The sequence below is a fragment of the Leptosomus discolor genome, chromosome 6 (genome assembly GCF_034619465.1).
Source record: "Leptosomus discolor isolate bLepDis1 chromosome 6, bLepDis1.hap2, whole genome shotgun sequence".
NCBI classification, from domain to species: Eukaryota; Metazoa; Chordata; class Aves; order Leptosomiformes; family Leptosomidae; genus Leptosomus; species Leptosomus discolor.
The window spans coordinates 63,875,145-64,013,167 of NC_141396.1; the positions used below are offsets into that span (position 1 = coordinate 63,875,145).

Here is a 138,023-nt window from a genome sequence, read left to right on the forward strand (position 1 = left end):
AATTTTGGGGCACTAGTTGGCAAGAGCGTGGCTTACATCTTTCCCCCAATTCTCTAAGCATTAAGTGACAACATTAAAGCGATAACATCGCTACCTATTTCAATGTCTAGAGCTTTACTTAGCATGACTAAAGGCCATCAGGTTTCGAATTTATTCCAGCCCCCTCTCCTTCTGTTTGGCATTTACTGTCAGCAAAAAAATAATCGAGTGCACCTTTGGTCTAGGAAAAACAATCAGTACAAACTTTCCAAGGCACACCCTCCGCTGAGTAATGGCCCTTTCTCACACCAAGGCAGCAACCATCCCGACCAAGTGCCAAAAGGCACGTTATGTCCCTTTGTGCAGCTTTACCTCCACGCCCGGACCCCTCGGGCGTGGACGAGGTGCATTAAGGACCGACAAAGCAGCAGAGCCCGGTGCCTCTGCACAGCCCGGGGCCCCCGGGGGCAGAAGGGCTGGCCTGGGGGCAACCTTTAGCCCTCCGGCCTACCTGGGTACCGCCTGAACACAGAGGGCTCTGCCACAGAGCTGCTGGGGGGACGACACAGGGGGTTCCCTCTCTCCCCCGCCCAACGCCCGCCTCGTCCTGCGGCCTGCCAGGGCCGCGCTGCCTCTCCCTCCGGCTGCGCCTCCTGCTCCCGGCCCGGCCGCGGCCCCACGCGGTTCCCATAGCAACAGCGGCCCCGCCGGCGACAAGAGCAGGGGAAGGGCAGGGCCGCGCATGCGCCGAGCGCGGGACGTCACCGCCCGAGGGGCGGGGCTGGCGGCCTTCCCCTCAGCCCGGCCGCCAGGACAGTTGCCCTCAGCCGCCCCGGAGGCGCCACCAGGCCGCGGGGCCCGTAGCAAGCCCGGTCCCTCGGGGATCCGGCTGTGCCCGGGAGGGAAGCGGCTCCTCAGCCCGCCCCGGGGTGGGCAGGAGAGTGGCAGCTGCAGGAAAAGGCCTGTGCGCGGTGGAGGGGCGGCTCCTCATGCCCAACCCCCCCCCGCCAAGCTCAAGCCCGGTGAGGGAGATGTGCCAGGGCGAGCAGTCGAGGAGAGCAGGAATGTACCGGCTCGGGGTGCCCTTTCCAGTAGCGCTGCTACAAACAGAAGCTCAAATGCCTCCATCTTGGTGGGATTCAGCTCACAGATTAAGGGCCACACAAGTGCCTCGATGTGAGCAGTGCCTGAGCTCCAACCATGGACCAGGTAGATCTGGTCAATACAGGCAGCAGAGCCTGCAGAGGACCTCAGCTCCCTCTGGAGTAACACACATGCTTGGTCAATCCACCCAGGTCTCTTAGGACATCCTAAATCAATGCTAGTGCCATCCTAGCTGCATTAGGATTTTCTCCTGGCCTCCAGCTGCCACTCTGGAGAGACATGGGCGTCCTCCTTCTTGTCTGCTGTCCGTGTGGATGTCAGATACACTGTGGCATCTGAGATGCTGCCATCAGACGTGTATTTGGCCAGCTGAAATCCTCCATCCAGCTGCCAGCTGAATGCCAGTGTTGCTACCATGACTCATCCGGGGAGTTTGGCTTCTGGAGGTCCCTAGTCCAGCCCTGCTCAGAGAACAGCCCACTTTAAAGGGAGATTAGGTTGCTCTCTACCTTGTTCATTTGAGCATTGAGTATGTCTATTTTTGGAGAATCCATAACCCCTCTGGGCCTCTGTTCCAGTGTTTGACCACTCTGTGAAAAACATTCCTCACATGCAATGAGGCTTTGCCTTGCTGCTCCTTGTTTGCTGTGTCCCGCTTCTTCCCTTCCAGCCTCCAAGAAGAGCTCACCTTCTCTGTAACCCTCTGTTAGCCAGTTGAAAACAGCAGCTACAACTCCCCTGAGCTGCTCGCTGTGCACCCTATGCCTGGGACCATTTCAGTGGCTCACAAACACCCGTAGTGGGTGGCCACCTGGGAAGGCATCTGAGATAGCAGATGTACCTCTTGCAACAGCATAGGGCTGTTTTTTTTGGAGGTGCTGAGCTACCTTCCAGTCCAAAGGCAATGGGAATGGCTTGATGCTCAGCCTCTTAAACCCGGAGCTAAACAATTTACACTTGGACCCGGGGAGAATGTCAGCCCAACACCATCTGCTTTCTAGGGCTCCAGCTCTGTGTATTGTCCACGGGAAGAAGAGGGGCTTTGCTCAAACCTGCCCAACATAGGCATTGCCAAAGCCTCTCAGTAGGGATGGATGGAGATCTGGATCACCCACCGCTGCCTCGAAGCTGAGTACAGGTGTGAATGTGTCCAAGCACGGCCACTCACCCAAGGACCAGTCCGAGAGGCGGTTCATGAACTTCAGGTCAGAAGGGAGGGTGAGGATGTAGAAGAAGTGGAAGAAGATGTCCACAGCAATGATGGCCCCTACGTGGAGGAGGGCATGGACCCGGATATGCCTCATCTCGTCGTCTTTGCGTCTTAGCTCTTGGGTGCTCACCTGCCGGGATGGCAAACCAGGAAAGGGCTGAGCTAAGAGACAGGATGGACAGTGTGTTCCTCCATCCAGAGGAGCAGTCAAGGTCCAAATGGGGACTGAACACTCTCCTTTAGAAATCACACCATGGACTATGTGGCCCGAATCTCCATTGATTAAGGAAGACCCAAGGGACTAGCTCAGGTGAACCCATCCACAAGGAGCAGGACATGTCCCACCCACAGCATCCCTCCAACACCCCCACCTCAGTGCTGAGCACGGCAGCAACGCGCCTCCTGGAGCACTCTCCTAGCAAAGGCTGTTCCCATCACTGGCGTTTCCAGCAGAGCAGGCACATGGTGTGACACAGCAGTGACAGGTCTGGCTGTACCTAAGGGACCCTAGGTGGGGTGAAGACCGTACTGACCGAGGAGCTGGGGTTTATGCTCTTTCTGCAGGGACATGCTTAGAAAATCAACTTTGCTTAAGGGCGGCCCCTTGCACAAGTCACCCAGAGGGAGCAAATGCTCGTACTCATCACATCTACAGGGCGCCACAGCCTGTAGGGAAGGGCATCCACATGCCCAGGAGAGGCTGGGAGCAGTGCTGGAATCCCACCTGACAGCTCTGCCAGGGCTGGATGTGTATCTTTGGCCAGGGTCACTTGGGAGGAGGAGGAGGAGGAGAACTGGTGGTCTCTGGAGCTTCTGCTGCAGAGGCCTGCTGTAAATGAGAGGGAGAGCTGCTGGAGGAGCCATCCTGAATCGGTTGGGACCTGATCAATGGGGATTTTGTCTCTGCTGTGTCTTGTACAAACAGGGGCCGGGCTTTGCCTCCAGGAGTTGTCATGTCTCTGGCCGTTGTAATATAAAAAATCATCAGAGCGAGCTTTCAGGATTACACCGGGCAGACTGATGTCCTCACTTCCCCGCATTGCTGTAAAAATTGCTGCTCTATTCAAAATCCTCTTATGTTTATTACTTTCCCTTTATTCCCTGCAAGAGGTGGGAGCTCTCCCGACATAATCCGCAGGCTGCCGCACCAGCCCCATCGTCAAATCCAGATGATTCCTGAGAATTAAAGCCTTTGCCAGATTTTTTGTGTGTGTGTGTCTGTTATATGCCAAGTGCTTTAAGGACACAAAGAGGCTGCTGGACTCTAAGCTGGAGGAGAAGCTGAGGGAGGACAGACTCTGGCATGGAGATGTGTGGGAGGACATGGAGCCCCCCTTTCATAGAATCATGGATCATTTAGGTTAGAAAAGATATTTAAGATCATCGAGTCCAACTGTTAACCTAGTACTGCTGAGTCGACCACTAAACCATGTCCCTAAGTGAAATACCTCCAGGGATGGTGACTCAACCACTGCTCTGGGTAGTGACAACCTTTTCTGTGAAGAAATTTTTCCTAATGTCCAATCTAAACCTCCCCTGGTGCCACCTGAGGCTGTTTCCTCTTGTCCTCATGTCTGCGTGTGGTGGCAGCACTCTGCCACCATCCCCGTGGGATCAGGGAGGTGTCCCCCACACTTGCAGCCCTACAGAAGTGAAATTATTCCCTTGATCCTAGTAAGGAAGATGCTTTTCAGCTCAAATGGGGCTGAGCAAGCCCTGGTACAGATGAGTTCCCATCACACAAGGTCTCCACCAGGATGCAGCACCAGTAGGAGCCAAAAAGACACAGATCTGCCCCCTAACTGGGTCAGACTCCATCTACCTGCCCCTGTAATTGCTGTTGGGCAATTAGGAATTCACCCCTAAAATTAGCTGCGGCTCCAGCAGTGCAGGGGGGCATCTAACCAGGAGATGGCAGTGGTGGCCAGGCCAAGACAAAACCCTTAGCTGGGGCATGGCAAAGGGGTTGTGGAGTTAATCCTTGTCCCTTTGGGGTGAGCGTTTTAAGCAGCAGAGGCGGGAATTGGTCATTAACTGGCTAGAGACATCCAGGTTTGGGGCTGTGCAAAGGAGCCCAAAATAAAACCCCCTCCAGATCAAGCCATGTAGAAGCGGTGGGAGTTCAGGTCTTGGGGACAGGAGGAGTTCAGGTCTTGGGGACAGGAGGAGTTTAATGCCCTGATTTACAGATAACTGGCTGCAGCGTTAGGAGAAGCCAGGGCTGCACATTTCATAGGAACGACTGATGGAAACTGGGGAAGGAAGAGGAATATGGGATGAGGACAGCACCCCAGCGCACTGTAAACCCTCCAGAGGGGCTTGGACAGTGGGACTGCCGGAGCCACGCTCAGCTGGACTTCAGCCTGACAGATAAGACATGACTGGAGAGATGAAGCCTTAGGATGAAGCGTTTCTTCCAGCAGGTTGGGGAGAAAAGCCCATCAGTGGCCTGGCCATCCCTAGCACTCGTCTGCTGAGAATGGGCTGCCAGTAGACTCAGTGCACCACCAGCATCCCTTGTGGGGGACACCAGCGCTGACCTTATGATCTCTAGAGTCAAATGGGTCACCAGGGTATTTCATGAAGAGCAGAGGAAGCCCCTGGTTGCTGAAAGACAGCCTGGCACCCAATCTTACTTATTTCTAGAGAAATAACTTCAGATGAAGACACACAGACCATGCCTGGAAATTCATGCTTGTTGGGTGAACCAGCAGGATCGAAATGTGAGGCTGACCTTGCTGTCACACCCACCAGCATGCAGAGGTCCCACAGATGGGCACCACACGTCTGGCTCTCACCGTGGCCTCCCGGTACCGCGCAGTGGGGCAGCATGGAGCTGCTGGGGTGACAGCGCATGGAAACTGAGGCACCGAGCAGTGCAGGTGCCCAGCGAGCAAGGACATGAGCTGAACCCTCCCCTCCTCATCCCAGTGTGATGCTTTCACCACAGCAACGTCTTCCCCTCTGAACAGATCAGCGGCCCAAAACCCAAAAAAGAAGGTTGATGCCCCTCCACACAAAAATCACAGCATCATGGCACAGACTAGGTGACCACAAGAAGCTCTACAACCATTTGCACCTTCACTGTGGCAAAAGATGGGGTTTTGCAGGCATTAAACCCAAGCAAATACACGCAGGCAGAGGTCCTCATCCAGCCCTGCCTCAGGAGCACTCACCTGGGCATGGAACTGGTCAAACGTCATGACGGGCCCGAAGAAGAAGAATGGGAGGTAGAAGTTGTACTTGAGGAGGTCGAAGATGGAGTAGATGCCCTCTTTCCTCTCAGAGCTCTCAAGTGCAAAGCTCATGCAGCGCATGATGGTGAAGCCGCTTCCTCCGTAGAAGAGGACATCTTGAAGATCAAAAGCTCCAGTTACAAATCCGCTCTGGATGAGAAACAAATAGTTACCACCAGGAACGCGGTGTCGCTTCTGTGCTCCCTTGCTTTGTGGAGGACATCACTCCTGGGGCAGCTGGCAAAGCCTCTAATTACCCTCTGACACCAAGTGTCCCTGGAGCTCATAAGCCTTGCTGTTGGAAAAAGAAAAAAACTGGGGCTCGATTTCCCAGCTGGCTCCTGCATCCCGGAGGAGATGGGAAGTGGTGGATCCTCTTGGCCACGTCTTCACCAAGCAGCTGTGGGCCACGTAGGCTTTGGTCTGGGGTGGGAATGTCCCCCTCCCCAGGGAGTGAAGAAAAGCCAGCAGAAGCCTGATGGAGAGGGGAGGGGAACGCATATCAGGAGGTAAGCAGCAGGCAGGGAGAGGCAGCACTGTCCTTCAGAGGGACTGAGTAGCTTTATAAGGTCCTTCCTGGGCTTCTCTCCACCCACCAGTGAAAGTCTTAACTGGGCAGAGAGCTAAGAGATAGGTATGGGCATCACTGAACCCATCCCAGCACCATGTTACGGATGGGGAAGCTGAGGCACGGGACAGGAACACACCTTGCCTGTCTGACAAGCTGTTGCCTAAGCAACAAGGAGGATTCAGGTGTCCTGAGCTTTGGCCCAGCATGAAGCCACCAAAACATGACATAGTCCCCGTGTGATTATTCCCAAGCAGCACAAAGTCCCCTCCTTCTCAAACCCTGTGGGAGATCTGAAGTAGCCAGAAGAAGTGCCTGGGGTTTGCAGGTGCCACAGGAACCCTCCTTGGAGATAAACCCAAGGAGATGGACACAAGTGGGCTGGAAATGAGGCAGAGATGGCCCGAGACAGCCCCTACCTGCCACGAGCTGAATGGCTCCACCTTGAAGGAGGCGAGACAGCAGAGCCCGGCCACGTAGCAGAGCCACTTCTGCTTGGCCAGCGCGACGGAGTAGAGGACAAGGCAGTGGGAGAGGAGGATCATCAGGTAGACGAGCCCCATGCTGCCCAGCACGGCCGAGACCCCGTAGAGCATGTACACCACAGCCCGGTGCTGTGAGGAGAGAGCGGTCCCGACCCGTGGTCAGCGTGGTGAAAACCCCGACCCTGCTCCCGCCCATCCCAGAACATCCTTCAACCCCCCCTCCGCAGGTCCCAGGTCACCCTTGGTGCTTTCAGATCCATCCCACCACATCCCCGGCTCACCTGCGGCACCGTCATGGAGCAGATCTTGCCGAAGAGGACGTGTCCCGAGAGGGCGAAGATGATGACGTTCCTGAACGAGGTGAACCACATCACCCACTCGAAATCGGCCACGTCCTGCGGGAGCAGCACCGGGTGCCTTACTGCCCCCAGCCCTCGCACCCCTGCCCCAACACCCATCTGGAGGGGAAACCAGACCATTTCCAAAGCCTTTTCTTCCCGTTTTCCACCCAAGGGCTCCCGAGCACCCCAGCTTGGTCATAAAACCCCAGGAGAGATGCGCAGAGGTTGCTCGTCGCGGTGCGCACAAAGCAGAGCATCCACGGTGCTGCTCAGGATATTCTCCTGACTGGTTCTTTAGGGAGAAAAATAGGAGTCACGTGGACTTTGCAAAAAATATGTCAGCAGCAGAAAAACCAGCTCTGCTTCTCCAGCGGTCAGCACCGACCGTGTCACCGGTAACTAGAAAAGACCGAGTCCTTCCTCCGCTTACCATCTTCCTGCCGAAGTAGTGCCAGCCCGGCTTTATGCCGTCCCGAAAAGCTTTTCTGTTCATGCTGTCTGCAAAAGAACCAGAGTTATGGGGAAAGAAACAGCTCTGGGAAACGGGGCCTGGGTTTTGGCAAAGCAGGGAGCCTTCCTCACCGCGATGATGAGCCGTCAGGGCTCAAACAACCCATCCCCAAAGCGCCTAATTCCCGTAGATAACCACAGGAGTCAGGAACCTCGATTTCTGCAAGAATTTCCAGCAAAGCCTTTTCGCAGTGCCCATCCCAGGGACCCTCAGCTGATCCCATGAAATTTTCTGGGTTTTTTGGGCTTCCAGATGAAGCATTGGGGAAGCAGCCCTGTGTAGGCAGGGTGGTTGCATGGAGAGCTGTGACGTGCCACAGCCTCTTGCCCTGAGCCACAGAAATGGGGACAAGGGGGCAACTGGGCAAAAAGGCCAAAAACTCTCTTGGAGCCTTGCAAAGGATTCCCAAGTCGTTCTCTGCCAAAATTAAATCCGGGGATCTGCTGTTGGTATCGACAGCTGTAAAAGCAGCCGCCTGACATCCATCCTTCCTCCCAGGGCCCCCTCCAGGGGGGGGATGAGGTGGGGAGCGTTACCTCTGGAAGCTTCAAAGATCCCGCTGCCGCTGTACACCACAGCGCACGTCACGGTGAGAGCATAAAACCCCAGTTCGTAGCTGGGGAGCATCGTTTTAACCCCCATGGTGGCAGGTCAGCGCCCCGGCTGGTGCAGGGGATCCAGACCTGGGAAAGAGAAGGAGGAGAGGAAAGTAAACCAGGGGTGGGAGCTCACCTGCCCCTCCAACACCCTAAATTGCTGCTGGTCCTCAGCAGCTCGGCTCTGTGGGCTTCCTTGAAGGCCGGGAGCTGAAGAGATGGAGAAGACGGTAACACCTGGGACACAACTCAGGTGTGAGGAAAGAGGTTGCTGCTGAACCCTGCTGCAAAACCCACCCAGGAGCCAGGATCTGGGGGCAGCTCAAGCAGGAGATCCTGATAAAAAGGCTCTTCCCAGCAAGTTGCATCCGTCCCAATGTTCAGAGATGCTCCGGGATGCCAGCTCCCCAGGATGGGGTTCCTCCAGCGTGCCTCTGATGTCCCCTCTTAATTGGATCCTTGGAAGGGCTCCGGGATAGAGCACAAAGATGCCCGTGCTGGAGGGGATGGGATGGGATGGGATGCCCCTATTCCCCTGCCGTGGGCTGCTGCTCGCCTTCTCCTGGGATTTTGCCCAACCTTGAGCTCTTGAGGGGGCTCCTAAAGCACCGTGGTCCCAAAGTGCTCCCACCCCCGAGCCTTAGGGCGGGCGAGCCCCCCCCCGCCCGGCATCAGCGGAGCTCGGAGGATGCCGACGCTCAGCCCCGCAATTAGCCCTGGGCTAATGACTCCCGTTAAGGCTAATTAACGCCGGCGCGACGTGCCTTTCAGCCCGCCCCGAGCTCTGCAGCCTGTCCGGCAGCTGCTAAAAACGCAATTCGGGGTTGGAGCAGGGTGTGCGGGGGGGGGGGGGGGGGGAGGCGCTCTCGCTGGGGTGTTTTTCCATTTAAAGCCGAACCTCGTCGCTTTTGTCAAGCACGGGGCGAGGGCCCTGCGGCTTGCAGGGCAGAAGCAGCTGCTGGGCTGCGGCTGCCGGAGGGGTTGGCAAAGCAATTTCCAAGCGAGTTGCCCTTTGCCACCAGCTTTTCCCCCCGTTTCGGCCTGCAATCTGTCTCCTCCTCGCACCTCCGTCGCGCTTTGGAGCCTCGGGGAGGGCGCGAGCCACCCGCAGCCCCAATCTACTGATACGGGAAAGCAGAAAATATCTGAAAATAGTCTTTTTGAAATACGTGATACGCTTTAGTCTCTGCAATGTTAGTTCGCTAGCCTTGTCTTTGGTAAACAAGAGTGTAACCCCCTGCCCCTTGGCAGGGCTTCAGTAGGGTCTTGATCCCTCCAAGGCCGGCTTCATTGTGCTCCAGTAGGGTCTTGATCCCTCCAAGGCCGGCTTCAGTGTTTTAGGTGAGATGGGGACGGGGGAGGAATTGTCTTTGTGCCACAGACCGTGACCACGGAGGGGGATGTCGCCTTGAGCTGTGGTCGCGGGGGGTGACCCTGCCCAGCTGCCCCTGAACCGCCCACTCTGGAGGATGGGTTCAATGGGACAATCGTGATGAAGACCATCGAGGAACTCTTACTTCCTCCCCAAGACCACCAAAAGACCCCCGAAGGGGAAGACTGCGCCTGCGCGAGGGGGAAGAGATCTAATTGACATCCGAAGCGGGACAGAGTGATAAATATGGAAATACGTCAGTTTTGTTGCTTTAAATAGGAGGCAACGCCCGCGGCTCGGGGTGCAGCATCCTTAGGGCACCGGACCCTCGCTGCACCCAGCGCTGCAGGGCTGTAATAACCAGACCTGCTCCACAATCCACTGGGATGGCGGAATTCTTGCGCAGATCACTACGGCTCCAAACGGGAGCCGTTACGGTGGGATGGGCTGTGACCTGCTGGCTGGTCCTGGGCCACTCGGCCGAGCGGAGCCCAGGGCAGGGAGAGCTCGCCCGTGGCGGCACCGTCTATATTTAACCGCACTAATGCAACTTAATTCACGGCCCGGCCCGCCTGGAAAGCCGCGCTCCTGCCGCGCCGGCTCTTCGCAAGGAAAACGATGACGATTCATCAAAGGTCGTTTATTCCCCGCGGGTCAGCTGTAGTTTTTAAAAATGGGATGCATCCGTCAGGCACTTTATGGCTGCTTTGTGGAAGGGCTCTGCCCAGCTCCAGGGCAGGAGACAACCTTTGGCTCAGCCCAAGTGTTGGGAGGACTCATATTCGGACCGTACATTAGCTAAAAGCCGTCCAATTCCACACAAGGAGTGTCCGTAGCCTCAAATACTTGCAGCAAAATTCACCTGATGCTGTTCCTCACAGCTTAACTGCAGCCACCAGGCTGTGCCAGCGGTGCCGAGCGTTGTCACCACTAACCTGTCGCCACCAGTAGCTGCAATGAGAGGCTGGAAAAACTCAGAGCTTATCAAAACGTGGCCTGGGATGGGACTTTACAGCGGATGAAGGCTGTCCCAGTGAGGAAGCGCTGGGGGCTCACGCCGCTTTTATCTAGCAGAGGAAGGCGTAACGATGACTGGCTGCAAACTGCAGCCAGAGAAATTCAAGTGAGAAAGCAAAGCACGGGATTTTTTTTTCCACAAGGACAAACTTCCAAGGAAAACAGGGGGTTGTGGAGGTTTCAGACCAAGCCCAGTTACATCCCTGAAAGAAATGGTGTAGCTCAAACAGCACAAGCGTGCTGGAGAGATTCAGCTGGCTGAGGACCAGTGGTATGCGTTTGTGCAGGCAGGGAGAAAAGTATTTTCACTGATTTTCTTCTCTGAGTGATGGGCTGGGGGACGTGGGGCTGCTGCAGCCAGCTGAACTGGGGCTGCCGCTTCCAAAATCTGTCAGGGTTTCTTAACATTCAGCAACCAAACGACACGCGCTGCAAGAAAATCGGTCTCATACCTCGGAAACGGGGAAGCAGTTGCTGCAAGAGTCAGCATTCGAATTCAGCATGTGGAGGAGGGTCACTCTGTGGAAGCACAGAGGGAATTTATTTCAAAACTAAGGTGAAAACTGAGAAGACCTGGACAATCTGGGCCGTGTTCAGACCCCTCCACTGCTCTGTGACGGGAGAGAGGTTGCACATTCCCATGAGAAGCAGTTACTTACAGGCACGGGCTCTCCAAATGAACTGTTTTACAGTGCCTTTAGTTCCTTCTTTGTCCAGGCGTGTGGCGGTGCTGTGTGTTTGTGCAGAAAAAAAAAATAGAGAAAACGCTTCTGTGCGACCCCAGACAAGCGTATGTTTAAAGAAATGAGTGTTGCAGCACTTGAGAAGAGGTTTGCACCGTGTGCTAGCGAGCCATATGCTAACACCTAGCACTCCCAGGTCCTTATCTGCCTTTCCTGCCTTGATTCACAGCCACCCCAGGAAGAATTTTGCTGGGGAGTGGCAGGAACTTCACTGCTTCGTCACAGAACAGGAGGCAAACGCTGGGCATGCATTAGAAAGGACAGAGAGGCAGATTGCCTCTCCTGCACTCCTGTGAAAACATTATTGATTCACACCGCTGCGCAGGCGCAACCAGAATCTCCAGCTCCAAGCTACCAGCCTGAATTTAGCAGGCACGGCATAGCAAAAGCTCCCCACCTCTGCCACAGCTCAGGCAGCTTTTCGACTCGCGAATGCAGGTCCTTCAAATACCTGATTTCTTTGGTCTGCTCGCCCTAGCCCACGCTACGTGATCATCGGGACGGAGCTGAACAGAGACGAGCCGCAGCTCACCTGAGTGAGACTCTGTCGGTCTCTCGCTCGAGGATTTACAATTCCTCGAGGTCACCGGGAGGACTGCAGGTTCAAGATGCCTTTTCCTGGGATGCTACCGGCAGGGTGAGCCGGAGGAATAGGGCAATGGACCCTTTTGGTCCCGGGAGAAACACCTGGTGGCTTTGCTGAGCTCCAGGCCAGCGCTGGGGGAGCAGAGCAGGGCTGTTAAGCACAGGGAGGGTTAACCCGCAGGTGCTGAGTTTATCCTCGGCTCCGTGACCTCCTCCATCAGATTCCATGAACTGTTTGAAGAGAGACTTAAGCAGGGAAAAAAGCCAGGGACGACACCACCCTCACCGCATCTGGAGCGACTCCTGCTCTCTTTTTCCACCCTGCCTTGGTGGAGTCAGGACGCAGTCGCCGTTCTGGGGAAGGGAGCAGCTGGGGTTAAAGTCTGACCCACTCCACGCTCACAAAAAGAGGCTGACAGAGCAAAGCAGGAAAAGAAAAGCTTTCAAGCCGTTCCACTGAGGAACAAAGCAGCACTCTACCAAAACGACCAGCTCTCCATTTGCTTGTAATCCCCAAGGCTAGCCCTCCGCTGGCAGGCTGCATGTTAACGCCTCATTAGCTTGCTCTTGGTGTTCTCCCCGTGCTGCAAGAGAAAAGGACGGAGAGGCAAGGGCTTCCAGCACCTCCAAAAGTCCCTCCGCTACTGCGTGGAGGACCTGCCTGCGTTCTGTTAGCGGTTCTTCCTAGCGAGAACAAGACCTGCCTGACGGATGAATGCAAAAATAGGGAGTTCATAACTCGGATGGCAAGTTGTCGTACGGAAGGAGCTGGGTTTAAGGGAGGTCTGACTGATGGCAGAGGTAATCTGCACAGGTTTCAGTGGAAACTCCACTGAGTTTCAGAAAACTCTGCTGCCAGTATGGTCAAGCAAAGAAGCAGGTTGGAATGGTGAGTGGAGGCCCCCCCGAAGTTCCCTTGTGGTATTCACAGGCCAGGCTAACCCACTCCCTCGGCACTTAAGCCCTGCAGAGAGCTGAGACAGGCAGGTGTCAGCGTGCTGATAAAAACCAGCATTCAGTTTGCTCCTGGCCTGACTTTGGAAGGGAGCTGGCATAACTTTGGTTTAGCGAATGCCTTTAGGCGCTGATAAAGGCAGCAGCATATTCAATATTGAGCCCTCTCGAGGGAAATTCTGTTGAAACTACGCGGGGGGAGTCTTGCCACCACCCCCCCCCCCCCCCCAAAATCACACTGCGGAATTGCAGCTTCCGAAACCTGCGGCATGTGCAGCCTGGGAGCCAGCTGCTCGCTGGCTCTTAACAGGCAAAGCTTGCTGACACACAGAACCTTCCCTCTTTCTGTGTTTCCTCTCCATTTCTCATCCTCGCCTGCGGACGCTAAAGAAATGACACGATCCGAGGCTGCAAAACTACACTGCCACTGCATTTCAAACCACGGGCACGATGCCGGAGCTCTCTGTCCCTGCTTTGCAGCCCAAAGGACTCTGAATCTCTTGCTTAACTCTTCTGCTGTTTCTGCTGCCGAATGGCCTGTAGAAAGATGTCCTTCACTTGGTCCATTGTGTCTTGAAACAGTTTAAAGTCTTCCTCTTTCTTTCTCCCAGCAGCCTCCAAAGCATCCTTCAGAGCTTCGTTCTCAGCCAGCTGGATCACAAGCCTACGAGGAAACAAAAGGGAAACTTTCATGTGAGCCGCGGAGCTTCAAAGCAAATTAGAACAGTGCTTCAGCTCTGGGGGAGAAAACAGAGAAACACATGCTCTCTGCTCGTTTTATGACAGGCATGAGAAAGAGCAGACTTAACGCTTGGTCCTTCTCTCTTTGAGACAGAGTATTAGATGACCAAGATACTTTTCAGATCTGTTTTGTTAAAGATTGTCATTTTATTTTCACTAACAAGCTTGCAATCGACGCACAAGGAAAGAAAAGGGAAAAAAAAAAAGGCGTCGTCCTTGCACGTGTTTTGTGTTGCTTAATACTTGCATTAGCTTAACTCTTCTGGATATCGGTATAATTACGAGGAAATTTGTGTAAGGATGACCTAGACAAACTCAAACCAGAGGATCTGCCGTTTCTACAGAGTTTGCTAGGTTTTCTCTTCTGAGGAGCGGGTGCAGGTAGTGCCACTGCTGGAAGGACAGCCATGAATTGTAGCTATTGTAGGTAACCCAGCACGGAAAGAGGGAAACCGTACCTTGTGCTCAGCTCCTCTACCTGCGATTCCAGAGGCAACTTGGAGGGCTGGGCTGCAGAGGGCTCCTTCCTGCCACCCACAGTCAAGGGGAGCCTGGAGTGACTCGCAGACGGGCCTGTCGATTTAATCACGACATGGAGTTTTAGGAAAACATTTTCACGGGTAGCGCACTGAGTAAATATCAGGAAACGGTGAATCAGTGCTAAGGAATCTGTTAAGTTCTATGTATATCCATGAAGATACCGCAAATGTATAGGACAGGCTTTTATTTTAATCTCCTTTCAGCAAAACGCAAACACGATGAGTTTGCACTGCAGGGCTAAACGCAGGAATGTGTGTGCCTACCTGTTTAGAGCAGAAAAAAATCCAAAATATTTAAGTGGCGAAAAAAAATGGATGAGAGAAACAGTTGAAAAGGATTATTTTAATGTTTATCTTGTCGTTGTGTTGCCTCCCGAATGCCCGTGATAACGTTTGCGTGTGGCACACGCTTCTGTTTTGACCCCCAGCACAAACACTGCCCAGGGTAAGTGCAGGAAAGCACTTCAACGTGTACTTCAACCTAAGGTTCTGATTCAGGAATGCTCCCCTCATTTCAAAGGGATACGGGACCTTTTTTCAGGGTTATAGGGAAAATACGATTCGAATTTACTGCTGGGATGGGAGGAGCAAAAACCCTGGGGTCGGCCAGTGAACGCCTGCAAGGGAAGAAGGCTCAGAGGAGACAGGCAAGGACGATGGGCTCAGGAAGCTCAGAAAAGAAGGTAGAGAGTGACCACAGCCGTTGTAGAGGATGCTGAACTCCCCCAACCAACAGCAAGGGGGCCGGAGGGTGGTCTTTGCTGCAGACAAAGGGCTGATCAGTCGAGTAAATGCGAATGGGCTTCCCTAAAACGACCAACAGAGCCTTGAGCCAGCCACTGACAGGCCTTAAATTGGGATGCGTCCTTTTAATTCTGCTCTTAACCTTCAGATGAATCTCTCGGGCAGAAGTGCACAGGGAACACAGCAGTGGGCACGGCGGCAACACAGAGCAGTGTCAAGTTTGCTCTGTAGACTGTGATCCCGTGGAAGAAAACACGTTGCAAAAGTCCTGCTCCTACTTAAATCTGTGACAAAATCCTCTTCAACTAAGTGCGGCCAGGATTTCACCTCCTGGCTTGGCCCACTGGCCTGAGTCGGTCCAAATCGCGGTGTGTAAGTTCAAGCCCTTGTGGAGGTTTGACAGATAAAAGAGTCCAAATGTTGTTGCTGTCCATTAACCACGGTGGGACGGGGGACATAGGTGCAGATAAGGGCTCCACCTCACCTGCTTTGCTCCTCAGGGGGGGTTTCTGTGCGCTCCTGTTCCTCCCTGGGTCCTTTTGCAGTTTTTCAAGCTGCTGTTCCAACACGACACATCGCCGCCGCTCTTCCTGAAGCCTCTTCTCAGCTTCTAAGGCTTTGTCGCTGCCTTCCTCCACCCTGATGGGCAAAAAAAGGTGGTTCAGCTTATTTATTTCACGACTAGCAAGCATCAGTCAGTCTTGATACTCAATCCTTCAGGCTGCACAGCTCCCAACAGAGGGAAAAGGAGAATTTTCCGTGCACCCACAGGCAGAAATCCCAGCACAATTGTTCCAGATGTCATCCTCCAGATTTGCCCACCAGACTTAACTAGTGAGTACAGTGAATGGAAGTTGCCCAGGTCCCTTAACACTGGCTACTCGGGTGAACTGACCACTCAGACGAGCAGGCAAGCTGCAGATTGCTGAGGAGAGATCTTTTATTACAGGAATCATAAACTGTGGGGTTTTTTTAAACACTCCAGGAAAATTTGGAAGGAAAATAGTTTATAAAACCGCTGTCTCGTATTTAGCTGTTTTGCGTCAGTTATCTGCAAGAAAGAAAAGAAACTTGACGTTGCTTTTAATAAACGTGGCCCTTAGACACTACTGTGGAAGGGAGTGAGTGGAAAAGAAACGGATGGTTCACGCTGCAGCACAGAGCAGAGGGGCAAAGTGCCTCAATTCACCCCAAAAAAACATCTTAGAAAAGCAACTACAAAAAATTTGACATGCGCCCACAGCTGCAGTCAGTGGTGCATCTCCTGGTACCAAATGATTTAAAAGAGTTTAAAGCTAGAGAGAAACCTGAATTGACTCGCTGTGTGGTATAGTGCAGAATAAAGGAATTTCCTTCTTGACCCCACGGGTGATAGCTGACTAATCCCTGAATCAAAAGGCTGGACCAGTCTTATTTCCCTCCTAGTTGGCATAGCTAAAAAAAAAATATTACGACTGTGATAAAATTATATCGCTATCTTAAAAATCTAGCTACAGGCAAGACTCTGACCTCCTGTGGCAGTAAATTACCAGACTGGTGACGTGCTATGAGAAATTGTGTTTCCCTCGGTGGTTCTGAAGTCACTAAACTTTCACTTGACCAGGTCTTCCCCCAGCATCCACAACCAGCGGAGGAAAAACGACAAGGCTAGCTGGTTTTTATTAAATCTTCTGCCAATATGAATAACAAACTAAAACGTTCCTCTGGCTCTTCCCCTTCCCCCAGCAGGGCCCAATCCTCCGAACCCTTTACGTTCTGCTCCGCAGTGACTGTGCAGCCCCGTCCTAAATCCTGGCAGCTGCTGTTCAAAACCACCACTCGTGTAACCCTTCCCAGTGCTCCTCTCTTGACTTAAGCACTACGTGCACTGCTTGAGCTTCGCTGCCCCACGCTCTGACAGGGGAAGAGGAGGAATGCACCATTTTTTTTTTTTTACACATATTCACGTTGAAATGTGACCGGGTGCTCTATTATCCTGAGGTCCTCCAAGAGTTATTGCACGCGGTCTCACGGAATTTACTTTACCTGCAGGAGCTCTTGATAAATGTGCTGTAACTGTGGAGGTGCTGAATCATCAGTCTGCGGTACGTTTTACAAGCGACTCTGCATTTCATTGACTCCACGTTCTCCATGACCCCACGTTTGTGATGGCCCCATTTCAGCCATCACTCACACCTCCATCCTCCTCTAATTGCATAGCTCTATTACACTCACCGGACTTACAAACAGGAATAAAAGTCTCCCCGTTTGTATTTCCAGGATTTAGCCCTTAAAAGCACAGGGGATGATACCTTTACCACAGTTACCAAAAAACGTGTTTTCCTGACTGCGATGAATTGTACGGCACAAAAGCCAGACAAGCGAGGAATGGTAACTAGCGTAAAATCACGCAAGCAAATAGTGCCTGTTGTATTCAAAAGTGCACAGACAAACACATACCTTCCCACAGGCTGTAACGCAGATTTGGGAATCTAATAATATACGTACTCTAACTGCGAAAAAAAGCAGTAGCTAGAAGGTATGTAGACAGAAAAGACTTTGCTTCCTGCCCTCCTAAAACTGGCTTTTAACACCATCTTAAATTGAACTGAGTAATAGAAAAGAAAAAAAAAAAATCACTGCTATGCTTCAGTTAAACCAGAAGGAATTCATTTAAAAGAGGATACAGCGAAACTTAAAAGAGTGTGAATCTGGAACAGAAGTCAGATTGTAACTATAATTACAGTATTTACTACTGATGAATAATATTGCTGCCTAAATCAGACCACACACATAAACACACGAATTTTAGTTTTATCTAGGTGCAGCAAGCTTGAAGACGACACTGTTTTCTCTGTCCTTTGTTCTAAAAGAATAATAATAATAAAAATGAATCATCAACTAGGCGGGGAAATTGAGCAGAAAAAATTTAAAAGCCCCTCTTGAGGGAAAAGCTCACGCTGGCAGCGTGGGGGTGCACCGTACAGCCTCTCCCACGTCTCAAGCGCTCCGTCATCGCAGCATCCCACAAAGGATCCTGGCGGAATCAGCCTCTACCTTTTCTGCAGCACAGTGACCAGCTCCAGGAGCCTGTTCCGTTTCACTTCAGCAGCCTGGCAGAGCGCCTTGTGCTCTGTGACCTGCGTCTGCAGCACCTCCAAATCCGGGCTGTCAGCGCCAGCGAGCCTAAAAGCAGCAGAAGCGTAGAGAGTTTGTTTCCCATTTCAGCAACCAAAGAAAGGAAACAAAGAGGGGATTTGAAAACCCTATCAAAATACACTCGTCTGAAGACTAAGCTAGAATGCAGAGCCAGGCTCCCTACCTCCCCCCAGCACCAATCTCTACGCTGCAATAAAGGAAAGAGAAAGATTTGGAAATAAAGCCACTGTGAGTTTCACTAGAAAGGGGTTTTCCCTCGCAAGGAGGCTTCCCCTTCCCATCACCCCTGAAACCAAACTTCCACCCCTGAGCAAGCCACGATCGCTGACTCTCCTCCCTTTGCTACTGCCCAAGTAAAACAAGCCTGTACGTGGGCTCTCCAAAAGCTAAGCCTTTAAGCGGCACGCTGTTGATTTTCTCCCACTGAAAGGCTTCAGGCAGCATCAGTACAACGGCTGTTCTTGTGCCTGATACCTGACGAAAGGAAGGGGCAGTTTTCCCACGCATCCCATTATTATGTACTTCCTCACTTCTCCCATCTCTCCCTGCAGGAGTATTCAGGAATATGTCCTTTAGAGCAAAAAGCAGGAGAAAACGTGGTGACTGGGGGTAAAAAGGGAAAAATGGGATTTATGGGGAAATAAAACTAGAAATCGATTAAAAAATTAAGACAGCAAGAAGACATTAGAGCCTTTGGCAGCAGGTAGGAAAGGACGGTGAAAGAAGCTGTTCACAGCACCAAGGCAGACACGGACAAGGTTTGCCAGCAGCTCGCGGAGCGTGGCGGGAAACCTCCCGTGTTTTCGAGGAAGTTGATGCACGTACCTTCCAGGCGTGAGGTTAGTACCGGGAAGGAAAGGCTGCGTGGCGGCGGACTCGACAAGCGTATGGCCCATCTTGGACACTGTGCTGGGAGGAAGAAAGCTTTGTGAAGCCCTGAGCTCTCCAGAGGGCAGTCGTCCAAGAACTCCGGACCTTTTCCAGTGTCTGTGTTTATTGCTGCCTTGTAGGGAAAAATCTCCCAGAGCCTCCTAAGTGGGTATCACTCCGGCTCTGCATACACAATAGCTCAGCTTGCTCCCCGACTCCAAAACACTGCTGCAAAAACACCTCGTGTCTCCGTTTTAGGCAAAAACTACCGCGCAGCGTTCGAGCTCTGCGCTTCTGGGGATACTTTGCTGGCCCTCCAGACCGGCCTGGAGGAGCTCCACGGCACAGAGGAGCCCCACAGCAGCTCGTGAGCAGGAATTTCTCTCGATCCCGCTTGGCTCCAGCTGAGCACGCGGCCACACAGGCGGCCACTGCTGCTCTGCTGCCTCAGACCCTGGCAGGGAGCACTCTCATCTTGCACCTTCCCCCACTAGGATGAGGGACAAGCACAGGTTACTGTGCATGTTTTACGTGCTTTCACAACCAACAGAACCCCTGCTCTGCAGCCACGTGCGCAGCTTTTCTTTCCAAATGCCCTTTAAAAGTACCTTTATACAGTTTTCTGAACCCTTCTGCTTTGTGGAGACGCTCAGGAAGAGCTGTCAGGCTTACTGCTGCAAGAGGAGGAGTGAACTGGTAACACGAGAGTATCACCTCCACTCTGGATGAGTTTTATGCATAATGACAGATGTGCTCGGGAGGTAAAATTCAAGTTTTCCAAACTTGAGCTCCGCTGCCTCAAGGCAAGTCCTCCACGTTTCCTTGCCTTTAGGCTGCAGCTAACAGAGGATAAAGCCTTCGTATTGTGGAAGAGGCAGAGCTGCCTTCCAGGCTAGGAGTGGTTAACCCCCAAAATCAAGGGAAGGCTGATAACGACAGGAGCGGCCCAGTCTAACAATGCAGACTTTTCTTTCGACATCTCCGAGGGGCTTTAGCTCCTATTTATAGCATTTTTCATGTCATCTTTCCTGATAGGAAAAGATGATTCACTAAAGTAAAATGAAACAGAGAGTTCATCAGCATATTAAAGTTAATGGAAGGAGTGAGCCCTGCTGACCAAGTCATTAACGGCTCTTGCAGTTCTCAGACTCCCTCGTTGCCCACCTGACAGGTCAGCTGGTTTCGTGACCGAGCGGTGCCGGCCACGTACACAAGCAGTCAGTTATGCATCGCACTTAGCGGTTTCTACAAAGCCATTACCCAACCTCGTTTTCCCACTTGCCTTCCTGCTTACCGTCAGCAGCCCTACGAAGTAAAAAAGTGGCTAAAATGCAGATTTGCTCCGTGAGAGCACAACTTCTGCAGAGTTAGAGGTGGGAGAATAAAGCCAGTCAGAGGGGTATAGCAGTGGAGATGCAGGCACAAAGTCAGGATGCTCTAACTCTAACTCAAAAAGAGCGAGAAGAGCTTTTCTTAAATTTTGTAGTAAAGCTCTACTTAGACTCGGGGATACATCTGACGATTTACAAGCCAAATTCAGTGCCTAAAGTAATGTGGAATGTGAGTTAAAATTACAGAGAAGAAATCAGCTGCAATTTTACCTCGATGAAACATTCCCTCCTTCCTCAGAAGAGCAGTCTCAAATCTTTGCACCCGTGAACTCTTTAACAATAAACGCAGCATTTTAACAGGAAAGGATATAACTTACTGCAGTATTATGGTCCCTGTACCCAGCCAGAGCGAGCCAGAGTCACACCCGTGTAAACAAAAATCAGATTTAGCGCTGTATGGAGCTTAGTGTGATTCACAGGGTCCTCAGCGCGGCTTTAAAAAGGGCGTTTGTTAAGAACAAATGATGCGGCGGGTTTTCAACGTTTCTGCAAGGAAATCCTAGTCAAAGCACATTGATCGATTTAAATCACGTGCCAGTGATTTAGTGCTCACCTAAAATGGCGTTGTGTGTTAATTCACCACCCTGCTCTCAGAAGTCTGCTCATTAGAAGCCCCGTTTCTCATAAGAGGGAAGAATCACAGGCACTTAAGCTAACCACACAGACATCCTCTGAGCTGCAGAAAGGGAATTAGCTGCGCTGCCATCATGCCAAATGCAGTAATGTCTGCAAGTCTGTGTATCTTTCTCTGTTCCAGGACGAAAGTCGACGAGATAACGTGATTAGAGATTCCCATATACTGTAAACAGGCTGCCACAGCTGTTGGCACACAGCACTTGTGGTTGGAGCCAACTGCCTGGGAAAACCACGCTTCTGAATAACTCCCAATCATTTTAAACATTGACATTGGGGGCTTCTTACCGAGCAGATCCAATCCTTCCAACCTGATTGCTGCCTGATGCCAGAGGCTTAAACAGAGTAAAACCTGGATCTTCCAAGGGTTCAGAAGGTGGTGGGTCAGCAGCTCCTGAACGGTCCCCTTGATGGGCAGATTCCTTCTGTTGATGTTGGAGCAGGTTATAAAACCAGTTACGCAGTTCAAAGGAAAATAGCTGCGTCCGTGCCTAATCAGCAGCTTAAGATCATTGCTACGAGCATGCCAGAAGGTTTGATTTACAGGACTTCCTCAGAAACTTTTCTTTCGTTTCTATCCATTGCAGGATGGAAACAACAAAAGTCAGTAAAAAGTTGCAATTTCATATGAAATCCTAAGGGGGCACACAGTGTTGCTAGAGAACCCGCAGCACAGCACCACCGCTACTGGTGCCAGCATGGCTGGTTTGTGTCCCTAACCCAAGTTTTACCTTGGGTTCAACGCTCTAGCTCCCATTACCGAGGGACCTGACAGACTGAAAATCTCACCACGGCCCTCTGAGGGTGTTAGATCAATGGGAATAGATCTCAAAGGATTACAACGTGCGCTCCTCCAGCTCGTTTCTTCTGGCTCTCTACCTGGAGTGCGAGTTGCCCAATCTCCTCTTCCAGCTCTTTAACCTTTGCCTCTCGTTCAGCCACCATCTGTCTGAGCTGCTCTAGAAGGCAGTTTTGCTTCTGAACCTCGCTGTTCAAGTGCTGCCCTAGCATCTGCTGGGACTCCTTGTTCTTCTCATCCTGCTGGTTCAGGTGCTCCTGCATTTGCTTCTGCTGGTTCTGATAACACAGAAACAAAGAGTGAGATACTGACTTTTGTACACAACGATCATTAAGACTCTTTGGGTGTTACACCCCCCAAGACAAACACCCGTTTAGGAATGCTGGGACAAGCCACTGCCCTGCCAAGCCCCTTCCTCAGCGTAAGCACGCTGATGTCACTAGTGCTGCTCCAAGAATCTGGTCCGTTACGTTTTAAGCACGAGATCACCTTGTCTTGCTCGTGGCGTCTGTGCCTTGAGAAGACTGCACAGCACATCTACGGGCAATGCCCAGACACACGTGGCTGGGTAAGGACCGTCCATCCCCACTGGGGGTCATATCAAGACTTTAGTGACTGGATGGTGCAAGTAGAAAAGACCTGAGCAATTGAGAGATTCAGCTTTCTGGCAGGTTTGCTACTCGGTGTGGCAGAAAAGAGAGCACGAAAGGCTGGCCTTTGACAAAGAAGGTGACTTTTTCATAAATTGGATACGAGTAAAGCTTTCAATGTGCTTTTTGTGAAATTAGAACACAGTCAGATTGTGCAGTAGTGGCAGTAAAAGATGAGGGATGTATGAGACAACAGCTATGAGGCTAGGCTGCTTTATCAACGGGCTTTGGAGTTTTTCTCACACTGACAAATCTAACACTTGTTGGACAGTTTGTTCCGTCAAGCCAACCAACTGCAAGCAAGGTGCTTCTTTGATGTAAGGGATAAAACAAGTTAACCCTTCCTTCCCAAGGAAACTCACATCTTTCTGTAACGATTTTAGTGAGAATGCTCAGGCTGTGCAAAAGTGACCACAGTTATTTGGCTCCCCTGCAAACTGCCTAATCTGCTGGTCCGTACCCGTATTCCCCACGGCTGCCTGGTGGGCAGAAAGGCAAATGCCAGCTTAGTCATAAGCATGTCTTCGCTAAAACCGAGGTACAGAAGCAAGGAAATGTGATTTGAAACTTGGGAGGGGCTGGATCAGGAAACACAGAACTAACCCTACTAGAAAGTGGCATGTTTTCCACTAATGGTTTTTTATTATTGTAATTGGGGAAGACTATTTAGAATCATGGCAGGACGAAAGGATGCCGCAAGACCATGAGAGCAGCCATTTATTTCAGCATAACTGCACCTCGAGTCTCTGCTAAAACTCTTGGTTTCGAAGAGGCCAAATCCCCTCAGCTACTGCGAATGGGTGGGCGCGTGGTTTAGTGCACGGGGTTCAGCTCGTGCATTTTGGGCTGCGTCCCGCACCAAATGAGAGGGCAAGACGGCAGGCATTCTAAGGAAAAAAAATATCTCCCAATGAGCTGAAAGCAGGACAAAGTCCAGCTTCCTGAGTCAGGAATGAAGCCCTTCCTACTAGACAATCCTACTTCAATGCTGCTGCAAAACGTTTCCTCCGATACTTGCAGCTTAGAGCCACTTTGCTGCAACTGTGTCACGCCTGGTGCCGTCTCGCAGCCTTTACACAACCCGATGCAAAAGGCCTTCGGCTGACTAGGCAACCTCCGCTTGTCACAGTTTGATTCATCAGGCCCCTGTACACCTGAAGGTTGTCTGTGTCACCGTGTCATTAAACAACACCATGTTTCATCACCGATCTGCAGGGGCTGGGACCAACAGGAATAGCCAAGACTGTACCAGTAAGGCGTCTATGAGCTCATCGTCGTGTTTTCCTTTCTCCAGCAAGGTGACGATCTGTTCCTTCAGCGTCTTCACCTCGCTGCACAGCACTTTGTTCCTGGCTTTCGATGCCTCAAGTTTTCTTTTCACTTCCTCGTGACTTTTTTGGAGAGCATCGCGTTCCCCGCTGAGTTTCTGCAGTGATGCGAACACACCAAGGGAAATGACAGCGACAGCCTATCACCCAGCCCCAGGTGCTCTGGTGAGCTAAAGGAATCACCCAGCACCTGGGAGAACCTAAAAAAAAAATAGAACTGGCATACCCCATCATCCCGAAGCAAGTAGAAATTACAAGTGCTACTACTCGCTGCCTGCTTGCCAGCATCAAAAAAAGGTCTGTCTGCTCAGGAATACGAGTGGACTAGGTTGCTTCAGTAAATGCCAGGAAGCAAATAATAATTTTGTGTTAAAATCTCATTCTGTAGGCTCCTGCTTTTTCATTTGCCTCATCATTCTCCACGGGGAAGCTCTCTTCCAGCCAGATACAGGGGGGGGATGCCACACTGTCTCCCAGAAGCTGCCCTTGGCATATGCTGCCCCTTGTGCCATGCCTTCACCCAGATGAAGCCGGCCAGGGAGCACGCTAGAAGTGAAGTAGTAACGGAGAAGTGCGAGGGAAGTTACTGTGAACGAAGCCTGAAACACAAAGGCACAAGTGGAACCATGCAGGCTACAGCTATTGAGGAAAGCCTTCCCTGTGCTGCGTGCCTGTAGCCACAAATCTTCTCTTTCATTCTCATGGCCAAGAGGGAAAGGTGGGCATCAGCCCATTGCTCATTTTGTTGCCCAGTTAAACTGTGGTGAGAAAAGCAGGAGCTAATCAAGCTCCGGGATGGTGCCAGGCAGCCTCTACAGAAGCAACTACAGTGAAGAAGCACAGGGAGATGCGCTTTGCTAACCTGGGTAGGTGCAGCTGACCCCAGCTACCCAGGTTTCTTGTGCACACAGGGCTACACATCCTTTCCACCTCGGGGTTTACCACGTGTGCCACTAGCTATAGCCTCCCTCAACCCCTCAACAACGGTTGCCCGTTTATTTTTGTGGCAATTCCATGTGACAGACAAACGGTGGGACCCATTTTCGGAATGCCTCTTAGAGGGCGTCTGGCGTTGCTCTCAACGTTATCCTCTTCAAATGTAGAAGGCCACAGCCACACAGATACGTGCGGTGTGAGGGGGACGTTTGTACTTAACACCACATGAAGAACGGCCAAAGGGTGAGAGGGATGCTACAGCCTTCGGATGCAGCTGTAGCAGGGATTTTCTCTGCGTCCACCTTCAGTACAAAGCCAGTACCAGCTGCATTGCAACCCAGGGCCTCCCTCCCTCTTTCCAACATCACCCATCAGGCACAGTTGTCAGATGGCCACATTTCAGGCCAGGCAGATGTATCTGACACACCAATCATGAAGCAGAGGGGAAGACCAAACCTTGTACTGCAGAGGCAGGCCTGGCCACGTAAGAGTGCGGTACCGAAAACACACGGGGAAGCCCTTTGCTCAGTCTGTGAACTACGGCAGGACTTTCTCCAGCAGATCAAATGGGTTCCTGACATTGTCTCCTGGTAGGGTGTAACATACACCCTGAAGGTCAGGCAAGTTATTACACACTATATACCCACACAGCTCAAGGTTTTTTACCTCCAAGGTTTCTTTCTTTTCTTTTTCCAAGCTGCGAATCTTCAGCAAGTTCTTCTTTTGGGCTGACAACTTTCTCGGATCAGTCAGTGCCAGCAATTCCTCATCAATCTCACTCAGTGATGTTCCGGTCTTGTTTTGACCCAACTGATTCTCCAGCTCTCGAACCTAGGGGACAATAATGACGACTCATCCAGAGGCTTTACCAGGGGTACAGTGGTCCAGCATCAAAGAGGACATCACCAAAAGGAGCTCAGAGTGTAGCATCATATTACTTCTTGACCTTATTGTGGTTAACTAACACAAAGCAGTGTCTGCTCTTTCAAATTTAAATTTGTTAGCTGCTAACAAACATGCAGATGTCTACAGCATCTGTGCAGGGAGGAGATGTGACACCAGACCTACAGGAGAGTCAGGACATGTGGGAGATCTGTGCCTTACTGGAGCCACGTGGGGAGGCCAGGCAGACACTCCAAAGCATCCTGAATGCCACTAAACACGTGTGGGCAACAGAATAATACCTTAGATCGCCTCTAAAAGGGCAGACACCCACTCACCCCTATACACTTAAGCACCTTGGTCTGTAGCAGAATCACCATCCAGGATGTCCACAATCCAAGGCACAGTTCATCAGCCTCAACACAGGTACCTAGCACTGGTCTAGATGTCTTGGGATACTGGAGACCCATATGATGCAGGATTTACAAGTCTCTGGAGAGATGACCAGAGGTCAGAGGGACACCCTATGGCATCTGGGCTGGCATTAGACACTTAGGTGCAGCCAAGTGAACTCAGCCCCTGCATCCCAGCTCTTCACCACAGACTTCTTCTAGAGTCAGTAGAGGGAAACGGGCACTGCTACAGCACAGTTCCTCTGCCCTGTTCTGGAGGTGCCTCCCAAGAGGGGATGCACCTTTTGACTTAGTGACTGTATTGACAAGATCCCCACTGACTACACAAGGGGCCTGAGGAGGCTGGCTCAGAGAGAAACTTCTGCAGTACCGTAGAGTACAGTACGTGCAGTCTTCAGATGAATCCCAGCCAGGGGGTCTCATGGAAGGAAGATGTAATCGGCTCAAGGGAAAATTCAGTCAATCAGTGCAAAAATCAAAAGTTTGTTGGCATATAATTAAACAGCGGAAAAATGGAAAAATACGTATCAAATTGCCTGAGAGAAGTTTGATTTAAGATGGAGACAGAACTGCCTCCCTGTCTCCAGCCGACATTTCGGCTAGACTGTGCCCTTCAGGAGATTCAAGAGTTAAAGATTTTACTCAAGTTCCTGGGGGAACAACTTGAAAAACTTATCTGGCCTCAATTCTTCCCATCTGACTTTAGGCACTGAACAAAGGTGTCCAAGTCAGAGCACAGACACTGGCAGGGCTCCTTCAACACTCGGTGGAGAGAGGCACCTTCAAACCATCCTGGGGTTTTAACTAGGCTCCACAGCTCTCCAAGGTCCCTGAACTCTCTCCTTCAACAAAGATGTGAAAGATTCCCAGCTTAAACACTGAAACTTGCATGTTTGCAATAGACTAATTAAAATAGTTTGCAGGAACTCCGAAAGACACATCAACACATATTTAAAATTTAACACCCCACCTCCCCACACATATGTGCACACACAGACATAAACATACCAAAAAACTATATAAAAGTTACCATAAAGTGTTTTATTCTAACAGTTGCTTCCTTCAACAGAGAAAAGGCTGGCCATCTATTTGCAGTAAGCACTGCAAAGTACTGGGATATGCCTTATAAGCAGGTACAAATGTTAGGAATTAGGTAAAGAAGAACTAAGAGTATCTTTAACTCAAACTGAGGGAACACCTCGACGTAGAAAGAGCATCCCAGACCCAGCACCACGCAGGGTCTTAACTCACCTTGCTTTGGAGAACAAGAATTTGCTGGGCTCGTCCACGCCAGCTGCCAGAATTGGTCAAGAGACTTTGAATATTCACATCGTCACCAACTTCATTTGCTAAAAGCTACGAAAAAGGGATGAACACCAACAATAAGGCTAGGCTCAAATACACGGGTTGGGGAGAGGGGAGGGAAAGCTACTCTTCCCAGCGGCAAACACAAAACACTGTATCTATAAGCAGGGGCCATTCTTTATCGCCTGTATCTGACCCCCTGTACCCCACGTGATGGAAGCTCTTTCAGATCGTTGCCACGGTACAGGGTGTTGATGCTTAGGAGGGGTTGGGCTAACGTGAATTATTTCACTTTGTCAGGTGGGTCATTCGGTATTTCGACGTTTGAGTAATATCCTTTGAGTTTTGAAAAACGTGAATCGGTGGTTTGCTGCCTGCCGACGGGGAGGGTCAAATCGTACCATCCAGCTGGGCGTCAAACTGCGCTAGTGTTGTAAAAACGAGGATTTCAAGTTCGTCACCGAGGTTGACTAAGCGTTACTAACAGGTTTCCATATTATTTTTGATATCATGAACACTTAACCAGAACGAAACAGGAACAGAGTAGAGGTATTTTCTTAATACACACCCTTGCCACCAGGAATTGAGCCAATCTCTCTTGCACAGTTCTGACACAGCCACATTAACGAGAGCTAAAGTTAGTATGAAGAGCATTTAAATTATTTATAAAAAGGTCAGCAGAGTTCTATTTTTAGGACCATATCCTCTACTCTGATCTGCATTGCAGGTCTCTTCTGCAAAGTAATGAAACCCAAGGAAACAGAGCACATAGTAACACGTTAAAATCCATCACAAATCAAAGAGGAAAAGGTTACGCCGGATGTCACTCCAACAAACTGTTGTTTAAACATGTGCTGTAGTTCAAGTGTGGCCTTTAATCCCGTTGACTTCCACGGGACCGAAGCCTACACTGAAAGTCAATACACAATCAAACGTTTCGGAAAGGAGGAATGGGCCTGAACGTATGCTGCAAGTCAGTCACAAACCTATTTGGCTGAACTGGGACTTATAAACCTTCAAGAATCTGAGCCCATCGTGGCAAAAGAAATACTGGACGCAGGCATCCAGCTATGGTGGCAGAGCATGAAGGCTGTGTGTCCACGTGCACGCCTTCCCAACGCAACCACTACACCCCTGGATTTTCTTACCTCCTTACACTTCACTGAAATACTTCATGGAGGTTAATCAAAGCTCAACAGAAAAGCAGCTTCCTGATTTCCCAAGAATATACCTCTCGCACGGGATCCCAGCCACAGACTCTGTCCTGCAACAGTACCTTTTGGGTCATCTTCAGCTCCTGCTTTGCAGACTGGAGTTGGTTACGATACTCCATCACTTTGAAGTTGGCTGTGGTTAATTTTTCTTGCAATGCTTTCACCTCTGGACTTTCAGCCTTTGAAGAGAAGAATGTACTTGGGGAGAATGGAATCCTCAGGGAAAAACTGAAGTGATTAAGATCCACAGACCCATCAGGATCGCAGAATCTTTTTTCCCCAGACCCATGCAAATGCCTTCCCTCGTTTTTGGGGTCACAGAGAAGGTACAAACAGAGCAAATTGGTTATAAAACTAGTGACACGGGTACATCCTTGTCATGAGGAAAGGACTGTGCAATGGGAGAGAACTAAATTTTCCCTTTTCAATTACAATTCGTACCAAGTTTCCTTCTATCATCTGCAGAATTGATTGCTTGATTCCTGCATCACCACCACCAAGAGAATGTATTTTTTCTATGGCTGTCTGTAGCTGGAAAAAAAAAACAAAACAACATTGTTATTATAGAATGAACACAGTGAAGAGCACATCTCCATGGAATAGTAATTAGTAAAAAAGTACAACAGCGGTTTTGATGATCCTGGATGTTTACTTACTCTAGAAAAAAAAAAAAAAGTACTTCATTTTCCCCTTGATTTTTTAAACACAATCAGTAGGAAAGCATATAATTTTTTTCCTGAAATGCCTCCCAAAGAAGCACATGTTATTTTACTGTGGAATAACTTCAGTGAAAACGTCTCTGGATCCGCTGAGATGGGATCTGTTATCAAGTGTGGAGACTTCTGGGGGATTTTATCACCATAGGTTCATAAAGTAAGTGTTTATATACCTAAATGCAAATCCAGTACCGTACAGATCAGGATGCTGTCTCTAGATTTTGGATGCCAGTTTACCCATTTTGAAAGAAAATCACAGGATATTTCATAAAAAGCACATAGTTCTACTCACCAGAGGAATGTAAAAGGAGAAACGACTACCTAAAGCCCTATAGCTGAGATTCAGTAACGATGTTAAAGCTATTTTCTTTAGCTGGTGGCTCTAAAGTAGCATTTCTCAAGCCGTGAAGGGTATCTCTCCTGTTGGTTGCCACAGCAAAGGCAGGCAGTCATATAGTCCCTCCTGGTCTGAATCATGCCCAATGTTGAGGTTGCAAAGACTTCTTACTGGAGGGGAGGGCAGGGAATTTGGAGCTGGAAAGGCCAGGAAGTGTTGCTTTAAAGGGCTGAGACTTCATTCTTTGAGGTGGGCGGGAAATCTTGACTATTTGCCCCAATTAAAGAAGGCTGTAAGGAGCAGCTTCTTCATTAAAGTGATACCAGGGGAAACCCGGCGTGTAACTCGGAGCCAGCTGCAACTTCACCCCTTCTTTACAAGTCAGTCAATGGTTGGGCCACCCTTTCTATCCAGCTCATCAAGTCTTTCAGTCAATGGACTGAGAACGAGACATTTCAGCTAGTGGTGGCAGCTGCTAGGTCAAATCCTAAGGAAGCTTTCTGCAAACATCCATTTGCAGCCTTTGTTTACATCTACCACCCTTTGCCAAGCGATTGCTCAACGGCCACACCTTCCATTTTGTTTGTGGGAATGTAGTCATGTTAAAACACTTACGATTTACATATTTTTCAGTCCTCATACGAGCAAAGAGCTAACAATTATGTAAAAGGACAGTGTTTTCCACTGGGGAAAGCGCATCTTGTGAGGCATTTGGAAGGTACCATCACCACAATTCATTTTGCAGAGCTTAAGGCATCAAGAAGTAGGCAGAGGGGATGAGATTCGACTCACAAATTAACACGTTCCTTGCTCTCGGCGTGGGTGTCTCTATAAAGAATGGAGTCTTGTCAATACAACCAGGGAAGTCTAATCTTCAGCTCACTCTACAGCAGACACCTACACTCCATCGAGTGGAGGGACTGACTGCACACTCGGTCTTGTTGCCCACCCACAGCTGTCTAGTCCCCTCGGAGGCATCCGAGGGTACCCCGGAGGCCTTCGGCTGCTCGCCAGCACTGCCTGTCCTGTCACGTCTAACAGCCCTGCAGGGATGTCTGAGAGGTCAAGTGACATCACAGACTGGACTTCTACGCTCATGTGTGGGCAACTGAATTGCACTTTAGCTGTCTTGGCTCTTCCTACAACCAATGGAAAAAGACGAGTGTGTCTAGACAGTGATCTTCTCTCTCATCCCTCAACATTTTTCATGGATACCTCCCACTGTCCACATCGCTTTCTTTTTACCCATCTTTTACATCTTCATATAGTTCTACTGAACAAGTAGAACCCACAAACTCAGCCAGTGACCATTAGCTTAGAGAAGAGCCACCCCAAATGAGGTTAGGAGAAAATACAGCCCATTGACCAGGTTTCAGCAGGTTCACGTTGCGGTTCATCTTTACCTCAGACGAGACAGGTTGCTGTGTTTGGGTTTGATTCTGATGGCGCTGGTGTCTAAGAACAGATTAGCTCATATCTAAAGTGTCCATCACTGCTCTGACCAGCAATTATTGCTTCTTGAAAATTTCTGTTTGCGTTGAGTTTGATTTCCTTTCCGGAAATGTCTGTGGTCCCTTCTTTTGGGTCAAGATCTGACGATATTTTAAGTTTGTGTTTGAATAACGGCCATTACAATGCTACAGTAGGGGATTATAACCAAGTGGATTTTACTTGAAATTATTCACGGCTTGCTCCCCTACTTGTGTGATTTTGTAGATCCCCAGCTACACGGGATGTTTCTTAGCCAGCCTGCCAACTGTTTGACAAGACCCCTCTGACCAGAACGCTCTGGATTTCTGCAGGAGTCCTCAAAAATTTAATCTACCATTTCTTGATCTTTCAGGTAACTAGAGCACAATTCAGATAGAGGCACAATTCCTGATCAGAAGTGATTATGAAAGATGCAGTCAAAATGCATCTGTCAGCATGACAAATGTTATTGATCCATTGACATGCTGTCTCTGTTCTGGAAGTACTTACGCCAGAAAACAGCTTTCATTATGTGGATTAATAAAGTTTCAAATAATAGAGTACCAATTCATGACTGGTATTAACAAAGTGGGAATGTAAGACATAATAATATGAAATTTGTACCTTCTCTCAAAAAAAAACCACCAGAAAAATATCATTGCCATACTGTTAGAAAAGCCCTTGTGCTTCAAATCCAAGTGAACACCCTTTCCCAGCTGCTCCTTTCTGCAAAGGTGAAAACAGCTGAGGGCACACATCCCTCCTATCATGGACAGACATTACCAGAATTCAAAGCAAACACAGATTTAAGAGCAAATTCAAAATGGGAACATGAATCAAATCCAGTTTCTACAGCTCCTCTATCCCAAAGGCTGGATTTCTCTGGTTTAGCATGCAAAAGAGAACAAGAAAAAATGCCTCACTTCTCTCTCCAGCTCTTTGACTTTGTTATTCAGTTGCTTCACTTTGGCTTTTTCACTCTCAGCCTCGGCAGTTATCTCACGATTCTTTTTGGCCAATTCAACTATTTTAGTAGCTGCGACATCTCCAGCTAAACCAGCCGCCCCTGAAAAGTATACATAAAAGCAAAGGACATGTCTTAGAGGCAAGATTCAGCACAGATGACGCTTTTCTTCTCTGTCCAGTGCACAATGTTCTTTTATTGTCTAATCCATTTCTCTCAGAGCTGTGCCAGGCACTTAAATGAACAAGTGAGGGAAAAGAGGCGTCAGCGGCTCCAGCTGGATCGCCTGCTCCTTTCAGCCAGCATCACACTGTGGCTAGCAAAGCCACGTTTCACACTTCAGCAACAGCCACACATCAAAAGGCCACAACAGCGGTGGTAGCAACATTACCACAGAGAAAGGGTAGAGGTGTTTTTCTGCTCGCCGCTGTGAAGGACAGTTACGAACAGGTTTTTGAGGCATATTACAGAAAAAGACAACGCTCTGTTTCGCACTGGTTGTTTACTACTGGAGGAGCTGCTGAAACAGAGGTGCGAACTTTTCTAGACATCTGTCCTAAAAGGTCAGGCACACTGTGACAGTTGGGCCCTGGATAAGGTCCAGGAAATGGCATTGTGCCTATTTATATGTCCCTTGAGATTATACATGGAGCCTTTACTGTATTACACGTTTAATTGCTCTTTTAAACTGGTACTTCATTCACCTCCTCAGCAGAGAGGGTTTGGTTAGTGTCACGGAGAAAGCAATCCCCAGGACTGGCTCGTGTGTCACTCGTGTTCTTGTGAACATCACAAAGGTCAAGAAAAGTTCTTGCACAAGTGCAAAACTAATATGATTGTACACCATGTCCATGGAAACCTCTAGCTCAGCAACGAGCACGACCCTGCAACAACAAATCCTTGGTGGGATAAATGAAGATGGAACTGGGCTCTCGTCATTCTTCTTAACTCTTCCATCCTCCTTCAGCGCTCTGAAGTAATGACTTTTCTACTGACATCCGTGAAGATTATATTGAAGAACCAGGGTGAGATGCAAGGATGACAGATTACTCTGAAGTGAATTCTGAGTCCCACAAAACCCCTACAGACATTAAAGGGGCAATGCAGAATATAGCTGAGAACAGAATATGACTCTATATCACTATTTAAAACCCTGTGGAGAGCATAAATTTATTATTTTTAAAAGCATTTCCACTGTTCTCACTCCTTTATGTGATTTGTGTTTCTCTTCTCATCTAAAAGCTACTTTCTCCTTAGTTTTCATGACAAATAATGCCTGCTAAGGATCACAGTAAGTACTAAACTCACCAAAAGCCAGGCTGTTGCTTCCACGTGATGGTCTTCGAACACACTGTACACATTTAACCAAAGCTTTTAATTCCCAAACAATGTGGGCGAATCTCTTGCCACGATGTAGACAGGGAAGACAGAGGCACGAGGCAAACTGCTGCAAGCTGGCATACGAGTCAGCCAGAGAAGCTGCAACAGCACCCCTGGCTCCAGACCTGACCCAGTAATAGCTCATCGTGTCTCCTACATACAGCTAGAGAGAGATTCTACGAATTAAGGCGTAATTTAAGTGTTACTTATTTCTGCTTATTGCTGGTTTCCCCCTTCTCTATTAGCCCGGTCACCACCGCTGCCCTGAACAACAGTGGCACCCAGTGGAGGAGGTGCAACCTGCACAGTTCAGCTTCCCGAGGACACCCAAGCCACTTTAGAAGCTGGACTTTGCATTCCCCCAGCACCCTGCTCAGACAAACGAAAGGAGCCTCCACAAGGAATTTAACACCACGTAGCACAGAAAGCTGCAACACTGTTCTTGGACATTAACAGAGAGTTTTCCAAGCCACGATTTCTACGAATCATCGGGTTTTGTGCCGATAATAGCAAGCTTGCAGAAGATCTGTAAGGAACAGAGGGCACTGCGCCCCCCAGAAGAGCGTTCTACTTCTTTTCAGGGACACATAATTATCAATAACACCTTAGGTCTGACCTGCCTGACTACCAGAAGTCATTTGGTCCTTTCCACAGCTCCCTGAGATGGGGAATAGCAGTATTCAGATTTTGCAGCTCATGGCACTGAAGGGGAGAGCAAGTGTACGTGCCATTCCATGCGTGAGTGCTGACCTGTCAAACCACCGTGAGGAACCTCCCTCTGCAAATAAAGCAATGAGACTCCTTACACGGGAGAGACAGGGATGTTCAGCAAACTCTGCAAATGCAAACCAGTGTCAGACCCTTGCAAGTTGAGGGAGCAACTCTGAGCGTTGACTAAATCTATACACCGGTGTCCAAGTATTTTCAAAGTTCGGAGGCAAGTGGTTTCAGTGCTATTGCAAATTACTGCAGGCTCAACAGAGCTCTCGGTTGAGAGCTGAATTTTGATTCTTCCTGGCAAAAGCTTGTTACAGGAGTGGAAAGGGAGGCAACCAAAATATGACCAAAATACTCCTTTTTAACAGAAAGCAGGTGAAGAGATGTCACATGAATATTTCACTGCCCGGAGCTCACAATGACTCTGTCATCCTACCTCTATTGTCACCACCATCAAGCAAACACTGGTACTAACACAGCGAGAATACAAAGTTACCGTGCTTACCTGACAAAGCTAATCTGTCCTCCGGGATTTTTTTCTGGAGTTGCTTTATTTCAAAGTCTTTCTCTGTCAGCAGTTTGTATAGTCTGCAGTTCTCATCTTGGACCTCTCGAAGCTGATTCTGGAGCTGCTCGTTCTCAAGCTCAAGCAACCTGGGAAAAAAATAAGCCATAATGGCAAATGTCACTGTAATGTGCTTCAGATTCCAGGAGTAAAATAATTAAATGACTGTATGCTGGATGAGCTGAGTTTATCAGGAGTGAGTTTACTGAATTAAGCAGAATATCCTAAACCTCAGATCAGAACACCAGATGATCTGATCTATCCCTATAACTTATTTCTTCTTAAAAAATTCTGCACTGCCTTGTGTTGTCTGGGGCAAAACATCACAGAACAGGTACCTTTTCAGTGCTCTGGAGGTTACTGAATAGTCTTGTCTCACTCAGTCTTATGTATCTGGTTCCTCAGAGGAAATCAGAAGGGTTCACCATCCAGCATCCACGGCATCCAGGCTTTCCTTTCTGTACTTACCAAAGCTAACAGAAGCCAACAGCGCATCAGCTACAAAAGCTGCTGCTGAGGTTCTTGAAAAAGGAATGCTTCATAGCAACTCACAAAAGACCAATTTCCTCTGCCCCTATCTGATTTTCTTGGAACCCCACCAGGATGGACTGGCATCAGTTTGTATTTTTGGAATTCATTTAGAAACCAAGGCTATCAAAAAGCGCTCTGAACAGGAGGAAATAGCCTCTTGCTTCTCCTGTTCTTCGGTACATTGAGTAACATTCATGAGTTTCATCTCTCTGAGACATCCAGAGAATTAATAACTCCAATCTCTTTGCTGTCCTTACATGCTGGTACTGCAAAGGTAAAACCAAGAAGCTAAGGCCTCAGGGGCTCAACTCAATTGTGGGCACGCAGGCATCTATTTGAGATGCCCCAGGATTAGCTGAGCTCCCTACGTGAGGCCAGCAGCCACCACGCAGGGCTCTTGGGAAAACCTCTGGAGCCCAGGCAGAGAATTGAGAGCATCTCAGAGAGCGCTCGCCACCCCTGTGCGGACATCTGAGTCAACCCCAAGAATTACTACCATCCTCCAGCTTCAAGCTGTCAGCCAGATTCCTCCAGACAGAAGCACTTCAGGATAGAAATGAACCTGTCTCCATCCCCCAGAGAGGGGGGATGTGCTAAGCGAAGTCATACTGACACAAATAGGTTTGGGGTAGAGATCCTGCTGGCTCAAGCCAGCAGCTCCCGTTCTGCCTGCCTCTGAGCTTCCTCTTTTCTCCCCTCTGACTTTCCAGGCAAGGTCCCACTCCATACACAGGGGTGTCTCTCTGTGAGCAGCAAGCCAAAATGCACACAAAAGGCCAAGGAGGTCTAGTCAATACAACCAGCGTCGCCTACAGACCAGCTGCCACTGTGGGGTGATGCAAACGGCTCTCAAACTGCCACGGAGTGAGCTGATGAGGGGACTCAGTTCAGTTACAGGTGCCATTTGGGCTGCCCACCCATCCCCCACCTGCTGAAGGGTGCAGGCCTCCTGTGTCCTGGAAGTTCCCGATACCCTACAGCATCTCAGACACCATTAGACACCTAAGCCAGGCAGATGATTTGACCTCTAGGTTCTTATTATCTACAGTGTGACTCTGAATGCCTACATTTTGGTGATTTAATCTGGAATAGTGTCCCACTCCTTTGGCCTACAGAGTGATTGCTCCAAACTACAACAGGAGTAAGTTACTTGGATGATCACAGAGACTTGGATAAAGCTCAGTTGTTACAGTATAGACCCGTGGCTGTAGACATATCCACAGCCAGACAAGTCAGCTACCTCAATAGTTACCTAAATCTTTTCTGTTCACAAGTTTTAGCAAGCTTTTTGCTCCAAGTGGCCTTTGGAGCTTTTAAGTGCATGCTCCCTACGTACACGTCAGCATAAATGACCCCTTAGAGCACTGCCATAACCAGCACGGTCAATTTACGACACGATTCACAATCCATCATTAAGAAATGCACTTCTGTTTCGAAGCTGAAAATCAAAGGGAGATCAAAGGCAGCTGTTTACAAAGGAGAAGAAAGCAAGCAGCAATCTGAGCAGAGAAAAGGCAAAACTAAGTTATTCCCACATGTACCACTCATAGAAGTGAGCAACCAAACTGCGCAGATCCAATTAGAGACACAGGAACAAAAAGACTTTTAACAGTGAGGGAATTAACGTGAAAAAAAAGGTTCTAAGCTCTTAATACACCTGATCAGCAATGTCTTCCAAGTCATGACAAAAAGACCTTACAGTAGGATGGACAGAAATCCCAACTGCACAGAGCTGGAGTCTCCTCTGAGAAACTTCTCCATCCCATCCCTACATGTTACAAAGGAGGTAGCAGGTTGCACCCAAGTGGCTCAGCTACAGAAAGTCAGCCAAAAGAAACAGGCTGCAGAAAGACAACCCTTTTCACTCTCGTTCGAGGAAACAGAGCCAGGTGAAAGCTTATGAGCAGGGCCCAGGACTGGAAGTCAGGTAAGTCTCTTTCCCAACTCTGCTACAGATTCTCCATGTCATGGGGAGAATCACTTAAATACTTCAAACAGAGCAGGGAGGATAAAGTTACAGAAAGAACAAACCAGAAGGACACAAATGTCAGCTAAACACTCGCCTAAAAAAAATTGGGAAGCAGGATGGGAGGAAGGAAAAACGAACTCCCAAGGCGCAGAGGAAGGGAGACTTCAGAGAGGAGACCGTTTCCCAAGCGCTGCTATAAACAACGCTGACAGGCTGAAATCACTGCCACTGCAGACCATATGGAGCCCTGGTATCCTGGAACAAGTTTCTAACGTGTTGTCATGGGAATACTGCAAAGTACATCCTGGTGAATCCCTTCCAGAAGCAAATCCTGCCCAGATCGGATGCGCTCAGAACCACTCTGCTGCAGACGTACGTAAGCGAAGGACAAACCAGATAAATCTGCTACGCCTGCCATGGCAAACGTGGACTTTTAAGTCAGTGCCACTAAAGAGAGGTAGGTAACAGCTCTTGAATTGCTCAGACCTAAACTGCTGAACTGTAAGTAGCAGAGAACTGCTGGGATTCTCCTCTACTCTGCACCTCAGCGTGCGCACGCTGCACCAGGACGTGCTGTGGGAGCGCCTAAGCCTCTCCTCCACCAGACCAATCCACATCTCAACTGTGGGAATCAGCCTCTCACCCCATTAAAAAAAAAAGAAAAAAAGAAAGAAAAAATTTAAAAACCCCTCAGATCTCCAATATCAGAACAAAAAGTTGAAGGGGACAGCCGGCCGAGGTCAGATCAGAAGCAGAACTCGGCAAATCAGACAGCCGTGGCGCGGGCCCTATGGGTGAAGAAGACCATGGTACGATGCAACTGTGAGAGCATCAGTTTCTAGGGGGTCAGCCCCCCCGTTGCCCCACAGATGTCCTTTGCAGCATGAACTCTGCGTTCCCAGAAGGACCTGCAAGTTTCAGTGGTTCCCTGCACCTTCACAGAAGCTCTGCTGCCGCTTACGCACTGGGGCGTTGAAGGAAGCAATCCTCAGCAAGGAGCTGAGCAGGGCGTTGCCCAGAGTAACACAGAGGGGAGATCAGCGTTTAGGGCCTAATAAACCTTGGTGAGTGGCTTGATAAACTTTGGTGGAGCTGCCCTTCCCCACTGCGGGTTCTGGGAGGGGAAACTGTCTCAAAGGTATATGCCTAACTGTGGTTTTCCACCTGTGAGCTGTTGGGTTTGGCAGAGCTGCCAGCTCCTCCTTCCTGCCCCTCTTATCACAGTATCTCACCCCCATCGTGGGGCCGATAAAACAGTCTGTGGGCTTAAAGCTGTCACCTGGACCACTGAAATGCCTTGAGAAAAAAGCACCCTTGGCCCAGAAAGTGAAACCAGTTTCCGGCAAACAGCTGTACCAGCACAGCTGCAAGCGGGGAGCAGAAGCGGGAATTTCTTCAGCTGGCTTCCCCACCAACACAGGGGTGACACGGTAGGAACGGCAGACATCTGGGGGATATGTCCAAATTCAGACTTGTTCTAGTTTGGAAAAATGATACTAATTGGGTCAGAGAGTCTGAGTATATCCTAGGAGGGGGACGAATGATCTGAGCTGGGGTTTCAAATCCCTGCTCCAGTGAACTGAATTACGCACTCAGCTCCAAACCCAAGATGGAGGGAGATCCACACCAGAACATCCTGGTAATCCAGATACTACCCCCAATGGGTGAAGTAAGACCCAAACCCCTGTCCTCCCATAAGATTTAAAACCCTACCTTATATAACCCTGTCAAGTATCTCAACCAGGAGCCAACTCCGTCTGCGAGACCCTCCCGTGCAGCTGGCTGTCTTCCGAGCTACGAAATCGGGTTATATCACAAAGACAGCCAGGGGAACGCTCTTCCGTGCTGCAGGCCTTTGGCTTGCACCCATTGGTTGCTTTGCCCTTACCTGCCTCTGGAAATTTCTCATGTAGGGCACTAGTTTGTTTTCAAGGATAGGCAGGAATGAACCAACAGTTCCGAGGATGTCAGTGATCCTGAGTGACTGGATTTTGTCAGAGGGCAGCCAGCTGCCCCTAGCCTGTCACACTTAATCCCGCTGTCCTTCTGCTCTCTGTTTGTGAAACACTGATAATACAGTGCACACCACAACGCTCTGAGGATAAACATGTTAGGGACAGCGAGAGTCTCCTCAGGATAATGAAAGCCCAACATGTGAAGACATGACACAGGTTGTGTAAGAGCATATGAAAATAGAATTCTGTGAGTTCCTGAAGGAACGGTGCTGCTATGCCTTTACCTTTTGCTGTTATCTTCATTTACAGGCTGTCCTGTTTCAAACAGGTTTAGATCACTCGAGATTCCGAAAGTCTCCTCTGCGTTGCCATTGTCACCCTTCTGACTGTCCTGCTTTTCCTTCTGACTGTCCTGCTTTTCCTTCTTCCTCTCCATTACATTTTGCAGCCGCCTTTGCTGCTGTTCTTGATAAGCCTTAAACTGCCTTTTAAAATGTTCATCCGCTTTTCTGTCTGACTCCATTGTTTACTAAAAGCATAACAAGAAGAGAATAAAAGAGACAGAGATCAACATCACTTTGAAAAACGTCCTCTTCCAGCAGCTGCTTCGCCGTTTTTCTTCACTGACCTCTGCGTGATCTCCCTGCCACCGCCTCCTCTCAGCCACTGGGCTCTTCAGTCCCACTGCCTTGCTTCAAGGGCCTCTTCCCATAAATGGCTTTCAAATCGTCTTCAAAAAGGTTTTCGGGTCTTTTTCACTCTATCATTCAAAAAAGCAACGTTTTAAAATGTTTTTAAACAGATCTGTTGAAATAAACATTTTTACAGAAGAGCAAGTTGGGGTCAAATCCATGCCAGCGTGGCAACCCCATTATACTGACGAAAGGGAACGCAGACTGCTTGCAACCATCCAGCCTTCCTTCCCACGTTTCAAGGAAGGTGGAGATCCCCCCGTTTTTGGGTTAATGTGGGAAGAAAGATCTCTGTTAAACCTAATTTTGGGGCACTAGTTGGCAAGAGCGTGGCTTACATCTTTCCCCCAATTCTCTAAGCATTAAGTGACAACATTAAAGCGATAACATCGCTACCTATTTCAATGTCTAGAGCTTTACTTAGCATGACTAAAGGCCATCAGGTTTCGAATTTATTCCAGCCCCCTCTCCTTCTGTTTGGCATTTACTGTCAGCAAAAAAATAATCGAGTGCACCTTTGGTCTAGGAAAAACAATCAGTACAAACTTTCCAAGGCACACCCTCCGCTGAGTAATGGCCCTTTCTCACACCAAGGCAGCAACCATCCCGACCAAGTGCCAAAAGGCACGTTATGTCCCTTTGTGCAGCTTTACCTCCACGCCCGGACCCCCCGGGCGTGGACGAGGTGCATTAAGGACCGACAAAGGAGCAGAGCCCGGTGCCTCTGCACAGCCCGGGGCCTCCGGGGGCAGAAGGGCTGGCCTGGGGGCAACCTTTAGCCCTCCGGCCTACCTGGGTACCGCCTGAACACAGAGGGCTCTGCCACAGAGCTGCTGGGGGGACGACACAGGGGGTTCCCTCTCTCCCCCGCCCAACGCCCGCCTCGTCCTGCGGCCTGCCAGGGCCGCGCTGCCTCTCCCTCCGGCTGCGCCTCCTGCTCCCGGCCCGGCCGCGGCCCCACGCGGTTCCCATAGCAACAGCGGCCCCGCCGGCGACAAGAGCAGGGGAAGGGCAGGGCCGCGCATGCGCCGAGCGCGGGACGTCACCGCCCGAGGGGCGGGGCTGGCGGCCTTCCCCTCAGCCCGGCCGCCAGGACAGTTGCCCTCAGCCGCCCCGGAGGCGCCACCAGGCCGCGGGGCCCGTAGCAAGCCCGGTCCCTCGGGGATCCGGCTGTGCCCGGGAGGGAAGCGGCTCCTCAGCCCGCCCCGGGGTGGGCAGGAGAGTGGCAGCTGCAGGAAAAGGCCTGTGCGCGGTGGAGGGGCGGCTCCTCATGCCCAACCCCCCCCCCGCCAATCTCAAGCCCGGTGAGGGAGACGTGCCAGGGCGAGCAGTCGAGGAGAGCAGGAATGTACCGGCTCGGGGTGCCCTTTCCAGTAGCGCTGCTACAAACAGAAGCTCAAATGCCTCCATCTTGGTGGGATTCAGCTCACAGATTAAGGGCCACACAGTGCCTCGATGTGAGCAGTGCCTGAGCTCCCACCATGGACCAGGTAGATCTGGTCAATACAGGCAGCAGAGCCTGCAGAGGAGCTCAGCTCCCTCGGGAGTAACACACATGCTTGGTCAATCCACCCAGGTCTCTTAGGACATCCTAAATCAATGCTAGTGCCATCCTAGCTGCATTAGGATTTTCTCCTGGCCTCCAGCTGCCACTCTGGAGAGACATGGGCGTCCTCCTGCTTGTCTGCTGTCCGTGTGGATGTCAGATACGCTGTGGCATCTGAGATGCTGCCATCAGACGTGTATTTGGCCAGCTGAAATCCTCCATCCAGCTGCCAGCTGAATGCCAGTGTTGCTACCATGACTCATCCGGGGAGTTTGGCTTCTGGAGGTCCCTAGTCCAGCCCTGCTCAGAGAACAGCCCACTTTAAAGGGAGATTAGGTTGCTCTCTACCTTGTTCATTTGAGCATTGAGTATGTCTATTTTTGGAGAATCCATAACCCCTCTGGGCCTCTGTTGCAGTGTTTGACCACTCTGTGAAAAACATTCCTCACATGCAATGAGGCTTTGCCTTGCTGCTCCTTGTTTGCTGTGTCCCGCTTCTTCCCTTCCAGCCTCCAAGAAGAGCTCACCTTCTCTGTAACCCTCTGTTAGCCAGTTGAAAACAGCAGCTACAACTCCCCTGAGCTGCTCGCTGTGCACCCTATGCCTGGGACCATTTCAGTGGCTCACAAACACCCGTAGTGGGTGGCCACCTGGGAAGGCATCTGAGATAGCAGATGTACCTCTTGCAACAGCATAGGGCTGGTTTTTTTGGAGGTGCTGAGCTACCTTCCAGTCCAAAGGCAATGGGAATGGCTTGATGCTCAGCCTCTTAAACCCGGAGCTAAACAATTTACACTTGGACCCGGGGAGAATGTCAGCCCAACACCATCTGCTTTCTAGGGCTCCAGCTCTGTGTATTGTCCACGGGAAGAAGAGGGGCTTTGCTCAAACCTGCCCAACATAGGCATTGCCAAAGCCTCTCAGTAGGGATGGATGGAGATCTGGATCACCCACCGCTGCCTCGAAGCTGAGTACAGGTGTGAATGTGTCCAAGCACGGCCACTCACCCAAGGACCAGTCCGAGAGTCGGTTCATGAACTTCAGGTCAGAAGGGAGGGTGAGGATGGAGAAGAAGTGGAAGAAGATGTCCACAGCAATGATGGCCCCTACTTCGAGGAGGGCATGGACCCGGATATGCCTCATCTCGTCGTCTTTGCGTCTTAGCTCTTGGGTGCTCACCTGCCGGGATGGCAAACCAGGAAAGGGCTGAGCTAAGAGACAGGATGGACAGTGTGTTCCTCCATCCAGAGGAGCAGTCAAGGTCCAAATGGGGACCGAACACTCTCCTTTAGAAATCACACCATGGACTATGTGGCCCGAATCTCCATTGATTAAGGAAGACCCAAGGGACTAGCTCAGGTGAACCCATCCACAAGGAGCAGGACATGTCCCACCCACAGCATCCCTCCAACACCCCCACCTCAGTGCTGAGCACGGCAGCAACGCGCCTCCTGGAGCACCCTCCTAGCAAAGGCTGTTCCCATCACTGGCGTTTCCAGCAGAGCAGGCACATGGTGTGACACAGCAGTGACAGGTCTGGCTGTACCTAAGGGACCCTAGGTGGGGTGAAGACCGTACTGACCGAGGAGCTGGGGTTTATGCTCTTTCTGCAGGGACATGCTTAGAAAGTCAACTTTGCTTAAGGGCGGCCCCTTGCACAAGTCACCCAGAGGGAGCAAATGCTCGTACTCATCACATCTACAGGGCGCCACAGCCTGTAGGGAAGGGCATCCACATGCCCAGGAGAGGCTGGGAGCAGTGCTGGAATCCCACCTGACAGCTCTGCCAGGGCTGGATGTGTATCTTTGGCCAGGGTCACTTGGGAGGAGGAGGAGGAGAATAACTGGTGGTCTCTGGAGCTTCTGCTGCAGAGGCCTGCTGTAAATGAGAGGGAGAGCTGCTGGAGGAGCCATCCTGAATCGGTTGGGACCTGATCAATGGGGATTTTGTCTCTGCTGTGTCTTGTACAAACAGGGGCCGGGCTTTGCCTCCAGGAGTTGTCATGTCTCTGGCCGTTGTAATATAAAAAATCATCAGAGCGAGCTTTCAGGATTACACCGGGCAGACTGATGTCCTCACTTCCCCGCATCGCTGTAAAAATTGCTGCTCTATTCAAAATCCTCTTATGTTTATTACTTTCCCTTTATTCCCTGCAAGAGGTGGGAGCTCTCCCGACATAATCTGCAGGCTGCCGCACCAGCCCCATCGTCAAATCCAGATGATTCCTGAGAATTAAAGCCTTTGCCAGATTTTTTTTGTGTGTGTGTCTGTTATATGCCAAGTGCTTTAAGGACACAAAGAGGCTGCTGGACTCTAAGCTGGAGGAGAAGCTGAGGGAGGACAGACTCTGGCATGGAGATGTGTGGGAGGACATGGAGCCCCCCTTTCATAGAATCATGGATCATTTAGGTTAGAAAAGGTATTTAAGATCATCGAGTCCAACTGTTAACCTAGTACTGCTGAGTCGACCACTAAACCATGTCCCTAAGTGAAATACCTCCAGGGATGGTGACTCAACCACTGCTCTGGGTAGTGACAACCTCTTCTGTGAAGAAATTTTTCCTAATGTCCAATCTAAACCTCCCCTGGTGCCACCTGAGGCTGTTTCCTCTTGTCCTCCTGTCTGCGTGTGGTGGCAGCACTCTGCCACCATCCCCGTGGGATCAGGGAGGTGTCCCCCACACTTGCAGCCCTACAGAAGTGAAATAATTCCCTTGATCCTAGTAAGGAAGATGCTTTTCAGCTCAAATGGGGCTGAGCAAGCCCTGGTACAGATGAGTTCCCATCACACAAGGTCTCCACCAGGATGCAGCACCAGTAGGAGCCAAAAAGACACAGATCTGCCCCCTAACTGGGTCAGACTCCATCTACCTGCCCCTGTAATTGCTGTTGGGCAATTAGGAATTCACCCCTAAAATTAGCTGCGGCTCCAGCAGTGCAGGGGGGCATCTAACCAGGAGATGGCAGTGGTGGCCAGGCCAAGACAGGACCCTTAGCTGGGGCATGGCAAAGGGGTTGTGGAGTTAATCCTTGTCCCTTTGGGGTGAGCGTTTTAAGCAGCAGAGGCGGGAATTGCTCATTAAGTGGCTAGAGACATCCAGGTTTGGGGCTGTGCAAAGGAGCCCAAAATAAAACCCCCTCCAGATCAAGCCATGTAGAAGCGGTGGGAGTTCAGGTCTTGGGGACAGGAGGAGTTGAGGTCTTGGGGACAGGAGGAGTTTAATGCCCTGATTTACAGATAACTGGCTGCAGCGTTAGGAGAAGCCAGGGCTGCACGTTTCATAGGAACGACTGATGGAAACTGGGGAAGGAAGAGGAATATGGGATGAGGACAGCACCCCAGCGCACTGTAAACCCTCCAGAGGGGCTTGGACAGTGGGACTGCTGGAGCCACGCTCAGCTGGACTTCAGCCTGACAGATAAGACATGACTGGAGAGATGAAGCCTTAGGATGAAGCGTTTCTTCCAGCAGGTTGGGGAGAAAAGCCCATCAGTGGCCTGGCCATCCCTAGCACTCGTCTGCTGAGAATGGGCTGCCAGTAGACTCAGTGCACCACCAGCATCCCTTGTGGGGGACACCAGCGCTGACCTTATGATCTCTAGAGTCAAATGGGTCACCAGGGTATTTCATGAAGAGCAGAGGAAGCCCCTGGTTGCTGAAAGACAGCCTGGCACCCAATCTTACTTATTTCTAGAGAAATAACTTCAGATGAAGACACACAGACCATGCCTGGAAATTCATGCTTGTTGGGTGAACCAGCAGGATGGAAATGTGAGGCTGACCTTGCTGTCACACCCACCAGCATGCAGAGGTCCCACAGATGGGCACCACACGTCTGGCTCTCACCGTGGCCTCCCGGCACCGCGCAGTGGGGCAGCATGGAGCTGCTGGGGTGACAGCGCATGGAAACTGAGGCACCGAGCAGTGCAGGTGCCCAGCGAGCAAGGACATGAGCTGAACCCTCCCCTCCTCATCCCAGTGTGATGCTTTCACCACAGCAACGTCTTCCCCTCTGAACAGATCAGCGGCCCAAAACCCAAAAAAGAAGGTTGATGCCCCTCCACACAAAAATCACAGCATCATGGCACAGACTAGGTGACCACAAGAAGCTCTACAACCATTTGCACCTTCACTGTGGCAGAAGATGGGGTTTTGCAGGCATTAAACCCAAGCAAATACATGCAGGGAGAGGTCCTCATCCAGCCCTGCCTCAGGAGCACTCACCTGGGCATGGAACTGGTCAAACGTCATGACGGGCCCGAAGAAGAAGAATGGGAGGTAGAAGTTGTACTTGAGGAGGTCGAAGATGGAGTAGATGCCCTCTTTCCTCTCAGAGCTCTCAAGTGCAAAGCTCATGCAGCGCATGATGGTGAAGCCGCTTCCTCCGTAGAAGAGGACATCTTGAAGATCAAAAGCTCCAGTTACAAATCCGCTCTGGATGAGAAACAAATAGTTACCACCAGGAACGCGGTGTCGCTTCTGTGCTCCCTTGCTTTGTGGAGGACATCACTCCTGGGGCAGCTGGCAAAGCCTCTAATTACCCTCTGACACCAAGTGTCCCTGGAGCTCATAAGCCTTGCTGTTGGAAAAAGAAAAAAACTGGGGCTCGATTTCCCAGCTGGCTCCTGCATCCCGGAGGAGATGGGAAGTGGTGGATCCTCTTGGCCACGTCTTCACCAAGCAGCTGTGGGCCACGTAGGCTTTGGTCTGGGGTGGGAATGTCCCCCTCCCCAGGGAGTGAAGAAAAGCCAGCAGAAGCCTGATGGAGAGGGGAGGGGAACGCATATCAGGAGGTAAGCAGCAGGCAGGGAGAGGCAGCACTGTCCTTCAGAGGGACTGAATAGCTTTATAAGGTCCTTCCTGGGCTTCTCTCCACCCACCAGTGAAAGTCTTAACTGGGCAGAGAGCTAAGAGATAGGTATGGGCATCACTGAACCCATCCCAGCACCATGTTACGGATGGGGAAGCTGAGGCACGGGACAGGAACACACCTTGCCTGTCTGACAAGCTGTTGCCTAAGCAACAAGGAGGATTCAGGTGTCCTGAGCTTTGGCCCAGCATGAAGCCACCAAAACATGACATAGTCCCCGTGTGATTATTCCCAAGCAGCACAAAGTCCCCTCCTTCTGAAACCCTGTGGGAGATCTGAAGTAGCCAGAAGAAGTGCCTGGGGTTTGCGGGTGCCACAGGAACCCTCCTTGGAGATAAACCCAAGGAGATGGACACAAGTGGGCTGGAAATGAGGCAGAGATGGCCCGAGACAGCCCCTACCTGCCACGAGCTGAATGGCTCCACCTTGAAGGAGGCGAGACAGCAGAGCCCGGCCACGTAGCAGAGCCACTTCTGCTTGGCCAGCGCGACGGAGTAGAGGACAAGGCAGTGGGAGAGGAGGATCATCAGGTAGACGAGCCCCATGCTGCCCAGCACGGCCGAGACCCCGTAGAGCATGTACACCACAGCCCGGTGCTGTGAGGAGAGAGCGGTCCCGACCCGTGGTCAGCGTGGTGAAAACCCCGACCCTGCTCCCGCCCATCCCAGAACATCCTTCAACCCCCCCTCCGCAGGTCCCAGGTCACCCTTGGTGCTTTCAGATCCATCCCACCACATCCCCGGCTCACCTGCGGCACCGTCATGGAGCAGATCTTGCCGAAGAGGACGTGTCCCGAGAGGGCGAAGATGATGACGTTCCTGAACGAGGTGAACCACATCACCCACTCGAAATCGGCCACGTCCTGCGGGAGCAGCACCGGGTGCCTTACTGCCCCCAGCCCTCGCACCCCTGCCCCAACACCCGTCTGGAGGGGAAACCAGACCATTTCCAAAGCCTTTTCTTCCCGTTTTCCACCCAAGGGCTCCCGAGCACCCCAGCTTGGTCATAAAACCCCAGGAGAGATGCGCAGAGGTTGCTCGTCTCGGTGCGCACAAAGCAGAGCATCCACGGTGCTGCTCAGGATATTCTCCTGACTGGTTCTTTAGGGAGAAAAATAGAAGTCACGTGGACTTTGCAAAAAATACGTCAGCAGCAGAAAAACCAGCTCTGCTTCTCCAGCGGTCAGCACCGACCGTGTCACCGGTAACTAGAAAAGACCGAGTCCTTCCTCCGCTTACCATCTTCCTGCCGAAGTAGTGCCAGCCCGGCTTTATGCCGTCCCGAAAAGCTTTTCTGTTCATGCTGTCTGCAAAAGAACCAGAGTTATGGGGAAAGAAACAGCTCTGGGAAACGGGGCCTGGGTTTTGGCAAAGCAGGGAGCCTTCCTCACCGCGATGATGAGCCGTCAGGGCTCAAACAACCCATCCCCAAAGCGCCTAATTCCCGTAGATAACCACAGGAGTCAGGAACCTCGATTTCTGCAAGAATTTCCAGCAAAGCCTTTTCGCAGTGCCCATCCCAGGGACCCTAAGCTGATCCCATGAAATTTTCTGGGTTTTTTGGGCTTCCAGATGAAGCATTGGGGAAGCAGCCCTGTGTAGGCAGGGTGGTTGCCTGGAGAGCTGTGACGTGCCACAGCCTCTTGCCCTGAGCCACAGAAATGGGGACAAGGGGGCAACCGGGCAAAAAGGCCAAAAACTCTCTTGGAGCCTTGCAAAAGATTCCCAAGTCGTTCTCTGCCAAAATTAAATCCGGGGATCTGCTGTTGGTATCGACAGCTGTAAAAGCAGCCGCCTGACATCCATCCTCCCTCCCAGGGCCCCCTCCAGCGGGGGGATGAGGTGGGGAGCGTTACCTCTGGAAGCTTCAAAGATCCCACTGCCGCTGTACACCACAGCGCACGTCACGGTGAGAGCATAAAACCCCAGTTCGTAGCTGGGGAGCATCGTTTTAACCCCCATGGTGGCAGGTCAGCGCCCCAGCTGGTGCAGGGGATCCAGACCTGGGAAAGAGAAGGAGGAGAGGAAAGTAAACCAGGGGTGGGAGCTCACCTGCCCCTCCCACACCCTAAATTGCTGCTGGTCCTCAGCAGCTCTGCTTTGTGGGCTTCCTTGAAGGCCGGGAGCTGAAGAGATGGAGAAGACGGTAACACCTGGGACACAACTCAGGTGTGAGGAAAGAGGTTGCTGCTGAACCCTGCTGCAAAACCCACCCAGGAGCCAGGATCTGGGGGCAGCTCAAGCAGGAGATCCTGATAAAAAGGCTCTTCCCAGCAAGTTGCATCCGTCCCAATGTTCAGAGATGCTCCGGGATGCCAGCTCCCCAGGATGGGGTTCCTCCAGTGTGTCTCTGATGTCCCCTCTTAATTGGATCCTTGGAAGGGCTCCGGGATAGAGCACAAAGATGCCCGTGCTGGAGGGGATGGGATGGGATGGGATGCCCCTATTCCCCTGCCGTGGGCTGCTGCTCGCCTTCTCCTGGGATTTTGCCCAACCTTGAGCTCTTGAGGGGGCTCCTAAAGCACCGTGGTCCCAAAGTGCTCCCACCCCCGAGCCTTAGGGCGGGCGAGCCCCCCCCGCCCGGCATCAGCGGAGCTCGGAGGATGCCGACGCTCAGCCCCGCAATTAGCCCTGGGCTAATGACTCCCGTTAAGGCTAATTAACGCCGGCGCGACGTGCCTTTCAGCCCGCCCCGAGCTCTGCAGCCTGTCCGGCAGCTGCTAAAAACGCAATTCGGGGTTGGAGCAGGGGGGGCGGGGCGGGGGCGGGGGCAGAGCATCCTCCTCCGGCACCGCCACCCACTCGTGAGCATCCCCCGCGGGTGGGAGGGGGGACCCTGCGAGCGGCGCGGGGCGCTTCGAAGGGATTAAAGAGCGAAACTCTTGCTTTTAGGCAGCAGAAAAAGGCGAGCCGGTCACCCTCTGCTTTCCCATCCGCATCGCAAAGCTTTTATTTATTTATTTATTTATTTTCTGATTTAAATTATTTTTTAATATTTTTTTGTTGTTGTTGGTTGTTGAGATTTTTAAAGGGGGGCGGGTGTCGCTGGTAGGGATGCGGGGTGACCCCATTTTATCCCTAGCACTAGGAAAAAAAAAAAAACGCTTTTCCCTGTGGGAAGGGCCAGCCCTGGGCTGGACTCAGCCCCCGGGAGGTGGGGGGGGTGGGGGTCGCCCTGCGGCCGCTTCCCCCCCCCCCCCCCCCTCCGTGCGGGGCCGCTGCGGGCGGGCGCGCTGCCACCTCCCTGCGGTCCCCCTGCGGCGGGAGGGCACCCACGGAGGTGGCTTTCAAGAGGTGTTTCTTTTTGTTCTCCCTCCTTTCCACGCTTTTCAAGGCTTTTTTTTTTTTTTTCCTTTTTTTTTTTGTGGGGAGGGGGCATCCCGCAAATGGGGCGTGTGTGGGGGGGGGGTGTTTAACGGTCCCCGGTCGCCTGCGGTGGGCGAGGGGTGCTGGCAGGGGGGACCCTTCGGACAATTTTAACTCCTGATCGCTCCGGGGTTGCAGTGTCAGGTGCAGGGGAGGGGTTCCCCAGCGCAGCCCCCCCCCAAAAAAGCTCTGAGCAGCCGCGGGGCAGCACCATCCTCATCCTCACCCCCCCTCCCCAGTCCCCTCCACCGCCCCCGGCCAGGCGCTGGGAGCGGGCAGAGGTGACCAAAACCCCCTGGAACTGCGGGAACAGCGTGTCCCCAACCCCAGTGTGACCCCCACACCCCACACCCCCCCCCCCCAGCTACTGACCTTGAGCCCCGGGGCCGCGGGTGGAGGTGGGTGAGGGTGCGGGGATCCAGCGTCCGGCACCGCGATGGGGGGGCTGGGGGGGGGGGGGGGGGAGCGGCGGGGACCGATGGAGGATTTGAGGGGGGCTGTTTGTCCTACAGCATCCCTCAGCCTGGCTTTGGGGGGGCGGGGTGGGGGGGTGGGGGGGAAGGCTGAAGGAGGGGTGCCGTCCCCCTCGCTTTGCCCCTGGAGGAAGTTTGGCCGGGAGTGGAGCGGAGCAGGCGGGAGGTATTTTTATTTTAGAGCAGCACTGCAGAGGGGGGCTGGTTCAGGAGCCGTCTGTCACGGCAGCTGCTTGGAGAAGACCTGTGCTGGCTGCCAAAGCTCACCCCGGGCCAGGGAGCACGGCCCAGGGCTGGCCACAGGAGCCCCGGGCCACGGTAGCCCCTCCACGAAGGGACAAGCTCCCTCCCAAGGGGTGTCTCTCGGTGTCACCACTTTGAGCCTGGCAAAGGAGCAGGTAGCCCCCCCGTCGCTGTGAGCAAGAGGGGAGGCAGCTATCACCTCGTGGGGCTGGGGAAACTGAGGCACGAAGCCAGGAGGTGCAATTCCTCCCCTGGTTCGGGCAGTGTTTAAATCGGCGCGGGGCTGGGAGGTCGCAACATCTCTGCAAACCATCTCGGGGCTCGTCTTCTTGCATCCACAACCAAACCAGGGGTTAGGAAGGGGCTGGGATGGGTTGTGGCCTCTGTTATTTCAGGATGGACAAACGCAAGTTGGCCAAGAACGAGTCAACCCAGCGTCAGGTCCGTCCCCGTGTCCTGCACGAAGCTCTTTCTACCAAACCCCTACGAGATTTGGGGCGAGCTCATGCTGGGGCTGATGTCCCTGAGTATCTCCTGGGCTGTCTGTGGGGTTGGGGGAGAGAAACAAGGCAGATGACCCTGGATTTTAGAAACATTTCCATGGGTTCTCTGCTTTGGGGTGAGAGAAGTCGCGTTTTGGGGCTCCAGGGGGAGGATCTCCAGAATGGGAGCCCCTTGGGCCAGCCCAGCTTTGCTGGCGCATTGCCCACCAACGAAAAGGCTACCAGCGTTTTTCACTCGATGTGCAGAGAGAGAAGCTCTCCGTAGAAAGCCTCGGCGATGGCTGTACGGCCACCACCTTCAGCACCTAACGAGCCACTTTAATTTGCAGCAGCCGGGGCAGGATTTGGCTGCCTGCCCCTCGGATGCCCCGGAGCTCCAGCCTTCCTCCTCCTGCCGCAGCTCCGTCCCTACCCAGGGACTTTGGCTCTTCAGACCTCGGCCTAATTGACTGTGTGCTTCGAGGCGGAGTAATTAAGAGGTTGGTGCAGATAAGCGCAGCGAGACACGACTGTGCCCTTGTGGAGGGCAGGGGATTATGGCCACCGGCCAAGGAGCCTCGGCAGGAGGGAAAATCGTGTCCGTCCCCCCCACCAGCGGGTGCAGACGGACGGACGTCGGCTCGCCGCGATGGAAGGCAACGAGCAAAGGGGCACCGAGGGACCGACAGGTCCCCGTCACCTTCCCTGCCTCCCAAACCCACTCACCCCCCACGCAGAAACCAAAACCAGCCCCGAAATCCTTCTCGCCGAGTGCTGGAAGCACAATGGGCCCCGTTGTGTAGCCACGGGGCTGGAGGCGGTGGGGATCTCGTTTTTGGGGACACGCGGGACGCCAAGGGGGGCTCCAGGGAGCACGGCCCCATCGTGCTGCTCCTGCTGGGCACTGGTATCCAGAGAGTTATGGGCTGATGCTGAATTTTTCTTTTCCATTTTTCCTTTTAATCCTGAGTAATTTGTTATCTTGCTGGATTGAAAGTGCAACGTAGGTGGAGGGCTGGGTGGTGGTTTTTCATGAGGCTCTGGGAACTGCGGTGATAAAAATCATTTAGCTTTAATTTATAGATATTATAAAAAAAAATTAGAATAAACCCCCCCCCCCCGCTCTTCATTTCTAATATAAGAAGATTTATTTTTAATGTGACCAGCGCGCCTTCCGCTGCACAGGGGACGCCTCCGTGTTTTATTGCCCCCGTGCCGCTGCTTTACGACGAAGGGCTGTTTATGGCTGCGAGCTGGTTTTAAAGGTAGTTGTTTGTTTTTTTTTTTCCCAAACATTTGGTGGGTTGCTGGAAGTTGTGGCAGAGAAGCTGAGGCCAGGCCCCTCTTTGGTGTCTGAGAAAGGGAGCAGGGAAGGTGGCGGGGTTCGAGGAAAGGCGCTTGGCTCCGTCCCAGCAAGGCACGGCACGCCTTGGCGATGGGGACGCCAAAGGAGCCTCCTGCTGGCTGCTTGCTCCTGCCCTGGGCTGCTGGAGCTGGGAGGAACTGGAAAGCGAGAGGGTTATAATAACCCACACGGGGTGTTTTGTGCTGCCTTAGGTTGCCCCATCGGGTTCCCCATGTTGGGAACACGCCAACCCCACCAGGACCTCGGCAGGCCCCTCCCTGCTAGCAGGGCAGCTCAGGAGAGGTGGATGTGTGCCCCATCCATCCATCCATCCATCCATGATCACCCCCAGAAGGGCTCTGCCTGTCCCCCATGGCACACGCCAACCCCATCAAACATCCCAGGACCTCCTTCCACCACCCTGGAGGAAAAAAAAAAAAACCTCTGAAGAAGGCTCCCACCACCTGGCGGGGACAACCCAGCTGCCAACTGCCTTCAGCTCCTCTCTTCACGATCCCCTCCCGCTCTCGAAAGCAAAAATGCCCCAATTAGGTCAACGCTGCCGCGGGAGGACCCCGCTCCTCCTCTCGCCGTGCCCCGCAGAGAACTATTCTGGCTCATGAGCTGCTCCAAAGCCCAGGACGTCACCCCCTGCCTGCGGATGGGTTTCGGAGCTGTAAGGGGAGACGCGTGGGGATCGAGGTGGCATTTGTCGAGCGAGGCCGCCCTGTCCCGCGGGGGCTCGGAGGGGAGAGGATGAAGGGAGAAACCCAACACTCCTCTGGGCTCAGTCGTGGCTTAATTTAGAGCACGGGGGGGGGGGGGGGAGGCGCTCTCGCTGGGGTGTTTTTCCATTTAAAGCCGAACCTCGTCGCTTTTGTCAAGCACGGGGCGAGGGCCCTGCGGCTTGCAGGGCAGAAGCAGCTGCTGGGCTGCGGCTGCCGGAGGGGTTGGCAAAGCAATTTCCAAGCGAGTTGCCCTTTGCCACCAGCTTTTCCCCCCGTTTCGGCCTGCAATCTGTCTCCTCCTCGCACCTCCGTCGCGCTTTGGAGCCTCGGGGAGGGCGCGAGCCACCCGCAGCCCCAATCTACTGATACGGGAAAGCAGAAAATATCTGAAAATAGTCTTTTTGAAATACGTGATACGCTTTAGTCTCTGCAATGTTAGCTCGCTAGCCTTGTCTTTGGTAAACAAGAGTGTAACCCCCTGCCCCTTGGCAGGGCTTCAGTAGGGTCTTTATCCCTCCAAGGCCTGCTTCATTGTGCTCCAGTAGGGTCTTGATCCCTCCAAGGCCGGCTTCAGTGTTTTAGGTGAGATGGGGACGGGGGAGGAATTGTCTTTGTGCCACAGACCGTGACCACGGAGGGGGATGTCGCCTTGAGCTGTGGTCGCGGGGGGAGACCCTGCCCAGCTGCCCCTGAACCGCCCACTCTGGACGATGGGTTCAAAAGGACAATCGTGATGAAGACCATCGAGGAACTCTTACTCCCTCCCCAAGACCACCAAAAGACCCCCGAAGGGGAAGACTGCGCCTGCGCAAGGGGGAAGAGATCTAATTGACATCCGAAGCGGGACAGAGTGATAAATATGGAAATACGTCAGTTTTGTTGCTTTAAATAGGAGGCAACGCCCGCGGCTCGGGGTGCAGCATCCTTAGGGCACCGGACCCTCGCTGCACCCAGCGCTGCAGGGCTGTAATAACCAGACCTGCTCCACAATCCACTGGGATGGCGGAATTCTTGCGCAGATCACTACGGCTCCAAACGGGAGCCGTTACGGTGGGATGGGCTGTGACCTGCTGGCTGGTCCGGGGCCACTCGGCCGAGCGGAGCCCAGGGCAGGGAGAGCTCGCCCGTGGCGGCACCGTCTATATTTAACCGCACTAATGCAACTTAATTCACGGCCCGGCCCGCCTGGAAAGCCGCGCTCCTGCCGCGCCGGCTCTTCGCAAGGAAAACGATGACGATTCATCAAAGGTCGTTTATTCCCCGCGGGTCAGCTGTAGTTTTTAAAAATGGGATGCATCCGTCAGGCACTTTATGGCTGCTTTGTGGAAGGGCTCTGCCCAGCTCCAGGGCAGGAGACAACCTTTGGCTCAGCCCAAGTGTTGGGAGGACTCATATTTGGACCGTACATTAGCTAAAACCCGTCCAATTCCACACAAGGAGTGTCCGTAGCCTCAAATACTTGCAGCAAAATTCACCTGATGCTGTTCCTCACAGCTTAACTGCAGCCACCAGGCTGTGCCAGCGGTGCCGAGCGTTGTCACCACTAACCTGTCGCCACCAGTAGCTGCAATGAGAGGCTGGAAAAACTCAGAGCTTATCAAAACGTGGCCTGGGATGTGACTTTACAGCGGATGAAGGCTGTCCCAGTGAGGAAGCGCTGGGGGCTCACGCCGCTTTTATCTAGCAGAGGAAGGCGTAACGATGACTGGCTGCAAACTGCAGCCAGAGAAATTCAAGTGAGAAAGCAAAGCACGGGATTTTTTTTTCCACAAGGACAAACTTCCAAGGAAAACAGGGGGTTGTGGAGGTTTCAGACCAAGCCCAGTTACATCCCTGAAAGAAATGGTGTAGCTCAAACAGCACAAGCGTGCTGGAGAGATTCAGCTGGCTGAGGACCAGTGGTATGCGTTTGTGCAGGCAGGGAGAAAAGTATTTTCACTGATTTTCTTCTCTGAGTGATGGGCTGGGGGACGTGGGGCTGCTGCAGCCAGCTGAACTGGGGCTGCCGCTTCCAAAATCTGTCAGGGTTTCTTAACATTCAGCAACCAAACGACACGCGCTGCAAGAAAATCGGTCTCATACCTCGGAAACGGGGAAGCAGTTGCTGCAAGAGTCAGCATTCGAATTCAGCATGTGGAGGAGGGTCACTCTGTGGAAGCGCAGAGGGAATTTATTTCAAAACTAAGGTGAAAACTGAGAAGACCTGGACAATCTGGGCCGTGTTCAGACCCCTCCACTGCTCTGTGACGGGAGAGAGGTTGCACATTCCCATGAGAAGCAGTTACTTACAGGCACGGGCTCTCCAAATGAACTGTTTTACAGTGCCTTTAGTTCCTTCTTTGTCCAGGCGTGTGGCGGTGCTGTGTGTTTGTGCAGAAAAAAAAAATAGAGAAAACGCTTCTGTGCGACCCCAGACAAGCGTATGTTTAAAGAAATGAGTGTTGCAGCACTTGAGAAGAGGTTTGCACCGTGTGCTAGCGAGCCATATGCTAACACCTAGCACTCCCAGGTCCTTATCTGCCTTTCCTGCCTTGATTCACAGCCACCCCAGGAAGAATTTTGCTGGGGAGTGGCAGGAACTTCACTGCTTCGTCACAGAACAGGAGGCAAACGCTGGGCATGCATTAGAAAGGACAGAGAGGCAGATTGCCTCTCCTGCACTCCTGTGAAAACATTATTGATTCACACCGCTGCGCAGGCGAAACCAGAATCTCCAGCTCCAAGCTACCAGCCTGAATTTAGCAGGCACGGCATAGCAAAAGCTCCCCACCTCTGCCACAGCTCAGGCAGCTTTTCGACTCGCGAATGCAGGTCCTTCAAATACCTGATTTCTTTGGTCTGCTCGCCCTAGCCCACGCTACGTGATCATCGGGACGGAGCTGAACAGAGACGAGCCGCAGCTCACCTGAGTGAGACTCTGTCGGTCTCTCGCTCGAGGATTTACGATTCCTCGAGGTCACCGGGAGGACTGCAGGTTCAAGATGCCTTTTCCTGGGATGCTACCGGCAGGGTGAGCAGGAGGAATAGGGCAATGGACCCTTTTGGTCCCGGGAGAAACACCTGGTGGCTTTGCTGAGCTCCAGGCCAGCGCTGGGGGAGCAGAGCAGGGCTGTTAAGCACAGGGAGGGTTAACCCGCAGGTGCTGAGTTTATCCTCGGCTCCGTGACCTCCTCCATCAGATTCCATGAACTGTTTGAAGAGAGACTTAAGCAGGGAAAAAAGCCAGGGACGACACCACCCTCACCGCCTCTGGAGCGACTCCTGCTCTCTTTTTCCACCCTGCCTTGGTGGAGTCAGGACGCAGTCGCCGTTCTGGGGAAGGGAGCAGCTGGGGTTAAAGTCTGACCCACTCCACGCTCACAAAAAGAGGCTGACAGAGCAAAGCAGGAAAAGAAAAGCTTTCAAGCCGTTCCACCGAGGAACAAAGCAGCACTCTACCAAAACGACCAGCTCTCCATTTGCTTGTAATCCCCAAGGCTAGCCCTCCGCTGGCAGGCTGCATGTTAACGCCTCATTAGCTTGCTCTTGGTGTTCTCCCCGTGCTGCAAGAGAAAAGGACGGAGAGGCAAGGGCTTCCAGCACCTCCAAAAGTCCCTCCGCTACTGCGTGGAGGACCTGCCTGCGTTCTGTTAGCGGTTCTTCCTAGCGAGAACAAGACCTGCCTGACGGATGAATGCAAAAATAGGGAGTTCATCACCCGGATGGCAAGTTGTCGTACGGAAGGAGCTGGATTTAAGGGAGGTCTGACTGATGGCAGAGGTAATCTGCACAGGTTTCAGTGGAAACTCCACTGAGTTTCAGAAAACTCTGCTGCCAGTATGGTCAAGCAAAGAAGCAGGTTGGAATGGTGAGTGGAGGCCCCCCCGAAGTTCCCTTGTGGTATTCACAGGCCAGGCTAACCCACTCCCTCGGCACTTAAGCCCTGCAGAGAGCTGAGACAGGCAGGTGTCAGCGTGCTGATGAAAACCAGCATTCAGTTTGCTCCTGGCCTGACTTTGGAAGGGAGCTGGCATAACTTTGGTTTAGCGAATGCCTTTAGGCGCTGATAAAGGCAGCAGCATATTCAATATTGAGCCCTCTCGAGGGAAATTCTGTTGAAACTACGCGGGGGGAGTCTTGCCCCCCCCCCCCCCCCCCGCCAAAAATCACACTGCGGAATTGCAGCTTCCGAAACCTGCGGCACGTGCAGCCTGGGAGCCAGCTGCTCGCTGGCTCTTAACAGGTAAAGCTTGCTGACACACAGAACCTTCCCTCTTTCTGTGTTTCCTCTCCATTTCTCATCCTCGCCTGCGGACGCTAAAGAAATGACACGATCCGAGGCTGCAAAACTACACTGCCACTGCATTTCAAACCACAGGCACGATGCCGGAGCTCTCTGTCCCTGCTTTGCAGCCCAAAGGACTCTGAATCTCTTGTTTAACTCTTCTGCTGTTTCTGCTGCCGAATGGCCTGTAGAAAGATGTCCTTCACTTGGTCCATTGTGTCTTGAAACAGTTTAAAGTCTTCCTCTTTCTTTCTCCCAGCAGCCTCCAAAGCATCCTTCAGAGCTTTGTTCTCAGCCAGCTGGATCACAAGCCTATGAAGAAACAAAAGGGAAACTTTCATGTGAGCTGCGGAGCTTCAAAGCAAATTAGAACAGTGCTTCAGCTCTGGGGGAGAAAACAGAGAAACACATGCTCTCTGCTCGTTTTATGACAGGCATGAGAAAGAGCAGACTTAACGCTTGGTCCTTCTCTCTTTGAGACAGAGTATTAGATGACCAAGATACTTTTCAGATCTGTTTTGTTAAAGATTGTCATTTTATTTTCACTAACAAGCTTGCAATCGACGCACAAGGAAAGAAAAGGGGAAAAAAAAAAGGCGTCGTCCTTGCACGTGTTTTGTGTTGCTTAATACTTGCATTAGCTTAACTCTTCTGGATATCGGTATAATTACGAGGAAATTTGTGTAAGGATGACCTAGACAAACTCAAACCAGAGGATCTGCCGTTTCTACAGAGTTTGCTAGGTTTTCTCTTCTGAGGAGCGGGTGCAGGTAGTGCCACTGCTGGAAGGACAGCCATGAATTGTAGCTATTGTAGGTAACCCAGCACGGAAAGAGGGAAACCATACCTTGTGCTCAGCTCCTCTACCTGCGATTCCAGAGGCAACTTGGAGTGCTGGGCTGCAGAGGGCTCCTTCCTGCCACCCACAGTCAAGGTGAGCCTGGAGTGACTCGCAGACGGACCTGTCGATTTAATCACGACATGGAGTTTTAGGAAAACATTGTCACGGGTAGCGCACTGAGTAAATATCAGGAAACGGTGAATCAGTGCTAAGGAATCTGTTAAGTTCTATGTATATCCATGAAGATACCGCAAATGTATAGGACAGGCTTTTATTTTAATCTGCTTTCAGCAAAACGCAAACACGATGAGTTTGCACTGCAGGGCTAAACGCAGGAATGTGTGTGCCTACCTGTTTAGAGCAGAAAAAAATCCAAAATATTTAAGTGGCGAAAAAAAATGGATGAGAGAAACAGTTGAAAAGGATTATTTTAATGTTTATCTTGTCGTTGTGTTGCCTCCCGAATGCCCGTGATAATGTTTGCGTGTGGCACACGCTTCTGTTTTGACCCCCAGCACAAACACTGCCCAGGGTAAGTGCAGGAAAGCACTTCAACGTGTACTTCAACCTAAGGTTCTGATTCAGGAATGCTCCCCTCATTTCAAAGGGACACGGGACCTTTTTTCAGGGTTATAGGGAAAATACGATTCGAATTTACTGCTGGGACGGGAGGAGCAAAAACCCTGGGGTCGGCCAGTGAACGCCTGCAAGGGAAGAAGGCTCAGAGGAGACAGGCAAGGACGATGGGCTCAGGAAGCTCAGAAAAGAAGGTAGAGAGTGACCACAGCCGTTGTAGAGGATGCTGAACTCCCCCAACCAACAGCAAGGGGGCCGGAGGGTGGTCTTTGCTGCAGACAAAGGGCTGATCAGTCGAGTAAATGCGAATGGGCTTCCCTAAAACGACCAACAGAGCCTTGAGCCAGCCACTGACAGGCCTTAAATTGGGATGCGTCCTTTTAATTCTGCTCTTAACCTTCAGATGAATCTCTCGGGCAGAAGTGCACAGGGAACACAGCAGTGGGCACGGCGGCAACACAGAGCAGTGTCAAGTTTGCTCTGTAGACTGTGATCCCGTGGAAGAAAACACGTTGCAAAAGTCCTGCTCCCACTTAAATCTGTGACAAAATCCTCTTCAACTAAGTGCGGCCAGGATTTCACCTCCTGGCTTGGCCCACTGGCTTGAGTCGGTCCAAATCGCGGTGTGTAAGTTCAAGCCCTTGTGGAGGTTTGACAGATAAAAGAGTCCAAATGTTGTTGCTGTCCATTAACCACGGTGGGACGGGGGACATAGGTGCAGATAAGGGCTCCACCTCACCTGCTTTGCTCCTCAGGGGGGGTTTCTGTGCGCTCCTGTTCCTCCCTGGGTCCTTTTGCAGTTTTTCAAGCTGCTGTTCCAACACGACACATCGCCGCCGCTCTTCCTGAAGCCTCTTCTCAGCTTCTAAGGCTTTGTCGCTGCCTTCCTCCACCCTGATGGGCAAACAAAGGTGGTTCAGCTTATTTATTTCACGACTAGCAAGCATCAGTCAGTCTTGATACTCAATCCTTCAGGCTGCACAGCTCCCAACAGAGGGAAAAGGAGAATTTTCCGTGCACCCACAGGCAGAAATCCCAGCACAATTGTTCCAGATGTCATCCTCCAGATTTGCCCACCAGACTTAACTAGTGAGTACAGTGAATGGAAGTTGCCCAGGTCCCTTAACACTGGCTACTCGGGTGAACTGACCACTCAGACGAGCAGGCAAGCTGCAGATTGCTGAGGAGAGATCTTTTATTACAGGAATCATAAACTGTGGGGTTTTTTTAAACACTCCGGGAAAATTTGGAAGGAAAATAGTTTATGAAACCGCTGTCTCGTATTTAGCTGTTTTGCGTCAGTTATCTGCAAGAAAGAAAAGAAACTTGACGTTGCTTTTAATAAACGTGGCCCTTAGACACTACTGTGGAAGGGAGTGAGTGGAAAAGAAACGGATGGTTCACGCTGCAGCACAGAGCAGAGGGGCAAAGTGCCTCAATTCACCCCAAAAAAACATCTTAGAAAAGCAACTACAAAAAATTTGACATGCGCCCACAGCTGCAGTCAGTGGTGCATCTCCTGGTCCCAAATGATTTAAAGGAGTTTAAAGCTAGAGAGAAACCTGAATTGACTCGCTGTGTGGTATAGTGCAGAATAAAGGAATTTCCTTCTTGACCCCCCGGGTGATAGCTGACTAACCCCTGAATCAAAAGGCTGGACCAGTCTTATTTCCCTCCTAGTTGGCATAGCTAAAGAAAAAATATTACGACTGTGATAAAATTATATCGCTCTCTTAAAAATCTAGCTACAGGCAAGACTCTGACCTCCTGTGGCAGCAAATTACCAGACTGGTGACGTGCTATGAGAAATTGTGTTTCCCTCGGTGGTTCTGAAGTCACTAAACTTTCACTTGACCAGGTCTTCCCCCAGCATCCACAACCAGCGGAGGAAAAACGACAAGGCTAGCTGGTTTTTATTAAATCTTCTGCCAATATGAATAACAAACTAAAACGTTCCTCTGGCTCTTCCCCTTCCCCCAGCAGGGCCCAATCCTCCGAACCCTTTACGTTCTGCTCCGCAGTGACTGTGCAGCCCCGTCCTAAATCCTGGCAGCTGCTGTTCAAAACCACCACTCGTGTAACCCTTCCCAGTGCTCCTCTCTTGACTTAAGCACTACGTGCACTGCTTGAGCTTCGCTGCCCCACGCTCTGACAGGGGAAGAGGAGGAATGCACCATTTTTTTTTTTTTACACATATTCACGTTGAAATGTGACCGGGTGCTCTATTATCCTGAGGTCCTCCAAGAGTTATTGCACGCGGTCTCACGGAATTTACTTTACCTGCAGGAGCTCTTGATAAATGTGCCGTTACTGTGGAGGTGCTGAATCATCAGTCTGCGGTACGTTTTACAAGCGACTCTGCATTTCATTGACTCCACGTTCTCCATGACCCCACGTTTGTGATGGCCCCATTTCAGCCATCACTCACACCTCCATCCTCCTCTAATTGCATAGCTCTATTACACTCACCGGACTTACAAACAGGAATAAAAGTCTCCCCGTTTGTATTTCCAGGATTTAGCCCTTAAAAGCACAGGGGATGATACCTTTACCACAGTTACCAAAAAACGTGTTTTCCTGACTGCGATGAATTGTACGGCACAAAAGCCAGACAAGCGAGGAATGGTAACTAGCGTAAAATCACGCAAGCAAATAGTGCCTGTTGTATTCAAAAGTGCACAGACAAACACATACCTTCCCACAGGCTGTAACGCAGATTTGGGAATCTAATAATATACGTACTCTAACTGCGAAAAAAAGCAGTAGCTAGAAGGTATGCAGACAGAAAAGACTTTGCTTCCTGCCCTCCTAAAACTGGCTTTTAACACCATCTTAAATTGAACTGAGTAATAGAAAAGAAAAAAAAATAATCACTGCTATGCTTCAGTTAAACCAGAAGGAATTCATTTAAAAGAGGATACAGCGAAACTTAAAAGAGTGTGAATCTGGAACAGAAGTCAGATTGTAACTATAATTACAGTATTTACTACTGATGAATAATATTGCTGCCTAAATCAGACCACACACATAAACACACGAATTTTAGTTTTATCTAGGTGCAGCAAGCTTGAAGACGACACTGTTTTCTCTGTCCTTTGTTCTAAAAGAATAATAATAATAAAAATGAATCATCAACTAGGCGGGGAAATTGAGCAGAAAAAATTTAAAAGCCCCTCTTGAGGGAAAAGCTCACGCTGGCAGCGTGGGGGTGCACCGTACAGCCTCTCCCACGTCTCAAGCGCTCCGTCATCGCAGCATCCCACAAAGGATCCTGGCGGAATCAGCCTCTACCTTTTCTGCAGCACAGTGACCAGCTCCAGGAGCCTGTTCCGTTCCACTTCAGCAGCCTGGCAGAGCGCCTTGTGCTCTGTGACCTGCGTCTGCAGCACCTCCAAATCCGGGCTGTCAGCGCCAGCGAGCCTAAAAGCAGCAGAAGCGTAGAGAGTTTGTTTCCCATTTCAGCAACCAAAGAAATGAAACAAAGAGGGGATTTGAAAACCCTATCAAAATACACTCGTCTGAAGACTAAGCTAGAATGCAGAGCCAGGCTCCCTACCTCCCCCCAGCACCAATCTCTACGCTGCAATAAAGGAAAGAGAAATATTTGGAAATAAAGCCACTGTGAGTTTCACTAGAAAGGGGTTTTCCCTCGCAAGGAGGCTTCCCCTTCCCATCACCCCTGAAACCAAACTTCCACCCCTGAGCAAGCCACGATCGCTGACTCTCCTCCCTTTGCTACTGCCCAAGTAAAACAAGCCTGTACGTGGGCTCTCCAAAAGCTAAGCCTTTAAGCGGCACGCTGTTGATTTTCTCCCACTGAAAGGCTTCAGGCAGCATCAGTACAACGGCTGTTCTTGTGCCTGATACCTGACGAAAGGAAGGGGCAGTTTTCCCACGCATCCCATTATTATGTACTTCATCACTTCTCCCATCTCTCCCTGCAGGAGTATTCAGGAATATGTCCTTTAGAGCAAAAAGCAGGAGAAAACGTGGTGACTGGGGGTAAAAAGGGAAAAATGGGATTTATGGGGAAATAAAACTAGAAATCGATTAAAAAATTAAGACAGCAAGAAGACATTAGAGCCTTTGGCAGCAGGTAGGAAAGGACGGTGAAAGAAGCTGTTCACAGCACCAAGGCAGACACGGACAAGGTTTGCCAGCAGCTCGCGGAGCGTGGCGGGAAACCTCCCATGTTTTCGAGGAAGTTGATGCACGTACCTTCCAGGCGTGAGGTTAGTACCGGGAAGGAAAGGCTGCGTGGCGGCGGACTCGACAAGCGTATGGCCCATCTTGGACACTGTGCTGGGAGGAAGAAAGCTTTGTGAAGCCCTGAGCTCTCCAGAGGGCAGTCGTCCAAGAACTCCGGACCTTTTCCAGTGTCTGTGTTTATTGCTGCCTTGTAGGGGAAAATCTCCCAGAGCCTCCTAAGTGGGTATCACTCCGGCTCTGCATACACAATAGCTCAGCTTGCTCCCCGACTCCAAAACACTGCTGCAAAAACACCTCGTGTCTCCGTTTTAGGCAAAAACTACCGGGCAGCGTTCGAGCTCTGCGCTTCTGGGGATACTTTGCTGGCCCTCCAGACCGGCCTGGAGGAGCTCCACGGCACAGAGGAGCCCCACAGCAGCTCGTGAGCAGGAATTTCTCTCGATCCCGCTTGGCTCCAGCTGAGCACGCGGCCACACAGGCGGCCACTGCTGCTCTGCTGCCTCAGACCCTGGCAGGGAGCACCCTCATCTTGCACCTTCCCCCACTAGGATGAGGGACAAGCACAGGTTACTGTGCATGTTTTACGTGCTTTCACAACCAACAGAACCCCTGCTCTGCAGCCACGTGCGCAGCTTTTCTTTCCAAATGCCCTTTAAAAGTACCTTTATACAGTTTTCTGAACCCTTCTGCTTTGTGGAGACGCTCAGGAAGAGCTGTCAGGCTTACTGCTGCAAGAGGAGGAGTGAACTGGTAACACGAGAGTATCACCTCCACTCTGGATGAGTTTTATGCATAATGACACGTGTGCTCGGGAGGTAAAATTCAAGTTTTCCAAACTTGAGCTCCGCTGCCTCAAGGCAAGTCCTCCACGTTTCCTTGCCTTTAGGCTGCAGCTAACAGAGGATAAAGCCTTCGTATTGTGGAAGAGGCAGAGCTGCCTTCCAGGCTAGGAGTGGTTAACCCCCAAAATCAAGTGAAGGCTGATAACGACAGGAGCGGCCCAGTCTAACAATGCAGACTTTTATTTCGACATCTCCGAGGGGCTTTAGCTCCTATTTATAGCATTTTTCATGTCATCTTTCCTGATAGGAAAAGATGATTCACTAAAGTAAAATGAAACAGAGAGCTCATCAGCATATTAAAGTTAATGGAAGGAGTGAGCCCTGCTGACCAAGTCATTAACGGCTCTTGCAGTTCTCAGACTCCCTCGTTGCCCACCTGCCAGGTCAGCTGGTTTCGTGACCGAGCGGTGTCGGCCACGTACACAAGCAGTCAGTTATGCATCGCACTTAGCGGTTTCTACAAAGCCATTACCCAACCTCGTTTTCCCACTTGCCTTCCTGCTTACCGTCAGCAGCCCTACGAAGTAAAAAAGTGGCTAAAATGCAGATTTGCTCCGTGAGAGCACAACTTCTGCAGAGTTAGAGGTGGGAGAATAAAGCCAGTCAGAGGGGTATAGCAGTGGAGATGCAGGCACAAAGTCAGGATGCTCTAACTCTAACTCAAAAAGAGCGAGAAGAGCTTTTCTTAAATTTTGTAGTAAAGCTCTACTTAGACTCAGGGATACATCTGATGATTTAAAAGCCAAATTCATTAGAAGCCCCGTTTCTCATAAGAGGGAAGAATCACAGGCACTTAAGCTAACCACATAGACATCCTCTGAGCTGCAGAAAGGGAATTAGCTGCGCTGCCATCATGCCAAATGCAGTAATGTCTGCAAGTCTGTGTATCTTTCTCTGTTCCAGGACGAAAGTCGACGAGATAACGTGATTAGAGATTCCCATATACTGTAAACAGGCTGCCACAGCTGTTGGCACACAGCACTTGTGGTTGGAGCCAACTGCCTGGGAAAACCACGCTTCTGAATAACTCCCAATCATTTTCAACATTGACATTGGGGGCTTCTTACCGAGCAGATCCAATCCTTCCAACCTGATTGCTGCCTGATGCCAGAGGCTTAAACAGAGTAAAACCTGGATCTTCCAAGGGTTCAGAAGGTGGTGGGTCAGCAGCTCCTGAACGGTCCCCTTGATGGGCAGATTCCTTCTGTTGATGTTGGAGCAGGTTATAAAACCAGTTACGCAGTTCAAAGGAAAATAGCTGCGTCCGTGCCTAATCAGCAGCTTAAGATCATTGCTACGAGCATGCCAGAAGGTTTGATTTACAGGACTTCCTCAGAAACTTTTCTTTCGTTTCTATCCATTGCAGGATGGAAACAACAAAAGTCAGTAAAAAGTTGCAATTTCATATGAAATCCTAAGGGGGCACACAGTGTTGCTCGAGAACCCGCAGCACAGCACCACCGCTACTGGTGCCAGCATGGCTGGTTTGTGTCCCTAACCCAAGTTTTACCTTGGGTTCAACGCTCTAGCTCCCATTACCGAGGGACCTGACAGACTGAAAATCTCACCGCGGCCCTCTGAGGGTGTTAGATCAATGGGAATAGATCTCAAAGGATTACAACGTGCGCTCCTCCAGCTCGTTTCTTCTGGCTCTCTACCTGGAGTGCGAGTTGCCCAATCTCCTCTTCCAGCTCTTTAACCTTTGCCTCTCGTTCAGCCACCATCTGTCTGAGCTGCTCTAGAAGGCAGTTTTGCTTCTGAACCTCGCTGTTCAAGTGCTGCCCTAGCATCTGCTGGGACTCCTTGTTCTTCTCATCCTGCTGGTTCAGGTGCTCCTGCATTTGCTTCTGCTGGTTCTGATAACACAGAAACAAAGAGTGAGATACTGACTTTTGTACACAACGATCATTAAGACTCTTTGGGTGTTACACCCCCCAAGACAAACACCCGTTTAGGAATGCTGGGACAAGCCACTGCCCTGCCAAGCCCCTTCCTCAGCGTAAGCACGCTGATGTCACTAGTGCTGCTCCAAGAATCTGGTCCGTTACGTTTTAAGCACGAGATCACCTTGTCTTGCTCGTGGCGTCTGTGCCTTGAGAAGACTGCACAGCACATCTACGGGCAATGCCCAGACACACGTGGCTGGGTAAGGACCGTCCATCCCCACTGTGGGTCGTATCAAGACTTTAGTGACTGGATGGTGCAAGTAGAAAAGACCTGAGCAATTGAGAGATTCAGCTTTCTGGCGGGTTTGCTACTCGGTGTGGCAGAAAAGAGAGCACGAAAGGCTGGCCTTTGACAAAGAAGGTGACTTTTTCATAAATTGGATACGAGTAAAGCTTTCAATGTGCTTTTTGTGAAATTAGAACACAGATTGTGCAGTAGTGGCAATAAAAGATGAGGGATGTATGAGATAACAGCTATGAGGCTAGGCTGCTTTATCAACGGGCTTTGGAGTTTTTCTCACACTGACAAATCTAACACTTGTTGGACAGTTTGTTCCGTCAAGCCAACCAACTGCAAGCAAGGTGCTTCTTTGATGTAAGGGATAAAACAAGTTAACCCTTCCTTCCCAAGGAAACTCACATCTTTCTGTAACGATTTTAGTGAGAATGCTCAGGCTGTGCAAAAGTGACCACAGTTATTTGGCTCCCCTGCAATCTGCCTAATCTGCTGGTCCGTACCCGTATTCCCCACGGCTGCCTGGTGGGCAGAAAGGCAAATGCCAGCTTAGTCATAAGCATGTCTTCGCTAAAACCGAGGTACAGAAGCAAGGAAATGTGATTTGAAACTTGGGAGGGGCTGGATCAGGAAACACAGAACTAACCCTACTAGAAAGTGGCATGTTTTCCACTAATGGTTTTTTATTATTGTAATTGGGGAAGACTATTTAGAATCATGGCAGGACGAAAGGATGCCGCAAGACCATGAGAGCAGCCATTTATTTCAGCATAACTGCACCTCGAGTCTCTGCTAAAACTCTTGGTTTCGAAGGGGCCAAATCCCCTCAGCTACTGCGAATGGGTGGGCGCGTGGTTTAGTGCACGGGGTTCAGCTCGTGCGTTTTGGGCTGCGTCCCGCACCAAATGAGAGGGCAAGACGGCAGGCATTCTAAGGAAAAAAAATATCTCCCAATGAGCTGAAAGCAGGACAAAGTCCAGCTTCCTGAGTCAGGAATGAAGCCCTTCCTACTAGACAATCCTACTTCAATGCTGCTGCAAAACGTTTCCTCCGATACTTGCAGCTTAGAGCCACTTTGCTGCAACTGTGTCACGCCTGGTGCCGTCTCGCAGCCTTTACACAACCCGATGCAAAAGGGCTTTGGCTGACTAGGCAACCTCCGCTTGTCACAGTTTGATTCATCAGGCCCCTGTACACCTGAAGGTTGTCTGTGTCACCGTGTCATTAAACAACACCATGTTTCATCACCGATCTGCAGGGGCTGGGACCAACAGGAATAGCCAAGACTGTACCAGTAAGGCGTCTATGAGCTCATCGTCGTGTTTTCCTTTCTCCAGCAAGGTGACGATCTGTTCCTTCAGCGTCTTCACCTCGCTGCACAGCACTTTGTTCCTGGCTTTCGATGCCTCAAGTTTTCTTTTCACTTCCTCGTGACTTTTTTGGAGAGCATCGCGTTCCCCGCTGAGTTTCTGCAGTGATGCAAACACACCAAGGGAAATGACAGCGACAGCCTATCACCCAGCCCCAGGTGCTCTGGTGAGCTAAAGGAATCACCCAGCACCTGGGAGAACCTAAAAAAAAAATAGAACTGGCATACCCCATCATCCCGAAGCAAGTAGAAATTACAAGTGCTACTACTCGCTGCCTGCTTGCCAGCATCAAAAAAAGGTCTGTCTGCTCAGGAATACGAGTGGACTAGGTTGCTTCAGTAAATGCCAGGAAGCAAATAATAATTTTGTGTTAAAATCTCATTCTGTAGGCTCCTGCTTTTTCATTTGCCTCATCATTTTCCACGGGGAAGCTCTCTTCCAGCCAGATACAGGGGGGGGATGCCACACTGTCTCCCAGAAGCTGCCCTTGGCATATGCTGCCCCTTGTGCCATGCCTTCACCCAGATGAAGCCGGCCAGGGAGCACGCTAGAAGTGAAGTAGTAACGGAGAAGTGCGAGGGAAGTTACTGTGAACGAAGCCTGAAACACAAAGGCACAAGTGGAACCATGCAGGCTACAGCTATTGAGGAAAGCCTTCCCTGTGCTGCGTGCCTGTAGCCACAAATCTTCTCTTTCATTCTCATGGCCAAGAGGGAAAGGTGGGCATCAGCCCATTGCTCATTTTGTTGCCCAGTTAAACTGTGGTGAGAAAAGCAGGAGCTAATCAAGCTCCGGGATGGTGCCAGGCAGCCTCTACGGAAGCGACTACAGTGAAGAAGCACAGGGAGATGCGCTTTGCTAACCTGGGTAGGTGCAGCTGACCCCAGCTACCCAGGTTTCTTGTGGACACAGGGCTACACATCCTTTCCACCTCGGGGTTTACCACGTGTGCCACTAGCTATAGCCTCCCTCAACCCCTCAACAACGGTTGCCCGTTTATTTTTGTGGCAATTCCATGTGACAGACAAACGGTGGGACCCATTTTCGGAATGCCTCTTAGAGGGCGTCTGGCGTCGCTCTCAACGTTATCCTCTTCAAATGTAGAAGGCCACAGCCACACAGATACGTGCGGTGTGAGGGGGACGTTTGTACTTAACACCACATGAAGAACAGCCAAAGGGTGAGAGGGATGCTACAGCCTTCGGATGCAGCTGTAGCAGGGATTTTCTCTGCGTCCACCTTCAGTACAAAGCCAGTACCAGCTGCATTGCAACCCAGGGCCTCCCTCCCTCTTTCCAACATCACCCATCAGGCACAGTTGTCAGATGGCCACATTTCAGGCCAGGCAGACGTATCTGACACACCAATCATGAAGCAGAGGGGAAGACCAAACCTTGTACTGCAGAGGCAGGCCTGGCCACGTAAGAGTGCGGTACCGAAAACACACGTGGAAGCCCTTTGCTCAGTCTGTGAACTATGGCAGGACTTCCTCCAGCAGATCAAATGGGTTCCTGACATTGTCTCCTGGTAGGGTGTAACATACACCCTGAAGGTCAGGCAAGTTATTACACACTATATACACACACAGCTCAAGGTTTTTTACCTCCAAGGTTTCTTTCTTTTCTTTTTCCAAGCTGCGAATCTTCAGCAAGTTCTTCTTTTGGGCTGACAACTTTCTCGGATCAGTCAGTGCCAGCAATTCCTCATCAATCTCACTCAGTGATGTTCTGGTCTTGTTTTGACCCAACTGATTCTCCAGCTCTCGAACCTAGGGGACAATAATGACGACTCATCCAGAGGCTTTACCAGGGGTACAGTGGTCCAGCATCAAAGAGGACATCACCAAAAGGAGCTCAGAGTGTAGCATCATATTACTTCTTGACCTTATTGTGGTTAACTAACATAAAGCAGTGTCTGCTCTTTCAAATTTAAATTTGTTAGCTGCTAACAAAAATGCAGATGTCTCCAGCATCTGTGCAGGGAGGAGATGTGACACCAGACCTACAGGAGAGTCAGGACATGTGGGAGATCTGTGCCTTACTGGAGCCACGTGTGGAGGCCAGGCAGACACTCCAAAGCATCCTGAATGCCACTAAACACGTGTGGGCAACAGAATAATACCTTAGATCGCCTCTAAAAGGGCAGACACCCACTCACCCCTATACACTTAAGCACCTTGGTCTGTAGCAGAATCACCATCCAGGATGTCCACAATCCAAGGCACAGTTCATCAGCCTCAACACAGGTACCTAGCACTGGTCTAGATGTCTTGGGATACTGGAGACCCATATGATGCAGGATTTACAAGTCTCTGGAGAGATGACCAGAGGTCAGAGGGACACCCTATGGCATCTGGGCTGGCATTAGACACTTAGGTGCAGCCAAGTGAACTCAGCCCCTGCATCCCAGCTCTTCACCACAGACTTCTTCGAGAGTCAGTAGAGGGAAACGGGCACTGCTACAGCACAGTTCCTCTGCCCTGTTCTGGAGGTGCCTCCCAAGAGGGGATGCACCTTTTGACTCAGTGACTGTATTGACAAGATCCCCACTGACTACACAAGGGGCCTGAGGAGGCTGGCTCAGAGAGAAACTTCTGCAGTACCGTAGAGTACAGTACGTGCAGTCTTCAGATGAATCCCAGCCAGGGGGTCTCATGGAAGGAAGATGTAATCGGCTCAAGGGAAAATTCAGTCAATCAGTGCAAAAATCAAAAGTTTGTTGGCATATAATTAAACAGCGGAAAAATGGAAAAATACGTATCAAATTGCCTGAGAGAAGTTTGATTTAAGATGGAGACAGAACTGCCTCCCTGTCTCCAGCCGACATTTCGGCTAGACTGTGCCCTTCAGGAGATTCAAGAGTTAAAGATTTTACTCAAGTTCCTGGGGGAACAACTTGAAAAACTTATCTGGCCTCAATTCTTCCCATCTGACTTTAGGCACTGAACAAAGGTGTCCAAGTCAGAGCACAGACACTGGCAGGGCTCCTTCAACACTCAGTGGAGAGAGGCACCTTCAAACCATCCTGGGGTTTTAACTAGGCTGCCACAGCTCTCCAAGGTCCCTGAACTCTCTCCTTCAACAAAGATGTGAAAGATTCCCAGCTTAAACACTGAAACTTGCATGTTTGCAATAGACTAATTAAAATAGTTTGCAGGAACTCCGAAAGACACATCAACACATATTTAAAATTTAACACCCCACCTCCCCACACATATGTGCACACACACACATAAACATACCAAAAAACTATATAAAAGTTACCATAAAGTGTTTTATTCTAACAGTTGCTTCCTTCAACAGAGAAAAGGCTGGCCATCTATTTGCAGTAAGCACTGCAAAGTACTGGGATATGCCTTATAAGCAGGTACAAATGTTAGGAATTAGGTAAAGAAGAACTAAGAGTATCTTTAACTCAAACTGAGGGAACACCTCGACGTAGAAAGAGCATCCCAGACCCAGCACCACGCAGGGTCTTAACTCACCTTGCTTTGGAGAACAAGAATTTGCTGGGCTCGTCCACGCCAGCTGCCAGAATTGGTCAAGAGACTTTGAATATTCACATCGTCACCAACTTCATTTGCTAAAAGCTACGAAAAAGGGATGAACACCAACAATAAGGCTAGGCTCAAATACACGGGTTGGGGAGAGGGGAGGGAAAGCTACTCTTCCCAGCGGCAAACACAAACCACTGTATCTATAAGCAGGGGCCATTCTTTATCGCCTGTATCTGACCCCCTGTACCCCACGTGATGGAAGCTCTTTCAGATCGTTGCCACGGTACAGGGTGTTGATGCTTAGGAGGGGTTGGGCTAACGTGAATTATTTCACTTTGTCAGGTGGGTCATTCGGTATTTCGACGTTTGAGTAATATCCTTTGAGTTTTGAAAAACGTGAATCGGTGGTTTGCTGCCTGCCGACGGGGAGGGTCAAATCGTACCATCCAGCTGGGCGTCAAACTGCGCTAGTGTTGTAAAAACGAGGATTTCAAGTTCGTCACCGAGGTTGACTAAGCGTTACTAACAGGTTTCCATATTATTTTTGATATCATGAACACTTAACCAGAACGAAACAGGAACAGAGTAGAGCTATTTTCTTAATACACACCCTTGCCACCAGGAATTGAGCCAATCTCTCTTGCACAGTTCTGACACAGCCACATTAACGAGAGCTAAAGTTAGTATGAAGAGCATTTAAATTATTTATAAAAAGGTCAGCAGAGTTCTATTTTTAGGACCATATCCTCTACTCTGATCTGCATTGCAGGTCTCTTCTGCAAAGTAATGAAACCCAAGGAAACAGAGCACATAGTAACACGTTAAAATCCATCACAAATCAAAGAGGAAAAGGTTACGCTGGATGTCACTCCAACAAACTGTTGTTTAAACATGTGCTGTAGTTCAAGTGTGGCCTTTAATCCCGTTGACTTCCACGGGACCGAAGCCTACGCTGAAAGTCAATACACAATCAAACGTTTCGGAAAGGAGGAATGGGCCTGAACGTATGCTGCAAGTCAGTCACAAACCTATTTGGCTGAACTGGGACTTATAAACCTTCAAGAATCTGAGCCCATCGTGGCAAAAGAAATACTGGACGCAGGCATCCAGCTATGGTGGCAGAGCATGAAGGCTGTGTGTCCACGTGCACGCCTTCCCAACGCAACCACTACACCCCTGGATTTTCTTACCTCCTTACACTTCACTGAAATACTTCATGGAGGTTAATCAAAGCTCAACAGAAAAGCAGCTTCCTGATTTCCCAAGAATATACCTCTCGCACGGGATCCCAGCCACAGACTCTGTCCTGCAACAGTACCTTTTGGGTCATCTTCAGCTCCTGCTTTGCAGACTGGAGTTGGTTACGATACTCCGTCACTTTGAAGTTGGCTGTGGTTAATTTTTCTTGCAATGCTTTCACCTCTGGACTTTCAGCCTTTGAAGAGAAGAATGTACTTGGGGAGAACGGAATCCTCAGGGAAAAACTGAAGTGATTAAGATCCACAGACCCATCAGGATCGCAGAATCTTTTTTCCCCAGACCCATGCAAATGCCTTCCCTCGTTTTTGGGGTCACAGAGAAGGTACAAACAGAGCAAATTGGTTATAAAACTAGTGACACGGGTACATCCTTGTCATGAGGAAAGGACTGTGCAATGGGAGAGAACTAAATTTTCCCTTTTCAATTACAATTCGTACCAAGTTTCCTTCTATCATCTGCAGAATTGATTGCTTGATTCCTGCATCACCACCACCAAGAGAATGTATTTTTTCTATGGCTGTCTGTAGCTGGAAAAAAAAAAAAAAACAACATTGTTATTATAGAATGAACACAGTGAAGAGCACATCTCCATGGAATAGTAATTAGTAAAAAAGTACAACAGCGGTTTTGATGATCCTGGATGTTTACTTACTCTAGAAAAAAAAAAAAAGTACTTCATTTTCCCCTTGATTTTTTAAACACAATCAGTAGGAAAGCATATACTTTTTTTTCCTGAAACGCTTCCCAAAGAAGCACATGTTATTTTACTGTGGTATAACTTCAGTGAAAACGTCTCTGGATCCGCTGAGATGGGATCTGTTATCAAGTGTGGAGACTTCTGGGGGATTTTATCACCATAGGTTCATAAAGTAAGTGTTTATATACCTAAATGCAAATCCAGTACCGTACAGATCAGGATGCTGTCTCTAGATTCTGGATGCCAGTTTACCCATTTTGAAAGAAAAATCACAGGATATTTCATAAAAAGCACATAGTTCTACTCACCAGAGGAATGTAAAAGGAGAAACGACTACCTAAAGCCCTATAGCTGAGATTCAGTAACGATGTTAAAGCTATTTTCTTTAGCTGGTGGCTCTCAAGTAGCATTTCTCAAGCCGTGAAGGGTATCTCTCCTGTTGGTTGCCACAGCAAAGGCAGGCAGTCATATAGTCCCTCCTGGTCTGAATCATGCCCAATGTTGAGGTTGCAAAGACTTCTTACTGGAGGGGAGGGCAGGGAATTTGGAGCTGGAAAGGCCAGGAAGTGTTGCTTTAAAGGGCTGAGACTTCATTCTTTGAGGTGGGCGGGAAATCTTGACTATTTGCCCCAATTAAAGAAGGCTGTAAGGAGCAGCTTCTTCATTAAAGTGATACCAGGGGAAACCCGGCGTGTAACTCGGAGCCAGCTGCAACTTCACCCCTTCTTTGCAAGTCAGTCAATGGTTGGGCCACCCTTTCTATCCAGCTCATCAAGTCTTTCAGTCAATGGACTGAGAACGAGACATTTCAGCTAGTGGTGGCAGCTGCTAGGTCAAATCCTAAGGAAGCTTTCTGCAAACATCCATTTGCAGCCTTTGTTTACATCTACCACCCCTTGCCAAGCGATTGCTCAACGGCCACACCTTCCATTTTGTTTGTGGGAATGTAGTCATGTTAAAACACTTACGATTTACATATTTTTCGGTCCTCATACAAGCAAAGAGCTAACAATTATGTAAAAGGACAGTGTTTTCCACTGGGGAAAGCGCATCTTGTGAGGCATTTGGAAGGTACCATCACCACAATTCATTTTGCAGAGCTTAAGGCATCAAGAAGTAGGCAGAGGGGATGAGATTCGACTCACAAATTAACACGGTCCTTGCTCTCGGCGTGGGTGTCTCTATAAAGAATGGAGTCTCGTCAATACGACCAGGGAAGTCTAATCTTCAGCTCACTCTACAGCAGACACCTACACTCCATCGAGTGGAGGGACTGACTGCACACTCGGTCTTGTTGCCCACCCACAGCTGTCTAGTCCCCTCGGAGGCATCCGAGGGTACCCCGGAGGCCTTCGGCTGCTCGCCAGCACTGCCTGTCCTGTCACGTCTAACAGCCCTGCAGGGATGTCTGAGAGGTCAAGTGACATCACAGACTGGACTTCTACGCTCATGTGTGGGCAACTGAATTGCACTTTAGCTGTCTTGGCTCTTCCTACAACCAATGGAAAAAGACGAGTGTGTCTAGACAGTGATCTTCTCTCTCATCCCTCAACATTTTTCATGGATACCTCCCACTGTCCACATCGCTTTCTTTTTACCCATCTTTTACATCTTCATATAGTTCTACTGAACAAGTAGAACCCACAAACTCAGCCAGTGACCACTAGTTTAGAGAAGAGCCACCCCAAATGAGGTTAGGAGAAAATACAGCCCATTGACCAGGTTTCAGCGGGTTCACGTTGCGGTTCATCTTTACCTCAGACGAGACAGGTTGCTGTGTTTGGGTTTGATTCTGATGGCGCTGGTGTCTAAGAACAGATTAGCTCATATCTAAAGTGTCCATCACTGCTCAGACCAGCAATTATTGCTTCTTGAAAATTTCTGTTTGCGTTGAGTTTGATTTCCTTTCCGGAAATGTCTGTGGTCCCTTCTTTTGGGTCAAGATCTGACGATATTTTAAGTTTGTGTTTGAATAACGGCCATTACAATGCTACAGTAGGGGATTATAACCAAGTGGATTTTACTTGAAATTATTCACGGCTTGCTCCCCTACTTGTGTGACTTTGTAGGTCCCCAGCTACACGGGATATTTCTTAGCCAGCCTGCCAACTGTTTGACAAGACCCCTCTGACCAGAACGCTCTGGATTTCTGCAGGAGTCCTCAAAAATTTAATCTACCATTTCTTGATCTTTCAGGTAACTAGAGCACAATTCAGATAGAGGCACAATTCCTGATCAGAAGTGATTATGAAAGATGCAGTCAAAATGCATCTGTCAGCATGACAAATGTTATTGATCCATTGACATGCTGTCTCTGTTCTGGAAGTACTTACGCCAGAAAACAGCTTTCATTATGTGGATTAATAAAGTTTCGAAGAATAGAGTACCAATTCATGACTGGTATTAACAAAGTGGGAATGTAAGACATAATAATATGAAATTTGTACCTTCTCTCAAAAAAAAACCACCAGAAAAATATCATTGCCATACTGTTAGAAAAGCCCTTGTGCTTCAAATCCAACTGAACACCCTTTCCCAGCTGCTCCTTTCTGCAAAGGTGAAAACAGCTGAGGGCACACATCCCTCCTATCATGGACAGACATTACCAGAACTCAAAGCAAACACAGATTTAAGAGCAAATTCAAAATGGGAACATGAATCAAATCCAGTTTCTACAGCTCCTCTATCCCAAAGGCTGGATTTCTCTGGTTTAGCATGCAAAAGAGAACAAGAAAAAATGCCTCACTTCTCTCTCCAGCTCTTTGACTTTGTTATTCAGTTGCTTCACTTTGGCTTTTTCACTCTCAGCCTCGGCAGTTATCTCACGATTCTTTTTGGCCAATTCAACTATTTTAGTAGCTGCGACATCTCCAGCTAAACCAGCCGCCCCTGAAAAGTATACATAAAAGCAAAGGACATGTCTTAGAGGCAAGATTCAGCACAGATGACGCTTTTCTTCTCTGTCCAGTGCACAATGTTCTTTTATTGTCTAATCCATTTCTCTCAGAGCTGTGCCAGGCACTTAAATGAACAAGTGAGGGAAAAGAGGCGTCAGCGGCTCCAGCTGGATCGCCTGCTCCTTTCAGCCAGCATCACACTGTGGCTAGCAAAGCCACGTTTCACACTTCAGCAACAGCCACACATCAAAAGGCCACAACAGCGGTGGTAGCAACATTACCACAGAGAAAGGGTAGAGGTGTTTTTCTGCTCGCCGCTGTGAAGGACAGTTACGAACAGGTTTTTGAGGCATATTACAGAAAAAGACAACGCTCTGTTTCGCACTGGTTGTTTACTACTGGAGGAGCTGCTGAAACAGAGGTGCGAACTTTTCCAGACATCTGTCCTAAAAGGTCAGGCACACTGTGACAGTTGGGCCCTGGATAAGGTCCAGGAAATGTCATTGTGCCTATTTATATGTCCCTTGAGATTATACATGGAGCCTTTACTGTATTACACGTTTAATTGCTCTTTTAAACTGGTACTTCATTCACCTCCTCAGCAGAGAGGGTTTGGTTAGTGTCACGGATAAAGCAATCCCCAGGACTGGCTCGTGTGTCACTCGTGTTCTTGTGAACATCACAAAGGTCAAGAAAAGTTCTTGCACAAGTGCAAAACTAATATGATTGTACACCATGTCCATGGAAACCTCTAGCTCAGCAACGAGCACGACCCTGCAACAACAAATCCTTGGTGGGATAAATGAAGATGGAACTGGGCTCTCGTCATTCTTCTTAACTCTTCCATCCTCCTTCAGCGCTCTGAAGTAATGACTTTTCTACTGACATCCATGAAGATTATATTGAAGAACCAGGGTGAGATGCAAGGATGACAGATTACTCTGAAGTGAATTCTGAGTCCCACAAAACCCCTACAGACATTAAAGGGGCAATGCAGAATATAGCTGAGAACAGAATATGACTCTATATCACTATTTAAAACCCTGTGGAGAGCATAAATTTATTATTTTTAAAAGCATTTCCACTGTTCTCACTCCTTTATGTGATTTGTGTTTCTCTTCTCATCTAAAAGCTACTTTCTCCCTAGTTTTCATGACAAATAATGCCTGCTAAGGATCACAGTAAGTACTAAACTCACCAAAAGCCAGGCTGTTGCTTCCACGTGATGGTCTTCGAACACACTGTACACATTTAACCAAAGCTTTTAATTCCCAAACAATGTGGGCGAATCTCTTGCCACGATGTAGACAGGGAAGACAGAGGCACGAGGCAAACTGCTGCAAGCTGGCATACGAGTCAGCCAGAGAAGCTGCAACAGCACCCCTGGCTCCAGACCTGACCCAGTCATAGCTCATCGTGTCTCCTACATACAGCTAGAGAGAGATTCTACGAATTAAGGCGTAATTTAAGTGTTACTTATTTCTGCTTATTGCTGGTTTCCCCCTTCTCTATTAGCCCGGTCACCACCGCTGCCCTGAACAACAGTGGCACCCAGTGGAGGAGGTGCAACCTGCACAGTTCAGCTTCCCGAGGACACCCAAGCCACTTTAGAAGCTGGACTTTGCATTCCCCCAGCACCCTGCTCAGACAAACGAAAGGAGCCTCCACAAGGAATTTAACACCACGTAGCACAGAAAGCTGCAACGCTGTTCTTGGACATTAACAGAGAGTTTTCCAAGCCACGATTTCTACGAATCATCGGGTTTTGTGCCGATAATAGCAAGCTTGCAGAAGATCTGTAAGGAACAGAGGGCACTGCGCCCCCCAGAAGAGCGTTATACTTCTTTTCAGGGACACATCATTATCAATAACACCTTAGGTCTGACCTGCCTGACTACCAGAAGTCATTTGGTCCTTTCCACAGCTCCCTGAGATGGGGAATAGCAGTATTCAGATTTTGCAGCTCATGGCACTGAAGGGGAGAGCAAGTGTACGTGCCATTCCATGCGTGAGTGCTGACCTGTCAAACCACCGTGAGGAACCTCCCTCTGCAAATAAAGCAATGAGACTCCTTACACGGGAGAGACAGGGATGTTCAGCAAACTCTGCAAATGCAAACCAGTGTCAGACCCTTGCAAGTTGAGGGAGCAACTCTGAGCGTTGACTAAATCTATACACCGGTGTCCAAGTATTTTCAAAGTTCGGAGGCAAGTGGTTTCAGTGCTATTGCAAATTCCTGCAGGCTCAACAGAGCTCTCGGTTGAGAGCTGAATTTTGATTCTTCCTGGCAAAAGCTTGTTACAGGAGTGGAAAGGGAGGCAACCAAAATATGACCAAAATACTCCTTTTTAACAGAAAGCAGGTGAAGAGATGTCACATGAATATTTCACTGCGCGGAGCTCACAATGACTCTGTCATCCTACCTCTATTGTCACCACCATCAAGCAAACACTGGTACTAACACAGCGAGAATACAAAGTTACCGTGCTTACCTGACAAAGCTAATCTGTCCTCCGGGATTTTTTTCTGGAGTTGCTTTATTTCAAAGTCTTTCTCTGTCAGCAGTTTGTATAGTCTGCAGTTCTCATCTTGGACCTCTCGAAGCTGATTCTGGAGCTGCTCGTTCTCAAGCTCAAGCAACCTGGGAAAAAAATAAGCCATAATGGCAAATGTCACTGTAATGTGCTTCAGATTCCAGGAGTAAAATAATTAAATGACTGTATGCTGGATGAGCTGAGTTTATCAGGAGTGAGTTTACTGAATTAAGCAGAATATCCTAAACCTCAGATCAGAACACCAGATGATCTGATCTATCCCTATAACTTATTTCTTCTTAAAAAATTCTGCACTGCCTTGTGTTGTCTGGGGCAAAACATCACAGAACAGGTACCTTTTCAGTGCTCTTGAGGTTACTGAATAGTCTTGTCTCACTCAGTCTTATGTATCTGGTTCCTCAGAGGAAATCAGAAGGGTTCACCATCCAGCATCCACGGCATCCAGGCTTTCCTTTCTGTACTTACCAAAGCTAACAGAAGCCAACAGCGCATCAGCTACAAAAGCTGCTGCTGAGGTTCTTGAAAAAGGAATGCTTCATAGCAACTCACAAAAGACCAATTTCCTCTGCCCCTATCTGATTTTCTTGGAACCCCACCAGGATGGACTGGCATCAGTTTGTATTTTTGGAATTCATTTAGAAGCCAAGGCTATCAAAAAGCGCTCTGAACAGGAGGAAATAGCCTCTTGCTTCTCCTGTTCTTCGGTACATTGAGTAACATTCATGAGTTTCATCTCTCTGAGACATCCAGAGAATTAATAACTCCAATCTCTTTGCTGTCCTTACATGCTGGTACTGCAAAGGTAAAACCAAGAAGCTAAGGCCTCAGGGGCTCAACTCAATTGTGGGCACGCAGGCATCTATTTGAGATGCCCCAGGATTAGCTGAGCTCCCTACGTGAGGCCAGCAGCCACCACGCAGGGCTCTTGGGAAAACCTCTGGAGCCCAGGCAGAGAATTGAGAGCATCTCAGAGAGCGCTCGCCACCCCTGTGCGGACATCTGAGCCAACCCCAAGAATTACTACCATCCTCCAACTTCAAGCTGTCAGCCAGATCCCTCCAGACAGCAGCACTTCAGGATAGAAATGAACCTGTCTCCATCCCCCAGAGAGGGGGGATGTGCTAAGCGAAGTCATACTGACACAAATAGGTTTGGGGTAGAGATCCTGCTGGCTCAAGCCAGCAGCTCCCGTTCTGCCTGCCTCTGAGCTTCCTCTTTTCTCCCCTCTGACTTTCCAGGCAAGGTCCCACTCCATACACAGGGGTGTCTCTCTGTGAGCAGCAAGCCAAAATGCACACAAAAGGCCAAGGAGGTCTAGTCAATACAACCAGCGTCGCCTACAGACCAGCTGCCACTGTGGGGTGATGCAAACGGCTCTCAAACTGCCACGGAGTGAGCTGATGAGGGGACTCAGTTCAGTTACAGGTGCCATTTGGGCTGCCCACCCATCCCCCACCTGCTGAAGGGTGCAGACCTCCTGTGTCCTGGAAGTTCCCGATACCCTACAGCATCTCAGACACCATTAGACACCTAAGCCAAGCAGATGATTTGACCTCTAGATTCTTATTATCTACAGTGTGACTCTGAATGCCTACATTTTGGTGATTTAATCTGGAATAATGTCCCACTCCTTTGGCCTACAGAGAGATTGCTCCAAACTACAACAGGAGTAAGTTACTTGGATGATCACAGAGACTTGGATAAAGCTCAGTTGTTACAGTATAGACCCGTGGCTGTAGACATATCCACAGCCAGACAAGTCAGCTACCTCAATAGTTACCTAAATCTTTTCTGTTCACAAGTTTTAGCAAGCTTTTTGCTCCAAGTGGCCTTTGGAGCTTTTAAGTGCATGCTCCCTACGTACACGTCAGCATAAATGACCCCTTAGAGCACTGCCATAACCAGCACGGTCAATTTACGACACGATTCACAATCCATCATTAAGAAATGCACTTCTGTTTCAAAGCTGAAAATCAAAGGGAGATCAAAGGCAGCTGTTTACAAAGGAGAAGAAAGCAAGCAGCAATCTGAGCAGAGAAAAGGCAAAACTAAGTTATTCCCACATGTACCACTCATAGAAGTGAGCAACCAAACTGCGCAGATCCAATTAGAGACACAGGAACAAAAAGATTTTAACAGTGAGGGAATTAACGTGAAAAAAAAGGTTCTAAGCTCTTAATACACCTGATCAGCAATGTCTTCCAAGTCATGACAAAAAGACCTTACAGTAGGATGGACAGAAATCCCAACTGCACAGAGCTGGAGTCTCCTCTGAGAAACTTCTCCATCCCATCCCTACATGTTACAAAGGAGGTAGCAGGTTGCATCCAAGTGGCTCAGCTACAGAAAGTCAGCCAAAAGAAACAGGCTGCAGAAAGACAACCCTTTTCACTCTCGTTCGAGGAAACAGAGCCAGGTGAAAGCTTATGAGCAGGGCCCAGGACTGGAAGTCAGGTAAGTCTCTTTCCCAACTCTGCTACAGATTCTCCATGTCATGGGGAGAATCACTTAAATACTTCAAACAGAGCAGGGAGGATAAAGTTACAGAAAGAACAAACCAGAAGGACACAAATGTCAGCTAAACACTCGCCTAAAAAAAATTTGGAAGCAGGATGGGAGGAAGGAAAAACGAACTCCCAAGGCGCAGAGGAAGGGAGACTTCAGAGAGGAGACCGTTTCCCAAGCGCTGCTGTAAACAACGCTGACAGGCTGAAATCACTGCCACTGCAGACCATATGGAGCCCTGGTATCCTGGAACAAGTTTCTAACGTGTTGTCATGGGAATACTGCAAAGTACATCCTGGTGAATCCCTTCCAGAAGCAAATCCTGCCCAGATCGGATGCGCTCAGAACCACTCTGCTGCAGATGTACGTAAGCGAAGGACAAACCAGATAAATCTGCTACGCCTGCCATGGCAAACGTGGACTTTTAAGTCAGTGCCACTAAAGAGAGGTAGGTAACAGCTCTTGAATTGCTCAGACCTAAACTGCTGAACTGTAAGTAGCAGAGAACTGCTGGGATTCTCCTCTACTCTGCACCTCAGCGTGCGCACACTGCACCAGGACGTGCTGTGGGAGCGCCTAAGCCTCTCCTCCACCAGACCAATCCACATCTCAACTGTGGGAATCAGCCTCTCACCCCATTAAAAAAAAAAGAAAAAAAGAAAGAAAAAATTTAAAAACCCCTCAGATCTCCAATATCAGAACAAAAAGTTGAAGGGGACAGCCGGCCGAGGTCAGATCAGAAGCAGAACTCGGCAAATCAGACAGCCGTGGTGCGGGCCCTATGGGTGAAGAAGACCATGGTACGATGCAACGGTGAGAGCATCAGTTTCTAGGGGGTCAGCCCCCCCGTTGCCCCACAGATGTCCTTTGCAGCATGAACTCTGCGTTCCCAGAAGGACCTGCAAGTTTCAGTGGTTCCCTGCACCTTCACAGAAGCTCTGCTGCCGCTTACGCACTGGGGCGTTGAAGGAAGCAATCCTCAGCAAGGAGCTGAGCAGGGCGTTGCCCAGAGTAACACAGAGGGGAGATCAGCGTTTAGGGCCTAATAAACCTTGGTGAGTGGCTTGATAAACTTTGGTGGAGCTGCCCTTCCCCACTGCGGGTTCTGGGAGGGGAAACTGTCTCAAAGGTATATGCCTAACTGTGGTTTTCCACCTGTGAGCTGTTGGGTTTGGCAGAGCTGCCAGCTTCTCCTTCCTGCCCCTCTTATCACAGTATCTCACCCCCATTGTGGGGCCAATAAAACAGTCTGTGGGCTTAAAGCTGTCACCTGGACCACTGAAATGCCTTGAGAGAAAAGCACCCTTGGCCCAGAAAGTGAAACCAGTTTCCGGCAAACAGCTGTACCAGCACAGCTGCAAGCGGGGAGCAGAAGCGGGAATTTCTTCAGCTGGCTTCCCCGCCAACACAGGGGTGACACGGTAGGAACGGCAGACATCTGGGGGATATGTCCAAATTCAGACTTGTTCTAGTTTGGAAAAATGATACTAATTGGGTCAGAGAGTCTGAGTATATCCTAGGAAGGGGACGAATGATCTGAGCTGGGGTTTCAAATCCCTGCTCCAGTGAACTGAATTACGCACTCAGCTCCAAACCCAAGATGGAGGGAGATCCACACCAGAACATCCTGGTAATCCAGATACTACCCCCAATGGGTGAAGTAAGACCCAAACCCCTGTCCCCCCGTAAGATTTAAAACCCTACCTTATATAACCCTGTCAAGTATCTCAACCAGGAGCCAACTCCGTCTGCGAGACCCTCCCGTGCAGCTGGCTGTCTTCCGAGCTACGAAATCGGGTTATATCACAAAGACAGCCAGGGGAACGCTCTTCTGTGCTGCAGGCCTTTGGCTTGCACCCATTGGTTGCTTTGCCCTTACCTGCCTCTGGAAATTTCTCATGTAGGGGACTAGTTTGTTTTCAAGGATAGGCAGGAATGAACCAACAGTTCCGAGGATGTCAGTGATCCTGAGTGACTGGATTTTGTCAGAGGGCAGCCAGCTGCCCCTAGCCTGTCACACTTAATCCCGCTGTCCTTCTGCTCTCTGTTTGTGAAACACTGATAATACAGTGCACACCACAACGCTCTGAGGATAAACATGTTAGGGACAGCGAGAGTCTCCTCAGGATAATGAAAGCCCAACATGTGAAGACATGACACAGGTTGTGTAAGAGCATATGAAAATAGAATTCTGTGAGTTCCTGAAGGAACGGTGCTGCTATGCCTTTACCTTTTGCTGTTATCTTCATTTACAGGCTGTCCTGTTTCAAACCGGTTTAGATCACTCGAGATTCCGAAAGTCTCCTCTGCGTTGCCATTGTCACCCTTCTGACTGTCCTGCTTTTCCTTCTGACTGTCCTGCTTTTCCTTCTTCCTCTCCATTACATTTTGCAGCCGCCTTTGCTGCTGTTCTTGATAAGCCTTAAACTGCCTTTTAAAATGTTCATCCGCTTTTCTGTCTGACTCCATTGTTTACTAAAAGCATAACAAGAAGAAAATAAAAGAGACAGAGATCAACATCGCTTTGAAAAACGTCCTCTTCCAGCAGCTGCTTCGCCGCTTTTCTTCACTGACCTCTGTGTGATCTCCCTGCCACCGCCTCCTCTCAGCCACTGGGCTCTTCAGTCCCACTGCCTTGCTTCAAGGGCCTCTTCCCATAAATGGCTTTCAAATCGTCTTCAAAAAGGTTTTCGGGTCTTTTTCACTCTATCATTCAAAAAAGCAACGTTTTAAAATGTTTTTAAACAGATTCTGTTGAAATAAACATTTTTACAGAAGAGCAAGTTGGGGTCAAATCCATGCCAGCGTGGCAACCCCATTATACTGACGAAAGGGAACGCAGACTGCTTGCAACCATCCAGCCTTCCTTCCCACGTTTCAAGGAAGGTGGAGATCCCCCCGTTTTTGGGTTAATGTGGGAAGAAAGATCTCTGTTAAACCTAATTTTGGGGCACTAGTTGGCAAGAGCGTGGCTTACATCTTTCCCCCAATTCTCTAAGCATTAAGTGACAACATTAAAGCGATAACATCGCTACCTATTTCAATGTCTAGAGCTTTACTTAGCATGACTAAAGGCCATCAGGTTTCGAATTTATTCCAGCCCCCTCTCCTTCTGTTTGGCATTTACTGTCAGCAAAAAAATAATCGAGTGCACCTTTGGTCTAGGAAAAACAATCAGTACAAACTTTCCAAGGCACACCCTCCGCTGAGTAATGGCCCTTTCTCACACCAAGGCAGCAACCATCCCGACCAAGTGCCAAAAGGCACGTTATGTCCCTTTGTGCAGCTTTACCTCCACGCCCGGACCCCTCGGGCGTGGACGAGGTGCATTAAGGACCGACAAAGGAGCAGAGCCCGGTGCCTCTGCACAGCCCGGGGCCCCCGGGGGCAGAAGGGCTGGCCTGGGGGCAACCTTTAGCCCTCCGGCCTACCTGGGTACCGCCTGAACACAGAGGGCTCTGCCACAGAGCTGCTGGGGGGACGACACAGGGGGTTCCCTCTCTCCCCCGCCCAACGCCCGCCTCGTCCTGCGGCCTGCCAGGGCCGCGCTGCCTCTCCCTCCGGCTGCGCCTCCTGCTCCCGGCCCGGCCGCGGCCCCACGCGGTTCCCATAGCAACAGCGGCCCCGCCGGCGACAAGAGCAGGGGAAGGGCAGGGCCGCGCATGCGCCGAGCGCGGGACGTCACCGCCCGAGGGGCGGGGCTGGCGGCCTTCCCCTCAGCCCGGCCGCCAGGACAGTTGCCCTCAGCCGCCCCGGAGGCGCCACCAGGCCGCGGGGCCCGTAGCAAGCCCGGTCCCTCGGGGATCCGGCTGTGCCCGGGAGGGAAGCGGCTCCTCAGCCCGCCCCGGGGTGGGCAGGAGAGTGGCAGCTGCAGGAAAAGGCCTGTGCGCGGTGGAGGGGCGGCTCCTCATGCCCACACCCCCCCCCCCCCGCCAAGCTCAAGCCCGGTGAGGGAGACGTGCCAGGGCGAGCAGTCGAGGAGAGCAGGAATGTACCGGCTCGGGGTGCCCTTTCCAGTAGCGCTGCTACAAACAGAAGCTCAAATGCCTCCATCTTGGTGGGATTCAGCTCACAGATTAAGGGCCACACAGTGCCTCGATGTGAGCAGTGCCTGAGCTCCCACCATGGACCAGGTAGATCTGGTCAATACAGGCAGCAGAGCCTGCAGAGGAGCTCAGCTCCCTCTGGAGTAACACACATGCTTGGTCAATCCACCCAGGTCTCTTAGGACATCCTAAATCAATGCTAGTGCCATCCTAGCTGCATTAGGATTTTCTCCTGGCCTCCAGCTGCCACTCTGGAGAGACATGGGCGTCCTCCTGCTTGTCTGCTGTCCGTGTGGATGTCAGATACGCTGTGGCATCTGAGATGCTGCCATCAGACGTGTATTTGGCCAGCTGAAATCCTCCATCCAGCTGCCAGCTGAATGCCAGTGTTGCTACCATGACTCATCTGGGGAGTTTGGCTTCTGGAGGTCCCTAGTCCAGCCCTGCTCAGAGAACAGCCCACTTTAAAGGGAGATTAGGTTGCTCTCTACCTTGTTCATTTGAGCATTGAGTATGTCTATTTTTGGAGAATCCATAACCCCTCTGGGCCTCTGTTCCAGTGTTTGACCACTCTGTGAAAAACATTCCTCACACGCAATGAGGCTTTGCCTTGCTGCTCCTTGTTTGCTGTGTCCCGCTTCTTCCCTTCCAGCCTCCAAGAAGAGCTCACCTTCTCTGTAACCCTCTGTTAGCCAGTTGAAAACAGCAGCTACAACTCCCCTGAGCTGCTCGCTGTGCACCCTATGCCTGGGACCATTTCAGTGGCTCACAAACACCCGTAGTGGGTGGCCACCTGGGAAGGCATCTGAGATAGCAGATGTACCTCTTGCAACAGCATAGGGCTGGGTTTTTTGGAGGTGCTGAGCTACCTTCCAGTCCAAAGGCAATGGGAATGGCTTGATGCTCAGCCTCTTAAACCCGGAGCTAAACAATTTACACTTGGACCCGGGGAGAATGTCAGGCCAACACCATCTGCTTTCTAGGGCTCCAGCTCTGTGTATTGTCCACGGGAAGAAGAGGGGCTTTGCTCAAACCTGCCCAACATAGGCATTGCCAAAGCCTCTCAGTAGGGATGGATGGAGATCTGGATCACCCACCGCTGCCTCGAAGCTGAGTACAGGTGTGAATGTGTCCAAGCACGGCCACTCACCCAAGGACCAGTCCGAGAGGCGGTTCATGAACTTCAGGTCAGAAGGGAGGGTGAGGATGTAGAAGAAGTGGAAGAAGATGTCCACAGCAATGATGGCCCCTACGTGGAGGAGGGCGTGGACCCGGATATGCCTCATCTCGTCGTCTTTGCGTCTTAGCTCTTGGGTGCTCACCTGCCGGGATGGCAAACCAGGAAAGGGCTGAGCTAAGAGACAGGATGGACAGTGTGTTCCTCCATCCAGAGGAGCAGTCAAGGTCCAAATGGGGACCGAACACTCTCCTTTAGAAATCACACCATGGACTATGTGGCCCGAATCTCCATTGATTAAGGAAGACCCAAGGGACTAGCTCAGGTGAACCCATCCACAAGGAGCAGGACATGTCCCACCCACAGCATCCCTCCAACACCCCCACCTCAGTGCTGAGCACGGCAGCAACGCGCCTCCTGGAGCACCCTCCTAGCAAAGGCTGTTCCCATCACTGGCGTTTCCAGCAGAGCAGGCACATGGTGTGACACAGCAGTGACAGGTCTGGCTGTACCTAAGGGACCCTAGGTGGGGTGAAGACCGTACTGACCGAGGAGCTGGGGTTTATGCTCTTTCTGCAGGGACATGCTTAGAAAGTCAACTTTGCTTAAGGGCGGCCCCTTGCACAAGTCACCCAGAGGGAGCAAATGCTCGTACTCATCACATCTACAGGGCGCCACAGCCTGTAGGGAAGGGCATCCACATGCCCAGGAGAGGCTGGGAGCAGTGCTGGAATCCCACCTGACAGCTCTGCCAGGGCTGGATGTGTATCTTTGGCCAGGGTCACTTGGGAGGAGGAGGAGGAGGAGAACTGGTGGTCTCTGGAGCTTCTGCTGCAGAGGCCTGCTGTAAATGAGAGGGAGAGCTGCTGGAGGAGCCATCCTGAATCGGTTGGGACCTGATCAATGGGGATTTTGTCTCTGCTGTGTCTTGTACAAACAGGGGCCGGGCTTTGCCTCCAGGAGTTGTCATGTCTCTGGCCGTTGTAATATAAAAAATCATCAGAGCGAGCTTTCAGGATTACACCGGGCAGACTGATGTCCTCACTTCCCCGCATCGCTGTAAAAATTGCTGCTCTATTCAAAATCCTCTTATGTTTATTACTTTCCCTTTATTCCCTGCAAGAGGTGGGAGCTCTCCCGACATAATCCGCAGGCTGCCGCACCAGCCCCATCGTCAAATCCAGATGATTCCTGAGAATTAAAGCCTTTGCCAGATTTTTTTGTGTGTGTGTGTGTCTGTTATATGCCAAGTGCTTTAAGGACACAAAGAGGCTGCTGGACTCTAAGCTGGAGGAGAAGCTGAGGGAGGACAGACTCTGGCATGGAGATGTGTGGGAGGACATGGAGCCCCCCTTTCATAGAATCATGGATCATTTAGGTTAGAAAAGATATTTAAGATCATCGAGTCCAACTGTTAACCTAGTACTGCTGAGTCGACCACTAAACCATGTCCCTAAGTGAAATACCTCCAGGGATGGTGACTCAACCACTGCTCTGGGTAGTGACAACCTTTTCTGTGAAGAAATTTTTCCTAATGTCCAATCTAAACCTCCCCTGGTGCCACCTGAGGCTGTTTCCTCTTGTCCTCATGTCTGCGTGTGGTGGCAGCACTCTGCCACCATCCCCGTGGGATCAGGGAGGTGTCCCCCACACTTGCAGCCCTACAGAAGTGAAATTATTCCCTTGATCCTAGTAAGGAAGATGCTTTTCAGCTCAAATGGGGCTGAGCAAGCCCTGGTACAGATGAGTTCCCATCACACAAGGTCTCCACCAGGATGCAGCACCAGTAGGAGCCAAAAAGACACAGATCTGCCCCCTAACTGGGTCAGACTCCATCTACCTGCCCCTGTAATTGCTGTTGGGCAATTAGGAATTCATCCCTAAAATTAGCTGCGGCTCCAGCGGTGCAGGGGGGCATCTAACCAGGAGATGGCAGTGGTGGCCAGGCCAAGACAGGACCCTTAGCTGGGGCATGGCAAAGGGGTTGTGGAGTTAATCCTTGTCCCTTTGGGGTGAGCGTTTTAAGCAGCAGAGGCGGGAATTGCTCATTAAGTGGCTAGAGACATCCAGGTTTGGGGCTGTGCAAAGGAGCCCAAAATAAAACCCCCTCCAGATCAAGCCATGTAGAAGCGGTGGGAGTTCAGGTCTTGGGGACAGGAGGAGTTCAGGTCTTGGGGACAGGAGGAGTTTAGGTCTTGGGGACAGGAGGAGTTTAGGTCTTGGGGACAGGAGGAGTTTAATGCCCTGATTTACAGATAACTGGCTGCAGCGTTAGGAGAAGCCAGGGCTGCACATTTCATAGGAACGACTGATGGAAACTGGGGAAGGAAGAGGAATATGGGATGAGGACAGCACCCCAGCGCACTGTAAACCCTCCAGAGGGGCTTGGACAGTGGGACTGCTGGAGCCACGCTCAGCTGGACTTCAGCCTGACAGATAAGACATGACTGGAGAGATGAAGCCTTAGGATGAAGCGTTTCTTCCAGCAGGTTGGGGAGAAAAGCCCATCAGTGGCCTGGCCATCCCTAGCACTCGTCTGCTGAGAATGGGCTGCCAGTAGACTCAGTGCACCACCAGCATCCCTTGTGGGGGACACCAGCGCTGACCTTATGATCTCTAGAGTCAAATGGGTCACCAGGGTATTTCATGAAGAGCAGAGGAAGCCCCTGGTTGCTGAAAGACAGCCTGGCACCCAATCTTACTTATTTCTAGAGAAATAACTTCAGATGAAGACACACAGACCATGCCTGGAAATTCATGCTTGTTGGGTGAACCAGCAGGATGGAAATGTGAGGCTGACCTTGCTGTCACACCCACCAGCATGCAGAGGTCCCACCGATGGGCACCACATGCCTGGCTCTCACCGTGGCCTCCCGGCACCGCGCAGTGGGGCAGCATGGAGCTGCTGGGGTGACAGCGCATGGAAACTGAGGCACCGAGCAGTGCAGGTGCCCAGCGAGCAAGGACATGAGCTGAACCCTCCCCTCCTCATCCCAGTGTGATGCTTTCACCACAGCAACGTCTTCCCCTCTGAACAGATCAGCGGCCCAAAACCCAAAAAAGAAGGTTGATGCCCCTCCACACAAAAATCACAGCATCATGGCACAGACTAGGTGACCACAAGAAGCTCTACAACCATTTGCACCTTCACTGTGGCAGAAGATGGGGTTTTGCAGGCATTAAACCCAAGCAAATACACGCAGGGAGAGGTCCTCATCCAGCCCTGCCTCAGGAGCACTCACCTGGGCATGGAACTGGTCAAACGTCATGACGGGCCCGAAGAAGAAGAATGGGAGGTAGAAGTTGTACTTGAGGGGGTCGAAGATGGAGTAGATGCCCTCTTTCCTCTCAGAGCTCTCAAGTGCAAAGCTCATGCAGCGCATGATGGTGAAGCCGCTTCCTCCGTAGAAGAGGACATCTTGAAGATCAAAAGCTCCAGTTACAAATCCGCTCTGGATGAGAAACAAATAGTTACCACCAGGAACGCGGTGTCGCTTCTGTGCTCCCTTGCTTTGTGGAGGACATCACTCCTGGGGCAGCTGGCAAAGCCTCTAATTACCCTCTGACACCAAGTGTCCCTGGAGCTCATAAGCCTTGCTGTTGGAAAAAGAAAAAAACTGGGGCTCGATTTCCCAGCTGGCTCCTGCATCCCGGAGGAGATGGGAAGTGGTGGATCCTCTTGGCCACGTCTTCACCAAGCAGCTGTGGGCCACGTAGGCTTTGGTCTGGGGTGGGAATGTCCCCCTCCCCAGGGAGTGAAGAAAAGCCAGCAGAAGCCTGATGGAGAGGGGAGGGGAACGCATATCAGGAGGTAAGCAGCAGGCAGGGAGAGGCAGCACTGTCCTTCAGAGGGACTGAATAGCTTTATAAGGTCCTTCCTGGGCTTCTCTCCACCCACCAGTGAAAGTCTTAACTGGGCAGAGAGCTAAGAGATAGGTATGGGCATCACTGAACCCATCCCAGCACCATGTTACGGATGGGGAAGCTGAGGCACGGGACAGGAACACACCTTGCCTGTCTGACAAGCTGTTGCCTAAGCAACAAGGAGGATTCAGGTGTCCTGAGCTTTGGCCCAGCATGAAGCCACCAAAACATGACATAGTCCCCGTGTGATTATTCCCAAGCAGCACAAAGTCCCCTCCTTCTGAAACCCTGTGGGAGATCTGAAGTAGCCAGAAGAAGTGCCTGGGGTTTGCGGGTGCCACAGGAACCCTCCTTGGAGATAAACCCAAGGAGATGGACACAAGTGGGCTGGAAATGAGGCAGAGATGGCCCGAGACAGCCCCTACCTGCCACGAGCTGAATGGCTCCACCTTGAAGGAGGCGAGACAGCAGAGCCCGGCCACGTAGCAGAGCCACTTCTGCTTGGCCAGCGCGACGGAGTAGAGGACAAGGCAGTGGGAGAGGATGATCATCAGGTAGACGAGCCCCATGCTGCCCAGCACGGCCGAGACCCCGTAGAGCATGTACACCACAGCCCGGTGCTGTGAGGAGAGAGCGGTCCCGACCCGTGGTCAGCGTGGTGAAAACCCCGACCCTGCTCCCGCCCATCCCAGAACATCCTTCAACCCCCCCTCCGCAGGTCCCAGGTCACCCTTGGTGCTTTCAGATCCATCCCACCACATCCCCGGCTCACCTGCGGCACCGTCATGGAGCAGATCTTGCCGAAGAGGACGTGTCCCGAGAGGGCGAAGATGATGACGTTCCTGAACGAGGTGAACCACATCACCCACTCGAAATCGGCCACGTCCTGCGGGAGCAGCACCGGGTGCCTTACTGCCCCCAGCCCTCGCAGCCCTGCCCCAACACCCGTCTGGAGGGGAAACCAGACCATTTCCAAAGCCTTTTCTTCCCGTTTTCCACCCAAGGGCTCCCGAGCACCCCAGCTTGGTCATAAAACCCCAGGAGAGATGCGCAGAGGTTGCTCGTCTCGGTGCGCACAAAGCAGAGCATCCACGGTGCTGCTCAGGATATTCTCCTGACTGGTTCTTTAGGGAGAAAAATAGGAGTCACGTGGACTTTGCAAAAAATACGTCAGCAGCAGAAAAACCAGCTCTGCTTCTCCAGCGGTCAGCACCGACCGTGTCACCGGTAACTAGAAAAGACCGAGTCCTTCCTCCGCTTACCATCTTCCTGCCGAAGTAGTGCCAGCCCGGCTTTATGCCGTCCCGAAAAGCCTTTCTGTTCATGCTGTCTGCAAAAGAACCAGAGTTATGGGGAAAGAAACAGCTCTGGGAAACGGGGCCTGGGTTTTGGCAAAGCAGGGAGCCTTCCTCACCGCGATGATGAGCCGTCAGGGCTCAAACAACCCATCCCCAAAGCGCCTAATTCCCGTAGATAACCACAGGAGTCAGGAACCTCGATTTCTGCAAGAATTTCCAGCAAAGCCTTTTCGCAGTGCCCATCCCAGGGACCCTCAGCTGATCCCATGAAATTTTCTGGGTTTTTTGGGCTTCCAGATGAAGCATTGGGGAAGCAGCCCTGTGTAGGCAGGGTGGTTGCCTGGAGAGCTGTGACGTGCCACAGTCTCTTGCCCTGAGCCACAGAAATGGGGACAAGGGGGCAACCGGGCAAAAAGGCCAAAAACTCTCCTGGAGCCTTGCAAAGGATTCCCAAGTCGTTCTCTGCCAAAATTAAATCCGGGGATCTGCTGTTGGTATCGACAGCTGTAAAAGCAGCCGCCTGACATCCATCCTCCCTCCCAGGGCCCCCTCCGGGGGGGGATGAGGTGGGGAGCGTTACCTCTGGAAGCTTCAAAGATCCCGCTGCCGCTGTACACCACAGCGCACGTCACGGTGAGAGCATAAAACCCCAGTTCGTAGCTGGGGAGCATCGTTTTAACCCCCATGGTGGCAGGTCAGCGCCCCGGCTGGTGCAGGGGATCCAGACCTGGGAAAGAGAAGGAGGAGAGGAAAGTAAACCAGAGGTGGGAGCTCACCTGCCCCTCCAACACCCTAAATTGCTGCTGGTCCTCAGCAGCTCTGCTTTGTGGGCTTCCTTGAAGGCCGGGAGCTGAAGAGATGGAGAAGACGGTAACACCTGGGACACAACTCAGGTGTGAGGAAAGAGGTTGCTGCTGAACCCTGCTGCAAAACCCACCCAGGAGCCAGGATCTGGGGGCAGCTCAAACAGGAGATCCTGATAAAAAGGCTCTTCCCAGCAAGTTGCATCCGTCCCAATGTTCAGAGATGCTCCGGGATGCCAGCTCCCCAGGATGGGGTTCCTCCAGCGTGCCTCTGATGTCCCCTCTTAATTGGATCCTTGGAAGGGCTCCGGGATAGAGCACAAAGATGCCCGTGCTGGAGGGGATGGGATGGGATGGGATGCCCCTATTCCCCTGCCGTGGGCTGCTGCTCGCCTTCTCCTGGGATTTTGCCCAACCTTGAGCTCTTGAGGGGGCTCCTAAAGCACCGTGGTCCCAAAGTGCTCCCACCCCCGAGCCTTAGGGCGGGCGAGCCCCCCCCCCGCCCGGCATCAGCGGAGCTCGGAGGATGCCGACGCTCAGCCCCGCAATTAGCCCTGGGCTAATGACTCCCGTTAAGGCTAATTAACGCCGGCGCGACGTGCCTTTCAGCCCGCCCCGAGCTCTGCAGCCTGTCCGGCAGCTGCTAAAAACGCAATTCGGGGTTGGAGCAGGGTGAGCGGGGGGGGGGGGTGGGGGGGCAGAGCATCCTCCTCCGGCACCGCCACCCACTCGTGAGCATCCCCCGCGGGTGGGAGGGGGGACCCTGCGAGCGGCGCGGGGCGCTTCGAAGGGATTAAAGAGCGAAACTCTTGCTTTTAGGCAGCAGAAAAAGGCGAGCCGGTCACCCTCTGCTTTCCCATCCGCATCGCAAAGCTTTTATTTTTTTTTTCTAATTTAAATTATTTTTTAATTTTTTCTTTTTTGTTGTTGAGATTTTTAAAGGGGGGCGGGTGTCGCTGGTAGGGATGCGGGGTGACCCCATTTTATCCCTAGCACTAGGAAAAAAAAAACAACGCTTTTCCCTGTGGGAAGGGCCAGCCCTGGGCTGGACTCAGCCCCCGGGAGGTGGGGGGGGTGGGGGTCGCCCTGCGGCCGCTTCCCCCCCCCCCCCCCCCCCCTCCGTGCGGGGCCGCTGCGGGCGGGCGCGCTGCCACCTCCCTGCGGTCCCCCTGCGGCGGGAGGGCACCCACGGAGGTGGCTTTCAAGAGGTGTTTCTTTTTGTTCTCCCTCCTTTCCACGCTTTTCAAGGCTTTTTTTTTTTTTTTTCCTTTTTTTTTTTGTGGGGAGGGGGCATCCCGCAAATGGGGCGTGTGTGTGGGGGGGTGTTTAACGGTCCCCGGTCGCCTGCGGTGGGCGAGGGGTGCTGGCAGGGGGGACCCTTCGGACAATTTTAACTCCTGATCGCTCCGGGGTTGCAGTGTCAGGTGCAGGGGAGGGGTTCCCCAGCGCAGCCCCCCCCCAAAAAGCTCTGAGCAGCCGCGGGGCAGCAGCATCCTCATCCTCACCCCCCCTCCCCAGTCCCCTCCACCGCCCCCGGCCAGGCGCTGGGAGCGGGCAGAGGTGACCAAAACCCCCTGGAACTGCGGGAACAGCGTGTCCCCAACCCCAGTGTGACCCCCACACCCCACACCCCCCCCCCCCAGCTACTGACCTTGAGCCCCGGGGCCGCGGGTGGAGGTGGGCGAGGGTGCGGGGATCCAGCGTCCGGCACCGCGATGGGGGGCTGGGGGGGGGGGGGGGGAGAGGCGGGGACCGATGGAGGATTTGGGGGGGGCTGTTTGTCCTACAGCATCCCTCAGCCTGGCTTTGGGGGGCCGGGGTGGGGGGGTGGGGTGGGGAAGGCTGAAGGAGGGGTGCCGTCCCCCTCGCTTTGCCCCTGGAGGAAGTTTGGCCGGGAGTGGAGCGGAGCAGGCGGGAGGTATTTTTATTTTAGAGCAGCACTGCAGAGGGGGGCTGGTTCAGGAGCTGTCTGTCACGGCAGCTGCTTGGAGAAGACCTGTGCTGGCTGCCAAAGCTCACCCCGGGCCAGGGAGCACGGCCCAGGGCTGGCCACAGGAGCCCCGGGCCACGGTAGCCCCTCCACAAAGGGACAAGCTCCCTCCCAAGGGGTGTCTCTCGGTGTCACCACTTTGAGCCTGGCAAAGGAGCAGGTAGCCCCCCCGTCGCTGTGAGCAAGAGGGGAGGCAGCTATCACCTCGTGGGGTTGGGGAAACTGAGGCACGAAGCCAGGAGGTGCAATTCCTCCCCTGGTTCGGGCAGTGTTTAAATCGGCGCAGGGCTGGGAGGTCGCAACATCTCTGCAAACCATCTCGGGGGTCGTCTTCTTGCATCCACAACCAAACCAGGGGTTAGGAAGGGGCTGGGATGGGTTGTGGCCTGTTGTTATTTCAGGATGGACAAACGCAAGTTGGTCAAGAACGAGTCAACCCAGCGTCAGGTCCGTCCCCGTGTCCTGCACAAAGCTCTTTCTACCAAACCCCTACGAGATTTGGGGCGAGCTCACGCTGGGGCTGATGTCCCTGAGTATCTCCTGGGCTGTCTGTGGGGTTGGGGGAGAGAAACAAGGCAGATGACCCTGGATTTTAGAAACATTTCCATGGGTTCTCTGCTTTGGGGTGAGAGAAGACGCGTTTTGGGGCTCCAGGGGGAGGATCTCCAGAATGGGAGCCCCTTGGGCCAGCCCAGCTTTGCTGGCGCATTGCCCACCAACGAAAAGGCTACCAGCGTTTTTCACTCGATGTGCAGAGAGAGAAGCTCTCCGTAGAAAGCCTCGGCGATGGCTGTACGGCCACCACCTTCAGCACCTAACGAGCCACTTTAATTTGCAGCAGCCGGGGCAGGATTTGGCTGCCTGCCCCTCGGATGCCCCGGAGCTCCAGCCTTCCTCCTCCTGCCGCAGCTCCGTCCCTACCCAGGGACTTTGGCTCTTCAGACCTCGGCCTAATTGACTGTGTGCTTCGAGGCGGAGTAATTAAGAGGTTGGTGCAGATAAGCGCAGCGAGACACGACTGTGCCCTTGTGGAGGGCAGGGGATTATGGCCACCGGCCAAGGAGCCTCGGCAGGAGGGAAAATCGTGTCCGTCTCCCCCACCAGCGGGTGCAGACGGACGGACGTCGGCTCGCCGCAATGGAAGGCAACGAGCAAAGGGGCACCAAGGGACCGACAGGTCCCCGTCACCTTCCCTGCCTCCCAAACCCACTCACCCCCCACGCAGAAACCAAAACCAGCCCCGAAATCCTTCTCGCCGAGTGCTGGAAGCACAATGGGCCCCGTTGTGTAGCCACGGGGCTGGAGGCGGTGGGGATCTCGTTTTTGGGGACACGCGGGACGCCAAGGGGGGCTCCAGGGAGCGGGTCCCGGAAGGCAGGAGGATCACGGCCCCATCGTGCTGCTCCTGCTGGGCACTGGTATCCAGAGAGTTATGGGCTGATGCTGAATTTTTCTTTTCCATTTTTCCTTTTAATCCTGAGTAATTTGTTATCTTGCTGGATTGAAAGTGCAACGTAGGTGGAGGGCTGGGCGGCGGTTTTTCATGAGGCTCTGGGAACTGCGGTGATAAAAATAATTTAGCTTTAATTTATAGATATTGTAAAAAAAACTAGAATAACCCCCCCCCCCCCCGCTCTTCATTTCTAATATAAGAAGATTTATTTTTAATGTGACCAGCGCGCCTTCCGCTGCACAGGGGACGCCTCCGTGTTTTATTGCCCCCGTGCCGCTGCTTTACGACGAAGGGCTGTTTATGGCTGCGAGCTGGTTTTAAAGGTAGTTGTTGTTTTTTTTTTTTCCCCAAACCTTTGGTGGGTTGCTGGAAGTTGTGGCAGAGGAGCTGAGGCCAGGCCCCTCTTTGGTGTCTGAGAAAGGGAGCAGGGAAGGTGGCGGGGTTCGAGGAAAGGCGCTTGGCTCCGTCCCAGCAAGGCACGGCACGCCTTGGCGATGGGGACGCCAAAGGAGCCTCCTGCTGGCTGCTTGCTCCTGCCCTGGGCTGCTGGAGCTGGGAGGAACTGGAAGGCGAGAGGGTTATAATAACCCACACGGGGTGTTTTGTGCTGCCTTAGGTTGCCCCATCGGGTTCCCCATGTTGGGAACAGGCCAACCCCACCAGGACCTCGGCAGGCCCCTCCCTGCTAGCAGGGCAGCTCAGGAGAGGTGGATGTGTGCCCCATCCATCCATCCATCCATCCATGATCACCCCCAGAAGGGCTCTGCCTGTCCCCCATGGTACACGCCAACCCCATCAAACATCCCAGGACCTCCTTCCACCACCCTGGAGGAAAAAAAAAAAACCTCTGAAGAAGGCTCCCACCACCTGGCGGGGACAACCCAGCTGCCAACTGCCTTCAGCTCCTCTCCTCGCGATCCCCTCCCGCTCTCGAAAGCAAAAATGCCCCAATTAGGTCAACGCCGCCGCGGGAGGACCCCGCTCCTCCTCTCGCTGTGCCCCGCAGAGAACTATTCTGGCTCATGAGCTGCTCCAAAGCCCAGGACGTCACCCCCTGCCTGCGGATGGGTTTCGGAGCTGTAAGGGGAGACGCGTGGGGATCGAGGTGGCATTTGTCGAGCGAGGCCGCCCTGTCCCGCGGGGGCTCGGAGGGGAGAGGATGAAGGGAGAAACCCAACACTCCTCTGGGCTCAGTCGTGGCTTAATTTAGAGCACGGGGGGGGGGGGGGGAGGCGCTCTCGCTGGGGTGTTTTTCCATTTAAAGCCGAACCTCGTCGCTTTTGTCAAGCACGGGGCGAGGGCCCTGCGGCTTGCAGGGCAGAAGCAGCTGCTGGGCTGCGGCTGCCGGAGGGGTTGGCAAAGCAATTTCCAAGCGAGTTGCCCTTTGCCACCAGCTTTTCCCCCCGTTTCGGCCTGCAATCTGTCTCCTCCTCGCACCTCCGTCGCGCTTTGGAGCCTCGGGGAGGGCGCGAGCCACCCGCAGCCCCAATCTACTGATACGGGAAAGCAGAAAATATCTGAAAATAGTCTTTTTGAAATACGTGATATGCTTTAGTCTCTGCAATGTTAGCTCGCTAGCCTTGTCTTTGGTAAACAAGAGTGTAACCCCCTGCCCCTTGGCAGGGCTTCAGTAGGGTCTTGATCCCTCCAAGGCCGGCTTCATTGTGCTCCAGTAGGGTCTTGATCCCTCCAAGGCCGGCTTCAGTGTTTTAGGTGAGATGGGGACGGGGGAGGAATTGTCTTTGTGCCACAGACCGTGACCACGGAGGGGGATGTCGCCTTGAGCTGTGGTCGCGGGGGGAGACCCTGCCCAGCTGCCCCTGAACAGCCCACTCTGGAGGATGGGTTCAAAAGGACAATCGTGATGAAGACCATCGAGGAACTCTTACTTCCTCCCCGACACCACCAAAAGACCCCCGAAGGGGAAGACTGCGCCTGCGCAAGGGGGAAGAGATCTAATTGACATCCGCAGCGGGACAGAGTGATAAATATGGAAATACGTCAGTTTTGTTGCTTTAAATAGGAGGCAACGCCCGCGGCTCGGGGTGCAGCATCCTTAGGGCACCGGACCCTCGCTGCACCCAGCGCTGCAGGGCTGTAATAACCAGACCTGCTCCACAATCCACTGGGATGGCGGAATTCTTGCGCAGATCACTACGGCTCCAAACGGGAGCCGTTACGGTGGGATGGGCTGTGACCTGCTGGCTGGTCCTGGGCCACTCGGCCGAGCGGAGCCCAGGGCAGGGAGAGCTCGCCCGTGGCGGCACCGTCTATATTTAACCGCACTAATGCAACTTAATTCACGGCCCGGCCCGCCTGGAAAGCCGCGCTCCTGCCGCGCCGGCTCTTCGCAAGGAAAACGATGACGATTCATCAAAGGTCGTTTATTCCCCGCGGGTCAGCTGTAGTTTTTAAAAATGGGATGCATCCGTCAGGCACTTTATGGCTGCTTTGTGGAAGGGCTCTGCCCAGCTCCAGGGCAGGAGACAACCTTTGGCTCAGCCCAAGTGTTGGGAGGACTCATATTCGGACCGTACATTAGCTAAAACCCGTCCAATTCCACACAAGGAGTGTCCGTAGCCTCAAATACTTGCAGCAAAATTCACCTGATGCTGTTCCTCACAGCTTAACTGCAGCCACCAGGCTGTGCCAGCGGTGCCGAGCGTTGTCACCACTAACCTGTCGCCACCAGTAGCTGCAATGAGAGGCTGGAAAAACTCAGAGCTTATCAAAACGTGGCCTGGGATGTGACTTTACAGCGGATGAAGGCTGTCCCAGTGAGGAAGCGCTGGGGGCTCACGCCGCTTTTCTCTAGCAGAGGAAGGCGTAACGATGACTGGCTGCAAACTGCAGCCAGAGAAATTCAAGTGAGAAAGCAAAGCACGGGATTTTTTTTTCCACAAGGACAAACTTCCAAGGAAAACAGGGGGTTGTGGAGGTTTCAGACCAAGCCCAGTTACATCCCTGAAAGAAATGGTGTAGCTCAAACAGCACAAGCGTGCTGGAGAGATTCAGCTGGCTGAGGACCAGTGGTATGCGTTTGTGCAGGCAGGGAGAAAAGTATTTTCACTGATTTTCTTCTCTGAGTGATGGGCTGGGGGACGTGGGGCTGCTGCAGCCAGCTGAACTGGGGCTGCCGCTTCCAAAATCTGTCAGGGTTTCTTAACATTCAGCAACCAAACGACACGCGCTGCAAGAAAATCGGTCTCATACCTCGGAAACGGGGAAGCAGTTGCTGCAAGAGTCAGCATTCGAATTCAGCATGTGGAGGAGGGTCACTCTGTGGAAGCGCAGAGGGAATTTATTTCAAAACTAAGGTGAAAACTGAGAAGACCTGGACAATCTGGGCCGTGTTCAGACCCCTCCACTGCTCTGTGACGGGAGAGAGGTTGCACATTCCCATGAGAAGCAGTTACTTACAGGCACGGGCTCTCCAAATGAACTGTTTTACAGTGCCTTTAGTTCCTTCTTTGTCCAGGCGTGTGGCGGTGCTGTGTGTTTGTGCAGAAAAAAAAAATAGAGAAAACGCTTCTGTGCGCCCCCAGACAAGCGTATGTTTAAAGAAATGAGTGTTGCAGCACTTGAGAAGAGGTTTGCACCGTGTGCTAGCGAGCCATATGCTAACACCTAGCACTCCCAGGTCCTTATCTGCCTTTCCTGCCTTGATTCACAGCCACCCCAGGAAGAATTTTGCTGGGGAGTGGCAGGAACTTCACTGCTTCGTCACAGAACAGGAGGCAAACGCTGGGCATGCATTAGAAAGGACAGAGAGGCAGATTGCCTCTCCTGCACTCCTGTGAAAACATTATTGATTCACACCGCTGCGCAGGCGAAACCAGAATCTCCAGCTCCAAGCTACCAGCCTGAATTTAGCAGGCACGGCATAGCAAAAGCTCCCCACCTCTGCCACAGCTCAGGCAGCTTTTCGACTCGCGAATGCAGGTCCTTCAAATACCTGATTTCTTTGGTCTGCTCGCCCTAGCCCACGCTACGTGATCATCGGGACGGAGCTGAACAGAGACGAGCCGCAGCTCACCTGAGTGAGACTCTGTCGGTCTCTCGCTCGAGGATTTACGATTCCTCGAGGTCACCGGGAGGACTGCAGGTTCAAGATGCCTTTTCCTGGGATGCTACCGGCAGGGTGAGCAGGAGGAATAGGGCAATGGACCCTTTTGGTCCCGGGAGAAACACCTGGTGGCTTTGCTGAGCTCCAGGCCAGCGCTGGGGGAGCAGAGCAGGGCTGTTAAGCACAGGGAGGGTTAACCCGCAGGTGCTGAGTTTATCCTCGGCTCCGTGACCTCCTCCATCAGATTCCATGAACTGTTTGAAGAGAGACTTAAGCAGGGAAAAAAGCCAGGGACGACACCACCCTCACCGCATCTGCAGCGACTCCTGCTCTCTTTTTCCACCCTGCCTTGGTGGAGTCAGGACGCAGTCGCCGTTCTGGGGAAGGGAGCAGCTGGGGTTAAAGTCTGACCCACTCCACGCTCACAAAAAGAGGCTGACAGAGCAAAGCAGGAAAAGAAAAGCTTTCAAGCCGTTCCACCAAGGAACAAAGCAGCACTCTACCAAAACGACCAGCTCTCCATTTGCTTGTAATCCCCAAGGCTAGCCCTCCGCTGGCAGGCTGCATGTTAACGCCTCATTAGCTTGCTCTTGGTGTTCTCCCCGTGCTGCAAGAGAAAAGGACGGAGAGGCAAGGGCTTCCAGCACCTCCAAAAGTCCCTCCGCTACTGCGTGGAGGACCTGCCTGCGTTCTGTTAGCGGTTCTTCCTAGCGAGAACAAGACCTGCCTGACGGATGAATGCAAAAATAGGGAGTTCATCACCCGGATGGCAAGTTGTCGTACGGAAGGAGCTGGATTTAAGGGAGGTCTGACTGATGGCAGAGGTAATCTGCACAGGTTTCAGTGGAAACTCCACTGAGTTTCAGAAAACTCTGCTGCCAGTATGGTCAAGCAAAGAAGCAGGTTGGAATGGTGAGTGGAGGCCCCCCCGAAGTTCCCTTGTGGTATTCACAGGCCAGGCTAACCCACTCCCTCGGCACTTAAGCCCTGCAGAGAGCTGAGACAGGCAGGTGTCAGCGTGCTGATAAAAACCAGCATTCAGTTTGCTCCTGGCCTGACTTTGGAAGGGAGCTGGCATAACTTTGGTTTAGCGAATGCCTTTAGGCGCTGATAAAGGCAGCAGCATATTCAATATTGAGCCCTCTCGAGGGAAATTCTGTTGAAACTACGCGGGGGGAGTCTTGCCCCCACCCCCCACCCCCCCAAAATCACACTGCGGAATTGCAGCTTCCAAAACCTGCGGCATGTGCAGCCTGGGAGCCAGCTGCTCGCTGGCTCTTAACAGGCAAAGCTTGCTGACACACAGAACCTTCCCTCTTTCTGTGTTTCCTCTCCATTTCTCATCCTCGCCTGCGGACGCTAAAGAAATGACACGATCCGAGGCTGCAAAACTACACTGCCACTGCATTTCAAACCACGGGCACGATGCCGGAGATCTCTGTCCCTGCTTTGCAGCCCAAAGGACTCTGAATCTCTTGCTTAACTCTTCTGCTGTTTCTGCTGCCGAATGGCCTGTAGAAAGATGTCCTTCACTTGGTCCATTGTGTCTTGAAACAGTTTAAAGTCTTCCTCTTTCTTTCTCCCAGCAGCCTCCAAAGCATCCTTCAGAGCTTCGTTCTCAGCCAGCTGGATCACAAGCCTACGAGGAAACAAAAGGGAAACTTTCATGTGAGCCGCGGAGCTTCAAAGCAAATTAGAACAGTGCTTCAGCTCTGGGGGAGAAAACAGAGAAACACATGCTCTCTGCTCGTTTTATGACAGGCATGAGAAAGAGCAGACTTAACGCTTGGTCCTTCTCTCTTTGAGACAGAGTATTAGATGACCAAGATACTTTTCAGATCTGTTTTGTTAAAGATTGTCATTTTATTTTCACTAACAAGCTTGCAATCGACGCACAAGGAAAGAAAAGGGAAAAAAAAAAAGGCGTCGTCCTTGCACGTGTTTTGTGTTGCTTAATACTTGCATTAGCTTAACTCTTCTGGATATCGGTATAATTACGAGGAAATTTGTGTAAGGATGACCTAGACAAACTCAAACCAGAGGATCTGCCGTTTCTACAGAGTTTGCTAGGTTTTCTCTTCTGAGGAGCGGGTGCAGGTAGTGCCACTGCTGGAAGGACAGCCATGAATTGTAGCTATTGTAGGTAACCCAGCACGGAAAGAGGGAAACCGTACCTTGTGCTCAGCTCCTCTACCTGCGATTCCAGAGGCAACTTGGAGTGCTGGGCTGCAGAGGGCTCCTTCCTGCCACCCACAGTCAAGGTGAGCCTGGAGTGACTCGCAGACGGGCCTGTCGATTTAATCACGACATGGAGTTTTAGGAAAACATTGTCACGGGTAGCGCACTGAGTAAATATCAGGAAACGGTGAATCAGTGCTAAGGAATCTGTTAAGTTCTATGTATATCCATGAAGATACCGCAAATGTATAGGACAGGCTTTTATTTTAATCTGCTTTCAGCAAAACGCAAACACGATGAGTTTGCACTGCAGGGCTAAACGCAGGAATGTGTGTGCCTACCTGTTTAGAGCAGAAAAAAATCCAAAATATTTAAGTGGCGAAAAAAAATGGATGAGAGAAACAGTTGAAAAGGATTATTTTAATGTTTATCTTGTCGTTGTGTTGCCTCCCGAATGCCCGTGATAACGTTTGCGTGTGGCACACGCTTCTGTTTTGACCCCCAGCACAAACACTGCCCAGGGTAAGTGCAGGAAAGCACTTCAACGTGTACTTCAACCTAAGGTTCTGATTCAGGAATGCTCCCCTCATTTCAAAGGGACACGGGACCTTTTTTCAGGGTTATAGGGAAAATACGATTCGAATTTACTGCTGGGATGGGAGGAGCAAAAACCCTGGGGTCGGCCAGTGAACGCCTGCAAGGGAAGAAGGCTCAGAGGAGACAGGCAAGGACGATGGGCTCAGGAAGCTCAGAAAAGAAGGTAGAGAGTGACCACAGCTGTTGTAGAGGATGCTGAACTCCCCCAACCAACAGCAAGGGGGCCGGAGGGTGGTCTTTGCTGCAGACAAAGGGCTGATCAGTCGAGTAAATGCGAATGGGCTTCCCTAAAACGACCAACAGAGCCTTGAGCCAGCCACTGACAGGCCTTAAATTGGGATGCGTCCTTTTAATTCTGCTCTTAACCTTCAGATGAATCTCTCGGGCAGAAGTGCACAGGGAACACAGCAGTGGGCACGGCGGCAACACAGAGCAGTGTCAAGTTTGCTCTGTAGACTGTGATCCCGTGGAAGAAAACACGTTGCAAAAGTCCTGCTCCCACTTAAATCTGTGACAAAATCCTCTTCAACTAAGTGCGGCCAGGATTTCACCTCCTGGCTTGGCCCACTGGCTTGAGTCGGTCCAAATCGCGGTGTGTAAGTTCAAGCCCTTGTGTAGGTTTGACAGATAAAAGAGTCCAAATGTTGTTGCTGTCCATTAACCACGGTGGGACGGGGGACATAGGTGCAGATAAGGGCTCCACCTCACCTGCTTTGCTCCTCAGGGGGGGTTTCTGTGCGCTCCTGTTCCTCCCTGGGTCCTTTTGCAGTTTTTCAAGCTGCTGTTCCAACACGACACATCGCCGCCGCTCTTCCTGAAGCCTCTTCTCAGCTTCTAAGGCTTTGTCGCTGCCTTCCTCCACCCTGATGGGCAAAAAAAGGTGGTTCAGCTTATTTATTTCACGACTAGCAAGCATCAGTCAGTCTTGATACTCAATCCTTCAGGCTGCACAGCTCCCAACAGAGGGAAAAGGAGAATTTTCCGTGCACCCACAGGCAGAAATCCCAGCACAATTGTTCCAGATGTCATCCTCCAGATTTGCCCACCAGACTTAACTAGTGAGTACAGTGAATGGAAGTTGCCCAGGTCCCTTAACACTGGCTACTCGGGTGAACTGACCACTCAGACGAGCAGGCAAGCTGCAGATTGCTGAGGAGAGATCTTTTATTACAGGAATCATAAACTGTGGGGTTTTTTTAAACACGCAGGGAAAATTTGGAAGGAAAATAGTTTATAAAACCGCTGTCTCGTATTTAGCTGTTTTGCGTCAGTTATCTGCAAGAAAGAAAAGAAACTTGACGTTGCTTTTAATAAACGTGGCCCTTAGACACTACTGTGGAAGGGAGTGAGTGGAAAAGAAACGGATGGTTCACGCTGCAGCACAGAGCAGAGGGGCAAAGTGCCTCAATTCACCCCAAAAAAACATCTTAGAAAAGCAACTAGAAAAAATTTGACATGCGCCCACAGCTGCAGTCAGTGGTGCATCTCCTGGTACCAAATGATTTAAAGGAGTTTAAAGCTAGAGAGAAACCTGAATTGACTCGCTGTGTGGTATAGTGCAGAATAAAGGAATTTCCTTCTTGACCCCACGGGTGATAGCTGACTAATCCCTGAATCAAAAGGCTGGACCAGTCTTATTTCCCTCCTAGTTGGCATAGCTAAAAAAAAAATATTACGACTGTGATAAAATTATATCGCTCTCTTAAAAATCTAGCTACAGGCAAGACTCTGACCTCCTGTGGCAGCAAATTACCAGACTGGTGACGTGCTATGAGAAATTGTGTTTCCCTCGGTGGTTCTGAAGTCACTAAACTTTCACTTGACCAGGTCTTCCCCCAGCATCCACAACCAGCGGAGGAAAAACGACAAGGCTAGCTGGTTTTTATTAAATCTTCTGCCAATATGAATAACAAACTAAAACGTTCCTCTGGCTCTTCCCCTTCCCCCAGCAGGGCCCAATCCTCCGAACCCTTTACGTTCTGCTCCGCAGTGACTGTGCAGCCCCGTCCTAAATCCTGGCAGCTGCTGTTCAAAACCACCACTCGTGTAACCCTTCCCAGTGCTCCTCTCTTGACTTAAGCACTACGTGCACTGCTTGAGCTTCGCTGCCCCACGCTCTGACAGGGGAAGAGGAGGAATGCACCATTTTTTTTTTTTTTACACATATTCACGTTGAAATGTGACCGGGTGCTCTATTATCCTGAGGTCCTCCAAGAGTTATTGCACGCGGTCTCACGGAATTTACTTTACCTGCAGGAGCTCTTGATAAATGTGCCGTAACTGTGGAGGTGCTGAATCATCAGTCTGCGGTACGTTTTACAAGCGACTCTGCATTTCATTGACTCCACGTTCTCCATGACCCCACGTTTGTGATGGCCCCATTTCAGCCATCACTCACACCTCCATCCTCCTCTAATTGCCTAGCTCTATTACACTCACCGGACTTACAAACAGGAATAAAAGTCTCCCCGTTTGTATTTCCAGGATTTAGCCCTTAAAAGCACAGGGGATGATACCTTTACCACAGTTACCAAAAAACGTATTTTCCTGACTGCGATGAATTGTACGGCACAAAAGCCAGACAAGCGAGGAATGGTAACTAGCGTAAAATCACGCAAGCAAATAGTGCCTGTTGTATTCAAAAGTGCACAGACAAACACATACCTTCCCACAGGCTGTAACGCAGATTTGGGAATCTAATAATATACGTACTCTAACTGCGAAAAAAAGCAGTAGCTAGAAGGTATGTAGACAGAAAAGACTTTGCTTCCTGCCCTCCTAAAACTGGCTTTTAACACCATCTTAAATTGAACTGAGTAATAGAAAAGAAAAAAAAAAAATCACTGCTATGCTTCAGTTAAACCAGAAGGAATTCATTTAAAAGAGGATACAGCGAAACTTAAAAGAGTGTGAATCTGGAACAGAAGTCAGATTGTAACTATAATTACAGTATTTACTACTGATGAATAATATTGCTGCCTAAATCAGACCACACACATAAACACACGAATTTTAGTTTTATCTAGGTGCAGCAAGCTTGAAGACGACACTGTTTTCTCTGTCCTTTGTTCTAAAAGAATAATAATAATAAAAATGAATCATCAACTAGGCGGGGAAATTGAGCAGAAAAAATTTAAAAGCCCCTCTTGAGGGAAAAGCTCACGCTGGCAGCGTGGGGGTGCACCGTACAGCCTCTCCCACGTCTCAAGCGCTCCGTCATCGCAGCATCCCACAAAGGATCCTGGCGGAATCAGCCTCTACCTTTTCTGCAGCACAGTGACCAGCTCCAGGAGCCTGTTCCGTTCCACTTCAGCAGCCTGGCAGAGCGCCTTGTGCTCTGTGACCTGCGTCTGCAGCACCTCCAAATCCGGGCTGTCAGCGCCAGCGAGCCTAAAAGCAGCAGAAGCGTAGAGAGTTTGTTTCCCATTTCAGCAACCAAAGAAATGAAACAAAGAGGGGATTTGAAAACCCTATCAAAATACACTCGTCTGAAGACTAAGCTAGAATGCAGAGCCAGGCTCCCTACCTCCCCCCAGCACCAATCTCTACGCTGCAATAAAGGAAAGAGAAAGATTTGGAAATAAAGCCACTGTGAGTTTCACTAGAAAGGGGTTTTCCCTCGCAAGGAGGCTTCCCCTTCCCATCACCCCTGAAACCAAACTTCCACCCCTGATCAAGCCACGATCGCTGACTCTCCTCCCTTTGCTACTGCCCAAGTAAAACAAGCCTGTACGTGGGCTCTCCAAAAGCTAAGCCTTTAAGCGGCACGCTGTTGATTTTCTCCCACTGAAAGGCTTCAGGCAGCATCAGTACAACGGCTGTTCTTGTGCCTGATACCTGACGAAAGGAAGGGGCAGTTTTCCCACGCATCCCATTATTATGTACTTCCTCACTTCTCCCATCTCTCCCTGCAGGAGTATTCAGGAATATGTCCTTTAGAGCAAAAAGCAGGAGAAAACGTGGTGACTGGGGGTAAAAAGGGAAAAATGGGATTTATGGGGAAATAAAACTAGAAATCGATTAAAAAATTAAGACAGCAAGAAGACATTAGAGCCTTTGGCAGCAGGTAGGAAAGGACGGTGAAAGAAGCTGTTCACAGCACCAAGGCAGACACGGACAAGGTTTGCCAGCAGCTCGCGGAGCGTGGCGGGAAACCTCCCGTGTTTTCGAGGAAGTTGATGCACGTACCTTCCAGGCGTGAGGTTAGTACCGGGAAGGAAAGGCTGCGTGGCGGCGGACTCGACAAGCGTATGGCCCATCTTGGACACTGTGCTGGGAGGAAGAAAGCTTTGTGAAGCCCTGAGCTCTCCAGAGGGCAGTCGTCCAAGAACTCCGGACCTTTTCCGGTGTCTGTGTTTATTGCTGCCTTGTAGGGGAAAATCTCCCAGAGCCTCCTAAGTGGGTATCACTCCGGCTCTGCATACACAATAGCTCAGCTTGCTCCCCGACTCCAAAACACTGCTGCAAAAACACCTCGTGTCTCCGTTTTAGGCAAAAACTACCGCGCAGCGTTCGAGCTCTGCGCTTCTGGGGATACTTTGCTGGCCCTCCAGACCGGCCTGGAGGAGCTCCACGGCACAGAGTAGCCCCACAGCAGCTCGTGAGCAGGAATTTCTCTCGATCCCGCTTGGCTCCAGCTGAGCACGCGGCCACACAGGCGGCCACTGCTGCTCTGCTGCCTCAGACCCTGGCAGGGAGCACCCTCATCTTGCACCTTCCCCCACTAGGATGAGGGACAAGCACAGGTTACTGTGCATGTTTTACGTGCTTTCACAACCAACAGAACCCCTGCTCTGCAGCCACGTGCGCAGCTTTTCTTTCCAAATGCCCTTTAAAAGTACCTTTATACAGTTTTCTGAACCCTTCTGCTTTGTGGAGACGCTCAGGAAGAGCTGTCAGGCTTACTGCTGCAAGAGGAGGAGTGAACTGGTAACACGAGAGTATCACCTCCACTCTGGATGAGTTTTATGCATAATGACACGTGTGCTCGGGAGGTAAAATTCAAGTTTTCCAAACTTGAGCTCCGCTGCCTCAAGGCAAGTCCTCCACATTTCCTTGCCTTTAGGCTGCAGCTAACAGAGGATAAAGCCTTCGTATTTTGGAAGAGGCAGAGCTGCCTTCCAGGCTAGGAGCGCTTAACCCCCAAAATCAAGGGAAGGCTGATAACGACAGGAGCGGCCCAGTCTAACAATGCAGACTTTTCTTTCGACATCTCCGAGGGGCTTTAGCTCCTATTTATAGCATTTTTCATGTCATCTTTCCTGATAGGAAAAGATGATTCACTAAAGTAAAATGAAACAGAGAGTTCATCAGCATATTAAAGTTAATGGAAGGAGTGAGCCCTGCTGACCAAGTCATTAACGGCTCTTGCAGTTCTCAGACTCCCTCGTTGCCCACCTGCCAGGTCAGCTGGTTTCGTGACCGAGCGGTGCCGGCCACGTACACAAGCAGTCAGTTATGCATCGCACTTAGCGGTTTCTACAAAGCCATTACCCAACCTCGTTTTCCCACTTGCCTTCCTGCTTACCGTCAGCAGCCCTACGAAGTAAAAAAGTGGCTAAAATGCAGCTTTGCTCCGTGAGAGCACAACTTCTGCAGAGTTAGAGGTGGGAGAATAAAGCCAGTCAGAGGGGTATAGCAGTGGAGATGCAGGCACAAAGTCAGGATGCTCTAACTCTAACTCAAAAAGAGCGAGAAGAGCTTTTCTTAAATTTTGTAGTAAAGCTCTACTTAGACTCGGGGATACATCTGACGATTTACAAGCCAAATTCAGTGCCTAAAGTAATGTGGAATGTGAGTTAAAATTACAGAGAAGAAATCAGCTGCAATTTTACCTCGATGAAACATTCCCTCCTTCCTCAGAAGAGCAGTCTCAAATCTTTGCACCCGTGAACTCTTTAACAACAAACGCAGCATTTTAACAGGAAAGGATATAACTTACTGCAGTATTATGGTCCCTGTACCCAGCCAGAGCGAGCCAGAGTCACACCCGTGTAAACAAAAATCAGATTTAGCGCTGTATGGAGCTTAGTGTGATTCACAGGGTCCTCAGCGCGGCTTTAAAAAGGGCGTTTGTTAAGAACAAATGATGCGGCGGGTTTTCAACGTTTCTGCAAGGAAATCCTAGTCAAAGCACATTTATCGATTTAAATCACGTGCCAGTGATTTAGTGCTCACCTAAAATGGCGTTGTGTGTTAATTCACCACCCTGCTCTCAGAAGTCTGCTCATTAGAAGCCCCGTTTCTCATAAGAGGGAAGAATCACAGGCACTTAAGCTAACCACATAGACATCCTCTGAGCTGCAGAAAGGGAATTAGCTGCGCTGCCATCATGCCAAATGCAGTAATGTCTGCAAGTCTGTGTATCTTTCTCTGTTCCAGGACGAAAGTCGACGAGATAACGTGATTAGAGATTCCCATATACTGTAAACAGGCTGCCACAGCTGTTGGCACACAGCACTTGTGGTTGGAGCCAACTGCCTGGGAAAACCACGCTTCTGAATAACTCCCAATCATTTTAAACATTGACATTGGGGGCTTCTTACCGAGCAGATCCAATCCTTCCAACCCGATTGCTGCCTGATGCCAGAGGCTTAAACAGAGTAAAACCTGGATCTTCCAAGGGTTCAGAAGGTGGTGGGTCAGCAGCTCCTGAACGGTCCCCTTGATGGGCAGATTCCTTCTGTTGATGTTGGAGCAGGTTATAAAACCAGTTACGCAGTTCAAAGGAAAATAGCTGCGTCCGTGCCTAATCAGCAGCTTAAGATCATTGCTACGAGCATGCCAGAAGGTTTGATTTACAGGACTCCCTCAGAAACTTTTCTTTCGTTTCTATCCATTGCAGGATGGAAACAACAAAAGTCAGTAAAAAGTTGCAATGTCATATGAAATCCTAAGGGGGCACACAGTGTTGCTAGAGAACCCGCAGCACAGCACCACCGCTACTGGTGCCAGCATGGCTGGTTTGTGTCCCTAACCCAAGTTTTACCTTGGGTTCAACGCTCTAGCTCCCATTACCGAGGGACCTGACAGACTGAAAATCTCACCACGGCCCTCTGAGGGTGTTAGATCAATGGGAATAGATCTCAAAGGATTACAACGTGCGCTCCTCCAGCTCGTTTCTTCTGGCTCTCTACCTGGAGTGCGAGTTGCCCAATCTCCTCTTCCAGCTCTTTAACCTTTGCCTCTCGTTCAGCCACCATCTGTCTGAGCTGCTCTAGAAGGCAGTTTTGCTTCTGAACCTCGCTGTTCAAGTGCTGCCCTAGCATCTGCTGGGACTCCTTGTTCTTCTCATCCTGCTGGTTCAGGTGCTCCTGCATTTGCTTCTGCTGGTTCTGATAACACAGAAACAAAGAGTGAGATACTGACTTTTGTACACAACGATCATTAAGACTCTTTGGGTGTTACACCCCCCAAGACAAACACCGTTTAGGAATGCTGGGACAAGCCACTGCCCTGCCAAGCCCCTTCCTCAGCGTAAGCACGCTGATGTCACTAGTGCTGCTCCAAGAATCTGGTCCGTTACGTTTTAAGCACGAGATCACCTTGTCTTGCTCGTGGCGTCTGTGCCTTGAGAAGACTGCACAGCACATCTACGGGCAATGCCCAGACACACGTGGCTGGGTAAGGACCGTCCATCCCCACTGTGGGTCATATCAAGACTTTAGTGACTGGATGGTGCAAGTAGAAAAGACCTGAGCAATTGAGAGATTCAGCTTTCTGGCAGGTTTGCTACTCGGTGTGGCAGAAAAGAGAGCACGAAAGGCTGGCCTTTGACAAAGAAGGTGACTTTTTCATAAATTGGATACGAGTAAAGCTTTCAATGTGCTTTTTGTGAAATTAGAACACAGTCAGATTGTGCAGTAGTGGCAGTAAAAGATGAGGGATGTATGAGACAACAGCTATGAGGCTAGGCTGCTTTATCAACGGGCTTTGGAGTTTTTCTCACACTGACAAATCTAACACTTGTTGGACAGTTTGTTCCGTCAAGCCAACCAACTGCAAGCAAGGTGCTTCTTTGATGTAAGGGATAAAACAAGTTAACCCTTCCTTCCCAAGGAAACTCACATCTTTCTGTAACGATTTTAGTGAGAATGCTCAGGCTGTGCAAAAGTGACCACAGTTATTTGGCTCCCCTGCAATCTGCCTAATCTGCTGGTCCGTACCCGTATTCCCCACGGCTGCCTGGTGGGCAGAAAGGCAAATGCCAGCTTAGTCATAAGCATGTCTTCGCTAAAACCGAGGTACAGAAGCAAGGAAATGTGATTTGAAACTTGGGAGGGGCTGGATCAGGAAACACAGAACTAACCCTACTAGAAAGTGGCATGTTTTCCACTAATGGTTTTTTATTATTGTAATTGGGGAAGACTATTTAGAATCATGGCAGGACGAAAGGATGCCGCAAGACCGTGAGAGCAGCCATTTATTTCAGCATAACTGCACCTCGAGTCTCTGCTAAAACTCTTGGTTTCGAAGGGGCCAAATCCCCTCAGCTACTGCGAATGGGTGGGCGCGTGGTTTAGTGCACGGGGTTCAGCTCGTGCGTTTTGGGCTGCGTCCCGCACCAAATGAGAGGGCAAGACGGCAGGCATTCTAAGGAAAAAAAATCTCTCCCAATGAGCTGAAAGCAGGACAAAGTCCAGCTTCCTGAGTCAGGAATGAAGCCCTTCCTACTAGACAATCCTACTTCAATGCTGCTGCAAAACGTTTCCTCCGATACTTGCAGCTTAGAGCCACTTTGCTGCAACTGTGTCACGCCTGGTGCCGTCTCGCAGCCTTTACACAACCCGATGCAAAAGGGCTTCGGCTGACTAGGCAACCTCCGCTTGTCACAGTTTGATTCATCAGGCCCCTGTACACCTGAAGGTTGTCTGTGTCACCGTGTCATTAAACAACACCATGTTTCATCACCGATCTGCAGGGGCTGGGACCAACAGGAATAGCCAAGACTGTACCAGTAAGGCGTCTATGAGCTCATCGTCGTGTTTTCCTTTCTCCAGCAAGGTGACGATCTGTTCCTTCAGCGTCTTCACCTCGCTGCACAGCACTTTGTTCCTGGCTTTCGATGCCTCAAGTTTTCTTTTCACTTCCTCGTGACTTTTTTGGAGAGCATCGCGTTCCCCGCTGAGTTTCTGCAGTGATGCGAACACACCAAGGGAAATGACAGCGACAGCCTATCACCCAGCCCCAGGTGCTCTGGTGAGCTAAGGGAATCACCCAGCACCTGGGAGAACCTAAAAAAAAAATAGAACTGGCATACCCCATCATCCCGAAGCAAGTAGAAATTACAAGTGCTACTACTCGCTGCCTGCTTGCCAGCATCAAAAAAAGGTCTGTCTGCTCAGGAATACGAGTGGACTAGGTTGCTTCAGTAAATGCCAGGAAGCAAATAATAATTTTGTGTTAAAATCTCATTCTGTAGGCTCCTGCTTTTTCATTTGCCTCATCATTCTCCACGGGGAAGCTCTCTTCCAGCCAGATACAGGGGGGGGATGCCACACTGTCTCCCAGAAGCTGCCCTTGGCATATGCTGCCCCTTGTGCCATGCCTTCACCCAGATGAAGCCGGCCAGGGAGCACGCTAGAAGTGAAGTAGTAACGGAGAAGTGCGAGGGAAGTTACTGTGAACGAAGCCTGAAACACAAAGGCACAAGTGGGACCATGCAGGCTACAGCTATTGAGGAAAGCCTTCCCTGTGCTGCGTGCCTGTAGCCACAAATCTTCTCTTTCCTTCTCATGGCCAAGAGGGAAAGGTGGGCATCAGCCCATTGCTCATTTTGTTGCCCAGTTAAACTGTGGTGAGAAAAGCAGGAGCTAATCAAGCTCCGGGATGGTGCCAGGCAGCCTCTACAGAAGCGACTACAGTGAAGAAGCACAGGGAGATGTGCTTTGCTAACCTGGGTAGGTGCAGCTGACCCCAGCTACCCAGGTTTCTTGTGGACACAGGGCTACACATCCTTTCCACCTCGGGGTTTACCACGTGTGCCACTAGCTATAGCCTCCCTCAACCCCTCAACAACGGTTGCCCGTTTATTTTTGTGGCAATTCCATGTGACAGACAAACGGTGGGACCCATTTTCGGAATGCCTCTTAGAGGGCGTCTGGCGTCGCTCTCAACGTTATCCTCTTCAAATGTAGAAGGCCACAGCCACACAGATACGTGCGGTGTGAGGGGGACGTTTGTACTTAACACCACATGAAGAACGGCCAAAGGGTGAGAGGGATGCTACAGCCTTCGGATGCAGCTGGAGCAGGGATTTTCTCTGCGTCCACCTTCAGTACAAAGCCAGTACCAGCTGCATTGCAACCCAGGGCCTCCCTCCCTCTTTCCAACATCACCCATCAGGCACAGTTGTCAGATGGCCACATTTCAGGCCAGGCAGACGTATCTGACACACCAATCATGAAGCAGAGGGGAAGACCAAACCTTGTACTGCAGAGGCAGGCCTGGCCACGTAAGAGTGCCGTACCGAAAACACACGGGGAAGCCCTTTGCTCAGTCTGTGAACTATGGCAGGACTTCCTCCAGCAGATCAAATGGGTTCCTGACATTGTCTCCTGGTAGGGTGTAACATACACCCTGAAGGTCAGGCAAGTTATTACACACTATATACCCACACAGCTCAAGGTTTTTTACCTCCAAGGTTTCTTTCTTTTCTTTTTCCAAGCTGCGAATCTTCAGCGAGTTCTTCTTTTGGGCTGACAACTTTCTCGGATCAGTAAGTGCCAGCAATTCCTCATCAATCTCACTCAGTGATGTTCTGGTCTTGTTTTGACCCAACTGATTCTCCAGCTCTCGAACCTAGGGGACAATAATGACGACTCATCCAGAGGCTTTACCAGGGGTACAGTGGTCCAGCATCAAAGAGGACATCACCAAAAGGAGCTCAGAGTGTAGCATCATATTACTTCTTGACCTTATTGTGGTTAACTAACATAAAGCAGTGTCTGCTCTTTCAAATTTAAATTTGTTAGCTGCTAACAAAAATGCTGATGTCTACAGCATCTGTGCAGGGAGGAGATGTGACACCAGACCTACAGGAGAGTCAGGACATGTGGGAGATCTGTGCCTTACTGGAGCCACGTGGGGAGGCCAGGCAGACACTCCAAAGCATCCTGAATGCCACTAAACACGTGTGGGCAACAGAATAATACCTTAGATCGCCTCTAAAAGGGCAGACACCCACTCACCCCTATACACTTAAGCACCTTGGTCTGTAGCAGAATCACCATCCAGGATGTCCACAATCCAAGGCACAGTTCATCAGCCTCAACACAGGTACCTAGCACTGGTCTAGATGTCTTGGGATACTGGAGACCCATATGATGCAGGATTTACAAGTCTCTGGAGAGATGACCAGAGGTCAGAGGGACACCCTATGGCATCTGGGCTGGCATTAGACACTTAGGTGCAGCCAAGTGAACTCAGCCCCTGCATCCCAGCTCTTCACCACAGACTTCTTCGAGAGTCAGTAGAGGGAAACGGGCACTGCTACAGCACAGTTCCTCTGCCCTGTTCTGGAGGTGCCTCCCAAGAGGGGATGCACCTTTTGACTCAGTGACTGTATTGACAAGATCCCCACTGACTACACAAGGGGCCTGAGGAGGCTGGCTCAGAGAGAAACTTCTGCAGTACCGTAGAGTACAGTACGTGCAGTCTTCAGATGAATCCCAGCCAGGGGGTCTCATGGAAGGAAGATGTAATCGGTTCAAGGGAAAATTCAGTCAATCAGTGCAAAAATCAAAAGTTTGTTGGCATATAATTAAACAGCGGAAAAATGGAAAAATACGTATCAAATTGCCTGAGAGAAGTTTGATTTAAGATGGAGACAGAACTGCCTCCCTGTCTCCAGCCGACATTTCGGCTAGACTGTGCCCTTCAGGAGATTCAAGAGTTAAAGATTTTACTCAAGTTCCTGGGGGAACAACTTGAAAAACTTATCTGGCCTCAATTCTTCCCATCTGACTTTAGGCACTGAACAAAGGTGTCCAAGTCAGAGCACAGACACTGGCAGGGCTCCTTCAACACTCAGTGGAGAGAGGCACCTTCAAACCATCCTGGGGTTTTAACTAGGCTGCCACAGCTCTCCAAGGTCCCTGAACTCTCTCCTTCAACAAAGATGTGAAAGATTCCCAGCTTAAACACTGAAACTTGCATGTTTGCAATAGACTAATTAAAATAGTTTGCAGGAACTCCGAAAGACACATCAACACATATTTAAAATTTAACACCCCACCTCCCCACACATATGTGCACACACACACATAAACATACCAAAAAACTATATAAAAGTTACCATAAAGTGTTTTATTCTAACAGTTGCTTCCTTCAACAGAGAAAAACCTGGCCATCTATTTGCAGTAAGCACTGCAAAGTACTGGGATATGCCTTATAAGCAGGTACAAATGTTAGGAATTAGGTAAAGAAGAACTAAGAGTATCTTTAACTCAAACTGAGGTAACACCTCGACGTAGAAAGAGCATCCCAGACCCAGCACCACGCAGGGTCTTAACTCACCTTGCTTTGGAGAACAAGAATTTGCTGGGCTCGTCCACGCCAGCTGCCAGAATTGGTCAAGAGACTTTGAATATTCACATCGTCACCAACTTCATTTGCTAAAAGCTACGAAAAAGGGATGAACACCAACAATAAGGCTAGGCTCAAATACACGGGTTGGGGAGAGGGGAGGGAAAGCTACTCTTCCCAGCGGCAAACCCAAAACACTGTATCTATAAGCAGGGGCCATTCTTTATCGCCTGTATCTGACCCCCTGTACCCCACGTGATGGAAGCTCTTTCAGATCGTTGCCACGGTACAGGGTGTTGATGCTTAGGAGGGGTTGGGCTAACGTGAATTATTTCACTTTGTCAGGTGGGTCATTCGGTATTTCGACGTTTGAGTAATATCCTTTGAGTTTTGAAAAACGTGAATCGGTGGTTTGCTGCCTGCCGACGGGGAGGGTCAAATCGTACCATCCAGCTGGGCGTCAAACTGCGCTAGTGTTGTAAAAACGAGGATTTCAAGTTCGTCACCGAGGTTGACTAAGCGTTACTAACAGTTTTCCATATTATTTTTGATATCATGAACACTTAACCAGAACGAAACAGGAACAGAGTAGAGGTATTTTCTTAATACACACCCTTGCCACCAGGAATTGAGCCAATCTCTCTTGCACAGTTCTGACACAGCCACATTAACGAGAGCTAAAGTTAGTATGAAGAGCATTTAAATTATTTATAAAAAGGTCAGCAGAGTTCTATTTTTAGGACCATATCCTCTACTCTGATCTGCATTGCAGGTCTCTTCTGCAAAGTAATGAAACCCAAGGAAACAGAGCACATAGTAACACGTTAAAATCCATCACAAATCAAAGAGGAAAAGGTTACGCCGGATGTCACTCCAACAAACTGTTGTTTAAACATGTGCTGTAGTTCAAGTGTGGCCTTTAATCCCGTTGACTTCCACGGGACCGAAGCCTACGCTGAAAGTCAATACACAATCAAACGTTTCGGAAAGGAGGAATGGGCCTGAACGTATGCTGCAAGTCAGTCACAAACCTATTTGGCTGAACTGGGACTTATAAACCTTCAAGAATCTGAGCCCATCGTGGCAAAAGAAATACTGGACGCAGGCATCCAGCTATGGTGGCAGAGCATGAAGGCTGTGTGTCCACGTGCACGCCTTCCCAACGCAACCACTACACCCCTGGATTTTCTTACCTCCTTACACTTCACTGAAATACTTCATGGAGGTTAATCAAAGCTCAACAGAAAAGCAGCTTCCTGATTTCCCAAGAATATACCTCTCGCACGGGATCCCAGCCACAGACTCTGTCCTGCAACAGTACCTTTTGGGTCATCTTCAGCTCCTGCTTTGCAGACTGGAGTTGGTTACGATACTCCGTCACTTTGAAGTTGGCTGTGGTTAATTTTTCTTGCAATGCTTTCACCTCTGGACTTTCAGCCTTTGAAGAGAAGAATGTACTTGGGGAGAACGGAATCCTCAGGGAAAAACTGAAGTGATTAAGATCCACAGACCCATCAGGATCGCAGAATCTTTTTTCCCCAGACCCATGCAAATGCCTTCCCTCGTTTTTGGGGTCACAGAGAAGGTACAAACAGAGCAAATTGGTTATAAAACTAGTGACACGGGTACATCCTTGTCATGAGGAAAGGACTGTGCAATGGGAGAGAACTAAATTTTCCCTTTTCAATTACAATTCGTACCAAGTTTCCTTCTATCATCTGCAGAATTGATTGCTTGATTCCTGCATCACCACCACAAAGAGAATGTATTTTTTCTATGGCTGTCTGTAGCTGGAAAAAAAAAAAAACAACATTGTTATTACAGAATGAACACAGTGAAGAGCACATCTCCATGGAATAGTAATTAGTAAAAAAGTACAACAGCGGTTTTGATGATCCTGGATGTTTACTTACTCTAGATAAAAAAAAAAAAGTACTTCATTTTCCCCTTGATTTTTTAAACACAATCAGTAGGAAAGCATATAATTTTTTTCCTGAAACGCTTCCCAAAGAAGCACATGTTATTTTACTGTGGTATAACTTCAGTGAAAACGTCTCTGGATCCGCTCAGATGGGATCTGTTATCAAGTGTGGAGACTTCTGGGGGATTTTATCACCATAGGTTCATAAAGTAAGTGTTTATATACCTAAATGCAAATCCAGTACCGTACAGATCAGGATGCTGTCTCTAGATTCTGGATGCCAGTTTACCCATTTTGAAAGAAAAATCACAGGATATTTCATAAAAAGCACATAGTTCTACTCACCAGAGGAATGTAAAAGGAGAAACGACTACCTAAAGCCCTATAGCTGAGATTCAGTAACGATGTTAAAGCTATTTTCTTTAGCTGGTGGCTCTCAAGTAGCATTTCTCAAGCCGTGAAGGGTATCTCTCCTGTTGGTTGCCACAGCAAAGGCAGGCAGTCATATAGTCCCTCCTGGTCTGAATCATGCCCAATGTTGAGGTTGCAAAGACTTCTTACTGGAGAGGAGGGCAGGGAATTTGGAGCTGGAAAGGCCAGGAAGTGTTGCTTTAAAGGGCTGAGACTTCATTCTTTGAGGTGGGCGGGAAATCTTGACTATTTGCCCCAATTAAAGAAGGCTGTAAGGAGCAGCTTCTTCATTAAAGTGATACCAGGGGAACCCCGGCGTGTAACTCGGAGCCAGCTGCAACTTCACCCCTTCTTTACAAGTCAGTCAATGGTTGGGCCACCCTTTCTATCCAGCTCATCAAGTCTTTCAGTCAATGGACTGAGAACGAGACATTTCAGCTAGTGGTGGCAGCTGCTAGGTCAAATCCTAAGGAAGCTTTCTGCAAACATCCATTTGCAGCCTTTGTTTACATCTACCACCCTTTGCCAAGCGATTGCTCAACGGCCACACCTTCCATTTTGTTTGTGGGAATGTAGTCATGTTAAAACACTTACGATTTACATATTGTTCGGTCCTCATACGAGCAAAGAGCTAACAATTATGTAAAAGGACAGTGTTTTCCACTGGGGAAAGCGCATCTTGTGAGGCATTTGGAAGGTACCATCACCACAATTCATTTTGCAGAGCTTAAGGCATCAAGAAGTAGGCAGAGGGGATGAGATTCGACTCACAAATTAACACGTTCCTTGCTCTCGGCGTGGGTGTCTCTATAAAGAATGGAGTCTCGTCAATACGACCAGGGAAGTCTAATCTTCAGCTCACTCTACAGCAGACACCTACACTCCATCGAGTGGAGGGACTGACTGCACACTCGGTCTTGTTGCCCACCCACAGCTGTCTAGTCCCCTTGGAGGCATCCGAGGGTACCCCGGAGGCCTTCGGCTGCTCGCCAGCACTGCCTGTCCTGTCACGTCTAACAGCCCTGCAGGGATGTCTGAGAGGTCAAGTGACATCACAGACTGGACTTCTACGCTCATGTGTGGGCAACTGAATTGCACTTTAGCTGTCTTGGCTCTTCCTACAACCAATGGAAAAAGACGAGTGTGTCTAGACAGTGATCTTCTCTCTCATCCCTCAACATTTTTCATGGATACCTCCCACTGTCCACATCGCTTTCTTTTTACCCATCTTTTACATCTTCATATAGTTCTACTGAACAAGTAGAACCCACAAACTCAGCCAGTGACCATTAGTTTAGAGAAGAGCCACCCCAAATGAGGTTAGGAGAAAACACAGCCCATTGACCAGGTTTCAGCGGGTTCACGTTGCGGTTCATCTTTACCTCAGACGAGACAGGTTGCTGTGTTTGGGTTTGATTCTGATGGCGCTGGTGTCTAAGAACAGATTAGCTCATATCTAAAGTGTCCATCACTGCTCTGACCAGCAATTATTGCTTCTTGAAAATTTCTGTTTGCGTTGAGTTTGATTTCCTTTCCGGAAATGTCTGTGGTCCCTTCTTTTGGGTCAAGATCTGACGATATTTTAAGTTTGTGTTTGAATAACGGTCATTACAATTCTAGAGTAGGGGATTATAACCAAGTGGATTTTACTTGAAATTATTCACGGCTTGCTCCCCTACTTGTGTGATTTTGTAGATCCCCAGCTACACGGGATGTTTCTTAGCCAGCCTGCCAACTGTTTGACAAGACTCCTCTGACCAGAACGCTCTGGATTTCTGCAGGAGTCCTCAAAAATTTAATCTACCATTTCTTGATCTTTCAGGTAACTAGAGCACAATTCAGATAGAGGCACAATTCCTGATCAGAAGTGATTATGAAAGATGCAGTCAAAATGCATCTGTCAGCATGACAAATGTTATTGATCCATTGACATGCTGTCTCTGTTCTGGAAGTACTTACGCCAGAAAACAGCTTTCATTATGTGGATTAATAAAGTTTCGAAGAATAGAGTACCAATTCATGACTGGTATTAACAAAGTGGGAATGTAAGACATAATAATATGAAATTTGTACCTTCTCTCAAAAAAAAAACACCAGAAAAATATCATTGCCATACTGTTAGAAAAGCCCTTGTGCTTCAAATCCAAGTGAACACCCTTTCCCGGCTGCTCCTTTCTGCAAAGGTGAAAACAGCTGAGGGCACACATCCCTCCTATCATGGACAGACATTACCAGAACTCAAAGCAAACACAGATTTAAGAGCAAATTCAAAATGGGAACATGAATCAAATCCAGTTTCTACAGCTCCTCTATCCCAAAGGCTGGATTTCTCTGGTTTAGCATGCAAAAGAGAACAAGAAAAAATGCCTCACTTCTCTCTCCAGCTCTTTGACTTTGTTATTCAGTTGCTTCACTTTGGCTTTTTCACTCTCAGCCTCGGCAGTTATCTCACGATTCTTTTTGGCCAATTCAACTATTTTAGTAGCTGCGACATCTCCAGCTAAACCAGCCGCCCCTGAAAAGTATACATAAAAGCAAAGGACATGTCTTAGAGGCAAGATTCAGCACAGATGACGCTTTTCTTCTCTGTCCAGTGCACAATGTTCTTTTATTGTCTAATCCATTTCTCTCAGAGCTGTGCCAGGCACTTAAATGAACAAGTGAGGGAAAAGAGGCGTCAGCGGCTCCAGCTGGATCGCCTGCTCCTTTCAGCCAGCATCACACTGTGGCTAGCAAAGCCACGTTTCACACTTCAGCAACAGCCACACATCAAAAGGCCACAACAGCGGTGGTAGCAACATTACCACAGAGAAAGGGTAGAGGTGTTTTTCTGCTCGCCGCTGTGAAGGACAGTTACGAACAGGTTTTTGAGGCATATTACAGAAAAAGACAACGCTCTGTTTCGCACTGGTTGTTTACTACTGGAGGAGCTGCTGAAACAGAGGTGCGAACTTTTCTAGACATCTGTCCTAAAAGGTCAGGCACACTGTGACAGTTGGGCCCTGGATAAGGTCCAGGAAATGTCATTGTGCCTATTTATATGTCCCTTGAGATTATACATGGAGCCTTTACTGTATTACACGTTTAATTGCTCTTTTAAACTGGTACTTAATTCACCTCCTCAGCAGAGAGGGTTTGGTTAGTGTCACGGATAAAGCAATCCCCAGGACTGGCTCGTGTGTCACTCGTGTTCTTGTGAACATCACAAAGGTCAAGAAAAGTTCTTGCACAAGTGCAAAACTAATATGATTGTACACCATGTCCATGGAAACCTCTAGCTCAGCAACGAGCACGACCCTGCAACAACAAATCCTTGGTGGGATAAATGAAGATGGAACTGGGCTCTCGTCATTCTTCTTAACTCTTCCATCCTCCTTCAGCGCTCTGAAGTAATGACTTTTCTACTGACATCCATGAAGATTATATTGAAGAACCAGGGTGAGATGCAAGGATGACAGATTACTCTGAAGTGAATTCTGAGTCCCACAAAACCCCTACAGACATTAAAGGGGCAATGCAGAATATAGCTGAGAACAGAATATGACTCTATATCACTATTTAAAACCCTGTGGAGAGCATAAATTTATTATTTTTAAAAGCATTTCCACTGTTCTCACTCCTTTATGTGATTTGTGTTTCTCTTCTCATCTAAAAGCTACTTTCTCCCTAGTTTTCATGACAAATAATGCCTGCTAAGGATCACAGTAAGTACTAAACCCACCAAAAGCCAGACTGTTGCTTCCACGTGATGGTCTTCGAACACACTGTACACATTTAACCAAAGCTTTTAATTCCCAAACAATGTGGGCGAATCTCTTGCCACGATGTAGACAGGGAAGACAGAGGCACGAGGCAAACTGCTGCAAGCTGGCATACGAGTCAGCCAGAGAAGCTGCAACAGCACCCCTGGCTCCAGACCTGACCCAGTCATAGCTCATCGTGTCTCCTACATACAGCTAGAGAGAGATTCTACGAATTAAGGCGTAATTTAAGTGTTACTTATTTCTGCTTATTGCTGGTTTCCCCCTTCTCTATTAGCCCGGTCACCACCGCTGCCCTGAACAACAGTGGCACCCAGTGGAGGAGGTGCAACCTGCACAGTTCAGCTTCCCGAGGACACCCAAGCCACTTTAGAAGCTGGACTTTGCATTCCCCCAGCACCCTGCTCAGACAAACGAAAGGAGCCTCCACAAGGAATTTAACACCACGTAGCACAGAAAGCTGCAACACTGTTCTTGGACATTAACAGAGAGTTTTCCAAGCCACGATTTCTACGAATCATCGGGTTTTGTGCCGATAATAGCAAGCTTGCAGAAGATCTGTAAGGAACAGAGGGCACTGCGCCCCCCAGAAGAGCGTTATACTTCTTTTCAGGGACACATCATTATCAATAACACCTTAGGTCTGACCTGCCTGACTACCAGAAGTCATTTGGTCCTTTCCACAGCTCCCTGAGATGGGGAATAGCAGTATTCAGATTTTGCAGCTCATGGCACTGAAGGGGAGAGCAAGTGTACGTGCCATTCCATGCGTGAGTGCTGACCTGTCAAACCACCGTGAGGAACCTCCCTCTGCAAATAAAGCAATGAGACTCCTTACACGGGAGAGACAGGGATGTTCAGCAAACTCTGCAAATGCAAACCAGTGTCAGACCCTTGCAAGTTGAGGGAGCAACTCTGAGCGTTGACTAAATCTATACACCGGTGTCCAAGTATTTTCAAAGTTCGGAGGCAAGTGGTTTCAGTGCTATTGCAAATTACTGCAGGCTCAACAGAGCTCTCGGTTGAGAGCTGAATTTTGATTCTTCCTGGCAAAAGCTTGTTACAGGAGTGGAAAGGGAGGCAACCAAAATATGACCAAAATACTCCTTTTTAACAGAAAGCAGGTGAAGAGATGCCACATGAATATTTCACTGCCCGGAGCTCACAATGACTCTGTCATCCTACCTCTATTGTCACCACCATCAAGCAAACACTGGTACTAACACAGCGAGAATACAAAGTTACCGTGCTTACCTGACAAAGCTAATCTGTCCTCCGGGATTTTTTTCTGGAGTTGCTTTATTTCAAAGTCTTTCTCTGTCAGCAGTTTGTATAGTCTGCAGTTCTCATCTTGGACCTCTCGAAGCTGATTCTGGAGCTGCTTGTTCTCAAGCTCAAGCAACCTGGGAAAAAAATAAGCCATAATGGCAAATGTCACTGTAATGTGCTTCAGATTCCAGGAGTAAAATAATTAAATGACTGTATGCTGGATGAGCTGAGTTTATCAGGAGTGAGTTTACTGAATTAAGCAGAATATCCTAAACCTCAGATCAGAACACCAGATGATCTGATCTATCCCTATAACTTATTTCTTCTTAAAAAATTCTGCACTGCCTTGTGTTGTCTGGGGCAAAACATCACAGAACAGGTACCTTTTCAGTGCTCTTGAGGTTACTGAATAGTCTTGTCTCACTCAGTCTTATGTATCTGGTTCCTCAGAGGAAATCAGAAGGGTTCACCATCCAGCATCCACGGCATCCAGGCTTTCCTTTCTGTACTTACCAAAGCTAACAGAAGCCAACAGCGCATCAGCTACAAAAGCTGCTGCTGAGGTTCTTGAAAAAGGAATGCTTCATAGCAACTCACAAAAGACCAATTTCCTCTGCCCCTATCTGATTTTCTTGGAACCCCACCAGGATGGACTGGCATCAGTTTGTATTTTTGGAATTCATTTAGAAACCAAGGCTATCAAAAAGCGCTCTGAACAGGAGGAAATAGCCTCTTGCTTCTCCTGTTCTTCGGTACATTGAGTAACATTCATGAGTTTCATCTCTCTGAGACATCCAGAGAATTAATCACTCCAATCTCTTTGCTGTCCTTACATGCTGGTACTGCAAAGGTAAAACCAAGAAGCTAAGGCCTCAGGGGCTCAACTCAATTGTGGGCACGCAGGCATCTATTTGAGATGCCCCAGGATTAGCTGAGCTCCCTACGTGAGGCCAGCAGCCACCACGCAGGGCTCTTGGGAAAACCTCTGGAGCCCAGGCAGAGAATTGAGAGCATCTCAGAGAGCGTTCGCCACCCCTGTGCGGACATGAGCCAACCCCAAGAATTACTACCATCCTCCAACTTCAACCTGTCAGCCAGATCCCTCCAGACAGCAGCACTTCAGGATAGAAATGAACCTGTCTCCATCCCCCAGAGAGGGGGGATGTGCTAAGCGAAGTCATACTGACACAAATAGGTTTGGGGTAGAGATCCTGCTGGCTCAAGCCAGCAGCTCCCGTTCTGCCTGCCTCTGAGCTTCCTCTTTTCTCCCCTCTGACTTTCCAGGCAAGGTCCCACTCCATACACAGGGGTGTCTCTCTGTGAGCAGCAAGCCAAAATGCACACAAAAGGCCAAGGAGGTCTAGTCAATACAACCAGCGTCGCCTACAGACCAGCTGCCACTGTGGGGTGATGCAAACCGCTCTCAAACTGCCACGGAGTGAGCTGATGAGGGGACTCAGTTCAGTTACAGGTGCCATTTGGGCTGCCCACCCATCCCCCAGCTGCTGAAGGGTGCAGGCCTCCTGTGTCCTGGAAGTTCCCGATACCCTACAGCATCTCAGACACCATTAGACACCTAAGCCAGGCAGATGATTTGACCTCTAGGTTCTTATTATCTACAGTGTGACTCTGAATGCCTACATTTTGGTGATTTAATCTGGAATAGTGTCCCACTCCTTTGGACTACAGAGTGATTGCTCCAAACTACAACAGGAGTAAGTTACTTGGATGATCACAGAGACTTGGATAAAGCTCAGTTGTTACAGTATAGACCCGTGGCTGTAGACATATCCACAGCCAGACAAGTCAGCTACCTTTGGCTTGCACCCATTGGTTGCTTTGCCCTTACCTGCCTCTGGAAATTTCTCATGTAGGGCACTATTTTGTTTTCAAGGATAGGCAGGAATGAACCAACAGTTCCGAGGATGTCAGTGATCCTGAGTGACTGGATTTTGTCAGAGGGCAGCCAGCTGCCCCTAGCCTGTCACGCTTAATCCCGCTGTCCTTCTGCTCTCTGTTTGTGAAACACTGATAATACAGTGCACACCACAACGCTCTGAGGATAAACATGTTAGGGACAGCGAGAGTCTCCTCAGGATAATGAAAGCCCAACATGTGAAGACATGACACAGGTTGTGTAAGAGCATATGAAAATAGAATTCTGTGAGTTCCTGAAGGAACGGTGCTGCTATGCCTTTACCTTTTGCTGTTATCTTCATTTACAGGCTGTCCTGTTTCAAACCGGTTTAGATCACTCGAGATTCCGAAAGTCTCCTCTGCGTTGCCATTGTCACCCTTCTGACTGTCCTGCTTTTCCTTCTGACTGTCCTGCTTTTCCTTCTTCCTCTCCATTACATTTTGCAGCCGCCTTTGCTGCTGTTCTTGATAAGCCTTAAACTGCCTTTTAAAATGTTCATCCGCTTTTCTGTCTGACTCCATTGTTTACTAAAAGCATAACAAGAAGAGAATAAAAGAGACAGAGATCAACATCGCTTTGAAAAACGTCCTCTTCCAGCAGCTGCTTCGCCGTTTTTCTTCACTGACCTCTGTGTGATCTCCCTGCCACCGCCTCCTCTCAGCCACTGGGCTCTTCAGTCCCACTGTCTTGCTTCAAGGGCCTCTTCCCATAAATGGCTTTCAAATCGTCTTCAAAAAGGTTTTCGGGTCTTTTTCACTCTATCATTCAAAAAAGCAATGTTTTAAAATGTTTTTAAACAGATCTGTTGAAATAAACATTTTTACAGAAGAGCAAGTTGGGGTCAAATCCATGCCAGCGTGGCAACCCCATTATACTGACGAAAGGGAACGCAGACTGCTTGCAACCATCCAGCCTTCCTTCCCACGTTTCAAGGAAGGTGGAGATCCCCCCGTTTTTGGGTTAATGTGGGAAGAAAGATCTCTGTTAAACCTAATTTTGGGGCACTAGTTGGCAAGAGCGTGGCTTACATCTTTCCCCCAATTCTCTAAGCATTAAGTGACAACATTAAAGCGATAACATCGCTACCTATTTCAATGTCTAGAGCTTTACTTAGCATGACTAAAGGCCATCAGGTTTCGAATTTATTCCAGCCCCCTCTCCTTCTGTTTGGCATTTACTGTCAGCAAAAAAATAATCGAGTGCACCTTTGGTCTAGGAAAAACAATCAGTACAAACTTTCCAAGGCACACCCTCCGCTGAGTAATGGCCCTTTCTCACACCAAGGCAGCAACCATCCCGACCAAGTGCCAAAAGGCACGTTATGTCCCTTTGTGCAGCTTTACCTCCACGCCCGGACCCCCCGGGCGTGGACGAGGTGCATTAAGGACCGACAAAGGAGCAGAGCCCGGTGCCTCTGCACAGCCCGGGGCCTCCGGGGGCAGAAGGGCTGGCCTGGGGGCAACCTTTAGCCCTCCGGCCTACCTGGGTACCGCCTGAACACAGAGGGCTCTGCCACAGAGCTGCTGGGGGGACGACACAGGGGGTTCCCTCTCTCCCCCGCCCAACGCCCGCCTCGTCCTGCGGCCTGCCAGGGCCGCGCTGCCTCTCCCTCCGGCTGCGCCTCCTGCTCCCGGCCCGGCCGCGGCCCCACGCGGTTCCCATAGCAACAGCGGCCCCGCCGGCGACAAGAGCAGGGGAAGGGCAGGGCCGCGCATGCGCCGAGCGCGGGACGTCACCGCCCGAGGGGCGGGGCTGGCGGCCTTCCCCTCAGCCCGGCCGCCAGGACAGTTGCCCTCAGCCGCCCCGGAGGCGCCACCAGGCCGCGGGGCCCGTAGCAAGCCCGGTCCCTCGGGGATCCGGCTGTGCCCGGGAGGGAAGCGGCTCCTCAGCCCGCCCCGGGGTGGGCAGGAGAGTGGCAGCTGCAGGAAAAGGCCTGTGCGCGGTGGAGGGGCGGCTCCTCATGCCCAACCCCCCCCCCCCCCCCCCCCGCCAAGCTCAAGGCCGGTGAGGGAGACGTGCCAGGGCGAGCAGTCGAGGAGAGCAGGAATGTACCGGCTCGGGGTGCCCTTTCCAGTAGCGCTGCTACAAACAGAAGCTCAAATGCCTCCATCTTGGTGGGATTCAGCTCACAGATTAAGGGCCACACAGTGCCTCGATGTGAGCAGTGCCTGAGCTCCCACCATGGACCAGGTAGATCTGGTCAATACAGGCAGCAGAGCCTGCAGAGGAGCTCAGCTCCCTCTGGAGTAACACACATGCTTGGTCAATCCACCCAGGTCTCTTAGGACATCCTAAATCAATGCTAGTGCCATCCTAGCTGCATTAGGATTTTCTCCTGGCCTCCAGCTGCCACTCTGGAGAGACATGGGCATCCTCCTGCTTGTCTGCTGTCCGTGTGGATGTCAGATACGCTGTGGCATCTGAGATGCTGCCATCAGACGTGTATTTGGCCAGCTGAAATCCTCCATCCAGCTGCCAGCTGAATGCCAGTGTTGCTACCATGACTCATCCGGGGAGTTTGGCTTCTGGAGGTCCCTAGTCCAGCCCTGCTCAGAGAACAGCCCACTTTAAAGGGAGATTAGGTTGCTCTCTACCTTGTTCATTTGAGCATTGAGTATGTCTATTTTTGGAGAATCCATAACCCCTCTGGGCCTCTGTTGCAGTGTTTGACCACTCTGTGAAAAACATTCCTCACATGCAATGAGGCTTTGCCTTGCTGCTCCTTGTTTGCTGTGTCCCGCTTCTTCCCTTCCAGCCTCCAAGAAGAGCTCACCTTCTCTGTAACCCTCTGTTAGCCAGTTGAAAACAGCAGCTACAACTCCCCTGAGCTGCTCGCTGTGCACCCTATGCCTGGGACCATTTCAGTGGCTCACAAACACCCGTAGTGGGTGGCCCCCTGGGAAGGCATCTGAGATAGCAGATGTACCTCTTGCAACAGCATAGGGCTGGTTTTTTTGGAGGTGCTGAGCTACCTTCCAGTCCAAAGGCAATGGGAATGGCTTGATGCTCAGCCTCTTAAACCCGGAGCTAAACAATTTACACTTGGACCCGGTGAGAATGTCAGCCCAACATCATCTGCTTTCTAGGGCTCCAGCTCTGTGTATTGTCCACGGGAAGAAGAGGGGCTTTGCTCAAACCTGCCCAACATAGGCATTGCCAAAGCCTCTCAGTAGGGATGGATGGAGATCTGGATCACCCACCGCTGCCTCGAAGCTGAGTACAGGTGTGAATGTGTCCAAGCACGGCCACTCACCCAAGGACCAGTCCGAGAGGCGGTTCATGAACTTCAGGTCAGAAGGGAGGGTGAGGATGTAGAAGAAGTGGAAGAAGATGTCCACAGCAATGATGGCCCCTACGTGGAGGAGGGCATGGACCCGGATATGCCTCATCTCGTCGTCTTTGCGTCTTAGCTCTTGGGTGCTCACCTGCCGGGATGGCAAACCAGGAAAGGGCTGAGCTAAGAGACAGGATGGACAGTGTGTTCCTCCATCCAGAGGAGCAGTCAAGGTCCAAATGGGGACCGAACACTCTCCTTTAGAAATCACACCATGGACTATGTGGCCTGAATCTCCATTGATTAAGGAAGACCCAAGGGACTAGCTCAGGTGAACCCATCCACAAGGAGCAGGACATGTCCCACCCACAGCATCCCTCCAACACCCCCACCTCAGTGCTGAGCACGGCAGCAACGCGCCTCCTGGAGCACCCTCCTAGCAAAGGCTGTTCCCATCACTGGCGTTTCCAGCAGAGCAGGCACATGGTGTGACACAGCAGTGACAGGTCTGGCTGTACCTAAGGGACCCAAGGTGGGGTGAAGACCGTACTGACCGAGGAGCTGGGGTTTATGCTCTTTCTGCAGGGACATGGTTAGAAAATCAACTTTGCTTAAGGGCGGCCCCTTGCACAAGTCACCCAGAGGGAGCAAATGCTCGTACTCATCACATCTACAGGGCGCCACAGCCTGTAGGGAAGGGCATCCACATGCCCAGGAGAGGCTGGGAGCAGTGCTGGAATCCCACCTGACAGCTCTGCCAGGGCTGGATGTGTATCTTTGGCCAGGGTCACTTGGGAGGAGGAGGAGGAGGAGAACTGGTGGTCTCTGGAGCTTCTGCTGCAGAGGCCTGCTGTAAATGAGAGGGAGAGCTGCTGGAGGAGCCATCCTGAATCGGTTGGGACCTGATCAATGGGGATTTTGTCTCTGCTGTGTCTTGTACAAACAGGGGCCGGGCTTTGCCTCCAGGAGTTGTCATGTCTCTGGCCGTTGTAATATAAAAAATCATCAGAGCGAGCTTTCAGGATTACACCGGGCAGACTGATGTCCTCACTTCCCCGCATTGCTGTAAAAATTGCTGCTCTATTCAAAATCCTCTTATGTTTATTACTTTCCCTTTATTCCCTGCAAGAGGTGGGAGCTCTCCCGACGTAATCCGCAGGCTGCCGCACCAGCCCCATCGTCAAATCCAGATGATTCCTGAGAATTAAAGCCTTTGCCAGATTTTATTTTTGTGTGTGTCTGTTATATGCCAAGTGCTTTAAGGACAAAAGGGGCTGCTGGACTCTAAGCTGGAGGAGAAGCTGAAGGAGGACAGACTCTGGCATGGAGATGTGTGGGAGGACACGGAGCCCCCCTTTCATAGAATCATGGATCATTTAGGTTAGAAAAGATATTTAAGATCATCGAGTCCAACTGTTAACCTAGTACTGCTGAGTCGACCACTAAACCATGTCCCTAAGTGAAATACCTCCAGGGATGGTGACTCAACCACTGCTCTGGGCAGTGACAACCTCTTCTGTGAAGAAATTTTTCCTAATGTCCAATCTAAACCTCCCCTGGTGCCACCTGAGGCTGTTTCCTCTTGTCCTCATGTCTGCGTGTGGTGGCAGCACTCTGCCACCATCCCCGTGGGATCAGGGAGGTGTCCCCCACACTTCCAGCCCTACAGAAGTGAAATTATTCCCTTGATCCTAGTAAGGAAGATGCTTTTCAGCTCAAATGGGGCTGAGCAAGCCCTGGTACAGATGAGTTCCCATCACACAAGGTCTCCACCAGGATGCAGCACCAGTAGGAGCCAAAAAGACACAGATCTGCCCCCTAACTGGGTCAGACTCCATCTACCTGCCTCTGTAATTGCTGTTGGGCAATTAGGAATTCACCCCTAAAATTAGCTGCGGCTCCAGCAGTGCAGGGGGGCATCTAACCAGGAGATGGCAGTGGTGGCCAGGCCAAGACAGGACCCTTAGCTGGGGCATGGCAAAGGGGTTGTGGAGTTAATCCTTGTCCCTTTGGGGTGAGCGTTTTAAGCAGCAGAGGCGGGAATTGCTCATTAAGTGGCTAGAGACATCCAGGTTTGGGGCTGTGCAAAGGAGCCCAAAATAAAACCCCCTCCAGATCAAGCCATGTAGAAGCGGTGGGAGTTCAGGTCTTGGGGACAGGAGGAGTTCAGGTCTTGGGGACAGGAGGAGTTTAATGCCCTGATTTACAGATAACTGGCTGCAGCGTTAGGAGAAGCCAGGGCTGCACATTTCATAGGAACGACTGATGGAAACTGGGGAAGGAAGAGGAATATGGGATGAGGACAGCACCCCAGCGCACTGTAAACCCTCCAGAGGGGCTTGGACAGTGGGACTGCTGGAGCCACGCTCAGCTGGACTTCAGCCTGACAGATAAGACATGACTGGAGAGATGAAGCCTTAGGATGAAGCGTTTCTTCCAGCAGGTTGGGGAGAAAAGCCCCTCAGTGGCCTGGCCATCCCTAGCACTCGTCTGCTGAGAATGGGCTGCCGGTAGACTCAGTGCACCACCAGCATCCCTTGTGGGGGACACCAGCGCTGACCTTATGATCTCTAGAGTCAAATGGGTCACCAGGGTATTTCATGAAGAGCAGAGGAAGCCCCTGGTTGCTGAAAGACAGCCTGGCACCCAATCTTACTTATTTCTAGAGAAATAACTTCAGATGAAGACACACAGACCATGCCTGGAAATTCATGCTTGTTGGGTGAACCAGCAGGATGGAAATGTGAGGCTGACCTTGCTGTCACACCCACCAGCATGCAGAGGTCCCACAGATGGGCACCACATGCCTGGCTCTCACCGTGGCCTCCCGGCACCGCGCAGTGGGGCAGCATGGAGCTGCTGGGGTGACAGCGCATGGAAACTGAGGCACCGAGCAGTGCAGGTGCCCAGCGAGCAAGGACATGAGCTGAACCCTCCCCTCCTCATCCCAGTGTGATGCTTTCACCACAGCAACGTCTTCCCCTCTGAACAGATCAGCGGCCCAAAACCCCAAAAAGAAGGTTGATGCCCCTCCACACAAAAATCACAGCATCATGGCACAGACTAGGTGACCACAAGAAGCTCTACAACCATTTGCACCTTCACTGTGGCAAAAGATGGGGTTTTGCAGGCATTAAACCCAAGCAAATACATGCAGGGAGAGGTCCTCATCCAGCCCTGCCTCAGGAGCACTCACCTGGGCATGGAACTGGTCAAACGTCATGACAGGCCCGAAGAAGAAGAATGGGAGATAGAAGTTGTACTTGAGGAGGTCGAAGATGGAGTAGATGCCCTCTTTCCTCTCAGAGCTCTCAAGTGCAAAGCTCATGCAGCGCATGATGGTGAAGCCGCTTCCTCCGTAGAAGAGGACATCTTGAAGATCAAAAGCTCCAGTAACAAATCCGCTCTGGATGAGAAACAAATAGTTACCACCAGGAACGCGGTGTCGCTTCTGTGCTCCCTTGCTTTGTGGAGGACATCACTCCTGGGGCAGCTGGCAAAGCCTCTAATTACCCTCTGACACCAAGTGTCCCTGGAGCTCATAAGCCTTGCTGTTGGAAAAAGAAAAAAACTGGGGCTCGATTTCCCAGCTGGCTCCTGCATCCCGGAGGAGATGGGAAGTGGTGGATCCTCTTGGCCACGTCTTCACCAAGCAGCTGTGGGCCACGTAGGCTTTGGTCTGGGGTGGGAATGTCCCCCTCCCCAGGGAGTGAAGAAAAGCCAGCAGAAGCCTGATGGAGAGGGGAGGGGAACGCATATCAGGAGGTAAGCAGCAGGCAGGGAGAGGCAGCACTGTCCTTCAGAGGGACTGAATAGCTTTATAAGGTCCTTCCTGGGCTTCTCTCCACCCACCAGTGAAAGTCTTAACTGGGCAGAGAGCTAAGAGATAGGTATGGGCATCACTGAACCCATCCCAGCACCATGTTACGGATGGGGAAGCTGAGGCACGGGACAGGAACACACCTTGCCTGTCTGACAAGCTGTTGCCTAAGCAACAAGGAGGATTCAGGTGTCCTGAGCTTTGGCCCAGCATGAAGCCACCAAAACATGACATAGTCCCCGTGTGATTATTCCCAAGCAGCACAAAGTCCCCTCCTTCTGAAACCCTGTGGGAGATCTGAAGTAGCCAGAAGAAGTGCCTGGGGTTTGCGGGTGCCACAGGAACCCTCCTTGGAGATAAACCCAAGGAGATGGACACAAGTGGGCTGGAAATGAGGCAGAGATGGCCCGAGACAGCCCCTACCTGCCACGAGCTGAATGGCTCCACCTTGAAGGAGGCGAGACAGCAGAGCCCGGCCACGTAGCAGAGCCACTTCTGCTTGGCCAGCGCGACGGAGTAGAGGACAAGGCAGTGGGAGAGGAGGATCATCAGGTAGACGAGCCCCATGCTGCCCAGCACGGCCGAGACCCCGTAGAGCATGTACACCACAGCCCGGTGCTGTGAGGAGAGAGCGGTCCCGACCCGTGGTCAGCGTGGTGAAAACCCCGACCCTGCTCCCGCCCATCCCAGAACATCCTTCAACCCCCCCTCCGCAGGTCCCAGGTCACCCTTGGTGCTTTCAGATCCATCCCACCACATCCCCGGCTCACCTGCGGCACCGTCATGGAGCAGATCTTGCCGAAGAGGACGTGTCCCGAGAGGGCGAAGATGATGACGTTCCTGAACGAGGTGAACCACATCACCCACTCGAAATCGGCCACGTCCTGCGGGAGCAGCACCGGGTGCCTTACTGCCCCCAGCCCTCGCACCCCTGCCCCAACACCCGTCTGGAGGGGAAACCAGACCATTTCCAAAGCCTTTTCTTCCCGTTTTCCACCCAAGGGCTCCCGAGCACCCCAGCTTGGTCATAAAACCCCAGGAGAGATGCGCAGAGGTTGCTCGTCTCGGTGTGCACAAAGCAGAGCATCCACGGTGCTGCTCAGGATATTCTCCTGACTGGTTCTTTAGGGAGAAAAATAGGAGTCACGTGGACTTTGCAAAAAATATGTCAGCAGCAGAAAAACCAGCTCTGCTTCTCCAGCGGTCAGCACCGACCGTGTCACCGGTAACTAGAAAAGACCGAGTCCTTCCTCCGCTTACCATCTTCCTGCCGAAGTAGTGCCAGCCCGGCTTTATGCCGTCCCGAAAAGCTTTTCTGTTCATGCTGTCTGCAAAAGAACCAGAGTTATGGGGAAAGAAACAGCTCTGGGAAACGGGGCCTGGGTTTTGGCAAAGCAGGGAGCCTTCCTCACCGCGATGATGAGCCGTCAGGGCTCAAACAACCCATCCCCAAAGCGCCTAATTCCCGTAGATAACCACAGGAGTCAGGAACCTCGATTTCTGCAAGAATTTCCAGCAAAGCCTTTTCGCAGTGCCCATCCCAGGGACCCTCAGCTGATCCCATGAAATTTTCTGGGGTTTTTGGGCTTCCAGATGAAGCATTGGGGAAGCAGCCCTGTGTAGGCAGGGTGGTTGCCTGGAGAGCTGTGACGTGCCACAGCCTCTTGCCCTGAGCCACAGAAATGGGGACAAGGGGGCAACCGGGCAAAAAGGCCAAAAACTCTCTTGGAGCCTTGCAAAGGATTCCCAAGTCGTTCTCTGCCAAAATTAAATCCGGGGATCTGCTGTTGGTATCGACAGCTGTAAAAGCAGCCGCCTGACATCCATCCTCCCTCCCAGGGCCCCCTCCAGGGGGGGGATGAGGTGGGGAGCGTTACCTCTGGAAGCTTCAAAGATCCCGCTGCCGCTGTACACCACAGCGCACGTCACGGTGAGAGCATAAAACCCCAGTTCGTAGCTGGGGAGCATCGTTTTAACCCCCATGGTGGCAGGTCAGCGCCCCAGCTGGTGCAGGGGATCCAGACCTGGGAAAGAGAAGGAGGAGAGGAAAGTAAACCAGGGGTGGGAGCTCACCTGCCCCTCCAACACCCTAAATTGCTGCTGGTCCTCAGCAGCTCTGCTTTGTGGGCTTCCTTGAAGGCCGGGAGCTGAAGAGATGGAGAAGACGGTAACACCTGGGACACAACTCAGGTGTGAGGAAAGAGGTTGCTGCTGAACCCTGCTGCAAAACCCACCCAGGAGCCAGGATCTGGGGGCAGCTCAAGCAGGAGATCCTGATAAAAAGGCTCTTCCCAGCAAGTTGCATCCGTCCCAATGTTCAGAGATGCTCCGGGATGCCAGCTCCCCAGGATGGGGTTCCTCCAGCATGCCTCTGATGTCCCCTCTTAATTGGATCCTTGGAAGGGCTCCGGGATAGAGCACAAAGATGCCCGTGCTGGAGGGGATGGGATGGGATGGGATGCCCCTATTCCCCTGCCGTGGGCTGCTGCTCGCCTTCTCCTGGGATTTTGCCCAACCTTGAGCTCTTGAGGGGGCTCCTAAAGCACCGTGGTCCCAAAGTGCTCCCACCCCCGAGCCTTAGGGCGGGCGAGCCCCCCCCCGCCCGGCATCAGCGGAGCTCGGAGGATGCCGACGCTCAGCCCCGCAATTAGCCCTGGGCTAATGACTCCCGTTAAGGCTAATTAACGCCGGCGCGACGTGCCTTTCAGCCCGCCCCGAGCTCTGCAGCCTGTCCGGCAGCTGCTAAAAACGCAATTCGGGGTTGGAGCAGGGTGTGCGGGGGGGGGGGGGGGGGGCGGGGCGGGGGCAAAGCATCCTCCTCCGGCACCGCCACCCACTCGTGAGCATCCCCCGCGGGTGGGAGGGGGGACCCTGCGAGCGGCGCGGGGCGCTTCGAAGGGATTAAAGAGCGAAACTCTTGCTTTTAGGCAGCAGAAAAAGGCGAGCCGGTCACCCTCTGCTTTCCCATCCGCATCGCAAAGCTTTTGTTTTTTTTTTTCTGATTTAAATTATTTTTTAATTTTTTTTTTGTTGTTGTTGAGATTTTTAAAGGGGGGCGGGTGTCGCTGGTAGGGATGCGGGGTGACCCCATTTTATCCCTAGCACTAGGAAAAAAAAAAAAAACGCTTTTCCCGGTGGGAAGGGCCAGCCCTGGGCTGGACTCAGCCCCCGGGAGGTGGGGGGGGTGGGGGTCGCCCTGCGGCCGCTTCCCCCCCCCCCCCCCCTCCGTGCGGGGCCGCTGCGGGCGGGCGCGCTGCCACCTCCCTGCGGTCCCCCTGCGGCGGGAGGGCACCCACGGAGGTGGCTTTCAAGAGGTGTTTCTTTTTGTTCTCCCTCCTTTCCACGCTTTTCAAGGCTTTTTTTTTTTGTTTTCCTTTTTTTTTTTTTTTGTCGGGAGGGGGCATCCCGCAAATGGGGCGTGTGGGGGGGGATGTTTAACGGTCCCCGGTCGCCTGCGGTGGGCGAGGGGTGCTGGCAGGGGGGACCCTTCGGACAATTTTAACTCCTGATCGCTCCGGGGTTGCAGTGTCAGGTGCAGGGGAGGGGTTCCCCAGCGCAGCCCCCCCCCAAAAAGCTCTGAGCAGCCGCGGGGCAACACCATCCTCATCCTCACCCCCCCTCCCCAGTCCCCTCCACCGCCCCCGGCCAGGCGCTGGGAGCGGGCAGAGGTGACCAAAACCCCCTGGAACTGCGGGAACAGCGTGTCCCCAACCCCAGTGTGACCCTCACACCCCACACCCCCCCCCAGGTACTGACCTTGAGCCCCGGGGCCGCGGGTGGAGGTGGGCGAGGGTGCGGGGATCCAGCGTCCGGCACCGCGATGGGGGGGCTGTGGGGGGGGGGGAGCGGCGGGGACCGATGGAGGATTTGGGGGGGGCTGTTTGTCCTACAGCATCCCTCAGCCTGGCTTTGGGGGGCCGGGGTGGGGGGTGGGGGGGGAAGGCTGAAGGAGGGGTGCCGTCCCCCTCGCTTTGCCCCTGGAGGAAGTTTGGCCGGGAGTGGAGCGGAGCAGGCGGGAGGTATTTTTATTTTAGAGCAGCACTGCAGAGGGGGGCTGGTTCAGGAGCTGTCTGTCACGGCAGCTGCTTGGAGAAGACCTGTGCTGGCTGCCAAAGCTCACCCCGGGCCAGGGAGCACGGCCCAGGGCTGGCCACAGGAGCCCCGGGCCACGGTAGCCCCTCCACGAAGGGACAAGCTCCCTCCCAAGGGGTGTCTCTCGGTGTCACCACTTTGAGCCTGGCAAAGGAGCAGGTAGCCCCCCCGTCGCTGTGAGCAAGAGGGGAGGCAGCTATCACTTCGTGGGGCTGGGGAAACTGAGGCACGAAACCAGGAGGTGCAATTCCTCCCCTGGTTCGGGCAGTGTTTAAATCGGCGCAGGGCTGGGAGGTCGCAACATCTCTGCAAACCAGGGGAGACCCTGCCCAGCTGCCCCTGAACCGCCCACTCTGGAGGATGGGTTCAAAAGGACAATCATGATGAAGACCATCGAGGAACTCTTACTTCCTCCCCGAGACCACCAAAAGACCCCCGAAGGGGAAGACTGCTCCTGCGCGAGGGGGAAGAGATCTAATTGACATCCGAAGCGGGACAGAGCGATAAATATGGAAATACGTCAGTTTTGTTGCTTTAAATAGGAGGCAACGCCCGCGGCTCGGGGTGCAGCACCCTTAGGGCACCGGACCCTCGCTGCACCCAGCGCTGCAGGGCTGTAATAACCAGACCTGCTCCACAATCCACTGGGATGGCGGAATTCTTGCGCAGATCACTACGGCTCCAAACGGGAGCCGTTACGGTGGGATGGGCTGTGACCTGCTGGCTGGTCCTGGGCCACTCGGCCGAGCGGAGCCCAGGGCAGGGAGAGCTCGCCCGTGGCGGCACCGTCTATATTTAACCGCACTAATGCAACTTAATTCACGGCCCGGCCCGCCTGGAAAGCCGCGCTCCTGCCGCGCCGGCTCTTCGCAAGGAAAACGACGACGATTCATCAAAGGTCGTTTATTCCCCGCGGGTCAGCTGTAGTTTTTAAAAATGGGATGCATCCGTCAGGCACTTTATGGCTGCTTTGTGGAAGGGCTCTGCCCAGCTCCAGGGCAGGAGACAACCTTTGGCTCAGCCCAAGTGTTGGGAGGACTCATATTCGGACCGTACATTAGCTAAAACCCGTCCAATTCCACACAAGGAGTGTCCGTAGCCTCAAATACTTGCAGCAAAATTCACCTGATGCTGTTCCTCACAGCTTAACTGCAGCCACCAGGCTGTGCCAGCGGTGCCGAGCGTTGTCACCACTAACCTGTCGCCACCAGTAGCTGCAATGAGAGGCTGGAAAAACTCAGAGCTTATCAAAACGTGGCCTGGGATGTGACTTTACAGCGGATGAAGGCTGTCCCAGTGAGGAAGCGCTGGGGGCTCACGCCGCTTTTATCTAGCAGAGGAAGGCGTAACGATGACTGGCTGCAAACTGCAGCCAGAGAAATTCAAGTGAGAAAGCAAAGCACGGGATTTTTTTTTCCACAAGGACAAACTTCCAAGGAAAACAGGGGGTTGTGGAGGTTTCAGACCAAGCCCAGTTACATCCCTGAAAGAAATGGTGTAGCTCAAACAGCACAAGCGTGCTGGAGAGATTCAGCTGGCTGAGGACCAGTGGTATGCGTTTGTGCAGGCAGGGAGAAAAGTATTTTCACTGATTTTCTTCTCTGAGTGATGGGCTGGGGGACGTGGGGCTGCTGCAGCCAGCTGAACTGGGGCTGCCGCTTCCAAAATCTGTCAGGGTTTCTTAACATTCAGCAACCAAACGACACGCGCTGCAAGAAAATCGGTCTCATACCTCGGAAACGGGGAAGCAGTTGCTGCAAGAGTCAGCATTCGAATTCAGCATGTGGAGGAGGGTCACTCTGTGGAAGCGCAGAGGGAATTTATTTCAAAACTAAGGTGAAAACTGAGAAGACCTGGACAATCTGGGCCGTGTTCAGACCCCTCCACTGCTCTGTGACGGGAGAGAGGTTGCACATTCCCATGAGAAGCAGTTACTTACAGGCACGGGCTCTCCAAATGAACTGTTTTACAGTGCCTTTAGTTCCTTCTTTGTCCAGGCGTGTGGCGGTGCTGTGTGTTTGTGCAGAAAAAAAAAATAGAGAAAACGCTTCTGTGCGACCCCAGACAAGCGTATGTTTAAAGAAATGAGTGTTGCAGCACTTGAGAAGAGGTTTGCACCGTGTGCTAGCGAGCCATATGCTAACACCTAGCACTCCCAGGTCCTTATCTGCCTTTCCTGCCTTGATTCACAGCCACCCCAGGAAGAATTTTGCTGGGGAGTGGCAGGAACTTCACTGCTTCGTCACAGAACAGGAGGCAAACGCTGGGCATGCATTAGAAAGGACAGAGAGGCAGATTGCCTCTCCTGCTCTCCTGTGAAAACATTATTGATTCACACCGCTGCGCAGGCGAAACCAGAATCTCCAGCTCCAAGCTACCAGCCTGAATTTAGCAGGCACGGCATAGCAAAAGCTCCCCACCTCTGCCACAGCTCAGGCAGCTTTTCGACTCGCGAATGCAGGTCCTTCAAATACCTGATTTCTTTGGTCTGCTCGCCCTAGCCCACGCTACGTGATCATCGGGACGGAGCTGAACAGAGACGAGCCGCAGCTCACCTGAGTGAGACTCTGTCGGTCTCTCGCTCAAGGATTTACGATTCCTCGAGGTCACCGGGAGGACTGCAGGTTCAAGATGCCTTTTCCTGGGATGCTACCGGCAGGGTGAGCAGGAGGAATAGGGCAATGGACCCTTTTGGTCCCGGGAGAAACACCTGGTGGCTTTGCTGAGCTCCAGGCCAGCGCTGGGGGAGCAGAGCAGGGCTGTTAAGCACAGGGAGGGTTAACCCGCAGGTGCTGAGTTTATCCTCGGCTCCGTGACCTCCTCCATCAGATTCCATGAACTGTTTGAAGAGAGACTTAAGCAGGGAAAAAAGCCAGGGACGACACCACCCTCACCGCATCTGGAGCGACTCCTGCTCTCTTTTTCCACCCTGCCTTGGTGGAGTCAGGACGCAGTCGCCGTTCTGGGGAAGGGAGCAGCTGGGGTTAAAGTCTGACCCACTCCACGCTCACAAAAAGAGGCTGACAGAGCAAAGCAGGAAAAGAAAAGCTTTCAAGCCGTTCCACCGAGGAACAAAGCAGCACTCTACCAAAACGACCAGCTCTCCATTTGCTTGTAATCCCCAAGGCTAGCCCTCCGCTGGCAGGCTGCATGTTAACGCCTCATTAGCTTGCTCTTGGTGTTCTCCCCGTGCTGCAAGAGAAAAGGACGGAGAGGCAAGGGCTTCCAGCACCT

General features: G+C 51.0%; 7 protein-coding genes across 10 annotated transcripts; all 7 read right to left on the reverse strand.

The window, feature by feature from the left end:
• Nucleotides 1-1,859: 1,859 nt before the first annotated feature.
• Nucleotides 1,860-8,076, reverse strand: LOC147415384 (protein-cysteine N-palmitoyltransferase HHAT-like protein). The gene is made up of 7 exons (XM_086467341.1): nt 7,971-8,076; nt 7,354-7,421; nt 6,864-6,977; nt 6,517-6,711; nt 5,470-5,679; nt 2,252-2,423; nt 1,860-1,894 (listed from the first exon to the last, which is right to left on the reverse strand). The coding sequence occupies exons 1-7, from the start codon at nt 8,074-8,076 to the stop codon at nt 1,860-1,862; spliced, it is 900 nt and encodes a 299-aa protein (XP_086323467.1).
• A 5,129-nt stretch (nt 8,077-13,205) lies between these two features.
• On the reverse strand, nt 13,206-39,411 carry LOC147415385 (coiled-coil domain-containing protein 13-like). 2 transcript variants are annotated; one of them, XM_086467035.1, is made up of 15 exons: nt 39,173-39,411; nt 34,374-34,522; nt 31,731-31,873; nt 28,726-28,815; nt 28,347-28,463; nt 27,017-27,121; nt 25,137-25,301; nt 23,456-23,632; nt 21,637-21,834; nt 21,046-21,182; nt 18,689-18,772; nt 17,762-17,890; nt 15,210-15,364; nt 13,901-14,015; nt 13,206-13,365 (listed from the first exon to the last, which is right to left on the reverse strand). In XM_086467035.1, exons 1-15 carry the CDS (start codon nt 39,409-39,411, stop codon nt 13,206-13,208), a joined length of 2,163 nt encoding a protein of 720 aa, XP_086323161.1. The 2 variants fall into 2 exon arrangements, with proteins under 2 accessions (XP_086323161.1, XP_086323162.1); XM_086467036.1 differs by lacking the exon at nt 18,689-18,772.
• A 1,273-nt stretch (nt 39,412-40,684) lies between these two features.
• LOC147415386 (protein-cysteine N-palmitoyltransferase HHAT-like protein) lies at nt 40,685-47,958 on the reverse strand. The gene is made up of 7 exons (XM_086467342.1): nt 47,853-47,958; nt 47,236-47,303; nt 46,746-46,859; nt 46,399-46,593; nt 45,352-45,561; nt 42,134-42,305; nt 40,685-40,809 (listed from the first exon to the last, which is right to left on the reverse strand). The coding sequence occupies exons 1-7, from the start codon at nt 47,956-47,958 to the stop codon at nt 40,685-40,687; spliced, it is 990 nt and encodes a 329-aa protein (XP_086323468.1).
• Nucleotides 47,959-57,049: 9,091 nt separating this feature from the next.
• On the reverse strand, nt 57,050-82,795 carry LOC147415387 (coiled-coil domain-containing protein 13-like). 2 transcript variants are annotated; one of them, XM_086467024.1, is made up of 15 exons: nt 82,557-82,795; nt 77,759-77,907; nt 75,116-75,258; nt 72,110-72,199; nt 71,731-71,847; nt 70,401-70,505; nt 68,520-68,684; nt 66,839-67,015; nt 65,024-65,221; nt 64,433-64,569; nt 62,533-62,616; nt 61,606-61,734; nt 59,054-59,208; nt 57,745-57,859; nt 57,050-57,209 (listed from the first exon to the last, which is right to left on the reverse strand). In XM_086467024.1, the coding sequence occupies exons 1-15, from the start codon at nt 82,793-82,795 to the stop codon at nt 57,050-57,052; spliced, it is 2,163 nt and encodes a 720-aa protein (XP_086323150.1). The 2 variants fall into 2 exon arrangements, with proteins under 2 accessions (XP_086323150.1, XP_086323151.1); XM_086467025.1 differs by lacking the exon at nt 62,533-62,616.
• A 1,274-nt stretch (nt 82,796-84,069) lies between these two features.
• Nucleotides 84,070-91,397, reverse strand: LOC147415388 (protein-cysteine N-palmitoyltransferase HHAT-like protein). Its single transcript, XM_086467344.1, has 7 exons — nt 91,292-91,397; nt 90,676-90,743; nt 90,186-90,299; nt 89,839-90,033; nt 88,792-89,001; nt 85,523-85,694; nt 84,070-84,194 (listed from the first exon to the last, which is right to left on the reverse strand). The coding sequence occupies exons 1-7, from the start codon at nt 91,395-91,397 to the stop codon at nt 84,070-84,072; spliced, it is 990 nt and encodes a 329-aa protein (XP_086323470.1).
• A 9,105-nt stretch (nt 91,398-100,502) lies between these two features.
• LOC147415389 (coiled-coil domain-containing protein 13-like) lies at nt 100,503-124,124 on the reverse strand. 2 transcript variants are annotated; one of them, XM_086467043.1, is made up of 15 exons: nt 123,886-124,124; nt 121,671-121,819; nt 119,028-119,170; nt 116,024-116,113; nt 115,645-115,761; nt 114,315-114,419; nt 112,434-112,598; nt 110,753-110,929; nt 108,935-109,132; nt 108,344-108,480; nt 105,987-106,070; nt 105,060-105,188; nt 102,507-102,661; nt 101,198-101,312; nt 100,503-100,662 (listed from the first exon to the last, which is right to left on the reverse strand). In XM_086467043.1, the coding sequence occupies exons 1-15, from the start codon at nt 124,122-124,124 to the stop codon at nt 100,503-100,505; spliced, it is 2,163 nt and encodes a 720-aa protein (XP_086323169.1). The 2 variants fall into 2 exon arrangements, with proteins under 2 accessions (XP_086323169.1, XP_086323170.1); XM_086467044.1 differs by lacking the exon at nt 105,987-106,070.
• Nucleotides 124,125-125,397: 1,273 nt separating this feature from the next.
• Nucleotides 125,398-132,680, reverse strand: LOC147415390 (protein-cysteine N-palmitoyltransferase HHAT-like protein). Its single transcript, XM_086467345.1, has 7 exons — nt 132,575-132,680; nt 131,958-132,025; nt 131,468-131,581; nt 131,121-131,315; nt 130,074-130,283; nt 126,857-127,028; nt 125,398-125,522 (listed from the first exon to the last, which is right to left on the reverse strand). Exons 1-7 carry the CDS (start codon nt 132,678-132,680, stop codon nt 125,398-125,400), a joined length of 990 nt encoding a protein of 329 aa, XP_086323471.1.
• Between the last annotated feature and the right edge of the window lie 5,343 nt (nt 132,681-138,023).

Bases quoted from the DNA above. Each gene is read 5' to 3' on its own strand.
- LOC147415386 (XM_086467342.1), bottom strand. From the start codon at position 47,958: ATGGGGGTTAAAACGATGCTCCCCAGCTACGAACTGGGGTTTTATGCT. The intron at 47,304-47,852 runs GTAACGCTCCCC...GTTCTTTTGCAG, and splicing joins GATCTTTGAAGCTTCCAGAG to ACAGCATGAACAGAAAAGCT. The intron at 42,306-45,351 runs GTGAGTGCTCCT...CCATCCCGGCAG, and splicing joins TTGACCAGTTCCATGCCCAG to GTGAGCACCCAAGAGCTAAG.
- LOC147415389 (XM_086467043.1), bottom strand. From the start codon at position 124,124: ATGGAGTCAGACAGAAAAGCGGATGAACATTTTAAAAGGCAGTTTAAG. The intron at 116,114-119,027 runs GTGAGGCATTTT...TTTTTTTTCCAG, and splicing joins TCAAAGAGCTGGAGAGAGAA to CTACAGACAGCCATAGAAAA. The intron at 108,481-108,934 runs GTAGAGAGCCAG...CAACATCAACAG, and splicing joins TTGGGCAACTCGCACTCCAG to AAGGAATCTGCCCATCAAGG.
- LOC147415384 (XM_086467341.1), bottom strand. From the start codon at position 8,076: ATGGGGGTTAAAACGATGCTCCCCAGCTACGAACTGGGGTTTTATGCT. The intron at 6,712-6,863 runs GTGAGCCGGGGA...CTCTCCTCACAG, and splicing joins GCTCCATGACGGTGCCGCAG to CACCGGGCTGTGGTGTACAT. The intron at 2,424-5,469 runs GTGAGTGCTCCT...CCATCCCGGCAG, and splicing joins TTGACCAGTTCCATGCCCAG to GTGAGCACCCAAGAGCTAAG.
- LOC147415388 (XM_086467344.1), bottom strand. From the start codon at position 91,397: ATGGGGGTTAAAACGATGCTCCCCAGCTACGAACTGGGGTTTTATGCT. The intron at 90,744-91,291 runs GTAACGCTCCCC...GTTCTTTTGCAG, and splicing joins GATCTTTGAAGCTTCCAGAG to ACAGCATGAACAGAAAGGCT. The intron at 84,195-85,522 runs GTGAGTGGCCGT...CTTTTCCTGCAG, and splicing joins CCTCTCGGACTGGTCCTTGG to CTGCCACTCTCCTGCCCACC.
- LOC147415385 (XM_086467035.1), bottom strand. From the start codon at position 39,411: ATGGAGTCAGACAGAAAAGCGGATGAACATTTTAAAAGGCAGTTTAAG. The intron at 21,183-21,636 runs GTAGAGAGCCAG...CAACATCAACAG, and splicing joins TTGGGCAACTCGCACTCCAG to AAGGAATCTGCCCATCAAGG. The intron at 15,365-17,761 runs GTAGAGGCTGAT...TTTGCCCATCAG, and splicing joins GTCACTGTGCTGCAGAAAAG to GGTGGAGGAAGGCAGCGACA.
- LOC147415387 (XM_086467024.1), bottom strand. From the start codon at position 82,795: ATGGAGTCAGACAGAAAAGCGGATGAACATTTTAAAAGGCAGTTTAAG. The intron at 75,259-77,758 runs GTAAGCACGGTA...TATACTTTTCAG, and splicing joins GGACAGATTAGCTTTGTCAG to GGGCGGCTGGTTTAGCTGGA. The intron at 59,209-61,605 runs GTAGAGGCTGAT...TTTGCCCATCAG, and splicing joins GTCACTGTGCTGCAGAAAAG to GGTGGAGGAAGGCAGCGACA.
- LOC147415390 (XM_086467345.1), bottom strand. From the start codon at position 132,680: ATGGGGGTTAAAACGATGCTCCCCAGCTACGAACTGGGGTTTTATGCT. The intron at 130,284-131,120 runs GTAGGGGCTGTC...TTTCTCATCCAG, and splicing joins AGCCATTCAGCTCGTGGCAG to AGCGGATTTGTTACTGGAGC. The intron at 127,029-130,073 runs GTGAGTGCTCCT...CCATCCCGGCAG, and splicing joins TTGACCAGTTCCATGCCCAG to GTGAGCACCCAAGAGCTAAG.